The 144,179-nt window shown below is 40.0% G+C and overlaps 6 protein-coding genes and 1 non-coding gene across 29 annotated transcripts; 6 read left to right on the top strand and 1 right to left on the bottom strand.

The window, feature by feature from the left end:
- The first annotated feature begins 12,475 nt into the window (after positions 1 to 12,475).
- Positions 12,476 to 17,253, top strand: LOC148851185 (NAC domain-containing protein 37-like). 6 transcript variants are annotated; one of them, XM_088942689.1, is made up of 4 exons: positions 12,476 to 12,600; positions 14,664 to 14,846; positions 15,490 to 15,761; positions 16,498 to 17,253. In XM_088942689.1, exons 2-4 carry the CDS (start codon positions 14,684 to 14,686, stop codon positions 17,059 to 17,061), a joined length of 999 nt encoding a protein of 332 aa, XP_088798815.1. In that variant the 5' UTR covers positions 12,476 to 12,600; positions 14,664 to 14,683; the 3' UTR covers positions 17,062 to 17,253. The 6 variants fall into 6 exon arrangements, with proteins under 6 accessions (XP_088798815.1, XP_088798813.1, XP_088798811.1 ...); XM_088942687.1 differs by having other exon boundaries at positions 12,490 to 12,600; positions 14,676 to 14,846; XM_088942685.1 differs by lacking the exon at positions 12,476 to 12,600 and adding an exon at positions 12,701 to 12,806.
- A 28,168-nt stretch (positions 17,254 to 45,421) lies between these two features.
- On the top strand, positions 45,422 to 49,997 carry LOC148851184 (cell growth defect protein). Of its 2 annotated transcripts, XR_016099565.1 has the most exons (4): positions 45,422 to 45,575; positions 47,216 to 47,386; positions 48,590 to 48,693; positions 49,502 to 49,997. XR_016099565.1 is itself a non-coding variant. In XM_088946434.1 (3 exons), exons 1-3 carry the CDS (start codon positions 45,480 to 45,482, stop codon positions 49,583 to 49,585), a joined length of 351 nt encoding a protein of 116 aa, XP_088802560.1. In that variant the 5' UTR covers positions 45,422 to 45,479; the 3' UTR covers positions 49,586 to 49,997. The 2 variants fall into 2 exon arrangements, 1 of the variants encoding a protein (XP_088802560.1); XM_088946434.1 differs by lacking the exon at positions 48,590 to 48,693.
- Positions 49,998 to 55,464: 5,467 nt separating this feature from the next.
- On the top strand, positions 55,465 to 61,014 carry LOC148851183 (uncharacterized). 4 transcript variants are annotated; one of them, XM_088942678.1, is made up of 5 exons: positions 55,465 to 55,618; positions 57,261 to 57,335; positions 59,672 to 60,041; positions 60,116 to 60,188; positions 60,265 to 61,014. In XM_088942678.1, exons 3-5 carry the CDS (start codon positions 59,709 to 59,711, stop codon positions 60,795 to 60,797), a joined length of 939 nt encoding a protein of 312 aa, XP_088798804.1. In that variant the 5' UTR covers positions 55,465 to 55,618; positions 57,261 to 57,335; positions 59,672 to 59,708; the 3' UTR covers positions 60,798 to 61,014. The 4 variants fall into 4 exon arrangements, with proteins under 4 accessions (XP_088798804.1, XP_088798806.1, XP_088798808.1 ...); XM_088942680.1 differs by having other exon boundaries at positions 55,483 to 55,618; positions 57,226 to 57,335; XM_088942681.1 differs by having other exon boundaries at positions 55,493 to 55,618; positions 55,714 to 57,335.
- Positions 61,015 to 62,588: 1,574 nt separating this feature from the next.
- LOC148851182 (histone H1-like) lies at positions 62,589 to 63,822 on the bottom strand. The gene is made up of 2 exons (XM_088942683.1): positions 63,453 to 63,822; positions 62,589 to 63,230 (listed from the first exon to the last, which is right to left on the bottom strand). The coding sequence occupies exons 1-2, from the start codon at positions 63,618 to 63,620 to the stop codon at positions 62,784 to 62,786; spliced, it is 615 nt and encodes a 204-aa protein (XP_088798809.1). The 5' UTR covers positions 63,621 to 63,822; the 3' UTR covers positions 62,589 to 62,783.
- A 10,432-nt stretch (positions 63,823 to 74,254) lies between these two features.
- LOC148851181 (protein BASIC PENTACYSTEINE6-like) lies at positions 74,255 to 81,816 on the top strand. Of its 7 annotated transcripts, none has more exons than XM_088942445.1 (5): positions 74,255 to 74,702; positions 76,946 to 77,168; positions 77,323 to 77,409; positions 79,392 to 79,434; positions 80,701 to 81,816. In XM_088942445.1, exons 4-5 carry the CDS (start codon positions 79,417 to 79,419, stop codon positions 81,655 to 81,657), a joined length of 975 nt encoding a protein of 324 aa, XP_088798571.1. In that variant the 5' UTR covers positions 74,255 to 74,702; positions 76,946 to 77,168; positions 77,323 to 77,409; positions 79,392 to 79,416; the 3' UTR covers positions 81,658 to 81,816. The 7 variants fall into 7 exon arrangements, with proteins under 7 accessions (XP_088798571.1, XP_088798570.1, XP_088798567.1 ...); XM_088942444.1 differs by having other exon boundaries at positions 74,378 to 74,697; XM_088942448.1 differs by having other exon boundaries at positions 74,425 to 74,702; positions 80,676 to 81,816.
- Positions 81,817 to 112,802: 30,986 nt separating this feature from the next.
- Positions 112,803 to 117,741, top strand: LOC148851180 (bZIP transcription factor 29-like). Of its 8 annotated transcripts, none has more exons than XR_016099520.1 (7): positions 112,803 to 113,066; positions 113,179 to 114,608; positions 115,071 to 115,203; positions 115,283 to 115,367; positions 115,527 to 115,628; positions 115,700 to 115,797; positions 117,052 to 117,741. XR_016099520.1 is itself a non-coding variant. In XM_088946220.1 (5 exons), the coding sequence occupies exons 2-5, from the start codon at positions 113,326 to 113,328 to the stop codon at positions 117,351 to 117,353; spliced, it is 1,803 nt and encodes a 600-aa protein (XP_088802346.1). In that variant the 5' UTR covers positions 112,803 to 113,066; positions 113,179 to 113,325; the 3' UTR covers positions 117,354 to 117,741. The 8 variants fall into 8 exon arrangements, 1 of the variants encoding a protein (XP_088802346.1); XR_016099519.1 differs by having other exon boundaries at positions 115,683 to 115,797; XR_016099524.1 differs by lacking the exon at positions 117,052 to 117,741 and adding an exon at positions 115,959 to 116,263.
- A 6,390-nt stretch (positions 117,742 to 124,131) lies between these two features.
- Positions 124,132 to 124,215, top strand: TRNAL-CAA (transfer RNA leucine (anticodon CAA)). The gene has a single exon. It is a non-coding gene; the product is annotated as a tRNA-Leu (tRNA).
- The last annotated feature ends 19,964 nt before the right edge of the window (positions 124,216 to 144,179 follow it).

Here is a 144,179-nt window from a genome sequence, read left to right as displayed (position 1 = left end):
TCCATTTTTTTTCCTCCTCCCCCTCTGGGGGCTCGGAGCTCTTATGTAGCGGTGTCTTGGCAGATCTGGCGTAACCGCCACTGATTCTCTGTCACAACCGTTAATTTCCACGGCTGAGCTGGTGGGCACAGGTAACCATTGCAGGGTACGACCCTGTTAGACATGAGGCGTTGTCAGAGTTGGCAAGCACGACGCCGCCTGGACAGAGACGTGTGTGCAGTGATCTGGCAGGTACAGTTGTCATGTAGGAAATCTTCTTGTGATATGTCGAGCTGCTCTACAATGAGTTACCTTGCACCGAGCTGTCGGTAATGTGCCGAGGTGCTTCTACTCGAGGCATGTCTTCGTGGCCTAATAGGAGGGGACCTGCCTGTGAGTGGCCAGCTACCTATAAGTGGCGAGTTACTTGTGGCGAGTTGCCTATGCCGAGCTGCCTATAAGTGCCGAGCTACTTGTAAGTGGCGAGCTGCCTATAAGTGTCGAGCTGCCCCTAAGTGGTGAGCTACCTATCCCAAGCTGCCTGTAAGTGGCGAGCTACCTGTGGTGAGCTGCCCTATGTGGCGAGCTACCTATGTCGAGCTGCCTATATCAAACTACATGTAAGTGGCGAGCTGCCTATTAGTGGCGAGCTGCCTATGAGTGGCGAACTACCTGTTGGTGATGAGCTGCCTGTAACTAGCTCGAGCTGTCTAGTTGTCAAGAGGCTGCACTTATTTGGCATGAGGTGTCAGGTGTCATAATTTCACTGAAGGGCCAAATCTGCCCTCATCAATTCCCAATTATAAAAAATGACTCATCTTATTGCCTGTTCATCATTGAATATATCCATATATGCTATGTATATCATCTAGTTACCCATACTCTTTCAATATATCTGGTCTATTGACATTCTCATCTTCGTGTGGACTACTTGCCTCACAATGTGATTCATTGTGTAGGGTAGCAATAATGATGTGGACCATTAGTCATCATCATCATCAACACATTCTACAATCCATATCGTCACTGTTATAATGAAATATATCTTCTTCACCCCAACTGTCATTAAGTTGAGCATTACATCTACCATTAGGCATGATGAACTGGTTTTTTATTTGCATGCAAGGGCCTGCCTTCTCCCTTTCAACTTTGTACAAGTCAATATGGGCTTTTCCTTCTTGGACTACACACATCCCAAGAACATCTTCATCATTCGCTAACACAATTAAACAATGTTAAACGTTGTGCCCTATGAAATGTGGTCTCCATCAACATCAACATTAATCAGCAATGATGCCCTTGTGGTGATGAAAATTCTAAGCATGAAAGACAAATAAAAAATCTGAAACAAGTACACAAAGTTGAGCTAAGTAGAAGTTTCTTGGATATAATAAATTTTGGCAAAAATGTCACCCAAGTCAAACTGCCCAATGTTATTCTACAATATTATTACAATGAAATTCTACCGTGGGAGGGCACGGATTTTTTTTAACCATATACATTAAGAGAGTGGGAGGGTCCTGATCACTTTTGGCATCCATTTACATTAACAAATGTTAATAGGAGGACCCTTAGTTTGCAACACAAATACTTTCTGCCCTCCACCACTGCCACGTATAAGGAAATCTGCCATGCACATGGTGTAGGGATCCATTATGACCCATTTATTCAAGATAATAAAAGTTTAGGCCTCGTTTGGTTTGCATGAATATGTCTGAAATTGGTGGAATGGTCATTTCCTATTCTTCTCTTGGGAATGAAATCTTATTTATACTTTCCATTTGGTCATTTCCATTCCTATCTGAATCAAATAGATTATGGGAATAGATCATTCCAATTTTGATTCTAAAGGAATGGGTTCTGATTCCAATTAGACCCTTTTCTCATTTTATCAACAAAAGCACTAATTAGATTAGAATGTTGACAGAAATAAATCACTAAATAATATTAAACCCCAATTAATTACATATCATACAATAACAAACCTTGAACTAATCATACAATCTCTATAGCAGACAAAATATAAAGGATTTCAAACGATATTGGCCAACCAATAAACATAAAAAAATGCTCTGTTTTCACTAATATTAAACAAAAAACAAAAAAACAAAAACGACAAACGAAAAGCCAAAAAAGATGAGAAAATATATTGACAAATGAAGGGAAATTTTTTGAGAAAATATACGATTTTTCACCTTGCTTTGTTCCTCAATGATGGAACTATCCCTTCGTCTTCTCTAATGGCAACAATGTTCTCTAATCCCTTAATTAGACTAAGTTTGGAAAGAATACAAATATAAATATGTATAATATAATACAAAATATAAGATTTTTCACTTTATAAGCTCAAAATGAATACAAATACAAATATGTAGAATATAAAATCTTGTATTCTGTGTCATTTTGTATATATATACTCTTTCTAAACTGAACCTTATCTTCTCTTCTAGAGTGAATGAGTGCAAAAAGGACTAGGAATGGATCTGTGTGTCTTCGGCAGTAACGGTGTTTTTTGGTCCCTTATTCGACAATTAACGATATTTGGCTGAACTACACTAGCAGCAACCTTTGTGTCTTAAATGGTAGGATTTCTGTTCTTTAGGGCATGGAATGAACAATGATGCTAAAGCATATATGTAATTTTCATAGGGTTATTTTAATCATTTCAAAATTTTATTTCTCTTATTTAAAAATTGATGGATATTTTTGTCCTTTCACCTGTTTATTTCGGGAAGTTCAGATATTACAATAGTGCTTTAAACCTCTCACCAAAAAAAATATATACTAAAGTGAGACCACCCAAATACAGGATACTATACTAAAAAATAATTTAGAATTTAACACTGAGAATTAAAAATATAGATTCTACTACAGTGTAAAAAATAATTTAGAATTTAACACCGAGAATTAAAAATATAGATTCTACCAGATATTACAATAGCCCGGCCCTGCACCTGTCCAAAGCAGGGTTCTGAGCTTTCCAGGCCAGCCGACAAAATCCTGGATAGGCGCTGTGGCCCAGAAGAGTCCTGGCTAGGGCAGCTAAAGAATGATCAACGACACTCATAATCTTGTGATTTCACATTTCCGTAATGGACAAGGCCCGGATAAATATTAACAGGCCTAAAATTATCAACCCTTCTAGGCCCAATATGTTATAGGCCCTGGGTTCTAGCTCAACAGCCATGCATCATTCACTGTCATCTCTGTATAGGCAGGTTTCAGTTAGAGTCTGTAGATGAAATTTTAAATTACGTCACTTGTCCATCTGGGCTTCTTGGTATTCATGCATTTCGCTTGAAGCCCAGGTTGGAAATGCCTGCAACAATTTTCATTATATTAGCGTTCGTTTCTGGATCTAGAGGGGGCCTTCCTCTTCTCTATAGGTATGCAAACGGATTGGAATTATATTTGAATTTCATCTAATACTGTTAATATTAGATCTGATCTGATCAAAATCTGACAGGATTTAATTTGAATTTGAACTCTACCAGTAAATTGAATTTTTTTATCTGATTCGATTTGATTTATTTTCTTTAAAAATTAATAAATTATTAAAAAATAAAAAAATATTAATTTAAATAAATAAATAATATATTAATTTTTTTATCTGACAGGATTTATTTGTATCATATATATACATTTTTTATAAATAAATAAATAATATAATAAACTTATAAATAAATAAATAATATTGGATCGGATAAGGGTGATTCGAATTCGATCCGATTTCTGATAAGATCTTATTATCTGATTTGATCCAATCCAAATAGGGGTGATCCGAATTTAACCAAATAAGATCGGATCTCGAGCATGATCCACTTGCACCCCCTACTTCTCTGCCAGTTTGAATTATAACAACTAAATCCAACTTTTAAATCCAATCGGTACATTAGCTGAGTGACCCCAACATATATGTGGATTCGAGTCCAGCTATTACCACCTTCGAGAGTAATACTGTATTGTGTTAAATACCAAAAAAAAAAAAAAAAATCCAAGCTTTGGTCTCAAACTAGAGGCCTACACTAGAAAACCCAGGCATAACCTAACTTCGGGTTGGAGTTGGGGTTTGATTGAAATTTTCAATAGCCAGACCATGAATTGAACCTGGCCCAAACCCAAGCCTTCATGAACAAATATACATATATTATATATATAATTTATATAAATAAGTTCTTTGTTATACATATATAACACAGGAAATGCAAATGATACCAAGTTATATATGGTAAGGTTGGTCAAGTCAACATCTCAATTATTTGGATGCAGATTCTCGGTTCTGATGTTTGACTTTGACCATCTCAAAATTTCACAAAACTGGCATCAAACCCATACTGGGATGTGCCCAAAAAAATTATGCATTAGGCCAAGTATGAAAGTGCTTAAAAATAAGTGATAATTCAAATAAATATTTATTTTAGGCCAGGACAATATCAATAAGCACTTCTTTCGTATTTGAGAAATAAGTTTAAAGTGTTTATTTTGAGAATAAGTGCTCATCCAATAACCTAAAAACTTCAGTTTATTTGTAAGTGTTTATACAATAAGTTCTTATTTGAAATTTTACTTCCAAAGCACTTCCTGGATATATTTTGAAATACCAATGTTGCCCTTTACTCAAAGAACATGAGGTTTTCTCTATTTGGTGAAGGTTTCTTCAACCAAACAACCACTATATGTGGCCAGCCCTGTTAATCGTTTTTTCAGTGAATAGCAGCTTATTCTTCTTCGTAAACATTGGGGATTTTCCAAGACTGAACCAAACTCGTGCATCCAGTTTGGTGAACTTTCTTCTTTAATCTGTCTTTACGCTTTCTCATTTTCAACGAAACAATGAACATGGAATCTAGCCCTGTTACTCTTCTTTTTTTTTTTTTGCTGTGAATACCAATTTGTTCTTATTCCTAATTTGTCTTTTTAAATGATGAATAAGTGCTTATTGGAAAAAAAGACCACAAAACGTCCAATATGAAATAAGTGCTTTTTTTTTTCAAAATAAGCATTCGAAAAAGCTGGGTGTCAAATACAGATAAGTGCTTGTTTGAATAAACACTTTCAAATGTAGCCTAATATGATGTATTTTGAATATTTATTGTACATTAAATCAAAATGTCGAATAATCATGTTAAGAGATCACATGATTTATATATTTTTCATTGGTTTGGGTTATATAGGATCTAGCATCTAGGGAGGGATAGATTTTAGAGAACAATAATAATTTCATATTCTTATCAAAACCCACTAAAAGAGATAAATAAAGCATGGTGTGCTAGTGGATTTAAACTTTGTATTTTATTTCCATTCTTAATGAAAATAGTTTTTATTTATAATATTTTTTCTTTAATATGATAAACGTATAATATTTGAGATATGCACAAATTTGTTTGAAAAATTTCTGTATTTACTAAAATTTTTTATCTCCCTCTTTTTTTGAGTTTTTATTATATTATTATGACCTCATGTATTGACATATTTGACTTGAAAGAAAATACAAATACATTTTTGTTTAATACTAAAAATTTATAATATTTGAGATATGTCAAAATTTTTTATTTTTCGCTTATATAATTCTACCTATTTTTTATTATTTATTATTTAGTTATGACATCTTTGACTAACTAATTTTACCCAAATGATTGGACCGTTAGGGTAACTTGTGCAGATTAGGCCAAGTTTGTGTTCAACCTACGCTCAACCTTATGCATTGAGCCTAAGGCCTGAGCCCAAAATCAAGCTTAATTCTCCAACCAGGGCCCAACCTGTATTGAAATTCGATGCATTCAGGTTGGATTCGCGCTTGGATTGGTCAGTATCCCCTTGCTAAAATTTGACATAAAAGATGACATAAAAGCTGCCAAGCCTAAACTCAGCCAAGTTTAACTGGGTGTAATCTCGCGTTCAGCCTGAGTGGTAAACTCAGATATGACGTCAGATTGGACCAGGCATGGGCTGGAGGATTCGATCTTAGTGTTGGACTTGGGTTAACCCTCAACCCGACCCAATCCATCCGAGCTGCACCCCTAGCCAAGTCCCACGTTAAACATGATCCATCTAAAAGTGTGCTTACACACAAAAATAGAACAAAAGACACAATTATATATTTTTTTCATTAAAGTTCAGTTTGGAAAGAATACAAATATAAATATGTACAGTGGAAATATATACAAAATACAAGATTTTACACTCTACAATTTGTATTTATACTGCGTCCAAACTGAGCCTAACTGATTTCTGCATTATTTCTTAGTTTTTATAAAGTCATAACAAAGCCTTTTAACCACCATCTGAAACATATACGCTAAAAATGGAGTATTTACCTTGAAAGTGCAGGTTGATTTCTGGACCCATTTAGGAGGTATTGGCCAAAGTGTATGGTTTCTTTATTTTTTCTGAAAAACAAAACCAATTATATTGCTGAAACATTTTGGATTGATCAATACAAAACATTTTTTGAAACATTTACGTAACAACACATATTTAGAGGTGTAAAAAGACCAGGATGGTCAAAGGTTTATGGCCAGCCCAGCCCACAATTTTGGCATGGCCTGGCCCGGCCCAGCCCACATACATACATATATACCTTTTATAAAGAAGAATTTATTTTGTCATCTAAAAATAGTAACATAATGACTTAAACTGAGTGGAAAATGTTCAAAGGCATGGGTCTATGATTATTTATTCCAAAAGTAATTCTAATACTTTTTTATATAGAAAATAAAATTTACCAAATAGAACCAAATAGAATGATTGTTCATATCTTACTAGGTGACAAATATATTTTTGTCTATATTTTCTTTTAATTAAATTTGTTCAAATGAACATTATTATCAAAGCTTTCATCTTCCACTATCATCTAATGAAAAGTCAATTAAATAAATGATTACAATCTATGAAGAGTGAAATATAAATTACAAGATAAGTTTTAGTAAATCACACTAATAAATTAGTACCATGGATTGGTGGGGTGGTAAAACCTTGGACAGACAAGCGTGAGGAAAATGGTGAAAGTTATTATTGACGATAACCAGCATTCAGCATCGATTTAATTACATTTTGAAATTGGATTTGATCCTCACACATGACAAAACTGTACTCACGCCGTTCGCACAGTTCCTTGCTAGGTTAATATCAAGGTCGTTATCAAAATATTTTTAATGATATGATATTATGCCCATATTTTAGTAGTATCATATGTTATTATCAGAATGTATCATATGATGTCTAAGATATTTATAGATGTTGGTTGCCCCAATATTTTAATATTTAAGTACAATAAGTAATTTTCCAAAATGTCTTTTTCAACTTTTTGCAAATAATTGTTGTCCCGAAAGCCCGAAACCAAACCCAAGCCTGGACTTGTATTTCAGCCCTGTGGTCCAGCCGTCTAGGTCAAACAATAGGCACTAAGCCCGGCTTAGCCCATGATTGTGCTATCTAGATCTAGCGTCAGGACTAATGCTCTAAACCGATCGACCCAGACCAAAGGTGGATTTGGTATGGCTGAAAAACCTGGCCGGGTCTCGGGGGGATTGCATACATATTGCATGTGGGTTTGTGTTTGTCCTCAAACCTTGACAGAACCTACACTAGTTGCTACTTGCTGCACAGGAATGACAGGGCGGTGTAGATGTGTTCACATCTAGAATATGCACGCATAAAATTTAGCTACCCCAGAAATAATAAAATTATTGAAAGCAAAAAAGTAAAGAATGACAATTGATGAACAAACTTACTTTTGAAAGAGGCAATACAATTCATATATACAACATCACATCACAAGAGTTGCACACTCCAGGCAGGCATGAAGGTGAGGAATAAGAGAGGCATGTCTGTGTAACACAATAAGGAACAAACACTTAGAGCAAGCTAGTCAATTCCAAAAGCATCATATCCATCTATGTCAATTGGACCCCTCCACTGCAACAATTGAAAAGCTCTCATTAACACGAGGCAGAGAGCCAACGCATTCCCACGGCCATCATCCATGTGACAGGACGACCCTTTGCCTCACCTGCTGCATCTATTACCATTATGCCATCTGTTCCATTCTTTCCTTTCTCAATCAATCTCCTCTCTACTCATTTCCCATTGCCCAGAAGAGTTCTATACCCAACTGTGCCTCTCTGTGTGTCACTTACACATAATCAAACTAATCCCAAACTGTACCTCTCATTGCTTTGCTTTTATTCTCCCTTCTCCATCCTCAGCCCAGTCCTCCTCCTACATTATATTAAAGCTGTTCCATTTTCCCTTTTTTTTTTGTGTGTGTGTGTGGGGGGGGGGGGGGGGTGGATTTTGCTCTTGTAATGATACTAAATATCAAAACCCTAATTACTACAATATCCGACCCATTTGCCATTTGAGGAAGAAGAGTACAGTAACCATTAACCAATCAATCAATTAGCTTTCTAACTGGGGTTGTTCATCAATTAGCTACTGAAGGGTCACTGTTAATGAACATGATGAATAATCATCATCTCATGGAAAGACCACCAATTACTGGGATACATGCATCAAGGGGAAACTTTCTAGAATATGGGGTATTCGAAATTCTTCATTGAATGGTGTTCCATTAATTAAATTCAATTCCTCTTTTTCTTTTCTCTCCCTCCACAAATGTTTAGACTAGTTAATGGCTGAGTCTGCAATGATAGTTCATATCTCTAGAAAGGAAGCTTGGGGTTCACACCTTTGGTACAAAGGTGGTAGCAGGAAATGAAGTAGTGAGAGGAGTAAAATGGAAGAGTATGAGTTAAACCAATCGATTCCCTCAACTGTTATAGTCATTTCTCCCCCCCCCCCCCCCCACCAACCACCATCAACCATATATAAAATAGAAGAAAACCCTAACTAACATAAAATTATGAAGTGGTAAGAAGTGTTGTTATTGGATTAGGAGAGAGATATTTGGCAGACAGTCGATGTCAAAAGAGCTGAGATCCTGATAGGTCCCCCAAGGATCTCCCTTTTGCTGCTTACGCTAAGCTTTTCTTCACATTCTAGTTTTATTTTTCATTGGGACTGGGAGGACTGAGGAGAGGTGGGGAGTGGGGAGGGCCGTAGGGACGAGGGATATAAAAATTGTTGTTAAGGGGCACCGCTCAGCCTCACCGCCTCTACCTTGTGAGGAGGCGCTTTTTGGTGGGACCTACCTGAGTCGAATGATGCGGTCCGCCGCATGATTGGAGGTCACTGCCGACCCACACACCTTCTGACGTGGACGACACGTCGACATCACTCACCTCTGGCTCCTTGGCTTAGACTTGGAGCCCTCCAACTCCAATGACGTCCAATCTTCATCCCATTAATTTTAACGTGAAGCAGAGAGATGGGGTCCTTTGCTTTCCACAGAATTGCTTAGATACTCCCTTCCAATTCCATTACCATGAACATGAACCATGATGCAGTTCGACCATGGTGCCCTGACCCAGCTGAGATTTGAGATGGAATAAACGATCTTTACTCTTTACTCATGAACACGTGTACAAGATGATTGAACATGATCGATGGTGGGCTTTGGTTGGAACCCACCATCGGATTGCACTTCCATTGAGGGTACGGCCCACTTTCTCATGAATCTGGACCATTCAATCATTGGGCCACCTCTCAGGATTGGCATGATAGCCCAATGGTTAACACAGTGGGACCCTCGTTAAATCATTCATATAATTAACCATTGGCTTGTGGCCTTGTGCCTCTGCCTCGGCCATTTTATAAAAAATCCCATGATTTTATCTTCATTTGGCAGTTTTAGCAAGTTATTAGCTCATATGAAGCTATCGATGATTAGGTTAAATCTTATCCAACGAATTCCGTTGTGCAGGCTACTGCAGAGGACCAGAGGCTCTCTTCTGCTGCTGCCACTGTTCTATTTCTTTGGAATGAAACGCCTGAATGCTTTTGTTTGAATGCACATAACTAGCCGCTCCCCTTTTCATCAATGAAATATACAAAGAATGATATGCACCAAAAGCTTCCACCCATTAATGACCCACTATCTGCTGCTATTTCTCCTTTTTATTTTCCTTTTCTTTGAAGACTTACTTAAAAGACAATTCATTCACGACTAATGCTTAGATTACAGCCTATGATAATACAATCAGTTAAAAAGGCGGAACAAAACGACTAGATCTAAGAATAAGAAATAAGGAATAAATTAACAAAAGAGCAGACCAAGTAAGAGAAGTGTGTAATAGTAATACTGAGCATACCACCTGCACAAAGTAAATTAATAAGTATACACGGGGTAGTAAGTACAGTGCAAAGCATAGTATAATTAATATACACGGGGAGACGGGACAAAGTAAAATAACTGAGTTAGTTAGTGGTTTTGTTACACGTGTAAGATGGTTGAAAACGAAAAGCAAGGCCAAAGGCAAAGGAAACAATATTCCATTGGTTGATTGAGGAGATTGCTTTGGTTAACAAGTGTCAGTGCGTCTGGAAGGAAAATATCACAATCAAATGATGCATGGAAACACCGCCCAATTTCACTTGCATCCTTGCCAAACAACGCTTCGCAAATTGCTTTGCCTGTAATCATGTAATAAGGTTGAATTGAATGGCTGCAGCCCAGGAGGAAAGCTCTGGATTCATTTCGTCGACGTCAATGACCACCCTTCAGCCTTCCCTGTCCAGCCAACCGATCAACATCCGAGGCTTCGAGAGGGAGTCCTTCCTCCTAATTGGAATGGAGGGTCTCCGCGCAACCAATCGGGACTTGTGGCACTGATGCGCGCGTCACATCTGTGAATTCCACAAAGCGATCGAGTGCGCTTGTAACGACCCATCGCTGATTATGCATTTGCATTGCTCCTTGTTAGGCGACTTGGGACTTCAGTTGCTTGAACTCGTTCTCGTCTAGCTTATTGTCGTTGCTTGTAACGAGTAATTAATCTGGGCCACCAACATTTCTACTGGCCGGCCCTGGACCCCTGCTTCTTCAGTTATCGAGAGTCCGGGACCAATTTTAATTTTACTTGTGAAATAACAAAAGGATTTGGTGCCAAAAAAAGTTTGAAATTTGGGCTACTGAGGCATTTCGTCGATCAAGTGGGGGACCTATGACCTATCTTTTATTTATTTGTTCTTCTTGTCTCTTTGCGAAAATGGAAGGGTGGCATGGATATTATATATTGGATATTTCATATTTGGATTACTTACTGCTCTGCTCTTTGGGGCTTATAATGACGTATTTCCTTTGTTTATCTTGTACGTAAAGTACTATGCGTCTCCACCAACCACTTATCTACACGTGGCACTACCTCTACGCATTCCTCGCTTTCTTTCTACAGTTCCTTCCCTGAAATACTTGTCGACAAATCATTTTGGACCCCCTACAAATCCCGTTTTTAATTACGTATAAACCCCTTAAAATTGACCACAGAGCTCTCTCCCTTTCTCAATGTTCATGGAGTTAATATCGTCATTGCACATTTCATTGTGGGTGGGTGTTTCTACCTTCTTGTCGACTAGTTCATGGGTTTCCGTCAATTTGTTTTCACGTCCTGAGCTTTTCTGTAAATTCGCCTCCCAAACCGCAAAAGCGAAGCCGGACGACCAGCCATTTTGAGCCGACAGCAAATACGGAAAAGGCGGGGGCCGGGGGGACTCGGCATGGGCGGGCGATCGTTTGGCGGTGACACGTGTATTCATCAAAGACAAAGAGGTGTCCACTAACGTGGCAGCCCGATCTATCAGAGTGTCGGACGACGGAAAGTGAAGTCGGAACTCCTACCAAAGACATCCCTAGTCCCTACCGAGAAAAGTAGCATTTTCAAACAAGCGAGAATTTGACGAATAACGATACGAAAATCGAGGGCTTTCTATACAAATACAATGCAACGATATGACTTAGATCTCCCATTCAATCTACGGTGGGTAACGGAGCTACGTCGCCTATATTTCAAAGAAGCTTAAACTCCTCGGGCTACAAGTGGATCCGACCCACCCCGCCCGGCTAGGTCCTTAGGCCTTAGCCGTTAAAATACACGTTGTTGTGTAGTAAAGCGTATCCGGTTGTTATTCCCAGAAAAAAAATTACTATATTACCGTAGAGTTACAGTTATTATACACGTACAATCGAAAGGACCCACCGAGAAAGTCACATGATTACCTAATTAATCTTAACCGTCTGAGATATCATCAAGTGCGTCCAATGGTGGCAAAGAGAAGGAGATCATATTTCGTCTGGTTGATTACTAGGGTAATAGTGTAGATCACGAATCACGACGCACATTAGATGATCTGATCTTTTGGGTGATTTATCATGTGATGTGCAGGAAGGGAGGTATAGGAGATATTTTATGTTGAAGGATGTGAGAAATAAGAGGAAGAGAAATTGAAGAGAGAGAGAGAGAGAGAGCTATGGAGGAAGCTAATGAGGTGACGTCATCCACTGGGACAGTCCTTCATACCATCAACCCACGCGCAATCGAGCGGTCCTCACCTTCTTTTTATAGTCTTGGCACCTCTCTGTCTCGCTCTCTCCCTCTAACGGAATTTCTCGTTTCTCCCACCATTCCCTTCTCTACTTTTGCTTCCTTTGTCTTGTTCTTCTTTCTACTTGTTCCGCACCAGACAGACCAATTAGGCAACAGTTCCTCTCGCTCTCACTCTCAGGTAAGCTTTTTCCGTGCAACAATTTTCATGCACAATACTATACTCTATAGTAGTTTCTGCTCTATAGATATAGATAGACCCTTTCTCTCATTTCTTGCTGTTGATTTCCATTTCAACTCGGGTTTCCGTTGATCTCCTTCCATTTTTTCATTGTTTTTCTTCTCGATCGATCGATTCATCTGTTCTGAATTTAAAAAGTTTTGCAGGTATTTTTTTTCTTTTATATTTTCTCTGGCTTTTCTTCTTCATCTACTTTTTTCAACAAACACTACTGCAGCTTTACGAGGGCTTCATCTCTCTCCCTCTCCCTCTCTCTCTCTCTCTCTCTCTCTCTCTCTCTCTCTCTCACGCACACACGAGTATCAGCACATTATAAGGAAATAGTTGATATTCTCTCATTTGGCAGCCCAAGTAGGCAGTTCCTCTGATTTTGGGTAATGGGTAAACATGACTCCATTGAAAAACAACTATAGCTCCAGAAGATAGATGGAGAGAGCTTATCTTTTTTCATCAATGTATTAACAATGCTGATTTTTCCCAGTTATTGAGTGGACGATCTATAGCTATAGGTGCACCAAATCCATTAACAATAAAACTTGGAAGTGGCCAGAAGTTGACAATTTGGATGAACACAGACAACCTCTCTCCTTCTCTGCCTGTGAAAACTTTACAGAATAAGTTCATACAATCTAGACTCAATTCGGAGACTATTTAATGATTAAAGCATAGGTAATAGCAAAGGCCTTTCCATAAAATTTCTTTTCCTTAGGTCAGCATTTCTACAGTCAACCAAGCTCAGAGGTCAGATGTGCCAAGGAAATCCTAGACAAAGAGACAAAAGGGTCAGACTCCATTTCCTGCAATCAGACATCGGACCGTGCAGAGACCCTTGGAGTGCTCTCTCTTCTTTTTTTTTTCTCCTTCCTCTCCTGTGGCAGGCTTGATCAAAAAATAAATAAATGGCTACTTTCTTTTTGCCCCCTCCCCCTTTCTCCCCTTGAACCAACGCGTGCTAAATCTTGCTAACGTCAGCCACCTTCTTCATGGCTAGTCGGCTTTTCTACTCTCTCAACTTTTTGAGTTCTCTTGTTGGGGTTGTTTCTCTTCTCTGGCCTCATCTTTCAACTCTTCTGCCAATAAAGCTTTGTAGTCATGTAATTTGGGCCTTTCTAATAATGCTTTCGCTATTGCTAGGATGAACTGCTCGGTGCCCAAGAAAATTTCATTGATGAACTTGTATATTTGAAAAAAGAAGATTAAAATATTCCTGATTGAAACCTTTCTAATTTTTAATATTGAATTCATGCTTTGTTTGTTCTGTTTTCATCTTTTTTTTCTTTTTTTTTTTTTGGAAAAACAATAGTTGGGTTTTTACTAACTTGTATGGCTGCAGCGTAGTGCAGTGAGAACTGGGAAATATATCGATATCATTAGTGGTGTCAATTATACATTGTACTTAACACAGTAATACCTTCCTATAAAATGGTTTATTCTGTCCAGCAGACAACGAAAATTGGAAAGAACAAATGTATTGAATTTTTAATTTTTGGGTGTGCTCTATCCTAATATACTAAACCAAACCCAGTTCTTGCTGAATCATTCCCACCATTCACCTTCAGTAGACAACATCATTAGTAAGGACCGCTGCTTGTCTGTTTCTTCAGACCTGAAATACAGCCTGAGCTCTAACTTCTTCTTGGATTTTAACAAACCAAACATTCATGATTTAGGTTTTCTTCTCATTTTTCTCTTCCTCTTTTCTAACAAGAAATCATCATAAGAAAAATGGGCCTTTGTTAAAAATCGCCCTCATTTCCTCTTAGAGACAAATGGTAAGTCTCGGTCTACACCAAATGAATTGATGGTTATCTTTAACATATGTCCTCTACTGATGTGAAGGTTCGTGACTTCATGTTCAAATTTACTTCCTTTTCCTTTTTTTCTTTCTCCTTAGTTTTCTCTTCTGGTTGCGGGTTCTGGGTTTTCTCCCTGCTTTGCCTTTGTTATGATTTAAAGGTGATGGATTTAAAGCGTGGTGCCTGGTGGTGATGAATTTGATGCAGTGGTTTTGGCAGTAGTGGTGATGGAATCGATGGAGTCATGCGTTCCACCAGGTTTCAGGTTTCATCCCACGGACGAGGAACTGGTAGGATATTATCTGAAGAAGAAGGTCACCTCGCAGAAGATCGATCTTGATGTTATCAGGGACATCGACCTATACAGAATCGAACCATGGGACCTGCAAGGTACGGCATCTTAAACAGCTCAAAATCTATTCTTTTGTCATTAGGGTTTCCATTTCATCGAACCATGATGTAGCTAAAGTGAGATTCCATCCCATAACAAGAATGACAGCAGGATCTTGCACAAAAAGCAGCTAACTTGCACCGATTGGATCCTAACTGGAAGATTTGAACCTGTTTCTCTCTGAAGTTATCTTTGTGTTGAAGTTACAGTTTGCCCAGATCGCATGACTCCGGTCCAGCAAACAAATTCATGTTAGAACATTTATAGAAGAATGGATCGAAATATAACGCGTGATGTGTACAGCTCATGTTCATGGACTCTCACTGTGAGATCCACAATCAATCCATTGACCCCATTTAATCCATTTGGGTGCTGGGTCAAAAATAAATTCTGTATTCAAGAACCCAAAAAGGTTACCACCTTCTGGTGGCCTTAAATGGAAGCACTTTGCGTCTTCTGTTTTCATGCGCATGTTAACAGGAATCTGAATCAGTGCCAGCTAACTGACATCTAGAAGGAGAACAAAATCTCGATATAGGAGAACCTATGCTTTTTGTGACTGAATTATTGCAGAAAGCTATTTTTAAATTTATCTGTATTCTTCCGATTCTTGATTAACACAATGTAACTAATAACTGACAGAGCGGTGTCGGATCGGCTACGAGGAGCAGAACGAGTGGTATTTCTTCAGCCATAAGGACAAGAAATACCCAACGGGGACCAGGACAAACAGGGCCACCATGGCCGGGTTCTGGAAGGCTACCGGGAGAGACAAGGCAATCTACGACAAGATGCGACTTATCGGCATGAGGAAAACCCTAGTCTTTTACAAGGGTAGGGCACCCAATGGACAGAAAACTGACTGGATCATGCATGAGTACAGGCTCGAGTCCGATGAGAACGGACCTCCTCAGGCAAGAAACCGCCAAGTCCTCTCTCTCTCTCTCTCTGTATGTGTGTAGATTTGTCAGAATTCATATTATCACCTTTCTGCTGCTGCTAGCAGTGCTTCCACTGATACGCTAAGAATTCATATTATCATCTTTCCTGCTGCTGGAAAAATTAAAAAGTATAATTTTTGGTCTCCAGAGATTTATTGTTTTGGTAGTTTTGAACAATTGTCTCAAAATTTCCACTTTGAAAGATTTTATCCATGTCTCGATCTATGCATTGAGGCGGGATTGGAAAGAAGAGGTTGACAACTTCAGAAACGGCCCTAAAGCTTTGCTTGGAAGAACTGATTTCTTTCTTTGTTTCGGTTATTAGTTTTAGTTTTCTAAAGTTGAATATACTGAGAGCTTTATTATTCTTCCAAAATCGATTGTCATTAGATTCTGAAGAAATTTCACTTTCACTATCACTAAGTCAAAAATATCTCTCTTATTACCTTGAGTCCTTGACTGTACATGAATGAAGGGCTTTCTTCCAATTCCTTTGCTGCTATGTGAGCTTTATCCTAATTCAGTTTGTCAAAAGTAAACTTTTGCTTCTTCTACTACTCTTTATCAAACAGAAAATTTTCAAAGGGGAAAGTTTAGGAAATCCTTTTCAGCCTTTCCTTGGAAACTTTTATGTGCTTCTCAAGCATCTTTCTACTACAGAAAGAAGAACTAAAAATAACAGAGAAAGAATTGTTCGTTTCTTTTGCAGGAAGAGGGATGGGTCGTCTGTCGAGCATTCAAGAAACGAACGAGCTGTCAAACTAGAAGCAACGAAGGGTGGGATTCGAGTTACTTCTATGATGAACCAAGTGGGGTTAGCTCCATTATCGATCCAATCGATTATATCCCAAGGCAGAATCAGAATTTTGTATGTAAGCAGGAGATCGAAGCCGAGAATCTCAATTTCCTGCACTCTGATCATTTTGTACAGCTTCCTCAGCTAGAGAGCCCATCACTACCACTAATAAAGAGGCCGATCGTACCATCAATGGTGCCATCAGTGAATAATGAGGAGGAAGAGACAATAAGAGGGTGTAAAAATTACACCGAGAAAGTGACCGACTGGAGGGCCCTTGACAAGTTTGTTGCTTCTCAATTGAGTCAGGAAAATAGATATGATAGTGAAGGGATCTCAAACTTTGGAGCTCATCCTAGTTCGGATATGGCTTTGCTTTTATTACAGAGTAGTAGGGAGGAAGGAAACAAGTTGATGAATGGGTTCTTTAATTCGAGCTCGGACTGTGACATTGGTATTTGCATATTTGATAAATGAATGGATGAGTGGAGAGAGAGAGAGAGAGAGAGAGAGAAAGAGAGAGAGGAGAGTTCTTATCACTTGCTTATTTTTCAACTTTTTGAGTTGGTGTAACTTTGGAACTTATAGTTTGTAAAAATATGATGAACCCTATGTATGGTTATGGTTGTGTGAAGAAAAAGAGAGAATAATCTCTCTCTCTCTCCGCAATATGTCATCTCCACCTTTTAATACTAGAAGTTGGGAAAAGAAATGAGGAAGGCTCCATACCTAGATATATATTGTCATCAGAGGATTTTGCTGTTACGTCGCTTATTTTGGACTGAGCGCGTTCAGCAACCTGGGATTCATTGAATATTTGTCCTAGATACTGCACCATGTACGTTGAAAACAAAAATAGCTGAAAGCGGGTTGTACTGTTTAGATATCACTGACCCGGACTCAAGCAAGCAAATATTGACTCGTTTGGCAATGTGCGTACTGCGTAAAACAAATCCTGTATGCAGTACAATTTTGGCAAAAGAGTACCATAGAAAGGTTATACGGTAAGCCAACTATGCTACCAAACTTGTCGTAATACAGAATTAAGTTGTATTAATAAAAGTAATTATTGTTGAATCTTTATTCAACAAAAATACTCATCATAAAGCTGCATTGACCATTGTCTTATCTCATTAACGACCAATTCAGTGGTTATACTTTAAATTTTAATTATCGTTCAATTAATAAATAATGTCTATTAATTTATGCTGCTTTTATCTAATCATGCATGGGTCCCATATAATGTATATAATCACTTAGGGTCTGTTTGGTTTACAGTCGGAATTCTTTAAAATTGGAATCGGAATAGTCTACTATTAAGTGTTTGATTCAGATGGGAATAAAAATGAGAATTAGAATCAGCAGAAATGAGATTTTATTCCAAGGAATGGCCATTCCCTCAAATTAGGAAATATCATTTCAGTAGGAATGGGAATAGGATTCCAATTGCGCCCAATCAAACGGTTGGAATCAAATATCTCATTCCAATTCTGGACCCCTATTCCTACGAACCAAATGGAGTCTTAATCAGTTTGTTTATTCATTCAATGCATTTATTAGAGTATGACTTAGAATGTACTAGAGGAATGCTGTTCTCTCTAATTAATTATATATTGTTCTCTTCTAAACTTATGCAATCCTATTTCGGTTGCAATTTATAATGCACTAATAATATCTCTTCTTGTTTATGTTATTTAGTATTGTTTTATCTATTTTTTGCTATTTTTTTTCTAATTTTGTTCTTATACATGTTTCTTTAAACAAGTAGTGACATCATTATAAGGCTCATCTTACATCATACCTTTATTTATAGTGGTTATAGATACTTTAATATTATTTTTATCATATTTAATTACTATATTTTAATTAAAATTTTAAATGTATATTGTGATACAAAATATTGAAGGGTTGGAATGATAAGAATCATTACAATGGCAATTATAATAATTACAATATTAAAGCTTGCACTAATTTTTCACAAGATGATATGTTAGAATAAGAAGCGTTGGCTTTTCTTTTCTTTTTTTTTTTTTTTTTTTGCTATTTGACACCACCATTATCTCTACCATGGTCCATTTCATAGTTGTTGTTGCAACCACAACCACATGAGGGGGGGAGTGAAGGGATCCTTGGTTAGTTCATCAGGGCATGAACCTAGAATCACTGACAACATTTCCTTTTTGTTTTTTTCTTTTTTGAAATAGGAACACATGATTCTATGATAGCCTCCAGCAGCAGGATCACACTTGACCTAGCTAGCATTTGACACTACAAACACCTAATATCTATATCATAAAGTGAACCTCCATATACATCAAGAAGTGTTCACTGATCAACTTTTATTAGATGTACATATTGATATAAACTTCCATGAAAGAAACAATAATCTTGGAATGAGAGAGAGAGAGACTATAAAGCTTTGTGTAATTTGATCCATTTTCCAAATTATAGTCAAATAACATCCATACAAGAATTATCATAACAACTTCCAATCTGAAAGATAGATCTTTAATCAATCAATCAAAACTTTGTGCAGTTAGATGCTGGTGTGTACCATCCATATTAACTTTCTTTACAGTAGAGGTACAGTTTTTAACTAGTTTGGGAGTGTAGATCCTGTAAATACTTAGAACATAAATTTCTTTGGTCCAGCCAAAATGTCCCCAACTATCCCTTTTATGAGCAAGCTTGGACAAGAGTAATTACTCTCATCTGTGGTCCAACCAAAATGATCAAGACTCGTGCATTTTCTAGTGTGAGGATTAATTAGAGAACCCTGACCAGTCCCCAGCTAACTTACACTATTCCCAATCCGGATTCTTCTTCAAACAAACTGGTCCAGAACAAAAGGAATAAATTCGGCTGCTGCAGGTCATTGCACTATATTATATACACCAAAAATAAAATCCTATGCTATATTAAGTAGCACCTTTTGCCGTTAATTAAGCTGCAACTTCTATGTGCATACTCCGGATCTCCTGCCCACAATAATTCTATCCATGTCTACCTATAAAATAATACCTTCGTGCATTGGAAACATCTCTCTGTACATATATGTAAGAGGATAAGATGTTCTTCATGTGTAGTTATGATGTTATGTAGGTAAAGTTGCCGTGGGCAGGAAATCCAAACTCCTATGTGCATAGGTGCAAAACTGAGAAAAAAAGGCACAACAATGCAGAGAGCAATTGATAATGGCTGTATTTTCAACCCGTCATTGATGCAGGAGTGGTGATATGGTCATAGTCCTGGTTCAGGTCATCCTTCAACACATTATATTACAAAAAACTGTTTGACTCGTCAATGATCAAATGGTTTAACCATTGATCCATCTGGTCTGTTCAAATGGGTTAGCTATTTCTCTGTATTATTTTAATTTTATTTTTTTTATAGTAATACCGTTACAGGTTGACTTAATGAAGTAAAAATACTGGTTCAACCTCTAAGCAAGATTTTAAAAAACCAGACAATAACACTTAGCCGACAAGTATTGTAATGATAGTTCAAAGAAATTTCGTTAATAATAATAGAGTGGAATAGTTATCCAAGGAGCACTAATATGTAGGTAAAACATGAGACATCAAGACATGTTGATTAGATTGCGGGCTAAGAATGGGGCAGCTTATTGTGTGTCGTGGGCCCCATGGTGGTCTAGCGTGCGCTATGCGCCTGCGTTGTAAATGCTTTTTTGGTCATTGGAGTGCATGCTTTCATGGACAATTGATCAATTGTTATTGTTATGCATTTTCACGTTCCTCTCCAGTCTCCACAAATAAAATGTATTTCTTTTTTTATTTTATTTTATTTTATTTCATTTCATTGGGTTCATTTCATATTTCACAACTTTCTCCCACTAAATGATTAGTCATCTATTATCCACTTTTATTAGATCCATTTAGTGGTCTACAGTCCTCATCAGTCACCTATCTACAATAAAAGAGTTAATATAATCCCCCAAATAAGACTTTCCTGTATAGCTTTTAAGTTTGAAGCTTGTAGTGAGTTTGGCCCATATATGCTCCCTTGCTTTCATGTGCTTTGTCTTCCTAATTCCCAGTTTCCCACTTCTCTCGTTTTTTTTTTTTTTCTTTTTTTGTTAGATTGGTGGGTTTTAATTTATGGGTTCGGGTCGGATCAATTGAACCCGGCCGGTTCTAGATTTGGGTAGGGAACTAAAAAGATGAACCATGAGTCCGTGATATGATTGGCCTATATATTTATGCTAGGTTGCTGATACCTTAAATTCTTGCACAAAAAAAATAAAAAGAAACATATATCATCAGGGCCAAGAAATTGATTGGGCCCATTACTTGCTGCTCTTTTCAATTGGAGATAGGAGCAGTTGGCATATATAATATCAAGTAGATAATAACAAGATAACATATAACAAATACCCAAACTCCTGGATCGAATATATCTAAACTAATATATATATATAATATATATATATATATATATATATCAAGTAAAAGTAGTGCCTTAGTTCATATTAATTACCAGGAGGTAGGCTCCTGGCTTGGTGGGAATTGGGATAGAGATATTTAGCATTTGGGGGCCAGCTAATAAAGTTGGGGTTGCTAGCATTAAGTAGTATGAATTTAAATACTTTTAAAGCAAATGATGTGGTGATAAAAAGAGTGATTTTGGTGGAGTGAGAGGTGGAGTATGTGGGAACATTGAATAGAGAGTTAAGGAGGAGGAGGGGTGGAGCGATGGTGAGGCAATGAGCACCATAGTTGACCAAAACTCTCTTTCTTTTGGTAAAACAATCATTCCTATGATGGCACGCAAAAACTAGAAACCCCTCTTAATGTCATGCCCTTTTCATGCAAGATAATGGACTACACAAATCTCTCTCTCGTGAGGAGCTACTTCTTCTCTACTAAACACTTTGATTTCTTCTCATTAAAAAGGTATAAAAAAGGGGAGAAAGGGCATTTTCTACTTGTCATTAGTACAAACTCCACCACCCCCCTATTCATTTTGTTTTCCCAATTCAGAAGTGTGAAGGTTGGAACGCCCTCTCTCTCTCCCATACAAAGGTCTTGGACGATTCCACCACCACCTCATCATCAATACCAATACTGTTACAGATTCTTCGTTGCCATCATTCTAATAATTTCTCATCTTCTTTGGCTTTTGGCAATCTACAACCCATAGAGATGAAGTCGATTTCAAGAGGCAAACAATGGGTACCCATAAAATAAAACTCTGAAAAGACAAACATATAATTAATGCAATAAAGTCATAAATCAAATATTCTGCATCTAGTACTTAAAGTTGTGTTTGGAATTGGTATAAATAAAGAACGATGTAAAAGTTTATATCGATTCAATTTTTTTGACATTTGAAATGAGTGTAAATGAAGATTGATGTAAAACTCTACTCCGACTTAAATTTATTAACGTTTAGGTAGAGTAGAGTTTTATATCATGGATTGATGTAAAACCTCATCAAGTATAAAGTTTTACATCCATTATCAATGTAAATACTATATTGATTTTATCGATGTATAACTTTACACTTTTTATCACGGTTTTCAAAATATAACGGTCACCTATCAAAAGGTTCAATGTAAAAAGTCATCAGCGTAATTTTACACTGGATCCAAATGAAGCTTCAAGTTAAAATTAATAGTATCCTAGCACCAACCAGTAACATTCCTTCTTCAATTTAACACAAATATAGATATATGTTGTCAAAAAATTTTGGCATGTGGCAAATGAGGTGGCGAGACCAGTGGAGTCTATATTTGTAATATTTAATTAGCAAATCTTGACGTCACAATTTCAAACCAATAATGCCTCTGAACAGAAATAAGATTCAGTCCTCACTCTGTGTTCACATCTACTAGCAGCAAAAGATTGTATCCGGTCTCCTCTAAACAAGTATTTATACATGGAGTTGCGCAATGAAGGCCATGCCCACATGGTAAACTAGGAACAGTCGTCTTACCAAAAAAAACACTAGAACAGTCGGATTATCCACGTTTTTACTGGAAATTTTCACATGAAGAGTAAATTAACCGAGTTAATCTGCTAATGGCCGTTTTATTGGTTGGACTAGGCATTAAAAACAAAAAATTAAGAAGCCCACCCTTTTTAAAGATTAAAATGAACAAAAATCCCCTATCCAGATCATATTACCGATGCCCGACGAAATTATTCCAGCGAAAAACGAACAGGTGGCCGGCGGCAGCAACATTCATTTGATAAACTTTCGCGTCCAGCAGCCAACAGGAACAGAAAACCAGATAGTCTACTGCGAGGGCTGGTTTCATGATTCCCTGAGACCAAGAAGTGCTCCTCTGTGAGTCTATCTAGGTGTGTTAATAGACCGGTTTTGGATTGGATTCCATCCAAATTAAAATTTATTTAAATGGATTGGACGGACCAATAAGATATATTGAATTTGACGGATTAATATGACATATTGGATTGAGTCAATATCTGATCCATTAATAAAAGATAAATATTAGACTGAATTGAACCAAATCCATTTGTAATAGATTCACATTGGACTGGATGGAACGGATTGGACCAAATCCATTCCAAGTGACACCCCTAGGTCTACCAACAAGGCAACAACTGAGCAGTAAATTCCCACTATATGCCATTAAATGCCCCCGTCTATTTGTCATCTTGAGTCGTACATGTGCCTTCGCGCTGGATTGGATTAACTTAGCAATTTAAAGCCTAAATGTGAGCATGAATTTACTGATCGAAGGAACTAAAAACAGCATGCAGCGAGACTTTTAAAACTATACAACCCTACAATCGGCCTAGGTAGGATTGGCTTCACCAAAGAGAACATGTCTTCGATTGATTTAGAGTGTCAGTCGTTTCAGAGTGAAGGCTCCTTCCGATTTAATGCTTCGGTTACTTCAGAGTGGAGGTAGGGTACCTCAAGTTCAGAAGAAGAAGGGGAGTTCATTTTTTTCCGGAATAACAACGTCGGATGTCGGTTGCCCCACACATCACCGGTGATTTGGTCTGGCCAGGGTTTAGATGAGAGAGGAAAAGGAGAGTTCGTTTTTCTCCGGAATGACATCGTAGGACTTTGGTTGCCCCACACATCACCAGCGATCTAATCTGGCCAAGGTTTAGATGAGATCGGATCTACTCTTCACAAATAGAGTCTCACACGCGCATCCTACCATGCATTAGGAATATCTTTCTACTTATAAGTTATTGTTTATAGGAGATGTTCCCCATACACGATGGATTCCAACCCATAAAAAACTGTTAACAGAATAACTCCGTTACTTACCGTTAGTTTGTCTGTTAATGCATTATTGATAACGTGTTATTGGTGGATTCACGCTTCCTATGAACCTGTGTTCACAGGATGAGAACTCTCAATACTCTTTCAAATTTCAATATGATATGACATTGCATTATCTCGCCATGAAATTGGAGTTCTTCGCTCCTTCAATGAAGGATGAATATGTCTTCCGCGCCTCTTTACTGGTCCAAGTCAAAGAATTTGCCACATCGACGATTTATAATTAACGGAGATGGAATACGGTTCCCATCCGTTATCTATGCGATGGTCTTCTTCCCAACTTGTAAAAAGAAGTCTTCTTGTCAAACCAACAAAGCCCTAGAACATAATTCATCGGTGTTTATGACATTTCACCTATAGCCCTACATGGCCCCTTCTTTCACCATTTATTATGCCTTCCATAGTTCCTAATTTTATAGTTATTGTTAATGCAGAGGAATCAACTAAGGAGTTGGTAACCCAAGACTCACAAGAAGCCTTACTTCATGGTTCTTGTTCGTTGATTATAATAAGTTAATAACAAATGCAGAGAAATCAATCCAATAGTAATTTTATAAGGGTCTAAGCAACTCAATGGTTTAGAGGCAATTAGTGGTGATGAGGGCAGATTTGGCCCTCCAGTGGAATTGTGACGCGTGACACCTCATGCCAATTAAGTATGGTCTCTTGGCAGCTTGCCACAGGCAGTTCGCCACAGGCAGCTCGCCATAGGAAGCTCGCCACAGGCAACTCGCCATAAGCAGCTAGCCACAGGCAGCTCGCCACAGGCAGCTTGCCACAGTTTGCCATAAGCAGCTTGCCACTTGTAGAGAAGCTCGGTACAGTAGTATCGCAGGAAGATCTGTTGCCTGAAGATCCGGCCTAGACACCGACCTGCCGACTGACACGAACGTTGACCTGACGACCTGGCCCAGACCCTGACCCGCCGACTTGACATAGGCACCGACCTAACAACCTGGCCCAGACACCGACTGACGCAGGCGCCGCCCTGACAACCTGGCCCAGGCGCCGACTTGGCGCCTGACACAAGCGCCAGCCTAACTACCTCGAGGAGTTCACCACCGTACCCCGGTTCTGACGGGATGCGACGAGTCTTACCGTTTGGAGGCTTTTCACCCACCTAACCCTCGAGGACTCCGGTATATAAAGACCTCACCCCCCAAAGGGGAGAAAGAGGGAAAAATGTGGAGGTAATCCCTGCTCTCTAGTTCTCTCGTTTCTCCAATATTATTTTCAAAGCTCTCTACAATTAGAGTGTTAACTTAAGCGTTGGAGAGCCCCCGCCGGGAAAATACCCCCGGGTCCTCTGATTCAGCTCTCGCAGGTCCCTCAGCTCCCGCCGCCTACAAAGAGGAGGAAAAGATGGAGTTCCCACAAGTCCCTCAGCTCTCGCCGCCTACAAAGAGGAGGAAAAGATGTAGTTCCCACAGGTCCCTCAGCTCCCGCCGCCTACAAAGAGGAGGAAAAGATAGAGTTCTCACAGGTCCCTCAACTTTCACTACCTACAAAGGAAAGAAGACCACCTCGTGCAGAGGGCAATCGGGTTGCGCTGCACCAGGGAGCTCCACAAATCTCTAAGTCGCAGGCTGCCTAGTAGGGAGTTCGCCACCAAGTAGCCCTCCGCCAGGCAGTTCGCCACCAGGGAGCTCACCACCAGGCAGTTCGCCACCAAGCAGTTCGCCACCAGGGAGCTCGCCACCAGGCAATTCGCCACCCGGCAGTTCACCCCCAGGAAGTTCTCCACCAAGTAGCTCATCACCAAGGCACATCACCACCGGTTACATCAATTGGCGCCGTCTATGGGAAACACTACAAAAAGCTAAGTTCTCATCTTACAAAAGCTAAGTCCTCTTCTCCCTGAAAGCTAAATCCTCACTTTTTAGAAATCGAAGCTATTGCTTTATAGTTTACATCTTTTATGATCTCAAAGACTATGTAGGGAGCTAACAGACTAAGTAGCTCTACCAACCTTACTTTCAATTCAGATAATGCCTCATCAGTCCTCTCTGCAAGGTCCCCCCTACAAAGATGACCTCTTCGTGGCTTCCGCGGGAGTTGGTGGCCAACCGACTACATAGGTGTCCTTACCAGTCGAGCCTTCCAAGGCTCCCGTGTGAGCTAGCGACCTACAGTTGGTAGTGCTGCCCCTGAAGGTCGAGCTCCTAGTAGCTTCTTGTAGGAGTGGGTAACCGGCATTATGAAGCTGATACAGCACAATCATAGCTCGACACCTCACAAGCAAAGCCTATGGGCCACATTACTACTTAAGACCCAGTCGCCTCTCCGGCACGGGCAAAGTCAAAAAAGAGTAGACTACGAGTCACTCCCAAAGCCTACAGGCCACATTACTGCTTAAGACCCAGTTGCCTCTCCGGCACGGGCAAAGTCAAACAAGAGTAGACTACGAGTCACTCCTAAAGCCTATGGGCCACGTTACTGCTTAAGACCCGGTCGCCTCTCCGGCACAGGCAAAAGTCAAAGAAGAGTAGACTATGAGTCACTCCCAAAGCCTACGGGCCACACTAGGAATTAGATCAGCACTTACTAGCTCGCCGACTTACGGGCCAAAAGAAATCTACTCCCTTCGCTGAGTTACTCTCAGCTCGAGAGTGGGGGGGCAATTGATGAGGGCAGATTTGGCCCTCTAGTGGAACTGTGTCGCGTGGCACCTCATGCCAACTAAGTATGGCCTCTTGGCAGCTTGCCACAGGCAGCTTGCCACAGGCAGCTCGCCACAGGCAGCTTGCCATAGGTAGCTTGCCACAGGCAACTCGCCACAGGCAGCTTGCCATAGGTAGCTTGCCACAGGCAGCTCACCATAGGCAACTCGCCTGAAGCAGCTCGCCATAGGCAACTCGCCACAGGCAGCTCGCCATAGGAAGCTCGCCACAAGCAGCTGCCACAGGCAGCTTGCCTTAGGCAACTTGCCACAGGCAGCTCGCCATAAGCAGCTAGCCACAGGAAGCTTGCCACAACTCGCCATAAGCAGCTCGCCATAGGCAGCTCGTCACTTGTAGAAAAGCTCGGTACAATAGTATCGCAGGAAGATCTGCTGCTTGACGACCCGGCCTAGACACCGACCCGCCGACTGACACGGATGCTGACCTGACGACCTGGCCCAGACACTGACCCGCCGACTTGACACAGGCGCCAACCTGACAACCTGGCCCAGACACCGACTGACGTAGGCGCCGACTTGGCCGCCTGACACAAGCGCCAGCCTGACGACCTTGAGGAGTTCACCACCGTACCCTGGTTCTGACAGGATGTGACGAGTCTTACCGTTTGAAGGCTTTTCACCCACCTAACTCGCGAGGACTCCGGTATATAAAGACCTCACCCCCCAAAGGGGAGGAAGAGGGAAAAATCCCTACTCTCTAGCTCTCTCGTTTCTCCAATATTATCTTCAAAGCTCTCTACAATCAGAGTGCTAACTTAAGCGTCGAAGAGCCCTCGCCGGGAAAATACCCCCGGGTCCTCTGATTCAGCTCTCATAGGTCCCTCAGCTCCCGCCGCCTACAAAGAGGAGGAAAAGATGGAGTTCTCGCAAGTCCCTCAACTTTCACTGCCTACAAAGGAAAGAAGACCACCTCGTGCAGAGGGAAGTCGGGTTGCGCTGCACCAGGGAGCTCCACCATTCTCTAAGTCACAAGCCACCTAGTAGGGAGTTCGCCACCGGGTAGCCCTCCGCCAGGCAGTTCACCACCAGGCAGTTCGCCACCAAGCAATTCACCACCAAGGAGCTCGCCACCAGGCAATTCGCCCCCAGGCAGTTCACCACCAAGTAGCTCATCACCAAGGCGCGTCACCACCGGGTCAAATAATGAGGTACTTAGCCAAAAAAATTTTACATCAAAAAACATTGGTACATGGCCAGAAACGGTTACATCAAGTGGTTATTAGATATGTTAATGGCCGGACTTTGCCTCTTTATCAGTAGAAAATGTGCAAGCTTGAGACCGAGCCTAAACCTAATCCTTATATAAAGTCCGAAGTCCGATCTATATACAAAAATGTCTTATTTTCAGTGTATTTTTATAAATTAATATTATATTAATTTAGTAATAAATTAATAAATTAATTTGTATTTTCTAATAATAAATTAATATTTATTAATAATTTAATAAACAAATATATTATATATATTTATTATATATATTTATTATATATAACATAAGTACTTTTTTTATTATATGTAATAGTGTTGGAGGCTTGGGCCCAAGCCGGACTTATTTGAAAAAGCTTGAACTCGGTCCAAAAAATGATCGGCCCTAGTATTTAAAGCCTGAGCCCAAGCCCACGGGCCTAAAATTTTGTCCAAGCCTAGAAATAACGGGTCCATTGAGCTACTTGACGCATGAACAGGTCTAGTGGTTATGACTTCTATGTATACAGATGCATATCAATAATCACATTGATACACGCTGCATCAAATCAATAATTCTCCATAAAAATGTGATTGAGGTGAATCGAAGTTAGGTCACAAACACATTTAAAAGTCACTGCATTTCCAAACCAATAAGTCAAACTTCATTTTGTAATATAAAGTAAAATAAAATAAATTTTATTATCTTTTTTCTATTCACATGCAATTTAAATAAAAAACACATATTTATATTTAACAATTCTAACTAAAAATTAAAAAAAAAATAATAACAATAGTACTTAAAAATAGTATTTTATAAACTAATAGATAAATAATGTATCAAATCCACATTTATATAAAAAACATGATTTTTAATATCAAGAAATTTATATAAATAGAATATTGATAATATAATAATTATTTTAATACTTAAATTTTATAAATTTGAACATGATATAAATTTTAAAATTTTTATATACTTTTATTAGTTATTAACTAATATTTTAATTTATATTAATAAGTAATAATAACATACTTATTATTTACAAATAAAATAAAAATATTATATACAAAATATTGAAGAATATAATATTAAATTGAATCTTTCAAATCCACTAATCTATATTTATTTCAAAAATTAATTTTTTTATTTCATTAATTTTATATAAATAAAAATACTAATGATGGAATAATTATTTTAGTAATTAAAAACTATGAATTTGTATATGATATGCATCTTAGAAATTTTAACAAATTTGATATACTGTAAGTTAAGATTATATTTTTATAAATTATTAATTGATATTTTGATTTGCACTTGAAAATTTAATATTTACTTGACTTTTTCTTAATGTTAAAAATTAAAATAGTAAAATAAAAAAATAATCGATATGATAATTAAAATATAATAGGTGCATATGTTTAGTGTCTTGGACTCTTGATCGATGCATTATAAATAAAATTATGCACCATGGTTCATTAATCATAATATATTTCTTCATATATATCCTTAATCTTTTCATTTTTATGTATTTATATATTATTTTGTGATCATTTTGATCTTAAATTTAGTGTTATTAATATATTTATGAAATTTGTATAAATTTCCCTAGCGTATCCATGTGTTTTCATCTTTTTCGTCATTATCCATGTGTTTCCAAAGCGTATCCATATCCGTATCCGTATCCAAATTGACCAGTACGATACCCGATACCAATACTTTAATCATTGCTCAAGAATAAATCTACTAGATAGATTTTAATGAAATCTAAACAAAACAGAAATCCCCTTCATAGCACTCTAGTTGAAGCCTAAATGGGAGCTTATTGGTTGTCTATGTAGAGCCCACCTCAAAAAGTAAAGTTGTACTTCAGCCCCTCCTCGCCCACGTTGTTTAGACTAGAAATGGCAACAAGACGGATTCAGAGTGGGGAAGCCCCTCCTCGCCCTTGCCTCATAGACAAAATCCCCATCCCATCCCCAATGGTAGGGCAGGGCACCCACTCACAATCAGGGCCAAGAAATCATCAAATTTTCCCTACCTCGTGGAAACTACATAAAAACAAATCAAAACTAGAGATATTTTTTAATAGGATCATGAGAATTTGGGGTATTATAGAAACAAGATTATAGAATCCTAGGATTTTAGGAATTTAAGGAAAATCTAATAACATTTTAGAAGTTAATAATAAACATAAAGGTATTTTAATAATTTACCACTAGGTTCGGGGTAGGATCAAGATATTATATGTGAACCCTATCCCTGCCCTGTCCTCATTTCGGGACAAAAATGTTTCCCCACCCCTGCCTCATCCCTATTTAAGATTAAGGAAAACTCACCCCATTCAAGGTGGGGCAAACTGAGGCCCAGGTTTAATGGGAAAATTTGCAATTCCTACTATTGACTTCCCTTGAAAAACCTTGCTCAACTCAAAATATCAATACTCTTCATATGTAAAAGTTGCATGTCAAAAATTTCATTCAATAATTCAATCCATGAATAAATTGTAAATAACTCATTAATAGAACTATAAGTCCAATTCATTGATTCAAGTTTCACAAGGTGTACTTATTAATCATTTATTAATCATGTTAAAGACTTTGGCAACAATGAAAATGTTACCTATAATCTATCACAAGTTCACCTTTTTCCCTTCATGGTGCAGCTCCACGCTACATATTCTGAATCTAAGTTGATCCGAATCCAATTCCCCGCATATTAGGAATATTTCTCGTACATGTGTGTTAAATTCATGAGAAGATATTCTCACTATGCGGGTGAATGCCATTGCTTTTAAGGTGCATGTAGATTTTTGTGGGGAGGGTATATGGGTTCATCTAATTGTACTTAAAATGGCAAAAATTAAAACAAAAGAGTTCTAGAAAAAAGTAATTACTTTTAACTTATGCATATATAACAAATATATATATATATATATATATATATATATATATATATATATATATATATATAATATAAGATGTTAAATTTATTAATTATAAACTTTATATAATCATTTATTATATTTACATAAACAAAATTATATTACATATATATAAACTATTTTTTTAGTCGTACTTTGATTTTAATTAATCACATGGGGTTAAATCCGCATTAATCTAATTATTAATCAAATACAAGTAACATCCAAATGTTAATGTCAACTAGACCTGTTCATATATCATACTTCGATGTTGATTCATCTATCATGCTCTCGGAGTCCATTAGTAGTCCTATGTAAAATGTTAATGTTAACTAGACCTGTTCATGGGTCGGGTCGGGCTTTATCTCTGTATTAACAGAACTCAAGCCCAAGCCTAGCCCGGCTCGACCATCAGGCCTAGGTCTTGAAGAGCCTAGCTAGAAAATTGGAAAAATATTTCTCTTTTTTTATTCAATAAAAACTATTTTAATTATATTAAAATACTTCAAAACCTAAAAAATAATGAAAGATCTCACTATTACTTGAAAAAAAAAATAATAAAGAAAAAATATTATATATATATATATATATATATATATATATATATATATATATGTGTGTGTGTGTGTGTGTGTGTGTATTATTTTTATTATATAAAATATATCTTTATTATATAATACATTATCAAGTCAGGCTCGGGTCCGAGGTTTTAGGTCCAAGCCCGATCCCACGGGCCTGAAATCTTGTCCAAGCCCGACTTAGATCAGGCCGAGCATGGGTTGGCCCATGATCAGGTCTGGTGTCAATGTCCTACTCCCCATTCCTTGACCCATATTAGATCAGGTTTTTGTATGGTTCCTGATGGTCCGCAATCTGATGGCTCTCACTTGGCAGGTGACTCGGACGTCGAATTGGAGGTTTCCCTTGGCAGAGGCCGAGCTAAGCTTGGCCAAGCTAAGTTTGGTTGAGCTGAGTAGTTCTACAAAGGAGCAATATTAGAGTGTTCAGGCTGTTTTACCTAGGGAGGGCACCCTGGTGCTTAAGTCAACAAATAGTTTCTTGGGAAATTAGAGAGTATTAGAGTGCTTGGAAGCTTAAATAGTGCGAGAGCCGAATCGTGCGTACCTCTTGAAGTGGAAATGAGACCTTTATATAGGTGTGAGGGATTAGAGACCCTCTATAACAGGTTCAAGATTCCCAAAGGGCCATTTCCGCTAGGTTGGGAGAGAATATCTCCATCAATTACGTAATCTACACAGAGAGCTAAGGTTCGTCCCATTGATGTTGATGCAGATGATGCAAGTTGGCCGGTTTAATGGTCGAGTGTTATCATTTCAAAGATCTCAGTCTTGGTAACAGATCTATGTAATAAGTCGGCGAACACACCTTGTAGGTCACCACTTATACCCTACTTAGCTCGGTTGGCCGGCCAGGTCAGGGTGATATGATTACTCAGTGCCGAAGTGTCACTTTGATGCCATGTATCGTGATGTTATTCGGAGGACCAAATTACCCCTCATCAGTTCCGTTTATAAATTATCAACCCATCTCGTTTTCAAGTTAAGTTTAGGTTCTACATTCTAGTGTATATTATTTTTATATCTTACAATTATTAGGTATTTATATAAACATATGATATTTTTTATTTTTTTGGATTCTATTATTCTAATCTATAGTACTTTTATTAATACATTTGATCTTGTTACATCTCACATTCTCACTCCACCTGGCCTGATTTCATGTCCCGAGCCCAATACTGCACAAACGGGATTTCCTACCCACATTTCCTATCCACTCTCTACTCGTCGTGAATTGCAGCCATACATCTCTATTATGAATTGAGAGATGTGTGGTTGCAATTCACCATAGGAAATCGGGGTTCGATACTGCCCCAGCCCCAAAGGTAGACTCAAAGGAATTAAAAGTTGTCTACAGTTCTATTCATATTAATACCAGAATGTCAGATCCAAGGAAAAAGATATGAAGACACATTGACGCACCGAAACATAGAGGGCCGGTGGTTTTGAAGCAATTGCAAATTGAAGGGAGACAAATATTGAAAAGATATACCTTCAACTGTTCATTATACCTTGAGTTTCAATCTGTGATTGAGAAGGGAGACAAAGTGGTTGCAGATTGAAGCAATTGCAGACCCGACAAGAGCAACTTCATTTGGCTGAGTTTGGAAGGAGTACAAACGCAAATATGTAGAGTGCAAATTTTTATTATTTATATTATTTTGTATGTATTTATGCTATACATATTTGTAAAATAATATAAATTATAAAATTTTACACTCTACATATTGGCATTTGTACTATTTCCAAACTGTGAGCCTGGGAATGAGCTTGAAATATCAAATATACAAATCCTATGAAATGAAGCGTATGGAAAACTAAAACTTAAGTATCTTCATGATTTCGTAAATTAAAAAAAAAAAAAAAAGAAAGAAAAAGAATATAGAGGATTCTACAAAGCCTACATACTCACCATTGCCATAGTGCCAATGCCTTTCTTAAATGGTTCAGTCTAAGAGACTCAAAATCGTCGTTGTCGGCACTGCTACTGATGCCACTGCCATTACATGGCATAGATTTTACGACTTGGGTGAAGATCAAAGAAACGTAAAATTCACTTAGAAAAGCAAAAGAGAAGACACAAGAGTTAGGCCTAGCTACTATTAGGGGTGAGCAAATGGATAGGTTCTACCTGGAATAGAATGGAATTTATCTTAAACCGTTCCTACCCAATTTGTTACAGGGTAGGGTCTGGTTCTAAATTCTTGGAATTGACCCCCACTCAGGCCGATTCCAGGGTCTAAGAGTTTATCCTATCCAAACTGAGCCAATGAATCTGCCTTGGTGGAACCGGCCTTGGAATCAAATTTGTCTTGAAATAAACCCCCAGGCTCAGTTTGGAAGCAGTAAAAATGCAAATATATACAGCGTGAATACATACAAAATATAAGGTTTTGTACTCTACATATTTGAATTTGTACTCCTTCCAAATTCAGCCAAAAAAACTTTTGAGGATATAAAGATTTAAACCTAAGCACTCATGGTTACAAAGGCCATGATCTCACTTTACCATTGAGTTAAGTGATTTGATCATTTGTTTCCATTTTAATATTTGAATGTGTATAAAAAAAGTAATGTAAAAGTTAATTGATGAAGGGTGATTTGACCCGATCTATGAAACAGCGACACATGGACACTGACCCAACGTAAGTGACAGATCAGCATCGTCGTCCGGTATAGCTAAGTAAACCGGCCCTAAAAGCAGCTCGCCACGACGCGAGCTCCCGGTTCCCTGAGCTAACCCCAAAGGAATATTCCGAGGCAACTTCAGCTCGCAAGCTAAGAAAACCAACTTGCCCGAACTCCCAAGCGGACAAGAAGTCCCGAAGAATAGTTTACTAATGGCACTCCTGAAGCATTCCTAGCTCGTTACAAAGTAGCTCGCGAATGGATCGCACGAGCATTCCGCAGGCAGCTTCTATCTGACAGGCCGTACCGGTCAGACTGCGCCATATCACCTACTGACGGCGTAGTCCCTGTCCTTTTGGCAGTCTGCACCCACGTCTCTTAGTAAGTGGAGGCGTGCTTGTCACCTTGGAGACGAGTCACTCGCCCAGGTAAGGAGTACGCCCCAACGGCCACCTGCGCAGCCCTGGCAGATAACGGTTGCAATAGGAGATCTGGTGGCGGTTACGCCCAATCCCCTAAGGAGCGCCCCTATAAAAGCCCTCAGGGCAGAGGAGAAACTTCTTCTACAGAATATAGACTAGAAAATCTCTTGAGTACAAGAACACTGCACAACCTACACTCTTAGCCCTCGTCTTTCCTTTCATTTCCCCTACACAGTATTAGCTTAAGCATCGGAGTATTCCCACCAAGAAAACCTCCGGGAATCCTTCCTTTCCTCTTCTCAGGTCTCGCCCGTTGCCAGCAAGGAGCCAGTCAGCATCAGCTATGAGTGCCAGGATCATGCTACATCATTAAGTGTGCCTCTCACAATGGCACCTATCATCGCCCCACTTCCTGCTACAGTCGGGACAACCTTCACTGAACCTTCGGTCGTGCCCCCAATGGCCAGCCCGAACCAGCTGGAGGACCTGGTGCAGTGCATGAGGGCCATGCAGGCTCAAATGCAACAGTTTCAACAACTTCAACTCTACCAACAACACGTACTGCATCAGGTCTCCCAGTACGAGTACCAGCAGCAGTTCCCCCAGCTGCCCCTGCCTCAGCTTCAGCAGCCTCGGCTCTCGCCTCAGCGCCTGGCTTCACAGCAAGCCAGATCTCGCCACCAGAACGAGCACTCTGGCCGAGGAGAGGCCCCCCAAAACCTCCCAAAAAACCAGGCCTCCTCACATGGCAGACGGGAGAGACCAGCCACCCCGATCTCGCCGTAGGCGGACAGGTTGGGAGGACCCTGGTCAGGCAAGTCTACGTCGCCCCGGCAATCGAAGTTTGGAACCCCAATCCTGGAGAACCGTTCGAAATCCTAGCAGCAGACTCCATGCAAGCTCCTTTTGTCCGCAGCCATCTTCAGCGGACCAAGCTACCCCCGGCGCAAACAGTCCTAGATAACACGGAAGTGAGCAGCACAAATGTCGAGCCCGTCAGGAAGCAGAAGCGCCGACGCCGAGCTCGTTGGTCTATCACCCGCGACTTGCCCGAGCTCATGGGCAAAGAAGAGGTACGTTCAGCCGAAGCCAAAGCTCCCCTTCTCTCAGTCCCGTCCCCCCTGTCCTCCAAACTTTTGGCAGCCTCGATGCCCAAAGACTTCAAACTCCCTCCTCTTGATAAGTATGATGGGTCGTTCGACCCAAATGATCACGTAGACGCCTTTCAGTCACAGATACACCTAGCGCGAGCCAACGAGTCATGCATGTGCATGGCCTTCTCCACTACTTTTAGGGGAGCAGCCCGCACATGGTACCGAAACTTGGCGCCCGGGTCAATCAGAAGTTGGGCGCAGTTCGCACAAGCCTTCACGTCGCACTTCATCACCAGCAAGCGGTGCCCGTGAACTGAAGAAAGCATCTTTAATATAGCACAAAGGGAGGGAGAGTCCATCAGGAGTTATATCAAGCGGTTTAACGATGCTTGTATGCAGATACCGCGCCTGGACCCTGCTGTACGCCTGGTAGCGGCCAAGAAAGGCATGAAGCATAAGGAGTTCAAGTGGTACATGGTCGTCAACCAACCCGCGACCATAACCGAGTTTCTAAAACTTGCTGATAAATTCATAGCCACTGAAGAAGAGATCAACCAGAAGGGAGAGGGCGCATCAGAAAAAAGGAAAAGAGAAGAGCCACCCATTCAAGCAGACACCCGAAGAAAGAAGGAAACAGCTCGAAGTGCGAAGCCGGGTCAATTGTTCCGAGCTCCGACACCAAACCGAGCTGATTACACCCCACTGAACGCGAAGCAGGCCGAAATCCTGATGGCAATCAAGGATGCCCCATACGTGAAGTGGCCACCCCGTCTGAAGGGGAACCCCAATGAAAAAAATAAGAGTTTGTATTGTAGTTTTCACAAAGACCACGGTCACAGCACCGAAAGCTGTAAAAACCTTCGCGATGAGATAGAGGAGCTCATCCGTCGCAGATATTTGAGAAACTTTGTACAAAATAATAATAATAATAATAATAATAATAATAATAATAATAATAATAATAATAATAATAGTAGAGCAGGTCGGCAAGCGGAGCACGGTAGAGACGCTCCGGAATCCAGCAGCAGGCTAGTCGAACAACCGCAATGGCAGCCTCCGGAGGAGAGGCCAGTTCAAGGGAACCATCCACATGATAGTGGGAGGTCCGATCGTTGCGGGTTGCACCTCAGTAGCTGAAGACGGGAGACCCCATTTTCTTCACGGAAGATGACGCGCGAGGGGTCCACTACCCCTATGATGACGCACTCATGATAAAGCTAAGGATCAACGACTTCGAGGTCGGGCGTGTACTCGTGGACTTAGGTAGCTCGGCCGACATCCTCTTTAAAGCCGCGTTCGACCAGCTTCAGTTGCAAAGAAGTAATCTGAGGCATATGGACACCCCCTTAGTGGGCTTCAACGGAGAGGAAGTCCGCCCCCTTGGGAAGATAACAGTACCTGTAGAGATCGGCACGTGGCCTTGCGTGGTCAGATTCGAACATAACTTCCTGGTGGTAGCGACCCCCTCTTCCTACAATGCCATAATAGGTCGACCGATCACCCATGTCCTACGGGCGGTGGTCTCTACTTACCACTTGGCTATGAAATTCCCAACAGATTTCAGTGTAGGAGTGGCGTGGGGCGACCAGCTCGAGTCCCGCAAGTGCTACTTTGCCGCCCTAAAGGGAAAAACCAAGGTGGCCGACGGCCTCGAACTGGAACGACCCACAGAGCAAGGCGAAGAGCGAGCCGCGCCCACGGAAGAAACAGTCACGATCCCGACCTCAACAGCAGACCCAGCTCAGACGCTTCAGATCGGCGCTTTCGTCCAAGAGCCCCTACGATCCGAACTGGTAAGTTTTTTACTTTGAAATTTAGATATTTTTGCATGGTTCGCGCCAGAAATGTCCGGTATAGACCCCAAACTCATAACTCACAAGCTGAACATTGATCCTGTAGTTAGGCCCGTTAGACAAAAGAAATGCAACTTAGCCCCGGAATGGTGGAAAGCGGTCGACGAGGAAGTCGAGAAGCTCCTCGCAACGGACTTCATAAGAGAAGTCCAATACCCGAGCTGGGTAGCCAACCCCGTCCTGGTAAAGAAGGCCAACGGCAAGTGGCGCATGTGCGTCGACTACACCGACCTGAACTAGGTTTGCCCAAAAGACTACTTCCCACTACCCCGAATCGACCGTCTGGTGGACGCGACCTCAGGGCATGAGTTGCTCAGTTTCTTGGATGCCTATTCGGGCAATAACCAGATCAAGATGGACCCGGCAGACGAAGAAAAAATTGCCTTCATCACAGAGTTCGGCCTCTACTATTACAAGGTTATGCCCTTCGGGTTGAAAAACGCAGGGGCAACCTTTCAGAGACTTGTAAATAAATTGTTTGCACCGTTAATCGGCAAAAAAGTAGAATGCTATGTAGACGACATGGTCGTCAAAACCCAATTCTCATATGAATTAATACAAGACTTGCATTCTGTTTTTGAAATTTTGCGTAAGTTTAACATGAGATTAAATCCGAACAAGTGTGTGTTCGGCGTGACCTCAGGTAAATTCCTGGGATATATCGTTAACCGGCATGGCATTGAAGCCAACCCGGATAAGATTAAGCCATCTTAGACATGAAACCACCCCGTAAGTTGAAGGGGGTTCAGAGGCTGAATGGCTGCATAGCCGCCCTGAGCCGCTTCATGTCCAAATCGGCGGACCGCTGTCTGTCGTTCTTCAAGGCAATCAAGAGCAAAGGGTTCGAGTGGACCCAAGACTAAAAGCACAGCTGGACCGAGCTAAAGGATTGTGGGCAGACGAACTACCGAGTGTCTTATGGACCTACCGAACCACGAAAAAGACCGCCACGGGAGAAACACCCTTCAACCTCACCTGTGGCACTAAAGCAGTGATTCCTGCATAGATTGAAGTACCTACGTTGCACCTGGAAGCGTACAACGATCAAACAAACGAAGATGAGCTACGCACCAACCTCGACCTACTCGATGAAGTGAGGGACCTCGCGTACATTAGGACCGCAACCTACCAACAGAGAGTAGCTCGGTACTATAACGCCAGGGTCAAGAGGCGAAACCTCCGTGTTGGCGACTTGGCCCTTCGAAAAGTTATGGTGCCTGAGCCCGATGTTGGCAAGCTTGGGTCCAACTGGGAAGGTCCTTACCGAGTGAAACGAGTGCTCAGAGAAGGAACATATGAACTTGAGACCCTCGAAGGGAAACAAGTACCTCGGGCATGGAATATTGTCAACCTGAGGCAATTTTACCCGTAAAAATCCAGGAGCGGACCATGAGTCCCTCCCAAAGCCTAAGGGCCAAAATACCGAGCTAACATGACCTCGACACAAGAAGACCCCAGTTGCCACTTCGGCTTGGGAGAAATCCAGGAGCGAACCATGAGTCCCTCCCAAAGCCTAAGGGCCAGAATACCGAGCTAACATGACCTCGGCACAAGAAGACCCCAGTTGCCACTTTGGCCTGGGAGAAATTCAGGAGCGGACCACAGTCCCTCCCAAAGCCTAAGGGCCAGAACACCGAGCTGACAAAGACCTCGGCATGAAACGACAATGGCAAAGGCATGAAAACATTAAAAGCGTAAGTAGTTCGAGTATAAACCCCAACGAAACACAGTTCGTCCTGATACGTTGGTCGACCTGAGAAAAATCCAACCGATGCTTAGTTCGGGCATACGTTGCAATCACTCCGTGATATAGCACGCGGGCCTTAAACGTGACAAATCGGGATAACACCTACCAAAGAGCCCTACTTCAGGTATGTAACTTCAACAGTTCAAGTGATGAGATTGCTTTAGTAATAAGTAAAGTCCATCATACTCAGAAGGAAGAATTCATTCATTCATTCAAAAAAAATGATGATGAAAAATGAATGACAAGTGCAATAACCGAGCTAAACGAGCTCGGGCAAGGTTCCATCGCCATAGGGCACAACCACCCAACTGAAAAACTTGTGAAAGATCGGGTTTATGGCACCCGGAAGCCACGGAAGCCCAGAGAAACACCACCTCAAGAATATGCCTCCTCTTCCTCTAGAGAATCGGGCTCCTCTTCATCTGCCCGGTCCGCTGTCTCAGGAGACAGACCCTTCATAGTAATGTCATCAAGGTTGAGCCCGGAAAACTTCTTCTGAACCAGTCACAGGCAGAGCTTAAACCCCGAGCGGTATGAACCCGAACCGTACTTCGCCTAGAGGTCGTGAAATTCCTGGGAGTCTTTAAAATCCCAAACCGCTCTCTCTTGCTCAGCCTCCACCATTTGATCGAAGTTTCGGGTCCGATTCAGAAGAGTGGACTCCAATTCCCGCACCTGTTGCCTGACAAGCTCCCTCTCCCGTGCCATCCTCGACGACTCCTCCATGTAACGTGCGCTCTCTTCAGTAAGCCGAGCGATTTGAGCTTCTTGGTCATGAATGAGCAGCTCCTAAGACTCGCTCCCCTTCTCGCCCTGGAGCCTCTAGTTGGTGGCACACTGGTCGAGAGCGTCGACGCGATGGATGTGCGTCTGGAGAGCCATGGCATGAATGACAGAATTCACCTATCGGCAAGAAAGATCAGAAGACAGCGGGAAAGGGTAAAACAAGGGAAGAAGAAAGGTCACTTACCACCATGCAGTGAGCAAAGGCGAACGCGGATAAATCCCCGGGCTCCATGTTCCCCCACTGAGTGATTTCCTCATTGGTAACCGCTTTTGGGCTACTCCGACAGGCCACCAGATAGTCATTTACCCCTTCCCAATTCCCCACTGGGAATCGGGGGTAAGGACGGGGCTGAAGGGGATTGCCGGATGCCTCACCCGCCTGAGGGAGTTCGCTCCCCCCAGGGTTAGCCCCACTAGTCCCCTCAGGGGGGGGGGCATCGGAACCTCAGGCAAAGGAGAGGGAAGGACCGATTCGGCGGACCTGAACTCAGTGCTCCCCGAAGGCGGGGTTCGGTCACGGCGCGTCCTCTTCGCTTGGCGTCTCTGGCTGCTCGAGAGAAGACGGCGCGAATCAGCACTAGACATGATGGCTGCCACAAGACCACAAGGTATTAGTCTGATAATAAACAATGCATGTGTACACAAGTCATAAGGCACCACGCGACCTAAAAGACCGACCTACCCGGGCTCAAGCCTGCCTACACTAGGTTCTCCTCGGCTAAGTAGTCTGAGCAATGGAAGCCTACCGACGCCCAGGACAGCATCGTTTTCCAAGTCTCAGGGTCCAGCTCGGCCCCAGGGTCCTGCACAATGCCCCTCCAAGCAGTAGGAAAGGGCCACCCCTCGGGGTTACGGACCACAAAATAGTCCCGCTTCCAGGCAGGAATCTTATTCGGCAGCTCGTATAAGAGCTTATAGCCGCAACGGGGGGAGAGGTAATAAAAACGCCTCTCCGGAGGAACCCCAAGAGCAGCATTCTTTATACAAGATGCAAAAATATCAAGATCTAAAGGGAGACAGTACTCGTAACACAAAGATATAGTCCCAACCATATTCTGAATGGCGTTGGGATGAAGTTGGTCAATAGTGACGTTAAAGTGATTTAGCACCTCCATTATCAAGGGGTGCATGGAGAGACGCAAACCGGCCTAGAGCTGTTCTTGAAAAATTACTATGTCATTGGGACCATGCTCCCAAGGGAAGTTGTCGATAGGGAGGCTATAAACCAGGTCCCCAGGGAGACGAAAAATAGCGGATCAGAGACATGAGTCTCTCCGCCATCATTAAGGAATGGCCAAAGGTATCAGGCTCCCTTCCCCTGGAAGTAGATGCAGTATCGCCAGAGGCTTCCCGAGCCTCCAGAACATGCTCCTAGTCTCCCCCCGAGCTCGAGGGAGTGTCGTCATCCTGGCTATCTCCCCTACGATGAGAATGACCTGGGTACCCGGACATGGCTGACGGTGATTGGGACTCACCAGAGTAAGATGGAACGAAGCTAACTAAAGAACTTGAGAAAGCTAGGCGAAAGTATGCGACCTCAGAATTCAAAGGACGGCGTGGAAGAAGGTAGGGCCTGAGGGGGGCCCCTACTTATAGCCTCCGCCCTTTCAAACTAACGGCCCGAATCAAAGCAGATCCAACGGTCCGCAGATTTCCTGACCACATGCCTCCTGAAAACCGAAGGCAATTGGCGGTACGTCTTCCACGATCGAGGTAGTCGCAGCCACACGACATTTGGAATTAAAAGCCACCTCAGCACGTTTTTGGAATCCGAAAAGTCAGGGAAGACAGAAGATCTTTTGATTCCCGCGAACGCATTTAATGGGGGGTAGTCAATCAAGTTTGAATTTTGGTCAAATCAGTCCATCGCGCTTCATGAACTCCCCACGCTAAGGCAATACTCTTAGCCCGAGGAGTGGGGGGCAATTGATGAAGGGTGATTTGACCCGATTTATGAAACAACGACACGTTGACATTGACCCAACGTAAGCGACAACTTAGCATCATGGTCCGGTATAGCTAAGTAAACTGGCCCCAAAAGTAGCTCGCCACGGCGCGAGCTCCCGGTTCCCCGAGCTACCCCCAAAGGAATATTCTGAGGCAACTTCAGCTCGCAAGCTGAGAAAACCAACTCGCCTAAACTCCCAAGCGAACAAGAAGTCCCGAAGAATAGTTTACTAATGGCACTCCTGAAGCATTCCTAGCTCGCTACAAAGTAGCTCACGAATGGATCGCACGAGCATTCCGCAGGCAGCTTCTATCTAACAAACCCTACCGGTCAGACTGGGCCATATCACCTACCGACGGCGTAGTCCCTGTCCTTTCGGCAGTCTGCACCCACGTCTCTTAGTAAGTGGAGGTGTGCCTGTCACCTTGGAGATGTGTCACTCGCCCAGGTAAGGAGTACGCCCCAACGGCCACCTGCGCAGCCCTGGCAGATAACGGCTGTAGCAGGAGATCCGGTGGCGGTTATGCTCAATCCCCCAAGGAGCCCCCCTATAAAAGCCCTCAGGGCAGAGGAGAAACTTCTTCTGGACAATATAGGCTAAAAAAATCTCTTGAGTACAAGAACATTGCGCGACCTACACTCTTAGCCCTCATCTTTCCTTTCATTTCCCCTAAACAGTACTAACTTAAGTATCGGAGTATTCCCACCGGGAAAACCCCCAGGAATCCTTCCTTTCCTCTTCTCATGTCTCGTCCGTTGCCAGCAAGGAGCCAGTGAGCGTCAGCTAGGAGTGCCCGGATCGCGCTACATCATTAATATTTATGTTTTTAACAATACATTAATATATCATGATAATCTACACATTAAATTACTCAATTTTATCAATAAATATAATATAAGTTTTAAATTGTATATTATATTTATTGAAAGTCAAGTTTTTAAAAGAATATGCTTTATCTTCTTTTTTGAAAGGAAATGATAAATAGGTTCCACAGGTAGACCAAGTAACCAATCCTAGATTTGCCAAGGCTAGAGCCAACCTTCCCAAGGTAGGTTCCGGTTCCAAAAACTTGAAACTGACCCCTACAATACAGAGTAGGCTCCAGGTTTTATCATGAAACCGAACTGAACTGGCCCATGCTCATCCATAGCTACTATTACAGTAACGAAAAGGTTAGAGGAAGAGGGAAAAGCTAAAAACAATATGATTTTTTTTTTAATTGAATTAATGGCAGGTTACCAAAATTACCCTTTTGAACATATGTAATCTTTAGTGTTACATATAAAACCACATATGTTTTGAGCTTATCTTATCAATATTTTGATCCTTAGTGAACTCCGAATACAACACTCCCAAGCTAAATGTAAAGTTGATGTGTCGTACCATTATTGACCTAGCAACCTCTGCTTTTACAAAGTGGGATTCATGAAACGAGTATGAAAGGCAAAGTCAAGCTGAAACGAGTATTAAAGGTAAAGTCAGGCGAGTTGGATGAAGCCCGAGTCCGAACTAACCCCAAGTGAGCTTGCTAGGCTTAGGTGTTAAGAAAGGATTAAAATATGCCACCGTATTTTGTTGGTTGTGTATATCGGTCTAATATTTCATTATATCAATGCGTATTATATAGTATCAACCGATATGCATTGATATAAAAGTATATCAATCCTGATTTCACAACAAATGATTCAACGACTTATTATAAAAACGAGGAATAGCATAATTTGAACATAGATTGGTCAATGCGCAAGTACCCTTACAAAGCCACTTCTTACTTCACGTCAACAACTGTAATAAATTAATGGTTCATTTGGTTTGCAATCCGAATCAAAATCAAAATCTTTTAGAATCGAAATCACCTATTCCTATAGTTTATTTGGTTCAGATAGGAATGGGAATGGGAGTTGGAATCAACAGGAATGAGATTTCATTCCCAAGGGAGAAGTAGAGAATGGTCATTCCCTTAAATGGAGGAATGCCATTCTAGCAGGAATGGAAATGAGATTCCGATTCTGCCCAACCAAACAGTTAGAATCGGAATGGTCGGAATAGCCCGTTCCGATTCTGATTCTAGACCCCTATTCCTATGAACCAAATAGGCCTAAGTTTTATTAAAATTAATGGCTACATGCAAACCAAAAAAAAAAGCATACATTTATTTCTAACTACTCTAACTACAAATTAAAAGGAACAATATTCAAAATTAGTATTTTATAAATCAACAAAATAAATAATTTATAGAATCCACATGTATATAAAAAATGAATTTTTATTTCAAAACTTTATACAAATAAAATATTAATAATAGAATAATTACTTTTTGAGAGTAATAATAGAATAATTATTTTAATACTTAAAATTGATAAATTTTCACATGATATATATCTCAATTTTTTATAAATTATAAATTATTATTTTAATTTACATAAAAAGCAATGTATTTATTATTTACAAAATTAAAATATTAAAAAATATAATATAAATTGAATCTATCAAATCCATTAATCTACATTTTATATAAAAATAATTTTTAAATTTATAAATTTTATAAAAATAAAATATTAATAATGGAATAATTATTTTAGTAATTAAAAATTATGATTTTTCATATGATATGCATCTTCAAATTTTTAATAGATTTGATATATTTTAAGTTAAGAGTATATATTTTTATAAATTATTAATTGATATTTTAATTTACATTTTATAATACTTCACCAAAAAAAATTACATTTTATAATAACATGTTTATTGTTTACAAAAATAAAAATATTGTTTACCTAACATTTGAGAATTAATTTTTTAGTTAAATTTTTTGTTAATGTTAAAAAATAAAAATATAAAAGATGATATAATAATTCAAATATAATAGTCGCATATGCTTTATGCCTTGTACTTTAATATATAATAAAATAATATTGGCTTTTTTTATATATTAATTTGTAAAAATCTATATAATATGTGCCTTAGACTCTTAATTGATGCATTATTAATAAAATTGTATAATATCAGCGTGTCCCACTATCTTAATTATAATATACTTCTTCATATATATCATTTAAATATACAATTTCTATGTATTTATGTATTATTTATAGTTATTTTGACATTAAACTTAATATTATTAATGTATTTATGAAATGTGTATACATTTCCTTATTGTATTCAAATGTTTTCATATTTTTTGTCTGTATCCATGCGTTTCCCAAGTGTATCCATATCTATATCCAAATTGTTCAATACGATACTCAATAACGATACTTTAATCCTTTGTGCTAAGAAATTGCATAAATCTGTTTAGTATCATTAATTTTAAACCTTTAAATAGTAATTTAATGTATTTTGCAAATAATTATGCATGGATATGTATATATGTATATGCATAAATATATGTATTATATATACTTATGAATGTGTGCAGTTGTGCTGGGTTTGGGTTGAGCTACAAGGTCGGGTTGGGCTTGAGCCATGCTCCGGTTACCTAGGGGCTAGCCGGTGAGGATCGGTTTAGGCCCGCCCAAGAATCCCTAGTAGCTACCGGTTATCACTTATCACCTATCAGGTCAGGTATGGACCGTATGGTCAAGCCCTGTTCACGTTAAGCACACTCTTGTGCCAAACCCGACCCATTTTAGGGCATCCGCATCCGTTTGGGTCGTGACTCGTGACCCGTGATGGCATTGATAGAACATTAAATTGTCATTAACCATATGGGATCTGATTTCTGAATCGCGTTTTTCGACTGCTTTCCCTGGCTGAGTAGCACAAATGGAATGTAAGAAGACCGGTGGTTATGCATTTGCTGTTTCAGCGGGATTCAACGCAGCTCTAGCTGCCATTGCTGCAAAGCTTTTCTCTGCTCAGGTATCTATGTTCTGAACTTTTGAACTGATTCTTTGATTAAAACCCTTGTATGCCACTGAGATGCACGGATCTCTACCGATTTTCTGTTTTGGTAAGAATATAAGATTATTATGTTTGTCGTCTCATTTTCCTTCTGAATTACTTGGCAATTTCAGATTTAGTTTGCAGTGGAAATTCTAGAATTTATATCTTTCATTTAGGGGAGTATATAGCGGTTCTACACTTCCCGGTCCTAGATTATCTTTCTGTATAATCACGTGGTCTGGACCAAACTTGTACGACTATATGTTGATTATATTTACCAAGAAGAAGTATGTTGATCTTCTTCTTTAGGTCCGATACTTGTTTAGCAACCAGCGGCCTTTCCTTTTTTTCTTGGCCAAATTGATTTCTGTGGTAAATTCCATTTATTTGTTTTTTTCTCTTACAAAAAAATAATTTGATCTTTCCAACAGCATTACAAAATATAAGGTGAAATTCTAGAATTTATATCTTTCATTTAGGGGAGTATATAGAAGCAATCAAGTATTTAAGCCAGCAATTCTGGTGTATTGGGCTGAAAGGAAATTTTCCATTGCGTGTTTCAAAGTATCACGAGAGTAACCTGGGATATATAGTATGACTAGCAATCTAGTAATATGTTGAAAGCTTGACAGAAGAGGTATATTATTGAGATAAAATGACCCATTGTAACAAAGTGAAGAATATGGTTTACCATAAAAGACTATGTTTTGCCCTAAACAAATAACTAAAATCCAAGCTATGCAACCGGCATTACCCATTGAACAATTGAATGAAGTGTTTGACCAGGACCACCACAGGATGTTCGATTCAGATATTGCCTAGCTTATTACAAGGGTTAGTTTACACTTTACAGAGGTCCCATAGAAAGGGTTTTGGTTCCATACCAATATAGTTGAGCTTTTATAATCTTGTTTTGGTATATGTAGTTCAAGAGAATTGGGGAAATCTTATCTCACATGAATAATGAAACAGCTCATATCAGTGTTAGATCCAACCAAGTGGAGTATTATGACTGAGACTGAGATATCAAACCCTGGCAAATGATGCTATAAGTTTATCAAATTGCTCTGAGCTGAGATTTTGCTGCTTCTGAGTTATGAACTTTTAGGCCCAATGAAATATTTGTGAATAATGTTATCACTTGATCCATATTATCAATCCACTTCAAGAATCAAGATGAACAAAATTATGGCGCACCAGTTTCCAACACTTCAAATTGTATGCTAGGTTCTATAACCATGTCACCAAGATGCATGTTTGCCATTCCCATGTAACATAGCTTTTACTAGCTTTTTTTCATAAGTGCTTTTACTAGCTTTTTAAAGGTTTACATGTGAACAATTGAAGTCTTAAAAATCTCTAGTTTGTTCTTTCAAATGAGTTATGCAGCAACCTTAGATCATCAACAACTGCATATTTTTGTAATTTCTTCACATCTTTATCTTTTGGAAATTTGTATGCATATTGTGAAATCTTCAGATGTGTTCCCTGAGATTTTACCTGAAAATTAATTATACCGTGTAAACATTTGAAACCACACGGTAAAGCATAAGCGTCTATAGACTTATTGTTTACACATGACATGTTTGACATCAAATTTTTTGTCTGTTTCGCAGTTAATTAAATATGGCCTTGTTATACTATTCAATGTGGCAATGTGGGGATGTTATGTAAACAGCCTGAAATCTCTCTCGTCTCTTCAAGCTACAGTCACAAACTTCGCCACCAATTTTCTCTCGTCTGGTCTAGCAGGATTCTTCCTTTTTGGAGAAGCATTATCCTCTCAGGTATAATACAAATGATGTACTCCTGGTGACTCATCTTCATCTTAGTTCTGACTACCTAGAAAACTATTGACATATAAAGTAAAACCCTTGGAGTATTTTTTTATTGGCAGTGGAGTCCTTAGCTGTCACCTCAGAAGACTGACCAGTAACCAATTTTGCCCTTCAAATGAATGCCAACGTATGTGCATTCAGTCACGCTCCCAAGATACTTATTAAAAAAAAATCATGCTTCCAAGACCAAAGAATTTCGAATTAGAAATTTTAGTTGTGCTTGTACTCAAATTTTGAGTGTTTTTTATTGCAAAGAATTTACATATTGATTTAATATAGAACTCGGAAGATGACCAGTTAAACTAACTCATAGGCATGCATCATGCCATCTAGGGGTCTACAAAAGGGAAAGAGTAAATCTGCATTACTTATCATTTTCTGGAATGTCGTCTTTTGGGTTTTGAGGCATCCAGTCAATGAATCCATTTGTTGACTTTGGACATGAACGTGGGAATAAATTTTAGTCAACAATAATGTGGTAAAAAATTTTGTATCAGCTTTTGGGATGCAAAATTTGCACTGCCCATCAGATAGGGCTGCAAACAATAGTTACAAAAAAAAATGCATGCAAATCCGAACCAGGTGCAAACTTGGCATCCAGTTTAATTTGCACTGCCGACTAAGATAACCTATGTGACAATCATCTAACGAGGATACTTACCAACTGCATACATTAGTGTATGCAAATTTGCATTATTAATAAAAAGACTCAATTTGGAAAGAGTACAAACACAAATGTGTAGAGTACAAATGCATACAAAATACAGGGCTTTGCACTCTACATATTTGTATTTGTACTCCTTCCAAATTGGGAAGGGTGCAAATGCAAATATGTACATTGCAAAACCTTGTATTTTGTATTTCTAATCCTTGTATTTGCACTTTACATATTTGTATTTGTTCTCTTCCCAAATTGACTGGCCATATTTGCAGACAAAGGATTTGATATGGCACCTTACCATCCAGAAGATAAAAGAAAATTCAAAATGTATTTACTGTGTGTAATGTATGTAATGTATTTAAAAAAAATCAAAATGCATTTGTTTCTATAAAACAAAAGCTTTCATTACTTTACATATCTAGTAGCAAAATGGTCGTTCAAATATCTAATTTTTCTTTATCCAACTAACATAGTCTAATTCCAATTGCTAGGTTGATACAAAAACATTTTGATAACAGAACAAGAACTAGTGATTGAATTGTTCGGGCAATCGTTCAATCTCAAAAACAGTTCAGGTCACCTTAATTTTTCCTTGGTAAACCCTTGTTTAGACTCCCATTTTCCATTACGAGTAGTTATGATGGAAAAATATATATATATATATCTCATGAATATCTAGTTTTATCCGCTTTGTGTTCTTTGTTAGTGTGTATGTGTATGCATGCTTCTTGTTTGTAGTGTGTGTAACTGTTCAATATAGGCAGTCAAACTGCTAGACCATGAACCGCTAGACCAAGCATTTTGGCAATGGGTATCTAGTTCAGTTTTAAAACATTGTTAGACAGCTGTTGCCTAGACATCAACTTCCCCTGAGAATTTCAAACACTTGTATTATCAATTAGAGTACCCTTGATTAGAGTGGTTTTGATCTGGAGGTTGCATTAAGTGGTTGTCATTGTGCATCTGAAACATCAAATAAAAAGAAATCACCAAGATACCCGTAGGGATCTATATATCTCTTGTGCAGATGATTAGATCTTTATAGGCATCACATTTTTAGCCTTACGTTTATCATGGTCTGGTGATACAGAATTTTCTAATTGCTTGCCCACATAAAATGAGGCTGTTTTTCTCCATGATTCTTCCAATCCCCTGTCCTGACTTTATTTCTTCTCCAAACTATTATGACAATGCTTTTGGAAATGAAAGTTAAACACCCATTTTCATTCAATATCCAGTTACGAATGTCTGGCAAAATTTCTTCTGCATTGACGTGATATTATAGTAATTTCAAGCTTGGACATGAAAACTAAGTATAGACCTATTTTCAGAGGATTCCTAGGCTAGCTATTAATGTTTTGATAATTTTCTTTTGCATTGACGTAATCTTATACCTCTTGCAGTGGTTTGTAGGTGCACTCTTCATTGTACTCGGTGTTTTCATACTTAGCAAATCAAGTATTGAAAAGAAAGCTAGCTCAGACTAGAGATTTTCTGTTGAGATCTCTTATCGATCCAGGACCACAATACAAGCTTGAAATTTAAAGGAAGAATGGAGAAAGATTTGGCATGGAACTAAACTGCTATAGAAGTTTTGAAAACTAAAGGAGCTACAAATAAAATCCAATTGACAACAAAGATAAGGAATGTTATCTGGTGAAGGGAAAGTGTCTTGATGGGGTTTCGTGTTTTGTATTTTCATAATTGATTCTGTATTGTAGGGGGAAGTAGATTTTGGGTGCCCATTGGGCATTCGTCTGTCTCGGCCCGATTCTATCTTTTCCTGTTTTCCTTCTGATTTTTTTTATTTATTATATGAAAACAATGCAAGGTAAAGTATCTTGAATGTATCCAACTCTTGTTAATATAGGAATCCTGAAATTATCTGATCTTTCTCCACACCCCTATCCAGATCTAATAGTTAAAGAGTGCAAATGGTTTTATTCCACTCAACCAAAGCAACAAATCATAAAATATTTCGATTCCTCTTTTCTTACATATGTATCCAAAATATTTAGATTCCTCAAGCAGTGGATTATTTGTTTTGTACTGCTGATTGCAGGGATCCTGATCCTTGCCATGAAAAGAAATTCAAGCGGATCTGATTCAGTAAGTCTGTGATTGAACAGTTGAGTTGGAAAAGGAAAACAAATCCGCTATAGTTGGGTTCTGCTGAGTGCTGGCAGCTAGAGTCGTTGTCATCCCGCTTTACAAGCTTGGGAAGTTTTTCAACAAAAAACGTTTCCACAGCACACATCTCATACATGGCGGATTCCACTTTTGTTATGATTAGTCCCAGTCTCATGATGAGATGTGCGGTGTTAGATCAAGTTGATAGATGGCGGATTCCACTTCTGTTGGTAGAAGATCCCAATTCGTGTCATGTTCGAATGTTTTTAGTTCATGAGATGCATCTCCTTAGTCCAGCCCATGTAAAATCTGTACATTTGTTACACGCTGATTGTTTAGTGTACAAATGCAGGGGCTAGTCTAGCCCAACCCTTAATCCCAAGTCCCTAGCTATAATCCTAAACCCAATCTCACTTTTAATTCGATGTATTAACCCTGCACCAACCTATACTGAATTGGGGTATTTTATATTCTTTTTGCTAGGAAAGAACAGGGTGGTACATCGGATTTTGTGTTGCACACAAAAAAAACCTTGCTTTTATACTCAGAAAGAATATTTGGTGTATATTTTTTGTTTTTTTATTTATTTGGAAGAAATCAATGGAACATAAACCGCTTGAGAGAGCTTTTCTCAGAGGCAGAGATATGAAGCTGTCATCGGAGTGGGAATTAATACAGTGAAATCTGGATATACCCCTTAGCCGAATCGATCCGGCCCATCCGCAGCCAACGATGTTAAAGAATATATGGAGCTTAAGAGGACCTCCTAACCGAGTAAGATGTGTAATTTCCGGTGGCGTTATTGCTCCAATGCCTTGGTAACAGCCAACAAGGAAAGCTAAGGCATTAACAAAGACCCCACTTGTGAGTTGTGGCTGGGCAGCCCTCTTTCACCGTGTTCATTCAGTTCAGGCCCCTAACGTATATGATATATAGTTACAGTATATACAGACATAGCCAATGATCCAGTAATTCATTTGGTCACTCGACATCTCTCCTTTGAGGCTCAAAGTTTCTCCATGTGGTAAATGCCACTGTTCTCCACACATGCATGTAATTTGCCACCACTAGCCTGCTATGCTAAGGGACTGCTCAACTGTTTATTTTCTTTCTGGCCTATCTTGGCGTGCCATGTCATTTTGAAAATACCTATATTACCCCTGTCTGAAATAAGTGTTTTTCCATCAAACACTCATAAACGCCTATTAGGATAAGCACTTATTTATCAAATAAGAACTCCCAAACATGGACTAACCATTCTAAACCTTCTAATTGGATTTAGGGGCTGTTTCATAACAACTGAAAATGCTAACCTAAAAGCTTGTTGCTTTACAGGGGCGGAGCCAAATATATTGAGGGCCCCTCTCCCCCCCCCCCCCCCCTCAAAAAAAAAAAAAAACTTTTTTCTTAAAACTGATATTTATATATGGTTACTAAGAGGGGGCTGGGTCAAAACATAATAAAGTGGGTCTTTGGCCCCACCAAAACTGAACTAAAATGTAAATATAAATATATATATATATATATATATATATATATATATATATATATATATATATATATATATATATATTTTTTTTTTTTTTTTTTTTTTTTTTTTTTTCTTTAAAAATATGTAATTGACTCTAACCTTCTTACTCCATTTTTCCCCAAACCCTACTTCTTCTACCCGGCTACTCCCTATCTCATTTTCTAGTTTAACTTGCCCCCTCCCCCCCCCAAAAAAAATACTCCTGACTCCGTCTGGCATGCCCCCACCCCCTATCTACCTATGTTTACTACCATTCCGTCCCCCCTATCCATGCTTGCTAGCTTTTGGCCCCCCTTAATAAGAATCATAGGTCCACCCCTGTTGCTTTATCGTTTAACGAATAGGTTTTTAAGGAGGTTGTGGGCTCCTTAATAGCTGAATCTGAAGGTTGGATAGATCATTGAAAATTTTATTACTTATTTATTTTAACAACTAAAAGACAAAGCAATAAGCATTTTTGTTCAACAGCTTTAACCATTATTAAATGCCCCTTAACATATTAGCATCATAATCAATGGGGGCCAAAGATGCATCACATCTACCAACAAAAAAAGGGATATTATCTAAAAACTCGCCATGACCTTTTCACATTTCTCTTAGACTCGGACCTTTTCACATTTTTCTTAAACTCACAATGACTTTTCATAACCTCCTAAGAACCCCTGTCAGTAAGCTTTATTGTCTAAAATTCACCTTTTGTTGAGATTTCGATTGGATCAGTGATCATTAATAGAAATTGTTCGCATATGCATTTAAGTAATTTACATGACCAAACTACCCTTGAATGATCAATCAACCTTATTAAATATTTTTGTGACAAAATTACCCCCAACTATAGGCTTAGTGTGGGCCAAGACTCATGTCAGACGATAATTTTGTCATGAAAAACATTTAATAAGTTTGATTGGCCATTCTGGAGTAATTTGGTCATGTAAAATACTCAAATGCTTATGTGGACAAATTCTATTAAATATTGTTAATAGAAATCTAATGGAAGCTGAGTTTTAAACAACAAAACTCCTTGATAAGGGGCTCTCTCGAGGTTTCAAAAAAGCCATGATGAGTTTAAGAGAAATGCAGAAAAGTCAAATAATATCCTAAAAAGGAAAAAACATCCAAAGTTCAATATGTACAATTAACTTGATTATATGAGTTTTCTTTTTCTAAAAAAGGGAAATTTCCCGATTAGTACCTTTTAGTTTGGGCCTAGTGCCATTTTGGTTCCCAAACTTTAAAATGTGACAATTCAGTACCTGAACTTTCAAAACGTGTCAATCTAATACTTGTCGTTAATCAGTTGTTTATCAACTATTAAGTGGCATTTGAAAAAGGTACAAATGCCCTTCGAGTATCATCTAATTTTCTTGATCAACCATCCAAGTGTTGACAAAAATTAACAGTCCCAAATCCTTGCATCTTCTATTCAAGAAAGTTGGGGTCTACTAATTTTTTGTCAACATTCAAAGGCAAGGATTTGGGACTGTTAATTTTTTGTCAACGTTTGGATGGTTGATAAAGAAAATTAGATGACACTTGAAGAGCATTTGTGTCTTTTTAAAATTCCACTTAATGGTTGATTAACAGTTGATTAATGACATGTACTAGATTGACACATCTTGAAAGTTCGGATACTAAATTGTCGCATTTTAAAGTTTAGGGACTAAAGTGGCACTAGGCCCAAAGTATAGGGTACTAATCAGGAATTTTCCCTAAAAAAAGAATGATAGAGAAAAATATTTATATTTTTATCTTTTTTGGGTAGGGTTGTTCACGGGTCGGGTTGGGTTGGTTTATTGATGTTTTTCCAACCGACCTAACCTGGTCGGGTTACCTAAAATTGAAACCAAAACCGACCCTATGTTAAGCAAAACCGACCTGATCGGTTTGAGTCGGTTTGGGTCGGTTTCGGCTCTACTTAGTGGTGACTTAGACAACCTAACTTAAAGTTAGTTTTTAAATAGGATAGAGACAACTTAGTTAAGTAGGAAATAAGAAGCTTATAACTACTAACTATGAACTAACTACTAAGTTGGTTCGGTTTGGATTAGATCGGCCCGGGTTGGTCGGGTTAGGTCTTCTTATGAACAGCCCTATTTTTGGCTAATGGGTATTACATTATACTATGGGGATTTGGAGGAAGGGAAAACTAGGGGGTGCAATTCAGGTGGGATGGGTCGAGTTTAAACCCCTTGGTTGATCCCGAGGTCAAGCTCAATTTGTTAAACATGAGCCCAGCCCGCATTGAAATTTGATGCACTTAGGTTGGGCTTGAGTTGACCAATTAGCCCATACTAAAATTTAATACCAATGTATATGTCTATGTATGCATATGTGCAAATATCTATGTATGCTTGCAAATATATGGCTATATATGGATATACATAGCTAGGCCAAGCTCCGGTAAGAGTACGGTTGGGCCAGGTTCAGGCCACCAACGACTAAGAATGGACCTAGCTTGAAAAAGAAAAAAAAGCCCAAACTTTTGACTCCAGAACTAGCCCAAGTGACAAAAATCCAAATACAATCCATAGGCTGCATAAGTCCATGGTCGAGTTAAACCCACCAAACTTCATCCATATGGATAGCAGGTTCCACAAAGAGCAAGCAGAACGTGCGGATTTGATCCCACGCCTCCATTGTGGGAGAAATGACTTGCGACCAATTTAACTATGGGTATTTGGCATTAATTGTTTTTATTTTGAGCTTCAAATATGTTTTCTTTTATTAATTCTAAATATCATGTTGATAGGAACTTGATGCACATCAACCCTGATACAATTTATATATTAAACATCCATAGCTTAGAGCTTAGTACGTAGATTGGATTAGTGTTTTTGTTGAAGAACAGGGGATTAAAAAGGCAAAATTCTTAAGGTTTGTTAAGGATGATTAGAAAAGGAGTCCAATAAAGAACGTGAGAAGCCTTGAGGAAGATGAAAGATGCAACGGAATTAAATGATAAAGGCGAATTTTTGTCTTTGCAATGTGGAAGGCACACTTGTAAACAGGAAAACTGTAACAATTGTCTTCTTTTTAATGCTTAACAATTCAGAATTTCAGATATATGGGTTGACCCGATTGACAGTGACATGTGACATTAGATCGTATCCTCTTACCTATCTAATAGTCCAAAAGTGCAACTTTTTAATTTGGTCCAGTTTTGGATACATGGGCTTACCCACATACCAGCAATGCGATTGCACCTATAATTATAAAGCATTATTTTTCTTCACATTTAAAGAGTTAACCCGATTCTCCGATGACATTTACTAACCTAACAACGACCCATTTACCTTTTTATATAGACTATAGAGTAAGATATTTAAATAAGTTAAGTGGGTGGGTTGGGTTAGTTGTGGGTTAGGTGGATTGCAACCCATAAATAATGGGTTATTAATGAGTCTGTGTGGGTGGTTAGTGGTGGGTTGGTTTTCAACCCGCACCAAACCCAACCCAGCTCAGCCCACCTAACCACCAGCCCCCACCGGCCTGCCACCATTTTCCATAGACAACGAACACGAGGTAATCATCCAAGCATGATGTGATGATGCGCTGGTCTATTTTCTATCACAACCACTAATTTATTGACACGTCACCAACCCCGATTCATTAGGAAAACGCTGATGACTGATGTTGTGCGATGTGGCTTCTACGCGAGAACGCATCGTGGGCCCCACTACTCAGATCCCACCAGTATGGCTGGATTCGTGCTTTTCAGGAACCAACGAGTCGCTGAACAGAACGCTCGATTGAAGTGGCTTGAGCGTGAACAGAGACAGAGGTGTTAACCATTTCCTTCCTAATACCAGACCCGGCGCTGCTCTAGCTGCCATTGTTGCAAGGCTTTCTCTCTTCTTAGGTATGTCACTCTCTCCATCGCTCAAGTCATTCTTTGATCAGAACCCTAGATGATTGTTGAGTTTGATGCTTATGTTCTTGTTAAACTGCTCCCAGATTTAGGTTGGAGTTGGACCTCTTTAAGGCAACAGTTAGATTGTTCTCTCTGCAATCGCTTGCTCTGAACCAGATTTTCTTTTCTAATTATTTCTATATGTTCTTTTAACTCTGTTACCTCGTCAGAACTGAATCACCATAAAAATGGTTTCGTCGCTTCGGATGATTTGAGTTTAAAATGAAATTGTAATTTTTCAGATGCATTTAAATGTTAAAAGCAAGCAAAAAATTTACTTGTTGATCGAAAAGATATATAGAATGAGGTGCCCTGTGAATATATACGGTGATAGTAGACTGTGGTGAACTTCAAAAGAATGGGACAATACAAAACAGTGATGAACATTACCCTCTGAGCGTTTGAACGAAGTCCATGCCTGACCAATTTGACATTTTATTTGGTCACTGAAAAAGGTATCAAATTCATGCCAATATTTTTCAATCTTCCCAATCTTATTTCTTATATTTGCGTATGGAGTTCTCGTGGCATTGAGAAGGCCACTTGATGAACTTATAATTATATAAATACTGAAGCCTTCCTCTGATGTCAGATCCAACCAAGCACTGGCACTAAAACGCTTAGCCTTGGCCTGGTGGCTGGTGCTACAAACGTGCCTTTTATCAACGGCAACATTGAACAGATTCACTAATAATGATTTAGAAGAAACCAAAAGGACTGACAACTCACCAAGTGCCTCTAAGCTCAGATTCTGGTTCTCTTTAAATTGTAGGTGTTTTAAGCCCGATACATGTATAAGGGATGTTATCTGTTAACCTTCGTTACTGATCTACTTCAGGTAGATAACATCATGTCATATCATTGTCTGATGCTCCAAAATGTACCTAAAATTCCATGTCCATTTTGAATATGGTCTCATATTATCTAAACATCACAAGATTCTTTTTATCCTCAACCAATACCTTTCATGCTTCAGCATAGGGCTGCAAATGGATCAAACCAAAGCTGATATACCTAGACCGTATATTTGACTTGTCAACTTTTGAATTCAAATTGAATATTATTCATCAGATTCAATTTGAAGTTGGATTAGATTTGGATGATGAATAGGACTTTTTAGTAAACATGCTACATTCAAACCCAACTTTTACTAATAGATAGTTAGATACATATCTATTTTATGTAGGTATAATCATATATATTTGAAGATTATTGGATTGGATCAAATTAGGATGAATCTGTATTCAATGTAATTATAAACAAATCAAATCTGAATTGCCTTGATTAGATTGGATTCAAATTTGAATTCAGACAAATGAATATTGTTTGCAAATCTTCCCTAGCAAGCTACAGACACAATTTCCCAACTTTCTCTCCTTAGATCTTTTAGGATTCGGCCTGTTTGGGAAAGCATAAAATTTTCAGGTTCTTGTATTCTAACAAGGTTACAAACTTACAATAAACTTGAATGTCAAGTGGCAATGGTCCTAGAGTTATATTACAATTTACATGGTTCTACAACTTATGATTTCTTTTATTGTATATTTATATGCCAGTGAGATTAATCAGTGGATTCTTTTCCACTTCAAAGGTGTTTGCAGTGGCTTACTATTGCACAGTCAAAAAGATTACCTCTGGTTTTGTTGACCAATCAACGCACAGACATGTAAGCCTGTTGTTATCTGAATTGTCAATACAAGTTTCTCTTTGGTCTTTTCCACTTCTAGATGTTTGATGTCATTTCCCTTCACTGAATGGCACAGTGCATTTTATTTTAATTGTCTCTTCATTTTATGTAGCATCTTTTGGGGTTTTTATTCTTTTTTCTGGATACACGCTTTTGTCACAACAGAATGGAAAGGTAAAGATTCTGTATATATGTTGTCAACAAGTTTGGATCTTAATTGAAAAAATAAAATAAAATCTTCTTTGGTTTTAAATGCAACTATGTAGGAAAAACCCTGTTAGTATCAAGCCTTAAAAGCTGCCATTAGTTTTAACTATGAGAAGACTGCAGTGATAATGAATTGAGGGAGAAATTAATATTAGATAAATAGGGTGGTTAAAAAAATGTGTACACAGCAAAATGCAGCAATGTTCATGAGTCTGATGTTCCCCCTCCTCCCCAAAGAGAAGAAGAAAAAAGAATATTTCATGCGGCTCAGAGAGAAGTCGGATGAAATCACTTTCTTCTTCCCTTTCACCTACTTTGACACACAAGGGCAGTCCAGTGCACAAGGTTCCCACCAATGCGGAGTCTAGGGAGGGAAAGATGTATACAGCCAGGCCCTACCCCTGCAGATACACAGAGAGGCTGTTTCCAAAGATTTGAACCCTGGTCACCTAGGTCACAATGGAGAATCCCAACCATTGTTCCGGCCCACCCTCATTTTGATTTTTGACACATGGGATAGGGAGAATTGAATAGTTGGATTAGTTCAAGGAAACCAACTCCCTATTAACTCATTATGGATCCAACCACTATTGTAAGACTCTCAACCCATATAACTTATTCATCTTATTTTTTCACATTACAAGAAAACTCCCTAATTACACTAACCCCATGGACCCACTAACATCTCACTTATTAGTACACAATCATTGCCCTGAAGTCTCCAAGCTTGTTATAACCATGATGACAGAGGGAAGGAGAGAGAAAAGCCTCTAATCTCGCAGGCACAGGAACAATTTCATAACTAGGCATGATTTTCAAGAAAAACATATTACACATAGTGTGGTTCAAAAAAAAAATGCATGCCTGATAATGGCATCCCAAGAACAGTCCATCTAATAAATTTTTTCCAAGTTACCTTCAGCAATGAGGAAACTAGACAAGCTGATCTCAGATATAGTTGCACCTCCTTAAGAAGGTTGAGCTTCCACCTCATCAAAATCCTTAATTTGTATTGGTTATACATACCATGTTATTTCCATCACTTAACAAATTCACCAAGGTATTGGCAATCTTACAAGTCAACCCACTATCAAGTTTAGTTTGAGTCCTTCACTGGCATTTCAAGTGTTCAAGGAGCTTGGGAAAGTCATTAGCATAATCCCTTATTGGATCATCAACCTTTAATTTAAAATATCCTTTGATGACAGTAGCAGGATAATTTTCTTATATAAATTAAGAAACCTGTATTTTGGGGGAAGGAAAAACCCCAAGTACAAGTGATCAGTACAGTGTATTGTCTTGTATTGAGAATAAAATTCCAATAGGGCAAAAGATGAAGTGTGTTGATGCCCTGATCCCAATAAAATCCTAGAACCTGCCATCTGTGAAGTGTACAAGACAGTGACAATACAAAATCATGAACAATGGAAGATATTACTTTTGGAATAGTATGTACTGCCATAATTGAAGCTTTTCAACTGCCCAGATTCTATTTGTCACCAAAAGACCCAAAATCATTGACAACATCGTATCCACAAAATTCCACACCTGAATAAGGTAACAATAAATTTATAAGCAATGGTACAGATATCCCTGTTAGCATTAAAAATGTCAGGAAAGAAGCTTTCAACACCTTGAGTAAATACAAAAGAAGGTTACATTTAGCCATTTATTTACACCACAGTCACTGGAATAACAGATTCCCTTTGTCTTATCAATGTGAGACCAATCCACTATCTAAGTCTTGCAATAGTTGATAAAATAAATTACTGAATGCCTAAATGATCCTATACCTTCAACTATTCCGTCTCCATGGCATAAACTCCAAAGAGCATGTGATTACCATCAATCTATTTTAGAAACCAAAGCCCAAAATTTCTTCTTTTAATCTTTGTATTCACCTCAACTCTTTGTTTATAGAGCTTCTCTCCCCTGTTATAACTATCTTGATTTATGTTTATAGAGTTTTTTTGTATGTTACACGACTTTCTCTTGTACATATGAAATGAATGGTTGGAATGAAGTTAGATTCTCCTTTTATAGTTTCAGACTTCACTGTATCTTGACCAATTTTGATTGCTTCATATATTTCTTCTTTTTCTGTTCAGTGAATATTTCTTACTTCGTTAGTGAGAAAAGGATAGAATGTCTCTGAGTCAAGATGCATCTCAAGTTCGACCAAAGGCAGAGTGGACACCATCACGTGATGCGTATTTGGTTCAACTTTTTATCGAGCAATATAATAGTGGAAAAACATCTCTGAATGGATTGAAACCTGAGGTTTTTAAAGATGTTGCAAGGGATTTTAATGAAAAGTTTGGCCTGAATTTTGAAGATAGACAGATAAAAAACCGGTATAATGTATTGAAGAAAGATTATGGCATTGTTAAAACCCTGCTTAGCACTAGTGGATTTAGCTGGGATGAAACTCGACAAGTGGTTGTTGCTCAAGATGATGTTTGGGAGCGTTACACTGTGGTATGTGATTTCCTTCTTTCAATCTCTATAGTTAAGCTGTAAAAGCATCAAGAGCTCACACTATATGCATGCAGGTACATAACGAGGCAAAGGCCTTTCGACGCAAGGGATTTCCATTGTATAATCAATTGTCCATAATTTTTGGAGGCAGGTTTCATTTTATTTAGAAGAAAAATAGGAATAAAAAGTTTTCAAAGCAATTAATAACCCCTGGTTAATGTAGGTGCAAGAGCCAATGGAAAGTGTCAAATTTCAAGCGGGGCACAAACAACACCAGAAGAGGGAAATAGCAACACTGAAACACTCCAAGCCTCTGAACCCACCGCCCAACCAGCTCGAGAAGCTAATGCTAACCTGGAAAAATCCAGTTCAAGTTTTGATTCAATTTTTAACGTAGAGGAAACACAACCCAAGAAACGTGGGTCTGATGTTCCAACAAGTTCACATCGCAGTAAAAGAGTGCGTAGAAAAGCTGAAGACAAAATAGCGGATGCACTTCATGAAATAGCAATGGCATCCAAACTCAGAGCAACTCAAAAGGCCGAATTAAATGAGAAAACATTATATCAGAAATGTATAGAAGAGTTGCAAGAAATACAGGAGTTAGATGACTCGGAGTTCGCAAAAGCGGTAAATGTTCTCAAGGAAGATAAGAATGCTATTGCTTTTATTACAATAAAAGGCCCTCGCCGTTTGACCTGGTTGAGGTCATTATGGTCAGCACACCCTGTTACATGTAATACCACTCTTTCATAATTTTCATGTCATGATTTTTTTAAGGCTCTTTTGTCATATTCTAAATGGTAGGTAATCTATCTTAACATGTTTAGGATGTGGGAAATGCGATGTATGACTTTGTAGCTTGATTTTTTTTTTTTTTTCTTTTCTATTCTGACCAGTAGGGGTGGTTAAAGACTTTGTAACTTGATTTGCTTTCTTACAGAAAAAGGTTCTGATGTGCTTTAGATATGCATATTTTGGTAAACAAGCTTCGAAATTATAATGTTTAAGGAATTTTGGAGAATTTTGAGAAACAAAAATACACCCCTCGAAGTGTTCGTTTTTGACATCTGAAATAGGTCAATGCTTCCTTCATGTCATTTAGGCTGTGTTTGGTTTGAAGGAAAAAAAGTAGGGAAAGCCGGAAAGGAAGGGAAATGCAGAGAAACCTATACAAGGTTTGTAAAGGTTTCCCTACCTTTTCCTTCAATCCAAACATGTAAAATATTTTGAGGGGGGCTGCAGCTGCATTGGAAAAATGTCTTACTACTGATAATCTAATCATCAAGAAAGGTATGATGATTGATCATACATACGCAACTTGAATCTGTCAATCACATTCTTCTGCGTTGCCAATGGTAACTATGTGGAAAATGCTGCCATTACAAGTGTTTTAGAAATACCTGTGTTGCACCAAAAATTTCTTGTATTTTAGGATCTTTAGTGCATATGAGTTTATACTTATTAAACTAATCCTAGCCTGACCTTTCCACCCGATCTAACAAAATTTTTTAGGGTTGAATTTGGACCAACCCAGGTCAAGTTACACTCCCATAGCACAGCACTATGACCCTTTTTCTATCCCAGAACACCTTAGCACAGTCGGAACCCATCCAAAAAAATCAATATGAAAACCAATTTGACTTTGATTTGATATGAATTATGACTCATTTAACCATTTCTTTCTTTTTTAAAATGATCATTATTATTAACTAATTTATGGTCAGTTTTGAGTTTTGACTTTTGATGCAAGTAAAGGTGAAGAGTGCTGGAGTTGAGACATTTCCACAAGGCTGCAGTGGCTAGTTGGAAAATGTTTTCAATGCATGGCTAGTTGGAACAAGTCGGGAGGTCTTGTTCGTCGTGCGGGACGAAGTCCCACACTTCCACCAGCAGCAGCAAGTCTCCCAGTTGTCTGGATGTAGCGGACCTACATCATGTGGGGCAGGTAAATTAGTTCGTATACCTCACAGTTCACATTAATGCAAATTACAATTCCTCCCTCCTTTTGGGGGGGCCTCAATCATCAACAAAGACAAAGCCCACATCACCTCAAATATTCCTGTAATGGTGTTACCGAAAGCCACCCGCTGTGGACGTCACGGTCTGATTTGGCTTATCTTAGGTAATGTGGTCCGAATTAGGTTTGGTTATTTCTGTTTGGCTCTCTGCCGCTGGTTTCCGTCGTGGTTACTGTTTTTCTGTTTTTGTCTGCATCCACTGGAGTCTGGATAGCAATGAATCTTGACTACCCCAACAATATACTCCGGTTTTATCTGTGCTCTCAAGCTAAGGCCACAAGCAAAATATTCGTGTTTTAGTTGGTCCAGTCGTCTTTTGTGCCAAGAGTAACACCAACAACAATTGATGCAGCAATTTTGGAGGGACCGAGGGGACACCTCTTACCTGGTTTCTAACCAAGCCGAACCAGGTAACAGACACCACAAATCCAGAGTCTTCACTCACCCCTAACATCGGCATAAAGAACCCTCTCAAATTTATTTCTCAGCCTAGTGAGACCAAAGCTTTCGAAATGAAAAAGGAAAGTACAGAAAACGTTGGAAATTTATATTCAGTACTACTAATTAATTTCCATTGCAGAATACAAGCTATTGTGTTCAAAACTCTGCAAGCAAACCGAACCCACCAGACCTCCATCAAAAAGAGAGATTTTTTTGCTACTTATCCATTTCTGTACATAACTAAGAAGAGAATAGGAGTATTGTTTTCTATCTTGTCCATTCAAGCAGTGGCCTTCCTAGCTTTCTTTGCGGCAGGAGACTTGATGGATTTGGGTTGCTTAGGCTTTGCCGGAGTTGCTTTCTTTGCCTTCTTGGGTCCAACCTTCTTTACGGTTTTGGTTGCCTTCTTGGGAGTTGCAGGCTTCTTGGGTTTTCCCTTGCGAGCGGCATAGGCGGCTTTGGGTTGTGCGGGTTTCTTTCCAGTGGCAACTTTCGCACCCTTTACGGCCTTCTGAGCATTTTCCTTCTTGCCAGATTCAGAAAGCTTGAACGAGGCCTTGATTTTGATCAGTTTCCCCTTGGCGACACAATTCTTCAATTGCAGCGCCAATATTTTCCTAAAGTTCGCAGGCAGAACAGCTTTGTGTTTCTCCTCCATGTGTTTGGCAATAGCGTAAGGACTCGAACCACTCTTTTCGTGCAGAGCCAACAATGCTTCCTTGATCATCTGCACCATACCCCCAACCATTTAGACTCAAAAACATACCATCTTTCCCGATTGAAACCCTAATAGATTTACTGAAGTAATGTAAAATTTTTCAAACTAAAAACAATAAAGCGAAGTTCCCAATCCCGGATAATCGAAAAACATAAAAAACAAAGCAAAAAACCTGGGAACTGGAAACAGGGAGAGGTAAGTTAAAGACATGGAAATGGAGAATCTTGTTACCTGGAAGTAAGGAGGATGAGCGGGATGAGAAGGCTTGGTGACCTTCGGTTTCTTCTCCTTCGGAGCCTTCGCAGGTTTCCCAGGCTGCTCGGACTTCGCTACCTGAGCCTCAGCCGGCGGCTGCTCAACCGCAACGGTCGCGGCCTCACCTTCAACGGTCGACGACATAGCTAGTGGAGCTAGAGAATAACAAGGAGAGAATTTAACGCTGGGAACAACTATAAGAAATTACACTGACGAAATTCAAACCAGGATCAGCACTATTTATAACTGACTCTAGGTCTACTCCTTGTTACGAAGGAGAGCTCTGATTGGTTGGATTCAGGTTATACGGATCGCCAACTTTTCGTATTGCCGATCTCAACCGTCCATGTGGGTTCTTATCTAAACGCTGTTTTTATGAGCTCTTACTGCGTAAATGGGAAGGAATTAGGCACAAGGGTTCCATTATTGTTCCTTTTTGTGTGTTAGATTGTGCTTCCTTCACATCATTTTGGTCAATTATCTTTGCATCTGATCAGCTTATCTCGGTGTTCTTTTAAATGGGTTTGGAGAGGAGAAACCATGGATTCTAATGAAATCTTAATGGGTTAAAACAGTTGCCATTTGGCACAATTTGGGCCCCGAAAATTAAACCAGTTTTTTTCTACTGGTTTTGTAACATTTTACACGCCCATTGGTTTTCTTGTTCTTCTTTTGCAAAATGGTAATGCCACTGCCATTTGAATCTAATTTGTACTGTTCTTCTTTTTGCTCTTTGTTTACTTTTTACTTCTCATCTTTCTTTATTTCTTTACTCTCTTTGTTTTCTTTTGGGTAATATTTGGAACCAATGCCATTTACTTATAAGGTGTTTGGTTCAGTTTATATTTATTGGTTGTCGTTTATTTGTATTTTTTCATTTTAAATATTTATTTATTTGTGTTTTTTTCACTTTAAATTTTATTTATATTTTTTCGTTTTAAACATTTTCTACTTTAAATGTTTCATTTTTTTGTTCTTTGGTTGGCTTCACTTTAAATGTTTTTTATTTTCCACCTCAGATTAATACCCATTAAAGTGTGGCACATTAGCATTTCATTTCAAAAAACGTTAGAGTGTTGGAGAAAACAAGAATTTGGAGTTTCTCCAAATGATTCATGCACAAAAATCAAAACGTTTCAGTTTTTTACCATTTATTTAATAAATGATGAAATCAAACGTTTGCTTCATTTTGCTTCATATGCAATAAACGCCAATGCTTATATGGCACTGATGTGGCGGTGTTTTTTCAATAAATACCAATAGAACCAAATACATACTTAGAGGTGTTTTTTTAGAAAATGGTGCTGCATTGGCATACCATTTTCTCGAGAAAAAATAAAATCCGTTTGAGGCCATTGTTGTTATTGCCAGATATGCATTTTCAATGCCATGTCATCATGCATAGTTTAGAAAAATGTTTTTTTTTTAAACACATAACCAAACATAGGTATGGTATGAAAAAACGGGTTTCAAACATGTTTTTTCAAAAAAAAAAAAAAAAGTGGCATGATTCCAAACGCTGACATAATTGATCACAATGTTCATAACGATGATTAACACTTATCAACTTTTTACGAATAGACGTGGCTCTTGGATATGTGTAAATTGAAGTGTGGGTAGCAATTTCTGGTCCAAATACACGAACCCCGCCTATCCTTATTGGTTGGCAACCCATTTAGTTTGAGTTTAGTAGAGATGTTCACGAGTCAGGTTGGGTTGGTACCTGACTAAACCGAAACCAACTGGTTATAAGGGAAAACCGGTCCAAATATGAAGGGTTGGTTTGGGTCTAGTCATTTTGGTGATGGTCAATTGGTCATCCTGGGTGATTTATTGATTTACAATCTCTTTTTCCTAATTTGTATATGGCTCTTATTGGCTGATTTGTTTCATTGTCTATTTGAGCCAAATACCATCTTTTTCCATGTCATATAACATCACTTTAAAAGGAATACAAATACAAATATGTACATGCCAATATACACAAAATAGTGCAAAAAATAAGATTTTGTAATTTGCACAAACTGAGCCTTATATACATGTAAGCCATACCAAAAAGTTCACAATGTATTGAGTCCAGAAAACAAACCAAGAAAGCCATGGTTGTGATTCAATGTGACTTTAAACATAACCCCAATCATTCATAACATATTATAATACTTTTAATGTATTATATGTTAGTGTTAGTACATACTTAACAATTAAAGTTGAGCGTTGATAACTGAATTGTTTAAACTCACTTTGAAAAGAGTACAAATACAAATACATACAGTGTAAATATATATAAAATAATACAAAATATAAGATTTTATATTCAACCATACAAAAAAAAGTTCAAAATGCAATGAATCCAAAAAAAACAAACCATGATGAATGCCATGGTTGTGGTTCAATGTGATTCTGAACATAACCACGACCATACATGACAGAATGACTTCACAGCCAATATTTTTAATTTCAAAGAAAACGTAGTATGGTTTTGAAATACAACTACATTGTTTTTAAAACTACAAATTGAACACCACCTAAATTATAGCCACATGGATAGATGCCCACTTTGAATTGGATTGGAATCGAAGATCTTGAATCAAATCACTATTAAATTGTTAGACGGAATCCGATCCATTGATTGGGCTAAATGGCCAAACAATCATGCCATCTAAGTCAACAACGGGTTATTTCTCTTGCATTTCAATTGTTGTGTAGTTGTGTTTGAAATTTACTTTTTCTTGAGATAAATAAAAAAGGATTCTATCTATAAAGAAGGGCAATTTTTTTAAACTATTCCTACTATTTAGCTAATTGACAAATTGTACCTTTGTTGTTAAGGCTGCAACTTGAGCTGGATTGGCCCAAACCAAACCCGAAAAAGCAGGATTAGAGCTGAAATTTATGAATCTGACTTTACTTCAAATTGTATGTCCCCCACCACATACTATCTTTTATTTCTTTTAAGCTAATCACTTACTTAATCATAATTAGAAATACTAAAACTTTAATAACATATTTTATGTTTTTGAATATTTTATTCTTTATCTCTTTTATATTGTTTTACCACCCATAACTTGCTGCCCATAAAATATCTACTATAAGTCATAATTCATAATAAATTATAGTCATTTCAAACACTTTTTTTTTCTAAGTTTTATACGTAAAGAACCATCAAAAACATCAACAAACAAATACTAATAAAACATAGGATTAATGTATGTAGTGAAAGTTGAGTTAAAATATAATATTAAGAGGTTCTACAAGATTATGTGGGATGGAAAGAAGGTTGGGTTGGGTCCAACCCGAAGTTGACTTTGGGTTGGTTTAGGGTTGAAAGAATTTAATTAGGGTTAGGGTTAAGGTAGGGTAGGTCAGGTTGGGGGTTTAGAACTTAGAGTTGGGCTAGGGTTGGCCTCAACTTGACCTAACTCAGCCCGACTTGTAGCCCTAATTATTGTGTATATATTGTCTTAAAGTACCCCTACTATTTCTGACAATTGATATCGCCATTAAGTACTAACAAGAAAAAATGAGATCTCGAATTTACCCTATTCCTCAAAAATTCAAAATAAAACCCAACTGGTGAAAAATTTTAGGAACCAGAGCTCAGCACACCAGGACCGAATTTGCCTCATTCCAAGCATTCATCTTTCCTTCACTCTAATTTGTCCTTGATAACACAAACTTTCTCCGCTTGTTTTTTTTTTTTCTTTTGTTTTTGCTCTATTTTGTGTTGGAGATCCTGTTTTCTAAGGACTTCCACCTTTTGGGTTTTTTCCTGTTTCAATTTAGATATGAATTTTTACAGCCCAAACTGTGGGGGTTGATAAATTTGTTGCCATAAAAGCAGGGCGGAGCCAGGGGGACTCAGGGGAGCCATGGCCCCCCCTATGGTTCAGAAAATCTTTATAATATATAGTTTTTTTATGTATAATTTCCCCTTTCCCCACTCTCTACTTCAATGGTTGCCCCCCCCCCCTCCACCGAAGTAGGACCTTAGAGTTGCCATGCTTCTTTCTTTTCTTTCTATTACCTTTAATACCCATGAGGCCGCAGAACACATCAGGGGAGGAACACACAAACCTCCACTCTGAATGGACTATCACCTAAAAAACATACTAGTAGATCAGTAAGTAAACTCCTACCTATGAAATAAAAAAAAAAAAAAAGCACCCTCAGTAACTTAGTAGAGAAAAGCAATGGTGAGAAGGAAATAAGAAGAAAAGAAATTAAAAAAAAAAAAATGCAAAGGAAGATTGAGATGAAAAATCCCCGAATGGAATTTGAAAGAGGAACTTTCTCGTGCTTCATGGCGAATGGAGATGACCTTGTCGAAACCTTTCTTCCATGGCCAACTCACAAGCCTAGGTTGTTTAATTGCTTTGAAGAAGCCAAGCCACTGTGAGAGGGCTAAATAACTAGAACTTGATAAAAAAAACAAGTTGCGTAGATCTTGGGGAGTTGCAGTCCTGGGAACCAATTTAGTGATCCAACATCTAGCGATGTCAAGCTAACCCTGAGAATCTCATTTTTCTATTCGCTCTCATTGGGGTTGGACCTCAGAAAGTTCAACCCCCCAAAATGATGGTGGTGGGCGGGCCATGGCAATCCACTTCGCTTGTTGAAACAACACCTTGGGGTGTGTGCAATATCTTAGCTAACCCCAATCTCCAAGAATGGATTTAGCGTTACCATGATTGTTCATTGTCAGATCCTTGTTGCCCATAGTCGATCTTTCGCTACCAAGCTCTCTGATCGGTGGTCAAGGCAGTAGAGGTCGTTGGATCCTTCTATTCCAAACTTTCTTTGCTCGCTCCCCACCATAGTAATCTTTTATGCTCTAGGTTCCAGCTACGATCTCGTTTGATGCTAGGGTTCCATGGGCTGAAGACGAAAAGGAGAAGGTGGCTTTGCTCTTGTCACAGCTTCATCTAGAGGGAGCTGGTGTAGGGGAAGTTCTGAAAATGGGTATCACCGGGGGGTTATAGGGCAGAAATCGGGGCTTCCGTCCACGGGGGTAAGGGTGTCAATCGACCAATTTTGGATTGGACCCTGTCCAGTCCAAAATCAATTTGGATGGATTGGATGGACCAACAAGACATATTGGATTGGACCTGTTCAGTCCAAAAAAATTTATTAGATTGAACTGGACTTTGTCGTTAGTAATAAATTTATATTGGATTGTGTTGGATTAAGCTAAAATCTGGTCCATTGATGCAAAGTAAGAATATAGGTGTCAATGGACCGGGTTTGGGTTGTAACCAATATAAATTAAAACGAATTTGAACAGATTGGATGATATAGACATTGAACTGGACCAGTCCAAAATATTCATTAGATTGGATTGGACCTGGTCCATTTGTAATGGACTCACACGGAACTAAATCGGATTTGACCAAATCCAGTTCAATTGACACCCCTACATCGAGGACGTACGGTGGCCATCTCAATCACCATACACCCAAGAGCTTAGACGTTGGTAGGGAATCCCTATTCATCCCTACAACCGTCTCGACAATAGATACTTGATTTACAGAAGATGGACGAAGGGTAATATTTGGTGTTAAAAAAAAAGGTATACATCACGTGGTGTCACATGTGTATGGATTTTGACAGAACATTAACGAATGCCAACGATAGGGGTAGAATTAGTCAATTGCCATAAACAATAGGGGTGGTTTAAGATAATAGTTACATTAAGGGTACAATTTGTCAATTAACTAAACAATAAGAATAGTTTAAGAAATTTACCCATAAAAAAAGAATAAAATGATTCTAAAATAAAGAGATCAACTACAGTATATTCACTAATATTGTTTATATGTTAAATTCAAATCTCAATAATCAATTTAATATTTATTTACTTTTCATTGGTTTGGGATTTCAGAAAATATACTTTAATGTTTAATAAGATGCACTTACCACCACATGCAATCAATCATATCTTTTATTGCAAAAGTAAAAAAGATAAATCATAAATTTTGTCTAAAAATAAAACAAATTCGAATTTCAGATTACATTTAAATGGATATATCCTCTGCATGGGTCGGGATTTTGTTATGAATCATATTCCAGCCTACTCAAAATCTAATATGGGCCCAATTTCACACTGTTCATTCTCCTAGCTAACTTCCGTAGGAAATATATACCAATTTAAAACAAGTAAAAAAAAAGGATTTAATTGTTTGGGATCAACGGTTATCAATGGTTCTCAATCTTAAAAATTCGTATAAAAATTATTTACAAGTAAAGAAATTCAAACTTATGATTAAAATGTCTAGAATAAATAATGTGGACCTATGATTACAAGTGACTTGACCATGAGAAAAATCACACGTGTATTGGCTTAGGCCTATTTACATGGAGTTCGGATCAACTCCTCACCCCGACCTCACACCATGTTCCAGCCACACGAGAAGCACCAATTGTGAGGACATGTTATTTGTTCTCATGGTGAATAAATAATGAACCCTTACATGGTGAGCAATCACAATTCATTCCCAAGTGGTGAATAAATTAATGAACTCTTACATGCATGTCTTTGAAATCATACACAGTTGCTATTGAATCTGCAAAACAATATTCTCTAATAATTACATTCATCAATAATGTCAGTTGGAAGGCCGGAAGTTGTAGGCTACTATTAGAAATCGAAAAATCGTTTGAAACACTATATGCAAAAAAATATATACTACTCCAACAATTTGATTTTTATGTACGGATTCCATTCCTTAACTTACCATTCATTATGAAGGTATGGTTCGACCCAATGACTGACTCATTATGAATAGATTCACATTTTGTATTAAAATTGATGAGGGGTAATTTGATTTGACCTATTTATGCACGGACACGTGGAAGTAAATAGTTGATTGGATGATAATTCGGCATTTCCTGCCACCTCATTGAGTTAGGTCAAATCAGGTATTTCGAGCATCTTATCCAAGACTGAGGTCCAAATAGCTCGCAATGGCCCAACATGCCAAGGTGACATGTGGCCAACTTCTAGAAGAAAACTAGTTGTCTCTGACCTCTTGGGATCACACCACATGTATGTGAGCCTTATCCTCATCTCACTCGGATCGGACGGAATCGATAAATCCCATCGGTTAGCACAAAGTCCACCTCTTGGTGCGGAGCAAACTCTTAGCAGTACGGGCCGGGGATCTCAAAGGCGTTTCGTAAGACATACAACATCTCACTTATATAAGGGCATCAGCCCCAACGATACAAAGTACACACGATTAATTACTCACTAGCCTACTTACTATTAAGCTTTCAACTTACATACTAAAAGTACTGACTTAAACATCGGAGTGCCCACACCAGGTAAACCACCTTGTATCCTCTGAACATTATTTCCTTACAATTTGACTAGTCAATTAAGCGCTCAACATCCAAACTGCCCTCCAGCTAAGAACATCCAAATCGTGCATCATCAATAATATTAATAATATTTTAATGTATTTCCCTATTCAAACACTTTATAGCTGTTCCAAGATTGTCATCGAAAATCCGAATAGTCAAGGTAGGCTTTTATCCAATATTGAACAATTCCTACCAACACTAGATAAAGAAATATACTTGAAATAAAATGTATATAAAAAACTCTATAACTTTAACCGTTTCCTCTACCTCTCCATATACAATTCTTGAACTTACCCTAAGTCTAATCTCCTTTCAATAAGCCCTTCATGTAATAAATACTTATCAACATATGTATATACCATTTTCTATTAGACATTTTGCCTAAGCAATATTTCTTTTCTTGTAGGTTGTAAAAAAAATATGCTACTTGGAGAAGGCAATTCATCAACAAGCCAAATTGAATACTCATCACTGACCCGTTGATTCATTTTTTCACTTGTTGGACTACATATGTTTTTCAACTCTTTTAATTTACATTTAATTTACATTATCACTTCTTTTGTTTTATCATTATTTTTGTGAGGTCTAATGTCATATTTGACCATTATTTTTATTTAAAATTAAATATGACCTTCTACATTACACTTTTTCTTACCATTAGCCCTTGCAATGCAACACTTTTTCTTACCATTAACCCTTGTAGTGGTAGAGGAAAAGAAAAAGGGTAAATTTTTTAAATTACCGTATGGTTTAATTAATTGACTAACTTTATTTTTACTATTTACATATTGTCTTAGAGTATCCCCTAAATTTTCTGACATTTTACTAAGTCTTCATTGTCATTAATGTTTATTAACGGTTACAAGAAAAATACTATTTTACCCATTATTTTTTTTTCAATTTTTCAAAATAAAACATTAAAATCAGTGAACTAAAACCAATATGGTTCGACAACATCAACCGACGGAATCGTTATTGTAGCTGCCGCTGAATACGTCCAATGTCCATTGAGCAAAGAACTAAAACACCATCCATGAATATGAGCGGATCGACATACCTTTAATCCATCGGCTTCACCCTCATCATATGCATGTTTAAGTGTGGGTCATCTCATTTGGAGTGGCAGGTAGCTAGCGGGGCCGAGGTGGGATTTATGATAATGGTAGTAGTTGTGGTCCCTCACAATAAATATTCAAGTTCCACCATCAAAGGAGAGGATTTGGTAGCGTTCGGCAAGGGGGGAGTTGAATTTTTCGACATGTTAGTATCGGATATCGTATCAGATAAGTCGGATACGAAATATACTTTGAAAATGCATGGATTTGAACGAAAGATATAGAAACACTTGGATATGCTAATAAAGAGTTTACATCTCTGCCCCAGAGTACATCCCTGCCATGTATTGAGAGTATCTCCCAATGATGACATCATCGGTTCTGGTACCATCGTAGGGAGATGTACCCAATACACGGCGAGGATGTACTGTGGGGCAGAGATGTGGTCTCACTAGTAAAATGCATACAAATCAAATAAATACATTAATCATACTAAACTAAAAGCTGAATTATCTATGAATAAGATATAAATACATGAGAAATGCATACTTTAATAAGTTACATGAAGAGAAATATTACAATAAACAATACTGGGACTCTAGAACATTCAAACATTGTACAATAATTATCACTCTTTCAATTTTATAATTATAATTTTCAATTTTTATTAATTTTTGGGTATATTTATTAATTTAGTATTTTATTTAAATAACAACTATTTTTTTAAATAATAAAAATGTTTTCATTTTTAACATATAATGTTTTTATTTTACACATATTTGTAAAATAAAACAAATAAATCATATTAAGGTAGATAAAATAAATTATATTTAATTTTTAGTTTTTATTAAATTTTTTTGGGAAAATTAAATCTTAAATTATTCATTTCAGTTTTTATAATTATAATTTTTTGTTATTCATTAATTTTGTTGGGAACATTTATTTATTTAGTATTTTTATATAATAACTCTATGTTTTCAAATAATAACTATGTTTTCATTTTTAACATATAATTATGTGTAAAATAAAATATATAAATAATCTAAGGTAGATGAAATATATTATTTTTATAATTTTTAGTTTTTATAAAATTTTTTGAAAAAATTAAATCTTAAATTATTTATTTCAGTTTTCACAATACTATTTTTTAACTTGTATTAAAGATGAAAAACAATCAAAAAGTACTCAATGTACAATTTTGTCAAACTAGACACGGATACACCTCTGTATAGGACCATATCCACCGACATAATGCGATACGGCTCGATATAAAGGTGTCATACCGATTCGCACAATTCATAGAATACGTAACCAGTCATAGCGTATCCTATATCCATGATCATGGATACGAATAAGATACACCCTATATCGAGAGTATCATATCGATACCTTAATCCTTGCATGTTCTCTCTCAGACACCAGTGTTTCAGCTTGTAATCAGCTGATTCCCCAAACCAAAAAAGTGAAAAACCCACCAACAAAAGAGAGAGAGAGAGAGGGAGAGGGAGAGAGAGAGAGAGAGAGAGAGAGAGAGAGAGAGAGAGAACTTTATTTCTCTCCCCCTCTTTCCCTCATTCTGTAATGGCCTCTCACTGATTGGATATCAACGGAAAAATCTAGCCAAAGGCGTCCACGATGAAGATGTGAAGGCGTTGTGCCTAGACCTGGCAATCGGGTTGGGTGGGTCGGGCTTGGATTGGGTCAAGGTATTTCGGGTTGATTTCGGGTTGGGTTGTCAAATGCTAGACCCTAACCCTAAATGTTAAGGTTAGGGTTGACCCATGGGTCAATTCGGGTCATCCCAAAAAATAATTAAAATGTAAAAAAATAAAGAACAATTACATGAAAATGTCAAAATTAAAAGAATTAACCTTAAAATTCCAAATATAAAATAAAAACTTAAAACATTTTACAATTTAAAGAGTAAACAATAAAAAGTAAAGACAAAATAAAAAAAATTAAAGAATAGAAACTTCTAACAATGCATAAATAATCCCAATTAGAATTGACAATCAGGTCAGTGGATTGACCCATGATGCAACCCAATCCAACCCAGTTTTTTTCAGGTTGGGTCAAGTCGGATCATTTTTACATTCGAATTGCTAAACATGAGACCCTAACCTTTTTTTTTTGGATTGGATTGGGTCGGGTTCGCGGGTTGATTCAACATTTTGCCAAGTCTAATTGTGCCACTGTTGCGTTGTGTCTTGTCAGTTCCATCCCATTGTGTCTTGTCGATTCCATCTCGTGAACAGATCGATGGGGAAGGGTGTGATGTCAATGCTTTGTTGACGATAACCTACTGAATGGAGAGACAGGTGAAGTGCTGTGTCAACACTTTGCATTACATAATACCTGCCACGAGGGGAAGGAAGTCTGCTTCTACCGGAATTCCACAACAGAGAAAATGGATCAAAATACCCACATGCCACATGGCACTGACACGACTGGTATTAGTGTGTTTATCGAGAAAACGATCACACTCCCATACCAATTCTGGAGGATATTTACGACTCTGACAAGCGTACCGCGTTACATTTTAATCTCGTAGCTTGCGGAATACAGAATCTTGGTTTTAAATTCCAAAATTTTAGGCATCGATGGGGCTAGTTTACTTCAAGCTATTTATTAGAAGAAAACGAGGAAAAGCCATAGCAGAAGTGAGGAGTGAGGAGTGAGGAGAGAGGAGATGGATAAAAAAAGTAGAAGAAAATCCAACGACACCTTCGTGGAATACAGAATCTTAGCCAAGTGTGGAAGCGACTGAAATTATCTGTAGTATTTTCTCTCGTCTCCAAGCTTCTGAGGCAAGGTTCCATTTCTCTGCAACTCTCAATCTGTCAATGTCAACAACTCTCTATAAATACTTTCCCTTGTTTTTTGTTTTTGTTTTAATGAAAACCCTAGCATCAACCATCGTTGGGCATTGGTTTCTAAGTTCCTTGTTGCCGGCTTCTTTGTTGTATCTGCTGTTTCCTTCTGATTCTATCAATAATTGATGAAGGAATGTATTCTTCTTGCATTAAGCTCGACCTTTTTATCTCTATCTGCTTCTATATTTCTTTTTTTTTTTGTGGAATTCGGCTTGGATTATTGCCTTGATCATTGTAGAGAAATGTCATTCTGCTGCAATCCGCTTTGTGTCTGTATTGCTTAAGCTATAACAGACCACTAGAAGCTGTGATGTTTGATCGGTGTATTAGAAATATGAATGTTAATAAGGAATGTAATTATGTCTCGAACCCTAATTCTTGGGGTTTAGTATAGCGGTCGTTAGACTTTGATTCTAAGCATCCAGAGACATTTACTTCAAACCCCCCAGTTACTTCGGGGTGTTTGAATTTGTCCCTCAAATATCCTCTTTACTTATGAGGAATTATTTCTTCCTCATAAGTTTTTCAACACTGCTAAAAAATCCATTGCGTCTAGGGCAGTTATTTTGCAATGCCGGATTATTCTGTTCATTGTTATTCAGGAGACCACCTGATTTGTAAGCAAGTCTTCTATTGATGGTGCACTGCAAGTCAAAGATGGTTATGGTCATAAAATGTCTATAAAAAACCTGAAAAAAACTACATGGTCATGGCTTTTGTTAGTTATTATCAGTGTTTTAAAAGCGTAAGGTGCAAAAAAAAAAGCCCAAGGTGAGGCGCACGCCTTTTTAAGCAAGGCGCAAAATTACAAAAAAAAAACTAAAAATAAAAAGTCAGAAAATTCAATAAAATGCCAAAAAATTAAAAAAATGCAAAGAATTCAAAAAATATTAAACATAATGTTAATAAAAAAATATAAACTTAAATTTTAAAATAAATGTTCTAAAAAACCTATTATCTAAAATTAAAATACATAAACATAACATATAAGGCGTATTCAAATGAAAATTTAAAAGTAAAAGAAAACATATAAAGCATTTTCAAGCATGTAAAACCCACAATCTCTTTTTTTCCTTAATTGCATTGTTTCAAGTAGCTAATGTGATGTAAAACATATTGCATTCTTGATTCTATGAGTCGCCTTTGTACCACGCCCCTCGAGGCAAGCCCCAACAAGTCTATGTTAGGGTCTGAAATTCTTATTTCTCACATAAGAAATAATGATTTTATAACTTTCATTGCCTTTTAAGAAGATATTTTGTTGCAATGAATGAATGAATAACATTAGCAAATAGGGTGTTCTCGGAGCTTCGGTGAAATAAGAATTTCAGACCCTAACATAGACTTGTTCGGGCTTGCCTCGAGGGGCGTGGTCGGGGGTCCGCCCCGGCCTAGCCATTAGACTAAATAAAAGCAAAAAATGCATAAGTTTAAAACGACACATGCCTAGGCTAAGGTGCATCAGGCGTGCACCTTTTGAAAGGGGTGCACCTAGGACCTGGGCGAGGCGCATACCCCAAAATGCGCCTCGCGTATGCTCCTAGGCACACCTTTTAAATCACTGGTTATAATACCCTTGAATTCTATTGGTCTGTCATTACAATGGATGATGCAAGGATAGATTTGCATGTGCGCCTACTGAGAGTCACTAACCATTCCTCCTGATATATCTCCCTATAGGTTCAGAGAATGGGTGAAAAATTCTTAAATGTGATAACTAATGAGGTTGAAAATCATTGGTTGCTACTTGCTACGAGTTTCTTGTCAATTTTGGCGGAGTTTGGAATCGTCGGCGTTTATTGAATAAACGCTGCCACATAGGCACCACTTCAGCATTTCCCTCATTATGCGAATCCATATGCATAGAGACTTGCAAAAGCAAGCATGATTTATGTGCGCACCTACCGTTTGGGGAAGCTTCACTTTAGCGCTTCCCCTAACGGGTAGATGTTTATTCACTGTTTTGCTGATGTGGTGCCTAATGGTGCCTGGTGGTGCCTAAGTGTCAATAAACGGATTCATTATTGCTTTTCTCGGTTTTGCAAACAAATCAAGTACAAACATTTAGTGAATAAATGTCCACAGTTCCAAACACATACTTTGTTTCCTAGTGAAGTTGGATTTTGTATTATTTCATATTTGTCCCCTCCCCCTTTCTTATTCTCCTTTGTTGTGGCCTCAGTACTGTGGATTGGCAAAACACTCAATTTACTAGGCAACTTCCAAAGAGGCCTCCAGCATGGGGCGTACCGACTAGGATGGTTTACACCATTATGTGCCATCAGGAGATCAACTAATCTTTGACTGCGAATTGGCAGCTAAACGAGGGCATTACCTGTAATTTATAAATTTGAACCTGGGACCTCCCAAAGGGGTGAAGGTGCCATCTACCACTGCATCAATAGGTAACTGGTTGGCCTGTCTGTTCTGGAACTTTCATTTAGTTAATTTGGAACTAATGTATTATTTTTGTGAAAGCTTATTCAAGAGTATCAGTACATATGGCAAAAAAATGTGTTATGAAGCTATAATATTACTTGGTTCAATTTTCCACTCCAGGTGAAGGAGGAAATCTGGGAAAGTTGGACATGAATCTTCTTATAGGAAGCATTGACGTTGTTGGAGATGAATGATGTGATATATATGGTAAATTCTCTGATGAAAAAAAATCAGCCTGCTTGCTTCTCCATAGTGTAAATCAAGTTTTTGATGGTTCTTTTCAAGAATGTAGTGATCTAAAAACTTTAGAAGAAGCATTGCAGTAGATCATGGGTCTTTTTAAAGGTGTGAGGTTCACCAAGATATAGGATCAACAACTCTAGTACTAAACTGATACAAAAATCAGAATAGGCCTGCAAAAAAAAAAATAATAATAATAATTAACACCTAGGCTTTTATAGGCATCATCACCTAGAACTATAAGAGTTATTCAGAATCAATAGCTAAAAGCTTCTTGAGGGAATCAAGACCATTAAGAAAATCTGGCGTCACATTAAAGAAAACTAAGGCAACAGTAAAGTTTTATTTCAATTATTTTCCTCATTTGCAGCAACAATATGGACCTTATTTAAGCTTATTCCCTATTTTCATGACTCATAATCAGTAGTAATGTCTAAATAAAGTTGGATTGACTTACAAAGACTTCCCAAAAATTGGCATTTTGACTAACTACTACTTTGACATAAGCCTCTATTAGGGAACCAACTTCTAAATCAATTACCTACCAAAGTAAATCTTAAAACTATTAGAAATCTAGCTCAAAATAACAAAAAATAGAAATATCAACATAAATTCTTCAGTTTTGATGAATTGGCCATAAAATGATGAATTCGTGTACAAATTGCATGATCTTGGACTTGTAGCATAGATGACTGAATAAGCTTTCTAAATGGCACCAAAATCATACCAATTGTGCAAGTTTTGGCACTCCAAGGTTTGGTTGCAAGTAGAATTACTAACTAAAGATATTTTCTTCTGTGTTTTCTTTTACTTGAAAGTTGAAACTCAAGTAATTCCACTATGATTTTGAATTTAAGATCCTTTGCATTCCACATAATCAAGGGATATTATATGTGAATTCATTCAACTTTCTTCCTTCCTTTCTTTCTTTATGTTCCTCTTTACTTGGTTTTCTCTTTTCAAGCTATATATGACCATGCTTATGTCTTGCACTCTTGCTAAATTTTGAAAATGGGCAATTTTCCATTTTGAAGGAGACAATTTTATGGTGTCAAGGGTATAGACTCAGTATGGTTGGGCCCCTTTTAATTCAATAGATACCCATAGGGAATCATGATTTAAACCCTGTTTAGGAAAACTCAAAGATGAATCTTATATTTGAGATAAAAAAAATTGGAACAAAGTGTCTTCTTATATGTTTTCTCATGTGGAAGTGCCATTATGTTCCTTATTAGTTTTTTTGTGGTTATTTATTTTTCTATTTCTACTTCACCAAATTATTCTCATGCTTTGGAACTTCTATGCCATCTGGAATTTATTCTCACAAGAGTTGGGAGGGGGTTTGCTGATGAAGAGGTAACTAGCTTGACAATTTGGTAGAGATCGGCAAAATCTTTTCCCTTTAGTATGGAAAGTGGGTTAGGCAAGATTGAAATATATTACTGGGAAATTGAACACTATTAGCCAAGTTAAAATGCAACCCAACCCATAGGCCTCTAACAATCATACCCATAAATCCAGGCCTGTGACATTTTAAATTGAATGGTGCCCACTCTAGTATGACCAAACCTTGCAAAGGGAGTAGTCAAGGACAGCTAGCATGGCCACAGAGATTAGGTGTGATCTTTGGTTGGGCTTTCTGGGCCTATGACTTTAAATATATTATATTAAATGTATATAATATTTTGTATTATATGACATAATATATGTATACATATATGCCTTGTGGGCTGTGCCAGGCCAGGCCAGGCCAGAAATGATAACCACTAACAGAGATCCCTTTAACAAGATATTTTGCCTTTTCATATAAAAGGTTGTTTATTAGATAATTAGGGTCTAAAGGGCACCAAATTTTATCTACAAAACAAAAGGTTGTGCATTTTCTTCCATTTCAATTAAAGAAGTCAAGAAAATGTTAAAATCTTGAGCTGACAATCATGAGAATGCAGGTTCAAGTCTGAGAGCAGCCACTTCATGCAAGAAGTGCCAAAGGTTAGGTCTTTATCCTGTTGACCCCTCCCAATTATAGCTAGGGCCAAAATTGGGTGATGGGCCATGGCCTTTTTTAAATCAAGAATAGATTTGGCATCTTTTTTTTTTTTTTTTCGCTTCTAAAGTGTCATTCCTAACATAGTGGAGATGCTTCATCATCTCCCTCTTTGGGGTGGTGAGACCACCACCTATTTGTTACATAGTACAGGCTTTTATCCTTTTCATTATCTCAACCTTTTTTGTCCTTTCCTCTCTCCTTTCTCTCCTTTTGTGGAAGATTCTTTATTAAAGCTTCTTCAAACTTATTTATAAAATAGGGAAAAGGCTTCTTCAAGTTTGTACAAGTGAAATCCTCTTCTTCTACCAGTATTGTCCTGAATGGTGAACCATGGCATGTGGCCTCTGAAGTAAATAGGCAGAACTAGAGGATTAAAGTCTATTTCCCTGATGCATAACAGTCCACATTAACAAATAGGAAATAGGAATAAAGCTTCACTGTGATGATTTGTTTACAAATTAATTGTAGAAATTTTTATGGTGTAGACCTTTTTGTGTGCGTATATCAGAAAGTAACATGTTCACAGGTTAGTGGACTTTATATGTCCTTTTATAGAGGAAGGCAACTTATTGTGTATTTGTGTACGAGATGGTTAGTAGACCTGCATCTCCTTACTCATCACATAAAGGTAGGGGGAGAGGAATTTGGGACTTATATGAAAAGAAACAACATTATTACACTGGAAATCTTGTCATTTTTCCTTATCATTTACAGTGTTTCCAACCTGTCACTGACCTTGCTGGATGGACCATTTGACCCGTCACCCAAACATAATACTGGCTTGGGTTAACCCTTAATCCACCTTCAGTCAAAAAGAACTGACTTGGTTAGAGACCTAGCGACCTGGGCAGTTGAACCGTCAACCTGGTTGACCTAGAGAGCGAGTGATGGGCTAGAAATTACAATATTTTTTCTTTTTTTAGGTTTAATATTTTAAAATTTACTGGTTACATATATCTATGTATATTATATATGTATGTGAAGCATACACGAATGCATCCATGAATGTATTGTTTTCTGCATATATAATTGTATATATTTTCTTGTATTTTACTATTTTTTTTACTTATTCATGACATCACTGGCTGACCCATTAGACCCAGACACTTGAACCCCTGACCTGTCACCCAGAGGGAAAAATGGGTCAGTCTCAATAACACTGATCTTATGCCACTGTTGACAGTCCTACCATTACATGATCAATGCAGTGGATGATTCCCCAACATCAGATGAAGGAGCACCATGCCTTGACAGTGAAGCAGCAGATAATGGCCATTGCAGCCGAGAGGGATGCTGCAATTCAAGAACGGAATATGGCCTTTTCAGAGAAAAAGGTGGCCTTGGCTGAGCGAGACATGGCATTCCTGCAACGAGATGCAGCCATTGCCGAGCGGAATAATGCTATAATAGAAAGGGACAATGCTATTGCGGCCCTAGAGTACAGGGAAAGTGCCATGAATGGCAGTGGTTCACCAACATGCCCACCAGGGTGTGAAGTGCCACGTGGGATGAAGCACATTCATAATCCAAAGCATGGGTACCATCCACCTCATCTGGGAGAAGCTCCTCACCATTCCAGGAATATGCATATAAGTGAAGCCTTTCCTATATCAGCAGCAGCAGCAGCAGCCCCAGTAGAGGCCTTCAACTTCAATCCCCACAGAGTAAAGGCACCAACCAAAGAGAGTAAGGCAGTGTTGTTTAAAAAGTCATCCAAGTGGACCACCAAGTCCTCAAAGAAGGGAAAGAAAGGGGGGGAGGACTTGAACAAGCATGCTAGTGTGGCTGTGGCCAAGTCACATGACTGGAAGAGTGGGCCAGAGTCTGAGTGGAAGGGGCAAGAGCTGGGCCTGAACCAGGTCAGTTTTGATGAATCGACGATGCCACCGCCAGTTTGCTCGTGCACAGGAGTCCAGAAACAATGCTACAAGTGGGGGAATGGAGGGTGGCAGTCGGCCTGTTGCACCACCACCTTGTCAATGTATCCGCTACCTGTGATGCCCAACAAGCGCCATGTCCGCGTTGGAGGCAGAAAGATGAGTGGCAGTGCGTTTAATAAATTGCTTAGCCGGCTAGCTGCACAAGGCCATGATTTGTCTACCCCAATTGACCTCAAGGACCACTGGGCAAAACATGGGACAAATCAGTATATTACCATTAAGTAGCTGTCGCCTGTGCCTGTCAGGTGAGAGGAATGTAATTGTGATTTATATCCGTTGACACTGGACTGGATGACGTTATTACTTATTTGGATGTACCAACAAAAGTACAAAACTTAAAAACTGTAAATGAAAGGGACAATATATGTGATTCCAAAATCTAAACATTGTGCTTTATGATTCGGTGACTGCGAGTGAGTCATGGGTGGGCTTCTGGAATCCAACTACTTTTAATTTAATTAGAATTATTTTATATTTTCTCTTGATTTTTCCCGAATGTAATTGGGCCTACTGTGGCCCAACCCGGTTGCAGATGGCCTACTTTAACTTTGCCATGGAATGAATTTCATCACACAAGCAGGTTAAAACATTTTTAAACTTCCCATGTAACCCAACTTCCCAAGGCCCCCCAGGCCCAACCCTCTTTTCAGTCTAGCTAATGAAAAGATGGCCAACGTCTCAACGCTGGCAAATTGAATCAATCTCTGGTGAATCTCTTAATGCGAGGCTACTAATCGTTTCTTAACGTCAGTTGACTTTAATCTTTCTTAACTCTGCTCTTAAGTTCTTAACTTTTATCGCCAGTGAACTGCAATGCTATTAAATTTGTTTAAATTCATCTTAAGTGTTATTATTTTTATTAAAATTTTATTAACTTAATTACTTAACTAGCTTATTAACATAGCAAGCAATTATTAAGTTTTTAACTCAATTAAACACGACATCACTCCAAGCACCGAGGTGCAGTAAGCTCTTTGTGGTAAACATAATACCAAAAAAAAAAAAAGTTTAGCTCATCAGCCTCATCTATATCTATATATATACTAAGTAGAGCTTGCCATGTTACCAGTCCTCTCCTTGCTCCATTACTTAAATCGAGCAATGCTATACTAAGTAGAGCTTGCCATGTTAGCAGTCCTCTCCTTGCCACCTAGCCTGTTTTATCTCATTTTTTTCCTCTCATTTTTATTAGGAAGCTAATTATCCCTCACTTTCTCCTAAATTATATCTATCTCTCCCTAATCCCTATTTATGTCCTAAATTATTCCTAATCCCTATTTATCCTCCCCCACTTCTCAACTATATCTATCTAGAAAGTTTCAATTAAAACATTTAACAATTATTTAAATATTATAATGAAATTATGTTAATAACTTTGAAATCCTTATTAAAAACACAAAAAATAATTATAATAGGTTTAATAATATTCATATTAGTAATAATTTTATATTTTTGTGAAATTCATGATGAAATTATGTAATAACAATATAAATTATAATTTTATGGACTATTCAATTTAATAACTAAATAATATTTTAAAAACATAAAAAAATAAATAACAAAACATTAAAAATAGATAAATAATTATGTAACAAAATATTTAAAATTACATAATAACTTTAAAGAAATAAAATTTAAATAACAAAAAAGGTTAAATATTTTAAATATTATTTAAATATTTAGATATTGAAATATTTAACATAACTAAATTTGAAATAGTTAAAATAACGAAATTATGTAATAACTTTTAAAAATTTTCTTAAGAGTATAATAATTATTATAATAGATTTCATAACTTATGTAATAATAGTATAAATTATAATTCCATGGATTATTAAATTGAATAAATAATTAAAATTTTAAATAATGGTATTATTTAAATAATTAAATAATATTAATAACTAAATTATATTGGATATATTATTTCGGAAACAAAAATAGATTAAATAACAAAATTATGTTACTAACTTTAAAAATTTATCAAAAGCACAAAAGTAATTATAACTAACAGACCCATGTGATGTACGGGACGTGGCACCCCTCCATTTCCCTCGCCCCCGTAGTCAAGACACTCTACCCCATCTTTGCCCTATCCTGGTGGCAGGGCAAGTTGGAGGCAAGGCGCCCATTCCCCATCGAAGGTGGGCAATCCCCAAATTTTCCCTACCCCGAGGCAACCACCTAAATATAATCTAATTTGTGGATATTTTATAAATAGGGTCATGGGAATTTGGGGTATTTTAGGAATTGGATTATGACAAATTGGGGAATCCTAGGATTATAAGAATAGGAGGAAAAACTTAGAGATATTTTAAAATTAAATACTAAGGTGGCACTCGGTAGCGTGTATATATTATGGACGGGACCACTTTGGTCATGTCCATGGTAAGATATGGCGTTCTGCTATGTGTGGACAGTCCCCGTCCACAAAATAGCGTGGACAAGGACAAGCCACATCCCAATTTATCCTCCACATTATTTTCTCGTAGATGGTGTACACTATGGTGTGGACAGTTTGTGGTCTTAATGTAATGCATAGTCCAATTACACTCATTTTATTTAATTTTTTAATAATTTTTAAATTTTAATATTTTATCAATAAAATAATAGTTTTTAATGTTAATTCTATTACAAGTCCAATGCTTCTCATTCTCAACTCTATTTTCATTATTTAAATCTTAATTTTTAATATTTTTATCAATAAAATTATATTTAGAATATTATTTTTTATTTTTTTAATATTTAAAATAATATTTTTATTATTATTTAAAAATTCAATTATTGTCTACATATTGATGCCTTTTTTTCAATTTATTTACTATATAAAATACAAAAATTAGACATTTATAATTGATTGTATAGATCTCCCATAAAATATATATGAGATACATCTATATCAATACTACTAATAAAAGAAAGAATAGCCCCTTTTTCTGTACTTTTCAGTGGACTAATTCTACCCCCACGTGTTGATGTATACAAAGGGCATATATGTAATTTATTTTGACTTAATAGAAACCGAAAAAAACGGCTATCTCCCACGATCTCTTCCCCATCTCCCACTCCCGCGAACATTTTGAGGAGACTGGAGAGTGAGAGTGCCTTTGGATCAGTTGGAGACTTGAGCCCTCGCAGATACACAATGAGATGAGGTAACTAGGGGATGCAAAAGGATGGATCGAATTCAGAAAAGATATTTTGGGTTCTTACTCGGCTTGCGTTATCCGTAGCGGCGTTCTGATTTGAAACGAAAAATCGAAAACAAAAGTTGAATAGAGAGAAAACAAGATATAAAACTAAGCAGCTCGACGCAAATTTGAAATATGTAACAGAAAGCGCCAATTGTTACAGAGAGGAACAGAATGGCGGTTGATGAAGGAAGATTTGGCTCGACCTCTCTATTATGTGACACGTGGCAAAAACAACAGCTCGGCAAAAGGGGCCAAGCCTAGGCGGGAACAAGGGGACAAACTTCGCCGAACTGACCCTTGTAACAGCTCGGGATATACTTCGCCGAACTGACCCACTTTGTAACAGCTCGGGATACACTTCGCCGAACTGACCCACTTTGTAACAGCTCGGGATACACTTCGCCGAACTGACCCACCTTGTAAAAGCTCGGGATACACTTTGCCGAACTGACCCACCTTGTAACAGTTCGGGATACACCGCCGAACTGACTTGCCCTATAGATACCTCCGAGCTCAAGACCACCTCGCTCAGCACTTCGCATCACCTTCTGGGCACCAAAACCAAACAAGTTGTACCATGCCTGACACAAGGGAATTCCGTGCCCGAGGGCGCCACGCCTGATTGACTTGGGATCTGACGTTTGGCGGCAACACTCTAAACGGCCACCTACCACCGCCACTGACACCGCCATCTCCAGTTAGACAGTTAGGCGGTGACGGTTCTGTCTCAGTAGAAAGGACGACGGCCGAATTGACAAGCACAAGGGTAATCATACCCAACCTGACAAGGGCCTCGGGACGAGTACACGAAGTGACTATAAGAGCCCCCTGCCCCCCGACAACGGAGGTATGAAAACTTTGCGCTATCTGGTGTTACCTTGCTTTTGAAGGATTCTAACTTGAGCTTCGGAGCCTCTACACCGGGTTCCCCCCGGAGCTTCCCCATCTCCTCCGTTTCAGGTTCCCTGCTACCCCGTTCGGAAGCAAGGCAGCGGACAGCTAAGACCGGCCGGATCGCGCTCCATCAATTGGCACAGTCTGTGGGAAACGCTCCAAAAAGCCTCCCTCCAAACTTCGATAACCCCTTTTCTTCAAAAAACCAAACACTCATGGCCTCCTCCAGCAACACCGGACGTGGCACGGAGATAAACACCACTGGGGAGCAACTTCAAGTCCCCGTAGTGTGCGTTGGACAGTTCACCATCCGCCGAATGCCGTCTGTGGGAAACGCTCCAAAAAGCCTCCCTCCAAACTTCGATAACCCCTTTTCTTCAAAAAACCAAACACTCATGGCCTCCTCCAGCAACACCGGACGTGGCACGGAGACAAATGCCACCGGGGAGCAACTTCAAGTCCCCGTGGTGTGCGTTGGACAGTTCGCCATCCCCCTTTCGGTGGATGGGATCCCCAGCCTGAACGCGCCACAAGCAGTGGCACCCGTAAACCCTCATACCACAAGCATCCCCTTTCCTCCCCCCATTGAGACAACCTTCACTGAACCAACTGTCGTCCCCCTGGCAGCTAGCCAAAACCGGTTGGAGGACCTGATGCAGTGCATGCGGGCAATGCAAGCCCAAATGCAACAGTTCCAGCAACACCAACTTCACCAACACCAAGTGCTGCACAACATCTCCCAGTATCACTATCAACAGCAGTTCCCCCAACTGCCACTGAACCAACCACTACTTCCGCCTCGCCACCCCGCTCCGAGGCCGGTCAAGGCCTCCCCGCAGGATGGGCGCCCCCGCCAGGCGAAGACCTCTCGGCCCCAGAACCACCCCAATAGCCAGGCCTCGTCCCCAGGCCGAAGAGAGAAAAGTGTCATCCCCACCTCGCAACCCGCAGGCGGGTCAGGAACCTCGCTCGCAAGGTCGGCACCCCGGCGCTCCAAGCCCGAGCTCCCACTCACCGAAAACCGATTCAACGCCCTGGCGGCAGACTACCAGCATTCCGGGCCCATCGAGCTCGGTAACACGGAGGCCAGCAGCGCCAGCACAAGGCCCGCTCAACGGCGAAGGCACCGGCGAAGTCGCCGAACCGCCACCCGCGCCTTGTCGGAATCCAGAGGCAAAGACACGAGCTCGGACGAGGTAGGGGCTGCCCCGGTTCTCTTGGTTCCTTCCCCCCTCGCATCGAAACTCCTGGCGGTCCCCTTACCCAAAGACTTCATACTCCCACCTCTGGACAAGTACGACGGGTCCTTCGACCCCAACGACCACGTTGACGCCTTTTAGTCCCAAATGCACCTCGCCAGGGCCAGCAAATCGTGCATGTGCGTGGCCTTTACCACCACCCTCAGGGGGGTAGCTCGCACTTGGTACAGGAACCTAGCCCCCGGGTCGATAAAGTACTGGGCCCAGTTCGTGCTGGTCTTCACCGCACACTTTGTCACCAGCCAACGGTGCCCCAGAACAGAGGAAAGCATCTTTGGAGTAGTCCAAAGAGAAGGAGAATCCATTCGGGGCTACATCAAGCGATTCAACGAGGCATGCCTGCAGATACCGCGGTTGGACCCCGCAGTGTAGCTCGCGGTGGCCAAAAGAGGGGTGATGCACAAAGAATTCAAATGGCACATGGTGGCCAACCAGCCCGCGACCGTGGCCGAATTCCTCAAACTCGCGGATAAGTTCATGAGGACAGAGGAAGAAATCAACCAACGAACCGAAGGCGGGAACGAGAAATGAAAGAGAGAAGGCGAGCTCTCCAACCCGGTGAATAGAAAAAACCCGACTCGGGAGCCGAAGCCGAACCAGTCCTTCCGGGCCCCCCTAGCAGTTCGGACGGACTACACCCCGTTAAACACGAGGCGGACAGAGATCTTAATGACGATCAAAGACGCTCCGTACGTTAAGTGGCCACCTCGCCTAAAGGGAAATCCGAACGGGAGAAACAAGATTTTGTATTGTAGTTTCCATAGAAACCATGGTCATAGCACCGAACAGTGTAATAACCTCCGGGACGAGATAGAGGGACTCATCCGTCGCGGATACTTGAGAAACTTTGTACAGCACAACAATAACAATAAAGCAGGTCGGCAAGGGGAGCACGAAAAGGATGCCCTCGAGTCTAGCAACAGACCTGCCGAACCGTTGCAGAAGCAGCCTCCGGAAGAGAGGCCAGTTCGGAGAACCATCCATGTAATAGTGGGAGGTTCGGTGGTAGCGGGGTGTACCTCGGCAGCAGCCCGGACTTCAGTTCGCGAAGCGGCCCTCGAAGAACGGAACCCCCCAAAGAGACCAAAGACCGAAGAACCAATCTTTTTCACGGAGGACGACGCGCGAGGAGTCCACTACCCCCATGATGACGCGCTTGTCATTAAGCTAAGGATCAGCAACTTCGAGGTCAGGCGCGTACTCGTAGATTCGGGCAACTCAGCGGACATCCTCTTCAAATCAGCATTTGACCAGCTGCAGTTACAGAGGAGCGAGCTGAAGCCCGCGAACACTCCCCTGGTAGGTTTCAGCGGAGAGGAAGTCAGGCCCCTCGGAAAAGTAACTGTCCCTGTGGAAGTCGGCACATGGCCTTGTGCGGTCAGACTCAACCATGATTTCCTGGTAGTCGCGACCCCCTCCCCATACAATGCCATAATAGGGCGGCCGATCACGCATATCCTACGGGCGGCGGTCTCCACCTACTATTTGGCCATGAAGTTCCCTACGGACTTCGATATAGGGGTAGCGCGGGGCGACCAGCTCGAGTACCGCAAGTGCTACGTTGCCGCCCTGAAGGGAAAAACCAAGGCGGCCGACGATCTCGAACTGGAGCGGCCTGCGGAGCAAGGTGAGGAGCGAGCTTCGCCCACGGAGGAAATAGTCGCAATCCCGACTTCAGCTACGGACCCAGCTCGCACACTAAGCATTGGAGCTTCCATCGAAGACCCCCTACGAGCCGAACTAGTGAGTTTTTTACTTCAAAATTTAGATATTTTTGCCTGGTCTACGGCCGACATGCCCGGCATTAGTCCCAGACTGATAACTCACAAACTTAATACTGACCCTGTAGTCAGACCTGTTAGACAGAAGAAACGCAACTTAGCCCCAGAACGCTGGAGAGCGGTCGACGAGGAGGTCGAGAAGCTCCTCGCAGCAAACTTCATAAGGGAAGTCCATTACCCGAGCTGGGTGGCCAACCCGGTGTTGGTAAAAAAGGCAAGCGGCAAGTGGCGCATGTGCGTTGACTATACCGACCTGAACCGAGCTTGCCCGAAAGATTGCTTCCCCCTCCCCAGAATTGACCGCCTAGTGGACGCGACCTTGGGAAACGAGTTGCTAAGCTTCCTGGATGCCTACTCGGGCTACAACCAAGTTAGGATGGACCCATCCGATGAGGAAAAAACCAGCTTCATAATCGAGTTCGGTCTGTATTGCTACAAAGTCATGCCATTCAGACTAAAAAATGCCGGAGCGACTTTCCAAAGACTTGTAAATAGGCTATTTCGGCCCCAGATTGGTACGAAGATAGAGTGCTATGTAGACGACATGGTCGTCAAGACTCAGTTTTCACAAGAATTAATACAAGACTTAGATTCTGTTTTCTCGGTGAGCGATGAGGCGGTCAGTTCGGTACTGATAAAAGAAACTGACCGGGTCCAACGACCCATCTATTATGTTAGTAAAATTTTGCAGGGAGCAGAGGCAAGGTACCCGGAGATAGAAAAACTAGCATACGCCCTAGTAATAGTAGCTCGGAAACTCCGCCCATACTTCCAGGCTCACACCGTCATCATCCTAACTGACAAACCTCTTAGACAAGTTTTACTCAAACCCGAGGTCTCCGGTCGACTGACGAAATGGGCCATCGAACTCAGCGAGTATGACCTCCAGTACAAACCGAGAACCGCTATCAAGGCCCAAGCTTTGGCAGATTTTATCGCCGAGTGCACTTTCAGCCACGAAGCCCCATAGGTCGAGCCCGAGGTCCCCAGTTCGGGCGAACCCGGAGGCCCTGAGCCCATAGAGTTCGAACCCCGTGAAGTAGCAGCCAGTGTGGCATCTCTCCTAGTCAGGCGAAGCGCGAACTGGGATGAGGAGCCCAGGATCCTTCACGTGGATGGCTCCTCGAACCGGCAAGGCAGCGGAGCTGGAATAGTCTTGTGCGGCCCGGGCGGCACAAAATTAGAATACGCACTACGCTTTGAGTTCGCGGCATCCAACAACGAGGCAAAGTATGAAGCGTTGATCGCCGGGCTAGACCTAGTGCGAAAGGTAAAGGCAAAACACTTGGTCATCTGCAGCGATTCTCAGCTCGTGGTAAACCAAGTTACCGGCGAATACAAAGCACGCGATCTCTCCATGATCGCATATTTGGCCAAAGTAAAAGAAGCCCTGCTCAACTTCCGGTCACACATCATCAGGCAAATCCCGAGGTCAGAAAACACTGAGGCCGACGCCCTATCCCGGTTAGCCAGTACGAGTCACAACAATATGAGAACTATGTACATAGAGGACTTACCTCGGCCTAGTATTCTCGGAGGGACAGAGGAGGCCGCTCCCGTCTTAGAAGCAGAGCCGAGCTGGATCGATCCACTCACGAGCTTCCTGATAGACGGAACCCTCCCTGCAGAACGCCATGCGGCCAAGAGGGTGCAGCGCCAGGCGGCCAAATACGTCATAATAGACGAAAGGTTATACCGACGGTCGTACACGCTCCCCTATTTGCGTTGTCTGCGACCTACCGAAGCCGAGTTCGTACTCTGCGACACTCATGAAGGCCTGTGCGGCGGACACTTGGGGGGCAGAGCACTCGCCCAAAAGGCACTTCGACAAGGATACTACTGGCCAACGATGAAGGCAGAAACTGTCGAGCTCATCAGAAAATGCGACAAGTGTCAAAAGCACGCTAACATCCACCATCAACCCGCCTCCGACCTCAAATACCTCGCCAGCCCGTGGCCCTTTGCACAATGGGGCATCGACCTCCTAGGGCCATTTCTACCAGCAACAGGCGGAAGAAAATTCTTAGTTGTGGCAGTAGATTACTTTACGAAGTGGATAGAAGCCGAACCTCTGGCAACTGTTACGACTCGAAACATACAGAACTTCTTCTGAAAGAACATAGTATGTCGGTTCGGGTTACCTCGGGTACTAATCTCCGACAACGGCAAACAGTTCGAGGATATCAAGTTCCAAGAGTGGTGCCAGAACATGGGGATTCGGCAAAATTTCACGTCAGTCGCGCACCCGCAGGTAAACGGTCAGACGGAAGTAATGAACAGAGCCATCTTGCGCGGACTGAAAGCACGTCTGGATCGAGCTAAGGGATTGTGGGCCGAAGAGCTACCAAGTGTCTTATGGGCTCACCGAACTACCGAAAAAGCAGCCACGGGAGAAACCCCCTTCAACCTCACCTACGGCACTAAAGCAGTGATCCCGACCGAAATCAAAATACCAACATTGCGATTAGAAACATACGACGATCGGACGAACGGAGATGAGCTACGTACCAATCTCGACCTACTGGACGAGGTAAGGGACCTCGCGCACATCCGAACAGCGGCATACCAGCAGCAGGTAGCTCGCTACTACAATAGCAGAGTTAAGCAACAAAGCTTCCGAGTCGGCGACCTGGTCCTTCGTAAGATTATGGTGCCCGAACCCGGCATGGGCAAGCTTGGACCTAATTGGAAAGGGCCCTATAAAGTAAAAAGAGCGTTCGGGGGCACATACGAACTCGAAACTTTGGAAGGCAAACGAGTACCTCGAACGTGGAACATCATGAACTTGAGGCGATACTACCTATAAACCACCAAGCGAAGTGGACGAAATCAGGCCCTATGTGCCACAAGGCAAGCCAAGAGGAACTTTGGCGTAGACAAACAAAGAGCACATTATCAGCTCGGCAAAAAATCAGTTCGCGGCATAAAAGACCGCGGAAATTTAATAACCCGGCAAAGAAACAGTTCGGGGAAGATGAGCAAGGGAAAAAGACACTCCATTGCAAGAAATAGTACATTGGCAAAAAAAAAATTACATGCCCAGAGCCACTTCTTCGCCATCGGAAGTTACTTCAACAACACCCGAAGGCCCTGCCTCTCCTTCAGAGTCCGGCTCGCCATCGGCAGCATTGGCCATTTCCTGAGTTATACGCGAAGTGGTTATGGCACTTACATCGAGGTTGGGGTGCGTATTCCGGATCATCCACCGGCTCAACTTGAACCCCCTCCTGTAAGAGTCCACCATCAGATCATCAAACCGCGGAGAGGCAATGTAATCTTCAACTGCCTTCTTCTTGGCGTCTTCAATGCCTTGGGAAAAAATCTGTGTTCTCTCCCTGATGTCCTCCTGAAGATATTCGACTTGATGTTGCAAATCCAACTTCAAGTCCGCCATATGCTTGACAACTAACCCCATGGCCTCGGCGTCATGCTGAGACCTCGCCTGTCTGGCCATCACGACGCGAGCAGCCTCTTCAGCAGCATAAGCAGCCGCCTCAGCAGCCCGCGTGTTTGCCTCGGAAGGCTTCTTCAGCAGCATGAGCGGCAGCCTCAGCAGCTCGCGCCTGTCGCGATCTTCTCTCCACTTGGGCCGCCAAGGCATGAATCGAAGAATTCACCTACCAAAAGAAACAAGTGAGCAAATGACAGCAGAAGCAACAGAATAAAAAAGGAAGACAGAATCTAACTTACCACCATGGCATGTGTTACGGCACTGCAAGCGACCTGATTCAAGGGAAAATCGGTCCACGCTGCGACCTCCTCAGGGAAAGTAGCGTCCCTACTCTTCTGAAGAGCGTAGTTCGGCGTCAACACGCTCCTAAACTCCCCTTGAGCTCCCGAGCCTGAGGGCCCATCCCACGTATGAGCAGACCCGGAGTGAGCAGGAGCACTTGAGTACGCAGGAGCGCCCGTATGAGTGGTTTCAGCGTAAGGCGCCCTGGCAGTCTCGTGCACCGGTGGAGTCACTTCGGGCTCCCTGGGTAGATCCTCTGGCGTATGGTCTGGGGCTTGGGGCTCCTCATCCAGGGGAAGCTCGGTACGAGTTCGCTTGGCGACCCGCTTCCTCATCTTCATACCTTGGAACAAACGCCCCCCACGAGTTCTCTTCGCGTCCATCACACCTACAGAAACGAGTTCGACATCAGAAAAAAATGAAAGAACAAAGCAAGTAAGAAACCGCATATCTAGAAACCTACCCGAACTCAGGCCGGCTGCAATAAGCTTGGCCCCCGTTAAGTAGTGGTGGCACTTTAAGCCTTGCCGTGCCCATTGCCGGAGACCCTTCACCGTCTCTTTATCAAGAGTTACGCCCAAATCGGGAGCGGCCTCACCCCACCCGGTCTGAAAGGGCCATCCTTGTGCACTTTGCACGCCGAAGTAGTCCCGCTTCCAAGTCGGGACCTTATTAGGAAGGTCGTGCAGAAGCTTAAAACCCTGGCGAGGAGAAAGGTAATACGCCCATCTCCCCCCAGGAAGAGAACCTGCCTGTCTCTTGAGCATCAAGATAGAGGAGAATATCTCTAAGTCTAAGGGGAAGTTCTGCTCGCAAAAAAGGGAAACTGTCCCCACCAGGTTCCGAATAGAGTTCGGATGAAGCTGGCCAATGGTGACACCGAAGTGGTTTATGACTTCGACGAAAAGGGGATGGAAAGGAAGTCACAACCTTGCAGCGAGCTGCTCTCAAAAAATCACGATCTCGTCATGACCGTGTTCCCAAGGAAAGCTACCCGAAGGAATAAAATATGTGTACCCCCCAGGAAGATTGTAAGACAGAAGTATGGATTGAAGCCCCTCAGGCGTCATGGTCGAAGGGCCAAACCGGTCTAGCATCCGACCTCGGCGGGAGGTAGACGCCAAACTGCCCGAAGCGACTCGACCTACTGGTTCGTAGTCCTCAAACACTACCTCAGGATCACTGAGGCAGTCTGGGGACACGGCTCGGTTGGTGGAACCTACGTCGGCCCTACTCGAAGAATCGTCTGAGCTATCAAAGCTAGACATTGGGGAAAAGATGAATTCAAGAAAGTACTCACCGAAAAGTTTGAAGAAAAACCAAAGAACCGTGAAGACTGTATAACCAGCCTTGACGCGAGCTGGAAAAGACTTGGACGCGAGCTGAAAGGTTGGACGCGAACTCAGTAGACAAACCGCAGAAGTGACAAAACAACCGGGGTCCCCCACTATTTATAGCTATAGTAACCAAGAATCGACCGTGCAGACCGAAGACGATCCGACGGCCCACGTTCTTACCGACCGCACAACCCCTAAGGTCGAGACGTGATTGGCGCACGTCTTTCCGTAAAAAGCGAAATGTCAGCACACGTCTTTTTGAAACCGGCGTCGCTTCGACACGCGTCTTTCCAAAACTGACGCGCCGCACGTCTCCCTGACAGTCGCCCGCGCACGTACAGCAGTGGCGCGCCTTTTTGAAATGACCCGCTGTCACGTCCCAGCGGCGCGAATTGGTTTGAAATTTAAAACGCGCGGTCACAACCACCAGCGTTCTTGAGTAAGCACGTTTCCAGCCTTCTCGAAAACCGAAAGAACCCTAGCAAAAGCGTCTCGTGCAGTGAAGGTTCGAAGGACGGGACAAATCCACTTGCTACCTCACGAAAACTCCCCGCACCATGGCAAGACCCCCGGCGCAAGGAGTGGGGGGCAATTGATGAAGGAAGATTTGGCCCGACCTCTCTATTATGTGACACATGGCAAAAACAACAGCTCGGCAAAAGGGGCCAAGCCTAGGCGGGAACAAGGGGACACACTTCGCCGAACTGACCCTTGTAACAGCTCGGGATACACTTCGCCGAACTGACCCACTTTGTAACAGCTCGGGATACACTTCGCCGAACTGACCCACTTTGTAACAACTCGGGATACACTTCGCCGAACTGACCCACCTTGTAACAGCTCGGGATACACTTCGCCGAATTGACCCACCTTATAACAGTTCGAGATACACCGCTGAACTGACCTGCCCTATAGATACCTCCGAGCTCAAGACCGCCTCGCTCAGCACTTCGCATCACCTTCTGGGCACCAAAACCAAACAAGTCATACCATGCCTGACACTAGGGAAGTCCGTGCCCGAGGGCGCCACGCTTGACTGACTTGGGATCTGACATTTGGCGGCAGCACTCTAAACGGCCACCTGCCACCGCCACTGACACCGCCATCTCCAGTTAGACGGTTAGGCGGTGACGGTTCTGTCTCAGCAAAAAGGACGACGGCCGAATTGACAAGCACAAGGGTAATCATACCCGACCTGACAAGGGCCTCGGGACGAGTACACGAAGTGACTATAAGAGCCCCCTGCCCCCCGACAACGGAGGTATGAAAACTTTGCGCTATCTGGTGTTACCTTGCTTTTGAAGGATTCTAGCTTGAGCTTCAGAGCCTCTACATTGGGTTCCCCCCGGAGCTTCCCCATCTCCTCCGTTTCAGGTTCCCTGCTACCCCGTTCGGAAGCAAGGCAGCGGACAGCTAAGACCGGCCTGATCGCGCTCCATCAGTTGGCGCCGTCTGTGGGAAACGCTCCAAAAAGCCTCCCTCCAAACTTCGATAACCCCTTTCTTCAAAAAACCAAACACTCATGGCCTCCTCCAGCAACACCGGACGTGGCACGGAGACAAACGCCACCGGGGAGCAACTTCAAGTCCCCGTAGTGTGCGTTGGACAGTTCACCATCCCCCTTTCGGCGGATAGGATCCCCAGCCTGAACGCGCCACAAGCAGTGGCACCCGTAAACCCTCATACCACAAGCATCCCCTTTCCTCCCCCCATTGAGACAACCTTCACTGAACCAACTGCCGTCCCCCTGGTAGCTAGCCAAAACCGGTTGGAGGACCTGATGCAGTGCATGCGGGCAATGCAAGCCCAATTGCAACAGTTCCAACAACACCAGCTTCACCAGCACCAAGTGCTGCACAACATCTCCTAGTATCACTATCAACAGGAGTTCCCCCAACTGCCACTGAACCAACCACTACTTCCGCCTCGCCACCCTGCTCTGAGGCCGGTCAAGGCCTCCCCGCAGGATGGGCGCCCCCGCCAGGCGAAGGCCTCCCGGCCCCAGAACCACCCCAATAGCCAGGCCTCGTCCCCAGGCCGAAGAGAGAAAAGTGTCATCCCCGCCTCGCAACCCGCAGGCGGGTCGGGAACCTCGCCCGCGAGGTTGGCACCCCGGCGCTCCAAGCCCGAGCTCCCGCTCACCGAAAACCGATTCAACGCCCTGGCGGCAGACTACTAGCATTCCGGGCCCATCGAGCTCGGTAACACGGAGGCCAGCAATGCCAGCACAAGGCCCGCTCAACGGCGAAGGCGCCGGCGAAGTCGCCGAACCGCCACCCGCGCCTTGTCGGAATTCAAAGGCAAAGACACGAGCTCGGACGAGGTAGGGGCTGCCCCGGTTCTCTCGGTTCCTTCCCCCCTCGCATCGAAACTCCTGGCGGTCCCCTTACCCAGAGACTTCAAACTCCCACCTGTGGAAGAAAGCGTCAATTGTAAAATTAGGCCATTTTAAGAGTTTAATTTACTAGAGAGATTGAATGTCATGCTTATATAGAATCTGGGCATATTTTATATTTTTAAACATTATCATATTTACACAATTCTTCTTAGGGAAGGTTACAGTGGTTTAGAGTTGATCAATAAGGATCCACTTGTTGTCAAGGAGAAATTTGGGAAACTCATTTTAGGTGGGGCTTCATGAATACAATCAGAGATGGCATGCATTGAATTTGGAGAAGAAAAGGCAGAAAGGTGCAATTTTGATTAGACCAGAGAACAGGAAGAACAGAAGAATCACTGAAACATTGGAACAAGATGATCATAGGGGCCAACAAGGAACTTTATATTGACCCTGAAGAGAGAAAGCGGTTCTATAAAGTTCTTTTTGATGATGGTGCCCGGTATATTCACAGATGTGTGCTTTATCTTGTAATGTGGTTGCAATTATATTCTGTAGTGAAGCTAAAGGGTTCTTTATTGCCTCACATTAGTTAGGGCTACCTGGGCTTGTGAAACAATATCAAGTATCCCCATTGGAAGTGTTTTAATTAGAACATTGAGCTTGAAATCTTAGTACAAATCTGGTGTAATTTTTTGGCTAAGCAAGATTATATAGACCAGGAGTAGGATCAGGAACAGGTGATCTTACCGTTGGCCTAGGCCATCAACAGTTAATGGTTCTTGTTGGCGACCATGTCTAATGCTAACTGTTTTAAAAGGATAAGTGGCTGTTATAAAAAAAAAAAAAAAAGTTTTTAGCTTTTGCTTTTTATTTGAACTCATTTGCGATTACAAGAACTGATCTCACAATATAACCGATAACTGGTAAATAGATAAGATGTAGTATCAACAACTCTTTGTCTTCTATCCCTTAAATGTTTTTGTCTCTTCTTTTAGTTTCTTCTGCCCCTCAGCAGAGGATTCATGCTCCCACGGTTTCTTAATTCTGCATCTCATAGCTGATTTGACCTCTCTTAAACATGGGCGTCGTGTTTCGTTATCCTATGTCCAAAGGAGCCTTGTCTCCTACGCCAAGCAGAGAACGAAGAGAGTGAGTGAGAAAGAGAGAAGAGAGAAGAGAGATGGGAAGTTATGGGCATCAGCTTCTATTGTACGTACTCTGGGTAATTGCTGGTATTTGTCCATAGAGCGAGTAATGTGCCAGGAGGAGATGGGCGTGGATTGGACTGTTTGGAGCCAACTCTGGTTCAGTTTTTATTGGGTGTTCATTCAGTCTCGTCGATGGAACCACGTCAATCCCCAAATACTGTCTCCTACGCCAGAGATACAAGAATGAATTACCGGATGTGGATGTTTTCGTATGGCGGATTCCACGATAGAGCCACCAACAATGGTGATCAACAGTGTGTTATCGGTCATGGCCTACAACTATCCAGCAGAGAAAGAAATTAAGTGCATATCTGTCTGACAACGTTGGATAAAAATTGACATTCTACGATATGTTGGAATTGTCCCGTTTTTCAAAGCATTGGCTCCCATTTTGCAAAGAACTTCAGAGTGGAGCCGAGATCGCCAACTACTTATTTTAACACGACACTCGAACCACTTGATGCCATCCAGGCCAAGGAGTCCATATTCATTAAAGGTAAGCTTTATTTAGAATTTAGATTGATGGTTTTTGATTGAGACATTTAACGTATCATTGTCAGCGAGGGACAAATATACAATCACATTGTTGAAATGCGAAAAGGTTCATAGAGTGAAGATTCCAATACAAACTAGAATCCCCGTCTAAATAATGAGCAAGTCCTCCATCCATGTATGCAAAGAAAGGAGAGAACCAACCACCAACCCAATCCATGGTTGCAAGACCGAGAGATGTGTGATTGTGTGTTTCTATGATTCTGTGCATGATTTTGTTTCCTTGCGCTTATGCATTTTTGAGTTAAGATATTTTGTCCCATTTAATAAAAATAAACAAGACCGGTGATTGTGATTCCCATACAGGAAAACTTAAATCTTATTACTTGTTGGTGAATTCCTTAATTTGAAAACTTGTTCTTGTTTGTTACAAAACATTATTCAAGATCTCTCTCTTACTTGAACAGTTCAATGTTCATTGGAGCCTCTTTTTAATTTTTTATACTTTAACCATTATCATGACAACCTTCCACGTGCATACTTACAAGTGGAATCAAAAAGTGTGACACACCTATAAAATGCCACCATCAGGTGCAGAGTTAGGAAATTTTTATAAGGGAGGCCAAAACCTAAAGTAGTGGATTAGGGAGGGGATAAATGTAAATGGGCCCATAGGGGGGCCAACCATTGGATTGGGGAGTGGGGGAAGGGAGAATTTATATGAATTTTGTATTAATACTGGGGGATTTCTGGACCATAGGGGGGTGCATGGCTCCGCCCCTAGCCACTGTGGGTGTGGACTGGTCTGGTCCCCACAGTTTAAAATATTGTAGATTATGGTGTGGTGTGGATTAGTACCTACCATAGGGTGTGGTGTGGATCAGTCCACACTCACCAATTTCTCATCAACACTATAAAATGCCCCTTAAATCTACTTATATTTTACTAATTTATCATCGAGTTTGAGAAATTCACAGCATGCTTCAAATACAAAGAAAGGAATTCACAGGGTTTGTGACGAGTAATTGAGACTTAGGGTTTCTTTCATCCAATGGCTAGGATTAGATGACGTCAGGACGGTGACTTGGGAATGTCGATTGGGCTGGGATTTCACATTGATATTTGATGCTCGACTGAATACTGATCGTTATAACAACTCTCTTGGGCCCAACAATCCAACAATCGATTCAATGTCGTCAGGTTTGTCTAACGCAAAACAAAGGGTAGTCAAAGCCCAGCCCATTCTCCAGGCCAACAATTTCTAGGCTTTCCTACTCGCCTAAGCAGTCGTTTGATAACGGCTGAAGTTGCTGAACTTAAAAATAAAATTTTCAATGGTTCAGTGATCTATCAAACTTAGTTTCAGCCACAGAGGAGTCCACAACCTCCTTAAAACACTTATTCACTAAAAAGCAAAAAGATAATCTTTTCGGTTCAGCATCTTCAGCTGTTATCAAACGGCTTATGATTTTTGCTACATCTTGATGATTTCTTTTGCGACATGTTCATGAACCGTGTTCTTTGATTGATGGGCTTAAATGCTTAATAATATTAGCAATTGGTTCTGGAAACTATCCAACAATTAGGGAGGGATTCGATAACATGGTTGATTTTGTTTTGACTTGTTTTCAGAATTGCCACATCAGCAAGAAAACAAAATCATGTTGGTAAATTTGTTTTCAAATGTGAAAGCAAGATGGTTTTATTTCCAAAAACAAGCCATGTTTTTGAAACCAATAAAATAATGTTTTCGAAAAAAAATACAAATCGTTGGTCTCAAACCTCTTGATACGGATACAATGGAGTTCTCGGATTTGGTGTTGTGTGATGGTAACAGAGGAACTAAGAACCAGTGAAAAAGACATAAAGCAGCTCTCACTGATCTGAAAAAGAGGATTTAGATCGGAGACGGAAGATCTCACCAATCTGGTTTCAAAGAAACATCCAACAACAAAGCAATTCTCACCAATCTGATTCAAAACTTTGAGATGATCTTCAGTGTCTGGTTTTAGAAGTTTAAGTCTTTCAGAACGTTCTATCTAAAGCTAGGTTGCCTTTATACCTGCAAAAAGAGCGTAAAAAACATTTGTGGGCTTTGGCCCAAGGAATGTAAGGGGTTGGATAAGTTTATAGATAATACCTTATAAATATGGGTTAGATTAGGCATAAGCCCATTTGAAAAAAAAAAAAAACAAATGTAAAGGAAAAAATGTGCCATTGGATTAGAATCTATGAGTACATATTATATGAATTATAAAGCATAATATCAAATCATTAATGGAAAACATGTCTTTGAAAATAACATGTTTTTGGTTTAGTTTTGAAAACTAAAAAAAGGCAAATTCACAACCAATAACATGTTTTCTTTGTTTTTGTTTTCCAAAACAATCTATTTCCAAACCAACTGGTTTTGATTTGTTTCGGGGAAATGCAAACCAAAAAAATCATGTAGTAGAATGCCTCCTAAGGGGGGTGTTTTGACAATATATGGTTGGTTTGTTTTTGAAAACAAAAACAACAGACATGTCAGCAAAACAAAAAAAATCATGTAGTAAAATGCCTCCTAAGGGGGGTGTTTTGACAACATATGGTTGGTTTGTTTTTGAAAACAAAAACAACTGACATGTCAGCAAAACAAAAAGAAAAAAAATCATGTAGTAGAATGCCTCCTAATGGGGGTGTTTTGACAACATATGGTTGGTTTGTTTTTGAAAACAAAAACAACAGACATGTCAGCAAAACAAAAAAAAAAAAAAAATCATGTAGTAGAATGCCTCCTAAGGGGGGTGTTTTGACAACATATGGTTGGTTTGTTTTTGAAAACAAAAACAACTGACATGTCAGCAAACCAACCATGTTTTCAAAAACATGTAAATGGTAATGTTTTCAAAAACAAACCAAATTACTTGTATCAACACATGGTGCCAACAATGTCCCAACCATCCATTGCAGCCGTACATCGGGAACATCTCCCAATGTGCGAGATGTTCCGAATGTGAGGCTGCAGTGGCTTGTTGGGACATGGTTGGTAGTGTTTTGTTGGTAACAGATTCCTATCCTGACCGGGCTCAAATCTGCTGCCCACAAGTTGTTCAAACATCCCTACCCACAGAACATTAGAGCTACATGTATTGAAAACATCTCCCTTGTCATTCATGGAGAGATGTTCCCAATACAAGACATGATGTTCTGTGGGTAGAGATGTGGGAACAATTTATAGATGACAGATCCAGAGTGCTGTTTGTAAGTGTAGAAGTAGAATACATGAGAGGCATGGGATTGATTAGGATGAAAGGGCTATACAAAGTTACACAGGGACAAGTGGATGGATGGAATCTCATGCCATGTGGCCCATGTCCAACAAGAGAGAGTGAGGCCCTGTTTGGTTTGTAAGAATAGGGGTTTGGAATCGGAATCAGAATAGGCTATTTGGATTTTAACTGTTTAATTAGATGGAATCGAAATTCTATTTTCATTCTTGTTGGAATGACATTCCCCCATTTGAAAGATAGTCATTCCCTATCCCTCTCTTGGGAATGAAATCTCATGCCTGTTGATTTGAATTTTCATTTCCGTTGCTATGAGAATTGAACATTCTGATTCAAAAGAATTTTGATTCTTCTTCCATTCCAATTCCTACTGCGAACCAAACGACCAATGTGTTCCACATGCCACTATACAGCTAGCTATTGCATTCGGCTAAATCCATCGTGCTCTAAACGTGTGTGCTACGCTGCTGATGAGATTTAATATGGTGACATGGGCCTCTCGCTTCAACGTGGATGTCCTTTTCCTAGCAAATAATTTCTAGGCCGGCCCAAGTACGGTCTTATCATTTGTAATTGGACCTTAGCTCCCAACCCTCTTAGGAATTATCCTGCTACCGTACCCCATTTTTTTAACATGGAAATATTCAATTTAAATAAAAAGATGGGGCGCGTTTCCTCTCTTTAACCTTGGTCTTTAAATTTAGGTCGCGTTTGGATAAGAGTCAGGATTTATGATTTTAAGACCCAACCCTAGTGCCAAATTTAAGAGAACTTTCCCTTGGCAGCTTTTGGCTTTATAAGGTGGGTCTATATTTGTTAAACTATGTTCTGCCAAAAAACAGCCACAGATATGGTATTTGGTGAATCATTTTTAGTACCCGTTCGGAACGATTTCAAGTAAAGCTGCGTTGTTAAGTCAAGAAACCCAAAAAGTCATGAAACTCTATTTGATAAAATTATTAAAAGCCAAAACAAATCATTGTTATTTTTAATATAGATTTGCCTATGAAATTTTTCCTACTTAAAATGTTTTGGGTTGATTAATACATATTGTTATTTCTAATTCAAACATCAATTTAACATTTTAATCAAAAACATCAATGATCAGTCTTATACATATATTTTTCTAATTAAAACCATTCTCATATGTGATCATCCAAAATTTTCAAGGTAGAAACCATAACAATACCAAACCAAATACAACATTAGGCTTTATGCTTTAGGGAATGAGGTATTTTGGATTTAAATTTTAAAGCATCTATTATTGTTAGCTGATTTTTGTTTTACACGGCCCAAAGCTCAGAAGTAAAATCTTATCCACCGGAAATTTTAGCTTTTACTAAGCTTTTGTCGATAAGCATAGCTTTTGCTGGTTTAGCTTTATTAAATTAAGAATGGAGCGATGGACCAAACGACAATGATCGGTGAGGTGCATGCAATTACAATAGTATACGTACACACATGACACATCATCTACTGTTCACACGGCACACTTGATATTTGTTTGATCCTAACCATTCAAAGGGTGGACAAAGAGTCCCTTTCCAATTTCTATCGCAATAAAACTAATGAGAATTTGGACCTTAATAGGACAAATAGTTATTTGACCCGGGAACAGCGGCACCGAAAAGGCGAAAACGTCAGTCGTGCTCGTGTAAGAATGTACTTAAGAAGAAAGAAAAAAAAAACAGAAATCTCATTTCAGTATTTCACATTTAGTCAATTTGGATTAATGTAATCACGGTTGGAGATATCCACGTTCGTGCAGTTTGGTTCTACACTCCTCAATCTACTCCACCGATAATCAGATATGACCATTGACCATCACCATATATATCTACATCACCTGGATGAGATGGTGAGATGGAATAATCCGGCCGGCTAAGAGTCAAATCAAATGATAATTCCGTGCGACTCGGTTCCACGTGGTAAATGGACTAGGTCTGACTACTGGAAGTCGGAAGAGAATTACTAGTGACAACGAAATTCTTAGAATCATCCAAAGATGATAGATGATCATGAGCCGGACGATGGCCTCAGAATGCAGGCTTCAGTCGGAGGAACTCGGAAGACGGAGAAGCAAATGTTGCATGAGAATGAGAATAATGAAAGTAAACAAAACCCAGATAATAAAATTAGGTGTATGACCGACCCATTAAAATATAATTAAAATGGAGATGACGACAAGGCTGATGACCCGTTCTTCAGAGTTCAGAGCTCTCTCCGTTATGGTTTTTAAAACCGATTCGGAGACTGAACGGGTCAGAGATCCAGTTACTGACCCAAATAATCAGCCCATTCTGATAAAAAATAAAAAATAAATGAAAATCAGTCAAAATTATTTGAACGATTAACTGCTCGAATTGGCAATTTATTAACAAAAATCAACTATTTTTATGAAAATTTTGATTTTGAGAATCCAAACTGATCGCCTGACCGATTTTCAGTTTTGAAAACCATGCTCTCCAAATCTCCATATCTTAATATAGATTGCCTAAGGAGTTTTTAATTAATTAAGTATTTACGATGATTTCACTCATTTATTTATTTGTGTATGTATTTTATCACCCTAATGATGGTGCTGAAGATAAAAGACAATGACATGATAAAGATGTTATAGAGATTCATGCACGTGACCTGCAACTAGTAATCTTTTAATTAAAAACAGATGTTAATCGAACTATTATGTGGAATTATCATCAAATCGTATAAGCATAAGCCACGTGATATCATTTCCATTTAAAGTTAGTGTGTTTTGGCCTAAAATATTACATATTGAAGAGCACCTCCCCCGCTCCGCCCTTCCATAAATTGGTAGTGATTTCGTGACCGGATTGACCCGAGACAAAAACATCGGCTTGCCTATATAACGACTCAACATGTAGACAAATTGGTTTTTAGATTATTTATGCAAAGAAATTATTTAGGAGTTAGGAGGGCTTTTAGCGGTGATTGAGCTGTGTTGATAGATTAGTCTTCGGGTGGCACAGGGTGCCCACGTGGCTGATTTTGTAGCTTTCCTTTCAGGACCATGTAGGCATTGTCACACGTAATTGTGCGAAGGACCGGCATGGCCAAGGAGTGTATCGCATGAACAAAAAAGCGGATTCCGCTCGGGAAGAGGGAATTCCCCTGAAGATTTTGATGGACAATTCATCCCGACAATTCTGAAAGTTCTATCCGATCAGAATACGGTCATCCAATTATAAATAGGTATGTCACGCTCAAGGTAAAGGAAATTTTGGATTAAAAATTCAATTAAGCACCTTTCTTGCATTCACCTCGGTTTAGACCAATTCAAATACCTCCATTCATCTTGATCGATCCTTTTATTACTCACTAATTTGAGCATCAGAGTGTCTATCCGGGAAATAACTTTTTGGACATCTTATTCTTCCTGTGATTACATAATTCGGTGTATGACTTTATTATTCTACCGTAACTTCGTCTAGTTGACAGGACTATTTGACTACAGCCTCTTTTCAAAACACCTCAAATTGGACATATGAGTTAGATTATCTATATGTGACGGAAAGTTGATATGTTTGGGCCCCTACAAATCTATTTTCAACTTTCTGGATTTTTATGAAATAGGGGCTTCACAATTTGTTGATTTCTTGGCACAAACAACACTAGAAGACAATGCATTAAAGTCCTCTCAAATGGGCACAAAGATTTTTTGGACAGTTGAAAAAATCTAACCCATATTCCAATTATAGCTTCATCAATATTGTTTAGCCAATTCATTTGCTGAGTACCATGTTCATTGTCAAATTATGGGTGCTTGAATCACAATATATCATAACTCAATGCATCGATAATTGAATGATCAACAAGGCAAAATATAAATTATTTCTTCTCTTGTATACAGTTTTCTCAAATAAAATTTGAGATTTCACATAAAGGTTTGCACCCACCAATAGTGCAAAGTATGTAGTCTTTTTAGTTGAATCTAATAAGCGTTAAAACATGATTATTTAAATCTGGACATATAAAATGTTAGATTAATGTTTTTTTCCAATTGATTATGACTCTACTACCACAAGAATGATAAAAAAACTATATAGGATATGTTTAGAGATGATCAGCCAGGGCACTCTAGATTTATTGTTAAGAATGATAACGGGGCGGGGTAGTGTGGGGCCAGGTTTTGCTCACTTTTACATGTCCCATCCTTGACCCCAAATTCAAATACCCCCGCCCCGTATCTCAAGCTATAAATCTCATCCCATTCCTATTTGGGGAACACGAAAACTCAAAACCCACCCCAAACAGACTCTGGATTTTCTGCCCACGAGAATTTTGTCTACATCTATTCACAATACATTATTCTTGTAAATTGAGAATATCCCCCCCCCCCTATAATATTATGCAAAGGATGAAATGTTCTCCATGTGTAACTGCCATAAACATGAATAGAATTCTCGTGAATAGAAGATCTGAACTCACCCCAAACTCGATCAACAGTCAAAAAACCCACCCGACCAAAGAGGCGCAGTTTAGAGCCCCCACAGTAACAAGTTAAATTGCCATCTCAATTTACTGCTACACTTCAAAAGTTTATAAAAGCAAATGACTTGTATTCCTTCCCTGCAAATGATAAAATTGTTAAGGAATCCAAATTTAATGCTATATTATTTGCCTTGCTTCTCTTCAAATTCCATTTAATTCATATAAAAGAACACAAATAATCTATACATGCCTCCATGTGTAAAGATAAAAAGCAAATTTCCCATCATATTCATAAGAATGATCAACAGTTACTGTTAACACTTGACAAATAATGGATAAAACATCAAGGTCTGTCACATTAGATGTTTATTTCCACATGGAGAGTTGATAGAGTAGATGTAGACTATCCAACTTTGGAGTGAGTTTTGCAACAGATTTATCCAATTCCTTGTCTATGTTAACTTTTTTTTTTGTACAGTATGCTAGATTCACATTACAGCATTTATTGATTTCTTTATATTGACAATAGTCATTTAAATTTTCTTGATTAATTGATTTTTTCACAGCTAGCCCAGGGTGGATTATCACAAAGCGATAATTAACACGTGGAGGAAACTTAAACTTATTTATTCAAGTATTTGACTCTTTTTTTCTTTTGATTAAAAAGCAACAACAGAACAAAGAAACAAACTTAAACACAGAAATTAAGGTCTAACCAAGTCTTGGTTAGCTAAAAGTCAGATCCACTCAGGCGGATCATTTAAGAATAACCCAGACTTCGTCAGACCTCTTGTAGCCAACTATTTTCACATCTGCCTATGCACAAAGTGAGTAGAAAGTCCAATTGTACACATGAGAATGTCTATGCACAAAAAACTTGCCTTCAAAGCCAGGTCAATCTTCTTGGCATTCAACGCTTGGATTAAGGCATCTGATTCCACAAGAATGGAATTGTCCTTGTATCTATTCAACACTCCCAAGTTCCTTACAAAGGCTAGAGCTTCTGCTTGTATCGGAAATGCCGCATTATACTTTTCAAAAACAACTGCTAGCACAGCCCCAGTTGAATCCCTCAGGACAGCCCCAAAACCTAAGTGTCCTGGGCACAAAAAGCTACCATCAATATTCATTTTTAAAAATTCTGGCTTTGGCGCTTTCCAAAATACAACTGCCTTGCTTCAATGCCGTGTTATTGACGAGAAAAATCTTGCAATCCAACTGGGGAAATCCTCTGTCTCTCTCCATATCCTATATAAAACAGAAAGATTGGAGTTTGGGTTTGAGTCAATATTTTCAAAAACTTTCAAATTCCTACTTTTCCAAATAATCTACATAGTCAAAAAAGAGAAAGCAATCATATCATTCTTAACAATTTTATCAGTTGAACACTTGGTAAACCAAAAAGAAAGTCACTGTTTAAAGGAGCTCAAGTTACTCCCGAGTGACTACCAAACCACACAATTTTAACATGAGAACATTCAAATAAGCAATGCATAATTGTTTCTGAACTGTTGGAACAAACAGGACAAGTAGCATCAGATGCCAATTTTCTTTTAACTAAATTCTCCTTAGCAACAATTGCATTTACATAGCATAATTGGCTCAAATTTGCTTTCATAACAAAATGATTTAATAATGAATTTTTTCTTAAATTAAGGGATTGTTTGGCATCATTGACATTTCAAGTAAAAATGTTCCAATATCAGCACCACATAGGTATTTTGAGTTTAATGGTCAATTTTCTGGTTAGAGAATACTTTGCATGAAAACCGGTGCCAGGGGTGCTTCAAGCAACCTCCGCTCAGTGTTTCCAATCTTGGAAGCACTATCTCAAAACCCCTGACTGATGTGGTGCTGACATGAATGAAAAATACATGTTTTTTCTCACCAAAAGGACTCAAGTACAAACAGTGGTGTTTGCATTTCAAATATAAACAGTGTTTCAATTCAAAACATTGAAAGTTGAAACACTAATAGTACTAAAATAACTTAGGGTCCGTTTGATTCGTAGTCAGAATCGGAATGGTCCATTCCCAGTCAGTTTGATTCAAACAGAAATGAGAATGAGAATTAAAATCAGTAGGAATGGGATTTCATTCCCAAGAGAGGGACAGGAAATGGGGGAATGCCATTCCAGCAGGAATGAGAATGGGATTCTGATTCCGCCCAACCAAATAGTTAGAATTGAAATAGCCCATTCCGATTCCAATTCCAAACCCCTATTCCTACAAACCAAATGGACCCTTAATCCACTTAGAATATTTAGATAATTGCATTAAAATAAAAATTAATTCCTAGGGTTCATAGCTCAGTTAGTCAATATCTTCCAAAAAAAAACGGATGAGGCTATGTGGAACTAGAAGGTCCAAACAAATTTTGTTTGAAAAGTTCACTTGGCAGTTGTCATCAGCTGCCAATATATTCAACTTAAATCTAATTGATCCCATTTCAGTTCCATACTTGGTTGTAGCAGAAGTTGTACAAGTGAAAAAAAAAAAATCTGTACATACCAAGGAGGAAAGAGAGGGGCAAAAATAGAAAAAAAAAATCTGTACATACCAAGGAGGAAAGAGAGGGGCAAAAATAGAAAATAGTTAACACTTAACACTATCATTACCTACTTATCTATGCAAAATTTGCTTTACTTGTATTACTTATTTTCTTGTGGGCTTAGAAATTTGAATATATCTAACTCTAAGAGGCAAAATGAATTTCTTAGAGTGTTGGAATGGCTGAATTGAATAAGATATTGTTTTTTGAGTGAACATGTAAGTTTTTAAGGAGGTATTGTAATCTTAACACATGAATAGGAATGTAAATGAATCGGATCATGATTTGATCTTATTTTGTCGAATTCAAATATTTGGATCGGATCAGATAATATGATCTGATCTGAAATCGGATTGAATTCGACTATGAATTTGATTATTTATATTGCATTTTTGTAAATTTGTTATTTTATTTATTTTTTATAAAAATATGTTTATATATGATAAAAATAATTGAAAAGATATATACTTATATTTTTTTTTGTTTTTCTTTATTTAAATTGTTATATTTTATTTTCTTTTAATAATTTATTAACTCTTTTAAAAAATTAAATTGGATTGGATCAAATCTGAATATCTGACTTCCTTATCTGATTCGAATTCAATTCAATATTTATGAGATCTGATCAAATCAAATCTAATATTCATAGTATTGAATCAGATTCAGATATACCCTAATTTGAATCCAATTTGATCCCTTTGCATCCCTACACCTACAACTGGAGTTGGATTGATAACTATATACTTGATATTGTCTTATTGAATTACTTTTATGCAACAAGATGAGCTAAATTCATAATACTCTCTCCAATGTTTTAACTAGAAATTTGAGTCGTGGAGCAAACATCTTGCTATTTTCAATTACTTTGGCTGATTTAGAGGTAATTCCACTAGGGTGGAGAGATGACCTTTAAGAATGACCGAAGAAATGAGAGGAAAAGGTGGCTAACTGGCTACAACCTATGACACAAATACTCTAAAAATAGACCAAACAACTAGAAGTGTATGGACGATAGGGTTTAGATTTGGATTTTATTTCATGATAAATTTTCCGGCATTAAATAGATATTTCCCATTTCCCTCGTGTCATTTTGAATTAAACCAAACATGCAATATAAAAGGATAAAGTTTTGCTTTTTACTCAAGAGCCGTCTATATACAGGCCTAATTGTGCATTTGGCAAGAGTTAAATTACGATGTATTTGATAAATAAGGTATATTTATCAAGGTTTTTAAAACCGATCCAGAGAACGAACCCGGTCAGGGGTCCAGTTCTCAGGTTGAACGGTCCGACCGTTTGAATCGAGTGATCGGCTCGTTCTAGCAAAAAAAAAATAAAAATAATAAAAATGGTCAAAATCGTTGAATGTTCGAATGGTTCAACCGCTCGGGTCATTGATTTACTGACCAAATCAATGTTTTTTTTGACAAAAATCCGATTTTAGGAAAAAACGAAACTGATCACCTGGCCGGTTCGCGATTTTTCTGGTCAAACCGTCCAATCCGATCCAGTTTTGAAAACAATAATATTTATCATTACATTTCAATCGCATCTTTTGCTGCATGATGTAGTAAATATATCATAATGTTGCCATATGGCAGTTTCAACTCTCGCATATAAGCCCAAATTCATCCAAACACAATAAAGCTAGTTAAATTGGTATCGAATTTGTGGGTGGTCTGTTTCAGGCAGGCCGAGAGCTTGATAGAATTAATCATAGGATTATACAACCCATTAAATTAAACAGTTTAATGAATTAGGTTGGTTGGTTTGGATCGTGAGTGGATTTGGATTTAAATATTCCAATCACCTCATTTAAATTGGTTTTAGGGGGCCTTTAGTTCACAGGTTTCATATTGTTTTCTCATATTTTTAATAAGTGAAGAGGAAAAAAAATATTTTTTTCTTTCTGATTATTGAACCGCAAACAAATGTCTCTTAAGAAAAAAACTAAAAAAATAAATAATTTGAAACAGAACGATGGTTAATTTCTGCTTTTGAGGAGAAGATGCTAACGTGCAGCCATCCATTGTCCGAAGAAACTTTCTGTTAAAGACCTTATCAACTGAGCTAGATTTTTTATTGGTAAAAATCAACTGAGCTATATGATACCTCCAACTAGCTCGTGTATCGCAGAGATCCTATTAGTAATAAATATTTTTCAGTATTTTATTAATCCATCACACCCCGATTGAGCTAGTTGGTACTTTCAAAAAAAGAAAAATATTATGGTTACCAACGCTCCAGTGTTCCATCCAGCCCTTATGGAGAGTACAGTCTTATTCCCTATGCAATAGTAATTAAGGTTGTGTTTGGATAAGCATAGCACTTATGCTTTTAAAGTCCATGAGCTAAAGTCTTAATTTCAAGTTTTATGTTTTGGGGTTGGGGATTAAAAGTGTTTTCAACTTTACACTATATTTTTAAAGCAATTCACACCAAAAGCTCAAGGCACTTTTTGGCTTACGCATAATTCACATATCCAAAGTTCAGAAGCAAAAGCTTATCCCAACATGGTCCTAGTCATTCAATTCAGCTACAATTGCCAATGAATCGAACCTGGTTGAATATAGGGTATATCAATTCGAAGCCAATTATTAAATATGACAAAATCATAAACTCAGAACCATTTTGATTATTTTTTATTATTCGAAAATTAGGATAATAAGTCAAATCCAATTGTACCAGCATTTATAATTATCTATGTTAATAATAACTTAAAATTTTAATTTTAATAATATAATGGGTCATTTATTTAGACACCCCTTATATTTTCACATAATTACTGAGACACCCCTATAGTTTGTGTGTTACTATCACATCCTTCAAGTTTGTATGGTCATTTGACCTTAAGGGTATTATCTATAATTTTTATATCAAAAATACCCCTAGGCCCTAGCAATTCAAAAATTAGTTTTTTTTTTTTTGTTGTAGAATACCGGTGTTATGTTGTTCAGCTCAAAAGTGTCCCACAGAAACAAATCTCCTAAATAACTCTATTTCCCTGATATCATGGCCGTTGTTAATTCGGTGGCTGGGATCATCCGAGGATTTTATTTATTTATTTAAATTAAAATGAAAGCATTGACATTTCAATTGTTCAATTCGAACGGATGGTTCATTTTGACAAACAATTAAAAATAAAAAATGACCAAAAATTATTGAACAGGTCAATAGGTCGATGATTCGACTATCTAAGCTAATAGATTATTGACTGATTCAACAGTTTTTGGTAAAAAATCAGGTTTGGAATAAAATAAAACTGATTGCTTGAACGATTCTTCAACTGAATGGTCCAACCATCCGTATCACCAGCGGTTCGAGAACCATGATAATGGCCTATAGAGGCTGTACTCAACCTCAGAATACAATGACGAAGATAGAAAGCCTTGCATTTTTTGAGACTCGCCTCCTAAGTTCTTGCACTCGGGAACTCCAAAAAAAAAAAAAGCATAAGCATTGCCTATAAATACATCACTTTTCTATGCAAAAAAAAAAAAAAAGAAAAAAGCATAAAAGAAAATAAGATAGAACTTATTTAGATCGTTTTTTTTTTCATCCCCTAAACACAATGGAATGGCGAGCAAAAAATTAGAATAAACAAAATGGCTTTAGCTATTCACACCATTCTAGTTGAAAAACCAAAGAGTAGCAAAATCATAGAAGGTTCGTTAAGGAGAAAATATCCTTTAGTCTATTGAGAAATCAGAATTTTGAATCACACATCTTTAGTGTAGAGAGGCAAAGTTCAAAATATCAATCCACTCTATAAGAATTTCTCTTAGAGCCCTTAGGCTGTTTTTAGTTGCAATGCAAATAAATATGCACTGATGCAAAACTATGGCAGCGCAAATGATTTGAATATAAATTCTGGCCTGTTTTTATTTCAGGTTTTAATTTATTTTGTTTGATTGCAGTACCAGTGAAGTAAATTAAGAAATGAAGTAGATTAATATAAAACCCAAAATAAAATTAAACAAGAACTTGCATTTTTTTTTATTTGCACTCCCATGCCTTTGTATTAGTGCAAATAAAACTGCACTGCAACCAAACACAGCCTTAAGTTCATCAAAGTAAATTGGCCTTTTGCAAATGGAGTTTCTCTCAAAGGAGGCTTGTTAGAGGTTGAAGATGATAGACCCAAACCTTAGTATATCTTCCTGCAAGGTCCTTTAGTCATGTGATCAGTGATCATGTGAGGTTGGGCCAAACCAACCTACCATGTCTCAGCTGCTAGATTATGGCTGCCCGATTTTTATAACGGCAAAATTGATATTTAAGTTTTGACAGACAAAGCATTTAGTAAAACCGGAGCAAACTAGAAGGGGTGCTCTGGGTATTTTTGTTAATATGGTATAATATAAGGGTGTCTTAGTAAATGACCCAATAATAATTGTTATAAAAAACTAAAAAACCTTTATATATTATTAACTCAATAACCGTTTCGGGTATTAATCAATTTGGAACAAAATAACAATCAGAACCGATCGGATTAACAAAAATACAAAATCATCCGATTATAAAATCGGTTCTACCCGGTAAAACGGATCTTTTGACAGCCGGAGTTATCACGGTTCACGGGCCACAACATGTTCTCTAAGACATATATGTCAATTTTATAAATGAGAATGGCATATAAGACATAACATTAATTCGCCTGTATTAAATCATGTATGGAAAATCTAGCCTATAATCCTAGATAACCTGCGGAAATAATGGCGACGATTAGATTGAATTTTGAATAGGAGGCGAAAAATCGGAAACGAGAAAGCAGTCGGAATGAAATTCAAATTCATCTCAAATGCAAATCGAAATTGGGATCAAATGAAATTCTACTTAAATCAACGCGGAGTTTAGAGAGGAAGGCGAGGAGTCGAGTACTGAGGTGGGGGCTTCAGAGGGAAAGAAAATATTGTGTAGACTCGTCCTACCAAGCTTTTATGTGGGCGAGCGCCGGTGACTTCGGCTTTTCCGCCCGAGAAGCCTCTTTTTTCGTCTTAGGACAACCTTTCTAGATTTAAAGACGAAAATCCTTGGCATCACGCAGTCGCAGAGAATTTCTCGTTAGCTTGCGCTGATCGGTCGGCATTGCCCTGCTTCAGCTTGAAATGCTGGGCTCACGGCGAGGTACGGTCTTCCTGTAATCCCCACCAGTTCACTTTTGTCTGATACTGATAATCTAGGGTTCATAATCCGGTAATGAACCTTAAATAGTACGGTTTTATCTATTTGTTTGTAGATTCTGGTGCTCAGATCTTCAGCATTTTAGGGTTTAGTCTTCGGGTTCCCTGAAACGGAGCTTTGGTTCTGGTCTTCAACCAGTCTTTAAGCCTTTATTATTCCCCCCTCCCCCTTTTTTTTTCGTTTTACTTTGAAAACGAACAAAATGGAGGATACAGAAGAAGCTCGTAATGATATGATGCAGCGGCTTCAATCGTCATTCGGTACTTCGTCGTCTTCTATTCCGAAACAGCATTCATCGACCAGTCGGCCTGATGTTCCTCAGTTCAATGCTTCGCAAATCCGTGCTCCCATGAGACCATTTTTCCAGAATTTCAGCCCGGATAACAACAAGCGGCCGGGTATACCTCCGTCTCACCCGCATATTCCTCCCGCCTCACCATATTCGCAGATCCCAGTGTCCCGACCGAATGCTCAGGCACTGGGTTCTCAGAGTTTCAGTCCCGGGCCTTCTCATTCTAGATCTCTGTCACAGCCCACATTTTTCTCACTTGATTCTTTGCCCCCACTGAGTCCTTCACCGTATCGTGACTCCCCATCTACTTCGCTCCCCGACCCAATTTCCGCAGATGTTACTATGGAAGATCGTGATGGGAGCTCGCATACCCAACTGCCTCCCTCACCTTTCACGAGAGGCAATTCTATCCGCCTGGGCGAGATCCTCCCTCCTCGCAAAGCGCATAGGCGCTCTAACAGTGATATTCCATTTGGATTCTCAACCATCATGCAATCTTCTCCACCCCTCGTCCCGCTCAAGAGCCCTGGTGTTTTGGAGCGGTCGGTATCTGTGAGAGAGAATTCGGTTTCAACTAAGCCAATTCAGTTGGTGAAACGGGAATCAGAGTGGGATAGAGATGGGGATATCAATGCAGAAGGGATGGGTGAGAGGAAATCTGAAGGGGAGGTGGTGGATGATTTGTTCTCCGCTTATATGAATTTAGACAATATGGATACATTGAATTCTTCTGGAACTGAGGAGAGGAACTGTAATGAGAACCGTGAGGATTTGGATAGCAGAGCAAGTGGCACAAAGACAAATGGAGCGGATAGTAGTGAGAATGAAGCAGAAAGCAGTATGAATGAAAGTGGCAACAGCATGAATCTAGCTAACCTAAGTTCCTCAACTGAAAAGAAGGAAGGGATCAAAAGGACTGCAGGAGGAGATATTGCTCCAACCACTCGTCACTATAGAAGTGTTTCTATGGATAGTTTTATGGGCAAGATGAATTTTGGTGACGAGTCACCAAAATTGCCTCCTACAGGAACTCGGGCAGGTCAACATTCTCACAGCAATTCAATGGATGGGAACTCAGCTACATTTAGCTTGGATTTTGGAAATGGGGAGTTCAGTGGATCTGAGCTTAAGAAGATTATGGCTAATGAAAAACTTGCTGAGATTGCAGTGACAGACCCCAAACGTGCCAAAAGGTAATTTACCTGTAATAATTGTGTTATTTTTGTAGTTACCGCTAAGATGTATTTATTATTTCAAGAAATCTCCTAAATGGCCATCTTATCCATGTTTGGCATGCATTTGAATCAGACTCTCCACAAATTCTTGAGGATGCTTTTACATAACATTTTTTTAATCTCCAGATAAAGTACAAGATGAATGAACAGCTAATGTACAAGATGAATGTCATTTTCATGTCAAACATTACTTGGTAAAAAAAGCAACATTTTAGACCTACTTTGCATAATGTTGGAATTCAAAAATTCATATTGTTGGAACTTGGAACTACTTTAATGGTATATACTTTTCCATAGATATCTGTGAGTCCATGTTTTCCCCTCCTACCAAGTCAGGCTCTTGGACACTTATCAGATTTTGAATCCTATGTTCTTGTCCATGCAACTCTGGATACACTCTAATGCATGATCTCTTTTTAGGATTTTAGCAAATCGACAGTCAGCTGCTCGGTCCAAGGAGCGGAAGATGAAGTACATCTCAGAATTGGAACACAAAGTACAGACACTGCAGACAGAAGCTACCACATTGTCTGCTCAGCTGACACTCTTACAGGTGCATATTTGTAGTAATGTATTCTTTTTTTGCTTTCTGTTACTGCTGCTTAAATTTTTTTATTCCTCCTTTGGTTCAGAGAGATTCTTCAGGGCTCACTAGTCATAATAATGAGTTGAAATTCCGTCTTCAGGCCATGGAGCAGCAGGCACAACTTAGAGATGGTATATGGTTCCATCCTTTCTTTTATTACATATGATATATGTCTTTTTTGTGGTTTGTCAAGTATTCCATGAACAAACTTTAATTTTATATGCATGCCTTTTATTTCTATTAATTTTACATGCATATTAATGCACCAAATGCTTCATTGGTTGATAAAGGAAAATTTGCTGCTGCAAATGTATCGACTTTGCAAGGTTGAAAATGTCTGTATTGCTTGCCAATGCAGTCTATTTATTAAACAAGAGACTCAATATTTCAAGGTGAAATTATTTTTTTTTCTGGATTAGACCTCCTAATTTAATGCCATTGAGTAGTGTGTCTTTACTGACAGGTTTTTCCTCTAGCATGCTAAACCAATTTGGCATTTTCTAATTTCCATTGACCTAGGCCTGGAGCCTCCTTTACAGTCTAGTTAAGAGCTTCAAACAAGTTAAGTACAGCAAGATTCCACCTGGCAGGCACATTGATCAAATAGTGCTTCTATTTAATGTTTGATTGCAGTCTTTCATCTCTTTTTATTCATTTGACGTATTCAATCTTTCATCAGTCATCACCTGCAAATGATTTATGCTGCCTTATATATGCTACAGAACTGCATTGAACAACTTCTGAGCTACAATATCCCATCCCATTTTTTAGTACTCGTTATATGGGAGAAGTGAAATTACTAGAAGATTGAGGCTTGTTGGATATACCTCCCAATTGTTATGTTCTATCAACTCCTGAAAGTAAGAGAGCTCCAGAGATGGCTAAGATATGAGATTATGAATCCAAAGGGAAAACTGCTGTAGAAGAATTTTATCCTTCTGTGTGGAAAAGATTCAGTAAAAGAATAGCAGCTTAAAGGAATAGCCATGCCTTCTTATGGTTCATGTAGTAATCCATTGTTGTCTTCTCTAAGGGGCAGGAAGTGTTAATCTAACTGATTATATATGGCTGATGGTGAAAGAAACACCATTGTTGATCTAAATGACCTAAATGGCAGTTGCATTGTTGATACTTGATATTTGTGGTTGCCTGTGCACATGAAAATTTCATATTTTCAATTACAATAAACAGGACCTAATTGTTCTGTGTAGTAGTCTAATAGGTTCATACTCTCAACACTATGGTTAAGTAACTTCAATCATTGGATCCGGCAAGGAATGCCCAACTGGAAATTCCAACATGTTGAAGTTATCTCCGGTTAATCTAATGTTGAACAATAATAACCAATCAAAAAAGCTATATTACAATAATGTAATTAATTACATGGGTTGCTTTTAAATATTGATAAAAGAGACATTGCTTTGGTGTACTGAATCCCCCCCCCCCCCCAAAAAAAAACGGAAAAAAGGCTGACATTTTTGGCAAAGAAAGCTATGATTTCCTCAAGCTGTATCAAATTGTGTCTATCTGCATGTCTAGTATGTTGTTTGCCATTTGGACGGAACTTTTTATGCACGTGATGGATGGCATATTTTGCGATTCTTGGTTTACAGAATCTGTATTCTTTCCATTATTATAATAAGCTAAAACAGAAATGGAATTGCCATTGCATTTTTCCTTAAATTATCTTTTTGTTCTGGTTTGTAACATCACTATGCTACTACCTACGCTTGCTTATGATGCATGTCTAAATTTATTATGTATGGCCATCATACTCAGAAAGAACATTCAGTTTAATTTGGACAAACATGGCAGCTTTGAATGAGGCACTAACTGCCGAAGTACAGCGATTGAAGTTGGCCACCCAAGAGTTGAGTGCAAATGCGCATGCGTCAAGCTGCTTGGCTCAACAATTATCCATGAATCCTCAGATGTTTCAGTTGCAACACCAGCAGCCTCCCCAGCTCAACATGTATCAGGCACAGCAGCAGACTCAGCCACAACCACGGCAGCAAAACCAGTCACCACAGCCACAACCTCCGCAACAGTCCCGGCCACCACCACAGACACAGCAGCAACAGACCAGTACAGGGGCAAAGCACGAGCTGAACCAATAGATTGTGGCGGGTGTGGTACAAGTAGTTAACAAGTCACCACTTATGCGCTGGGCCGCTGGGGTGCCGTCAGATTGTTGTGCAACCAATCAGTACCTGGTCTTGTTGTGAAGGAAAGGCTCCACAGCATTCAACTTTACATTGTGCATCCATGCCCAAATTCTGGGTTGTGGAAAGTATAGGTTTCTATTTTATTTCTTTAATTTATATATATATATATATACACAAATTTCTTTTAGTAGGCCATATTTATTCTGGATTCTGGAATGTAAGCATTTGTTTTATCAATAACATTTATTGATTCCTTTTTTTTTCTCCCCGTCACAAAAAGTAGTCAAAACTCAAAACTAATCTTTTCTTTTTTGGAAGAAATGAATTTACATTTAAATGATATTTGGTTTTGTTGCCTTGTTTGTTACCTTGGCTTTATATTTAAATTGTTGTTATAAGATCAAACTATCATGCAAAGACGATCTTTCTTAAACCAACAAGAAATGAGTATGTTGATTGTTGACTTTTATCTGTCTGATAAAAAATGTGGATGTACGAGTTCATTCGCATAGTGTGGGTTAAATATTTATTCGGCAATCTGGAGCGACGGGTCCTGCATTGGCCAAGTGCAGCAATGGTTTTGAGACTCTTGGAGTATTTTCACCTCAGGCTCCGTTTGGACTTTGTTAGGAGTATAAATGCAATTGAGTGTAGAACCTTATATTTTGTATTATTTTATATGTATTTGTATTTTTACTTTTTCCAGATAAGCTCAGTTTTAGAGTACAAATGCAAATATTGTGGAATGCAAAACCTTGTATCTTGTATCATTTTGTATGTATGTAGTTGTGCTCCTTCCAAAACATAGCCTCAGTTGCAATTAAGTGCCACCTTCAACTTGGAACTTGGAAGTAGGGCAGGAGACATACTTAACACTTGAATCGGTATTTTTTTTTATTTTTTACTTAAAAAAAAAAACTGGTTCAGGGGGCTGGTTTAAGGAACCTCTAGAACCCTGATACAATACGTATCAATTGATACGGGTCGATACGTGTTGATTTTTTGAACTTTGAGATAATGCTTTATGGGTTAGCTTTGAGTCTGTTCATTTTGTCTCAACTCTTATTTCTTAAGAGAAATCTTTTAATTTTAAGAGGAAAATGTTTGTTTATTTTCCCTAATCTGTTATTTTTCGAAGTGCAATCATGTAATTTTTTGTTTTTCAATGATACCCCCAATTCTCCGAAAAGACTAAAAAACTCTCATATATAGGGTCAAAATAGATATTTGGTAATTTTTAAAATTCAGAATTTAAAACAACATTCTTCGCATTTAGAGTTAAGAGGAAAAACTTACAAATACCAATATACTTCTTAATGTAATTATTACACTTTTATATGTTAGAATTCAGAACACACAAACAGGCTTTTAGATTACCTTCTACATCACCTTAATAGACTCTAGAATTCATTAAAAAAGGTGATTATTCCACATGCCTCAAATAAGAAAACTTAGTTGATATCTATCAATATGAATGATTCCTTTTGAAGTTGTGAACAAGTTATTTGAAATGCAAAATAATTACAAGGTTGAATCATTTCATTATGTAGACTATCAAAGTATCAAAACAGGTTACAAATTGAGTTTTCTATTTTTTGGGGGCTAAATTGCTCTAACCTCCCCTGAAGTTTGGCAATTGTACTCACCTCCCCTGAACTTTTTGACATAGTTTTAAATAGACCCCTTAAAATCTTTTAAAATGAAGCATGAAGATACACAAAATATCCATGCACATCTCACCATACATTGGGAACATCTCCCAAAGTTGTCAGTGGGAGATGTTCCCAATTGTGGGGTGCAAATGTGAATTCACTTCAAACCATACATACATACATATATCATGCATGCATAAACACCACATGGCTAAACAAGGTTTTAAAAGGCTAAAGGCATTGTGAGGCATAAGCCTCAAAAATTAAGAAAAAAAAAGTAATTAAAATTTATAAATGATAAAAATCGCATATAATATATCAATTTAAAATGATGGAAGGTACAAATATCCATAAAATAGAAGTTTACAAGAAATAAGCTTTAACTTTTAAGCATTAAATAAAATAATAATTAATCATCTAACAATTATGTTAGATTTTATGTTTCAAAATAAAATAGAAGTGTTTTACATTTTATGTTTCAAAATGCAATCTTACAAAATTATTCATATGAATAACCATCTATATAATGAGCATTAGATTTATAGTCATCCTATGGTTGGGAAGAAAAGAAACAAGGTAGTTGATTTGATCTATGCAAAAAAAAAAATCAATAAAATTAGGAAAATAAATGTGAAAAACAACAAAGTTGGGGTGTTAAATTAGAATATTAAGAAAAAAAAATCTATTTGATTTATCCAAGAGAAACTAATAATTTGTTTGGCCCTTTTTTTTTTTTTTTTTTGCATTGAACTCTTAGGCTAAAATACTGATATAAACTAATAGAATTTGATTTTCCCTATTAGTTTCTTGTTTTTATTCTTTTTATTTGGCCCAAAATTATTAAAATGCTTTTTCTATATCTTTTGAACTATAAAAAATACATAAAAATATGTATCCTTTTGCATGGAATCACTAAGTAACGTTGATATTTGGTTTGAGGCTTATGAGGCTTAACCCTTGAGGTGTACCCCTGCATCTATTTGGTATAGGAGTCTATATGCGTAAGTGATAAAAATTTAGCATGCATCTCGCCATCTCCTTATAGTGATGAACCTATACAAATATACAGCAATTTGGTACTACAACTAACATAAATTTCACTTGTAATGCAATTAGCAACCAAAAATCAAATTTATTTATCATGAGTCCTATATACCTCTCCTTCACAAACCAAATTTTACAACTGCATGGAAGCAAATAGCAAAAGTAGACGGTTCACAGCGATTAGAAACAAACTCCTAGGATACCACCAAGAATGCCTCCTTCCAGAAGTGAAGCTCCGTGTTTATTAAAATGTCGATGTCATTCACCATTTCAATCTCCAACAGAGAAAAAGGAACCCATTAAAATTCTTCAGCATAAGTCAAATTTACGTCAAAACAAGCCGTATGACCTTAAGGCTCCATTTGGGAAAAATGCAAATACAAATATGTACATTGCAAAACCTGGTATATGGTTTGCTCTGTACATATTACTCTCTTCCCAAACTGAGCACAAACTTTTTCATAGACTAAGAAGAGTGCACACTCCGAGGAAAACAATAGTGATTAGGATGTCAATGCACTTTACTGATCTATCATGAAAAAATTTAATACCTAAAACAGTAAACAGAGACAGGCCATGGATCCTCCAATTAAGTAAATTCAAAACATCAGCTTTAGGATCTAATCCCAGTCCACGATGTATCGTATCAAAACAAACAAATAGCAGGAATACCACATGACATTGACATTGGCTCCACGAAATTGTTTGATACAATATATACACAATCATGCCGATCAATTGTAGAAATCCCGACAGAACTCCAGGACATGACCATCAAATCCACTTTATACCTCGAAGGGCATCCAAACTATCATCAGATTAAAAGCTTGATTTATTTGGATTAGAATTGAGGACACCATAACGTGGACACTCAGCTAGCCACATTACTGCTTTCCTTCCTTTACAAGAACCCCAGTTAGGATTGCATCATCTCTGAAAGCAATTAACTTTACAAATTCTGGAAAGCTGTCTCTGCATAACAGATGAATCCAATAACTGCCAATGACATCAGAACTAACATCCTCATAGAAACAGAACTGCCATAGGAGCATGGCTATCATGTACACATGTACCAAGCACAATAATGGACTCAAATGATCACGTATAATCCATATAAGCATTAAAAGCAAATAATGTTTGACATGTAATCAAATGTGCTTTCTGGAATAGAAGAATCCAAAATACTACCCACTAAAACACTGCTACAATCCAGATAAGATGCTCAAGTGAGATGATTTGTTTTTCAAAAAGCATGGGTGACATGAAAAGTTAGTGTTCCTTGTTTTTCCTTAATCTGTCAAGTGGATAGACCATCAAACTCTAGATTATGCTCCAAAAAAATATCATATTCAAGATTTAAGCATTAACAAGAGATAATTTTCTCTGTGGCATTCTATTGCAGTAAAATTAGAAGCTTGATTTATCCTGTCAGGACTCAGAAGCAGACATTTCTGCATCTCCCCAGGAAACAATAGCCATGACCTAAAATTTATTTCAACATCCAAGATGGAAAAAAGGTAACCCAAATTAATTTGCTTCAGCTCCCAAATAAATGATCATTATCAAATGCCCTCGAATTGGTAAACACTACATAACTTATGAACTCAGGGAATGCAAAACCTCCACTCAAACCTTCATGCTGTACAACAAAAGCAAAATAAACCAGACTCCATTATCAAATGTCCCAAATAAATGGTCATTATCAATGCCTTCAATCCCATACTCCTTCAGATTTTGTTTGATCTATACGCCCACACAGTATCAACAAAAGCAAAATAAACCAGACAAGCAATCATGTAGTTGTGCATGTTAAGAGTCTTACTACTTCCTTTGTCCATGTATTGCAAATGTTGCCCAGAAAAGGTGCATCTGCTAACAAGTAATTAGAAGCCCGGGACGCATGCTCCTTATCAAGTTATCCGCAAACTTCGCAAATGCAACCCCCTTGTGTTTGTTAGTTGATGAGCTCCTATGCATCCCAACTTCAACAATCTCTCCGATAGTTTCAAAAGCATTTCTTACATCTTCCTACACAGCATCCCTATTCATCCCACCTACAAATATCTCCTGCTCTTTCTTCATCTTCCGCTCCTTAGCCACAGCAGATATTTCCATAAGTTCTTCCAATCCACCGGCTTCATCAGCCGACCCTGCCTCGTCTTCTTCCACTCTCTCGTCATCCCCGGGTTCTTCAAAACCCTCTTGCTCACAGTACTCCTCCATTGTGTCCACTGCAGCTTCTAGCACCTGCTCCTCCTACTTGAGTTCTTCCTTCGCCTGTTTTTCGTCCATCGGAACACCCTATTCCTCCTTTATCGTAGATTCTTGAACATTTCCAACAGCAGATTCTTCTTCTTATGATTCATTTGAAGTTCTTCAACCGCAAAACGGCCAGTCCTTCTTTCGTTGTCGATTCCCCAATATTAGCAATCACCTATTTTTCCTTGTATGCAGATTTCCTCAACCATCGCATTTACAGCTTCAGCCGCCTTAAGGGTTTGTTTGGAAGAACCCGGTGCTCTCTTAGCCGGAGTCGCCTTTGTCTCCGACGTCGCCTGAGCAGTATCAACCGGTGCACTCAAATCTTTTGCTATAAATTAACACGCATCGTGAAATTAGGAAATCAATGGAAGTTAAAAAAAAAACAGGGGAGAGAGAAAAGTAGGGGTGAGCAAACGGTTTGTTCGGTTTAAAACCGAATCGAACAAACCGAATTTTCAGAAACCGAACAATGAAATGTGGCAACCGAATCGAAACCGAATAAACCGAACCGATTTTTTTTCCGTTAATTCGGTTTTTTCGATTAAAACCGAAAATCGTAAAAACTGACAGAAAATTGCAAAAGCTGCTCATGTTAAGTTTGATAAAGTTTTTATTTTATTCCCTATCCTCGGTAGAAAAATAAAGGAAAAAAAAAAATCAGACTCTTAACAAAGTTTTTAAGAGGATTTCAATGGTTTAATCTCTTCAAGGTGAGGAAGATAATAGTGCTTATCTTTGTGAGGTAGCACATCGATGGCAGGGAAATGATACAATAGAGATGAAACAGGAGAGAGAGAGAGAGCAAGTCTCAGTTTATCAAAAGAAAAAGAAAGATCAAGTCCCCGACCTTGGAGGATGTTCTGACGGAGAAGAGTCTCTGTACTCTGTAACTGTAAGAAAATAAAAACGGAGAAGAGTCTCTGTTCTGACGGAGAAGATTTTTGATGTAGAAAATAAAAACGGATGCTTTAACCGATAGCAGTCGAGACTCAACGAAGAAGAAGAAGAAGAAGAGGAAGAAGTTTTAGAGTTATCTAGCGACGGTGAGCCGATGAAGAAGAACTGAACTGGCGAACTGCGAACTGCCGAAGAGTCTCTGTACTTTGTAACTGTGAACACCGAAGTCCGAATTGCCGATTGCCGAAGGCCCGAAGCGGCGAAGTCGACTCTGTGTGGACTGTGGTCTGTGCACGTCAGGAGACTCAGGACGTGGAGTGTGGAAGAAGACGAAGGGTCAGAGTACTCTTTCCTGTTTTGTTTTCCACTGTTTTCGTGAGTCATAACAAAATTTGATTCTTTTACGTTATATCTTAATCAGGAAATTTGGGATATAGCCAAATTCGATTTCGAAGTTCGATGTATACTGTATATTTGTAAATAATATTAATAATAATATAATAAAATTAATTCGATTAACCGATTAAGCAAACATAGTAACCGAAATCGAAAACCGATAAATCGAATAAAAAATCGAACTCGACCGAACAATCGAATAAATCAAACCGATTGAACCGAAACCGAAATTTCGATTCAGTTTTTCGATTTTAACTAAATTGTGCTCACCTCTAGAGAAAAGACAATTCAACTAATGAATGAAAAAAAAAGGGGTTTTATGATTCAGTCCACCCTTATGAAATCCTGTAGGCTGTAGCAATTATGCAAATGAGTTGACGTTATTCCTAGTCGTCAAATTGAACCCTAAAAATCCCCCAAGAAGACGGTTTTTATTTACTATGCTATAAATATGTAATATGTTGACTTACTGTGTCGACGTCAGGATGGCCGAGTGGTCTAAGGCGCCAGACTCAAGTTCTGGTCTTCGAAAGGAGGCGTGGGTTCAAATCCCACTTCTGACATACCATTTTACAATCGATAAGCCATATGATTGATCAATCGTTACATCTGGGTGTCACGTGCACATCTCCCCATGGAAACATCTTTGTTGATTCATATAGGTTTCTCCTATATCATATTTTTAGCATCAAACCCATCTATTTCAAAGTAAACTAAAAATGCAATTGAGCATATATCACCTTTTTTCTGTTCTTAAAATAAGGGGAAATCTATTTATATATATGGGAAAAATCCCGATTAATACCTTGTATTTTGGGCTTAGTGTCACTTTGGTCCCTAAACTTTAAAATGTGACAACTCAATATCCAAACTTTTAAAATATACCAATCCAATACTTCTTTATTAGTTCATTAACCAGTCGTTTGAGTGGCATTTGAAAAGATACAAATGCCCTTCAAGTGTTATATAATTCTCTTTATCAACTATCCAAATGTTGATAAAAGAAAAATGAACAGCCCTAAATCCTTGCCTCTTCTTCTATTCAAGAAAATTGGGGTCACGTCTCTGCGGACATTTTGGTGACCCCAACTTTCTTAAATAGAAGAGGCAAGAATTTGGTACTGTTCATTTTTTATCAACATTTGGATGATTGATAAAGATGATTAGATGACACTCAAAGGGCATGTGTTTTTTCAAATGCCACTTAACCACTATTTGATAAACCGGTTAATGGCAAGTAATAAATTGGCACGTTTTGAAAATTTGAATATTGAATTGTTGTTTTTTAAAGTTCGAGGGCCAAAATGGCACTAAGCCCAAATTACATGACACTCGAAGTGCTATCTTGACTCTTGACAGTCCATCATCTCAATCAATCTCCCTCTAAAAACTCTTTAAAGATCAGCCATTGATCTCCATTGTCTCCTATATCAGATCTCCATTCCTTTCTCAAGTCCCATGACCTTGAGAATTATACACCCATTAGCCTAGAAAATACCCCCCTTCAGGTCCTATGACCTTGTCCACTCACTCTCCAATGTCCCTAGAGTCCCCCATACATGTTTGAAGTCTAAGAACCCCCCTAGGTCGAGATATATTGAAGAAGAAAGATGAAGCTTTTTTGAAATCTAAAGTTATTGCATAAATCTTGAAGACTTAGCATATTTTCTACATTTATTGGGCCACATTTCTAACCATGTGAACACCCATTGATCCCACCATAGCATCAACTACACGAACACCAAAGTGAGGATTGGTTGATAATACTTCCATGCGTTCTTTGAGGTATCACATTTTTTTCTTCTTTCTTATTTACTTCTGCCTTTATAGTCCATTATTCGTAATTTAACTCATATTATATTTATTAATATCCATTTCATTCTAAGTAATCGAGTACAATTCTTCTATTATTTTGAATGAATAGTAGTTGCATCATTAATGTATTTCTCTCTCTCTCTCTCTTTTTTTTGCACATTTTGATCATTAATGTATTAAGAGATAGTTTGCATTCCTTTTTTTAGCATATGTCAACCATTTAATTTATTTTAAGACTAATTTCTTCATTTTCCTTTCCTTTTAGTCTTAATATATGGTCGATAGCAAGTTTATTGCTAGTTAAAAATTCTTAATTAATCTATAACTGATTTCCTTCTTTTCGTATTTTCTTACCCATTTTAATTAGTCTATAGCATCCCTTTTTTAGTGCCATTTAGAGGTGTGTTTTCAAACAACCTGAGCCTACAATTAACAATCAATTTACTTGTAGTATGTGCATGACTCTACTCTCGTAGCCATTTTGGCATATCAAGTTCCTTCACATTCAGCACTTATTAGCTAGTGCTACCTTTGTCTTTTTTTTTTTTCAACTAATTTCTTTAGTTAAGAAGACACCTATTTCAGGTTAGTGTAAGATCTAGTATTAGTTTGCATCGTTCCCATGGGTCTCTTAATCCAATTCTATAGCCACTTATTGCTTCACCAGACCTGCATTAGAAATAAAGTGTTACCTGCATAAATTTCCTAGGCATTTCTAGATTCTCGCTTTGGACCTCGTCATTTACTGATCATTTAGTTGTTCAATCAATATACTTTGCGTGTGCATAGCCATATTGTGATGTCCGTCTTTAGCATGTTTAATTGTTTCACTCATCATTCTTTGTTGCTTAAGTTTATTTCATTTGCTTACTTTGATCATTTTGTTAGCTTTCTTTTAGGTAATTTTCATATTTCATTCATTGTGTTTTGATAAGCGTGTGTGTTACTTTTCTTAAGCCCAAAGATTAAATTTTCCTTGAAACATTGTTGAAGTAGTGGTCGGTTTAACCAGGTGGGATGCCTAACACATTCCCTCATCGTACCCCGGTCCCTGAACCCTAAAAATCTCTTTCTCATTGGACAATGAGTCACCAAAAAAATAAAATTGTTTTTTTTTCTTGAAAAATCTCAGGTTTTTTTAAATTCCCAATTTCCAAAAATTTAGGTGGTAACACCAACTCCATTCCAATCCATATTCCTTTTTCCATTCCCCTCCAGGTCAGGTTACCATAGTGGGACCTCAATGAAGCATTGATGACTTATTCCTTCCAGGATTTAATCTTGACATGTGATGGTCATTTGTTTCACATGAGGAGGGGTGTTTCACAAGACTCATGTGCACTCTTATGGGATGGTCATAGTATCATGCATGATGGTCATGGGATTATGGAATGGATGAATTATTGATGACTTATTCTTTCTATTATTTAATGTTGATTTGGAATTTGTATTTGTGTGTAATCATGGGGCATAATGTGTGATGGGTCATGGGATAAATTCTAGAGGGGATTGTTTCATAACTCATATGGGGTAAATATGTTTTTCATATATTTTGGTGTCAACCCCAATTCTGTTTACAACATATGAATGTTGTCTACCTTAGTTTAGGCAATGGTTTTTGATGGTGTGCAATCCGGTCGGTTTCCTCACTTCTGACGAGATCGGAGGTGCCTGAAACAAGGAAGAAAATGGAGACTTCCGGGGAGGAACCCGGTTGGAACACTCCGAAGCCCAAGTTAGTGTTCTTTCAGAAGGCAAGGGAAATGAGGAATTCTAAGACCATAAAGCGCAAGAATCACATACACTCTGTTTTGTGAGATGGGGGCCTTTTATAATAACCCTGTACACTTACTCCCATGCCTCTGCCAGTTCGTGCATCATTACCTCTACCAGATCGGGTCACCTCCTCTGCTAGGTCGGGTGCATTTTCTCTGCCAATCACTAGTTCGGGTGTCATAACCTCCACTGCCAGTTGCTAGGGCTGCCTCTGCCCATCTGAGATGGCGGTGGCAGGTGGCCATTGGATGGTGGCTGTCATGTGTCGGATTTTTAATCAGTCAGGTGCGCCGCCTCCGCGTACGGGTCTCCTGGTCATCAGGTACGGTTGTTCATTTAGGACACTTGGAGCTAAAGTTGTGTGTGAGGTGAAGTCTTGAGCTCGGGTAGAAATGTGGCTATAAATAGTGGGGGGGGGGTGTCACTTTCCACCGTCATCTTTCAGCATTTGCTCCTTGAGCTCGCGTCCAAGCCTGTCAGCTCGCGTTGCTTGTTCATAGTCCGATAGCTTTTTTCTAGTGAGTCCTCGGCTCTTTGTTTCGATGTCTAGTTTGGGTAGCTTACGTAGTCTCCTGGGGGGTCCAATGCTGGTTCTACGAACCGAGTTGCTGCCTCCGACAGCCTCAGTGAGTCCGAGGCAGGGCCCGAGGTAGAGCTCGAGGAAGAGCTCGAGTTCGAGCCTGTAGGCCGAGTCACCTCGGGTAGTTTGGCATTCACCTCCCATCGAGGTCGGGTGCTAGATAAGTTCGGACCCTCCACTATGATGTCCGAAAGGCTTTGGTCCCTTATCGTCCAGTATAACCTGCCCGGGGAGTATACTTACTTTGTACCCTTAGGCGACTTTCCTTGGGAGCACGGTCCAGATGAGATCGTGATATTCCGGGAGCAGCTTGTTGCCGGGCTGTGCCTTCTCTTCCATCCCCTAATCATCGAGGTCATGAACCACTTCGGCGTCATTGTATGTCAGCTTCACCCGAACTCTATCCGCAACCTTGTCGGGACCATCTCCCTTTGCTGTGAGCACTACCTTCCTTTGGACTTGGAAATTTTTTCTACTATTCTCATGCTTAAGAAACAAGTGGCTCTCCTGCACAGGCATAGAAGGGCGTACTACTTGTCACCTCGCCCAAACTTCAAGCTCTTACAAGATCTCACAAATAAGGTCCTGACATGGAAGCGGGACTACTTCGTGGTTCGAAGTGCTATGGGGTGGCCGTTTCCTACTGAGTGGGGTTTGGCTGCTTCAGACCCCGGTGTCGCTTTAGATGAAGATACTGTGAAGGGCCTCTTGGACTGGGCCCGGCAAGGGCTCAAATGCGAAGTCTACCTGACGGAGGACAAGCTTATTCAGGCTGGTCTGAGTTCGGGTAGGTTTCTTGCTCAGACGAAGACACTCTTGCTTTTGCTTTTATTCCCGTCTTCTGACGCCGAGCTCCTTTTTGCAGGTGTTGTGGAGGAAGAGAAGACCCGATGTGTGAACCTGTTCGCTGGCATGAAAAGGAGGAAGCAGGCTCCTAAGCGGGTCCGCGCCGAACCTTCCCGAGTTGCGGAGTCCGAGGCACCGAGAATGGAGCCTCCGGGGGAGCCCGAGGTGGCCTCCTAAGTTCAGGAAGCAGCCGGGGCTCCCTATGCCGATACTACCAATACCCGGGCTGTGCCTTTGGGCTCGGAAAGTCACGAGGAGGTTAGGAGCGTGCTGACGCCGAGCTATGCTCTCCGAAAAAGCAAGAATGCCATTTGTACTGAGGAGGTTGCGCAGTGGGCCGATCTTCCTACAAACCTCATAGGCACTCGTGTTGCAACTCACGCCATGGTGGTAAGTCGGGGTGGTGTTTTTTTTTTCTTTTTATTTTTACCGAGCTGATTTGTCCTCATTCTGGGCCACAAGATACCCATAGATATGGTCTCCCATCTTTCAGATGACAGATCTTCTATTATGACTGCCTACTTGTAGAAACTATGCTACTTGGATATGGATGTTGATTATCACTGTGATTGCAAAGAAAATAAGGAGGAATGAGAGTGCAAGATAAAGGAAACTAAGGATTTTTTGTTGTTTGCTTATTCATAGACAATCAAAAAGAAAGTTGCAAAAAAGATAAAAAAGAAAATCATTTCCTTTCTGATCCAATTTTGGAAACAAAACATTAAGATGTTTCATTCACTTGTTTGTTAATTTAGATTATGATATTCTAGTTTACATTACCTTTTGCAGTAATGTATGGTACACCTCAACAAACTTGCTGAGGGCTTTGGTTTTTTTTTTTTTTTTTTTGTCAAATTCTCTGAATCACCAACTCTTGAAGGTTGAATCTTTTCTCAGCAAGCTGCTTTGTCCATCCTGCTGGTTGAACCAGAAGCAAGCTTTGCATTCCTTTTCACTTGTCCAGTTGGGCCACAAGATACCCATAGATATGGTCTCCCATCTTTCAGATGACAGATCTATTATGACTGCCTACTTTTGTTGTGTCTGATTGCATTCCTCTTTTCAACTAGGAGATAAGATTATTTCAGACAATTCAATTCTTCTTTTTCTCTTCATTATTCGTAACTGGGTTATGCTCTTCTTTTTTTTTTCTATTCAATTCAATTAGATTGGGCAATGTTTACTGTTTAGCAATTCCCAAAGTGGTAACTTTGAGCCCGATAAAGAGAGACATGCAAGACTCTGTTTTGTGGACAGGAACCTAGAGGAGGGATTGAACGGTTCCTTGCACAGAACAAAGCATTGATTTGTTTGTTTGCCAATAAGAAAATATTACTTTGGACCATAAATGTTTAATTTCTAATCATAAAAGGAATTTATCCATAATAGCTTAGATGCATTCCTTTATTCATAGGTACAAAAGGAGAAGTAAAATTGTAATAATATACATAAGTCTACTTTGCATGATGTTAAAGGAGCATTATTGTCGCTTTTGAATTGCATACATTCCCCTCTCAGCCACTGCCCACTGGTTGCCATGTTTTTTTTTATTGTTGTTCGCAAGTCCATTTAAGATAATACATGCTCATTTAAGATAATACTGCCCACTGGCTTTCACCTTTAGGAAGATATTAGGGAGAAGACTCAGATCTTTTCTCAGGCCGTCGAGGAGGTGAAGGTGAAAGCTGTCGAGGATTACATCGCTTCGCCGCATTTCGACGATATGATGGTGAGCTCGTACAGACGAGGTTTCAAGTTGAGACGATGGATGATAGGGAACACGTACCCCGAGCCCAACGTTAGTGCCATAACCACTTCGCGCATCACTCAGGAGATGGCTGCCGTAGCTGATGATGATGCGGATTCCTAAGACGAAGCGGGTCCTTCGGGTGTTGTTGAAGTCCCTTCTAAAGGCGAGGAAGATTGACCTCTAGGCTTGTGAGCTCTTTTGTGTTTTTTGTGTGTTGTTTTGCTTTTTTTTTTCAACACTGTAAAGCAAACATTTAGCAATGAAGTGCATTTTCTATTCAAAAGTATTGTGCAAATATTCTCCTTTTGCCGAAGTGACTTTATGCCTGAGAAACTAGACTTAAGCCCCGAGGCGAGTTAACATAGTAAGGCTATGTGTCCGGTCTGTTCTCCGCCCGGGTTAGTTAACAGGCTTAATTGGGCCTTGGGCTATGCACCTCAAGATCCATACTTGTGCAGATTGCTTTCGTTAATGATGTGTCGAGGTCTTTGTTAACTTGGCACTCTGGGCCTTAGGGTGCCGAGGTCTTTGCTAGCTTGACATTCTGGCCCTTATGCTCTGGTAGTGGCTCATGGCCTGCTTAGTTTGATAATTTATAGGTAAAATCGTCTTAAGTTGATGATGTTCCATGCCCAGGGTACCTGTCTACCTTCCAGGGTCTCGAGCTCGTATACTCCCTCGAGTACTCTCTTTACTCGGTAGGGTCCTTCCCAGTTCGGCCCGAGTTTGCCAATGCCGGGCTCAGGTACCATGATTTTGCGGAGGACCAGGTCGTCGATGCGAAAGTTTTGTTTCTTAACTCTGGCGTTGTAGTACCGAGCTACCCTTTGCTGATATGCTGCGGTTCTGATGTATGCGAGGTCACTCACCTCGTCAAGTAGGTTGAGGTTGGTATGTAGCTCGTCGTTATTATTTTTGTCGCTGTATGCTTCCAACCGAAGTGAGGGGATTTCGATTTCGGCTGGGATGACTGCCTCCGTACCATAGGTGAGGTTGACGGGAATTTCTCCGGTGGCGGTCTTCTCTGTAGTTCGGTATGCCCATAGGACGATGGGCAGCTCGTCTGCCCATAACCCTTTATCTCGGTCTAGCCTGGCTTTTAGTCCGCAGAGGATAGCTCTATTTGTGACTTCTGCCTGACCGTTTGCTTGTGGGTGCGCAACCGACGTGAAGTTTTGTCGGATCCACATGCCTTGGCACCACTCTTGGAATTTGATGTCTTCGAACTGCTTGCCGTTGTTGGAGATCAGCACCCGAGGTAGCCCGAAGCGGCACACTATGTTCTTCCAGAAGAAGTTCTGGACATTTTGAGCTGTGATGGGTATGAGAGTTTCGGCTTCAACCCACTTGGTGAAGTAGTCCACCGCCACTACTAGGAATTTCCTTCCTCTTGTTGTTGGCAGGAATGGCTCGAGTCGGTCAATACCCCATTGTGTGAAGGGCCATGGGCTGGTGAGGTACTTGAGGTCGGTGGCAGGCTGATGGTGAATATTGGCGTGCTTTTGGCACTTCTCGCACTTCCTGATTAGCCCGACGGCGTCTGCTTTCATTGTTGGCCAATAGTACCCCTGTCGTAGTGCCTTCAGAGTGACAGCCATGCCCCCCGAGTGTTTGCCACATAGGCCTTCTTGAATGTCGCAGAGTACGAGCTCGGCTTCGGGAGGTCGCAAGCAGCGCAGGTAGGGGAGCCTATAGGATCTTCGATACAGCCATCCTTTTATCATGACGTACTTGGTTGTTTGACGCTCGTTGCATTCTGCTTGGGCGACAGAAGTGACATCCTTTGCCCCCCGGAGAATGCTAGGCCGAGGTAACTCCTCTATGTACACAGTTCTCATGGTGTTGTCGCTGGTGCTGACTAGCAGGGCCAGGGTGTCGGCCTTAGTGTCCTCTGACCTCAGGATTTGATTGATGAAGTGTGACTAGAAGCTAAGCAGTGCCTCTCTTACCTTTGCCAAGTAGGCGATCATAGCCTGCTCGCGGGCTTCGTATTCCCCTGTAACTTGGTTGACCATGAGCTGGGAATCGCTGTAGATAATTATGTGTTTTGCCTTTACCTCTTGCGCCAGAGCTAGCCCTGCTATCAACGCCTCGTACTCTGCCTCATTGTTGGATGCCACGAACTCGAAGCGTAGTGCGTACTCCAGTTTCATGCCACTTGGTCCGCGAAGAACTACATCGGCTCCGCTGCCCTGCTGATTTGAGGAGCCATCTACGTGAAGAATCCAAGCTCTTCATCCCAGTTCGCGCTCGGCCTAACCAGGAGAGATACCGAACTGGGTGCGATCTCACGGGGCTCGGACTCAACCGGACGGGAGCATCGAGCTCACCCGAACTGGGAGCACCGTGCTCAACGGGATTGAGGACCTCGGAGTTGAACATGAATTCTACAACAAAATCCGCCAAGGCTTGAGCTTTGATAGTGGTTTGGGGCTTGTACTGAAGATCATACTCACTGAGTTCGATGGCCCACTTCGCCAATCGTCCAGAGACCTCGGGCCTGAGTAATACTTGCCTCAATGGTTTGTCGGTGAGGACGATGATGGTATGAGCTTGGAAATACGGGTGGAGTTTGCAGGCCGCAATGACCAGTGCATATGCTAGCTTTTCTATCTCTGGATATCTTGTTTCTACTCCCTGCTATATCTTACTAACATAGTAGATGGGTCATTGAACCCGATCTGCTTCCTTTAGCAGTACCGAACTGACCACTTCATTGTTTGCCGAGAGGTATAGTTCTAAAACATCGCCCTCTTTGGGCCGGGTCAACACCGAGATGTTGGCGAGGTGTTTCTTGAGCTCGTCAAATGCGAGCTGGCAGTTCGGGTTCCACTCGAACCCTTTGCCTTTTATTGCCTTGAAGAAGGGCAGGCAACGGTCTGCTGACTTAGACATGAAACGACTCAGAGCGGCTATCCTGCCGTTTAGCCTCTGAACCTCTTTTACTTTTTGGGGTGGTCTCATATCTAGGATAGCCTTTATTTTGTCCGGGTTGGCCTCAATACCACGCTGGTTGATGATGTACCCTAGGAACTTACCCGAGGTGACACCGAAGACACACTTGTTTGGGTTTAGTTTCATGCTAAATCGTCGTAGAATTTGAAAGACGGAATGCAAGTCTTGTATTAATTCATGCGAAAACTATGTCTTGATGACCATGTCGTCTACATAAAATTCTATTTTCGTGCCAATCAAGGGTTGAAACAGCTTGTTCACGAGCCTTTGGAAGGTCGCCCCAACATTTTTCAGTCTGAAGGGCATTACCTTGTACCAGTACAGGCCAAACTCGGTTATGAAGGTGGTTTTTTCCTCATCGAACGGGTCCATCTTGATTTGGTTGTAGCCCGAGTAGGCATCCAAGAAGCTTAGCAACTCGTGTCCCGAGGTCGCGTCCACTAGGCGGTCGATCCTGGGGAGGGGGAAGTAATCTTTCGGGCAAGCTCGATTCAGGTCGGTGTAGTCGACGCACATGTGCCACTTATCATTTGCCTTTTTTACTAGAACTCGGTTGGCCACCCAGCTCGGGTAATGAATTTCCCTTATGAAGTCTACTGCGAGGAGCTTCTCGACCTCCTCATCGATAACCCTTCAGCATTCTGGGGCTAAGTTGCGTTTCTTCTGTCTAATGGGTCTGACTACAGGGTCAGTATTGAGCTTGTGAGTTATGAGCATAGGGTATATGCCGGGCATTTCTACCGTGGAACAATTTCCTCTATTGGTGTAGCTCGCTCCACATTTTGTTCCGTAGGTCACTCCAGTTCGAGGTCGTTGGTCACCTTGGCCTTTCCCTTGAGGGTGGCAACGTAGCACTTGCGGGACTCGAGTTGGTCGCCCTGCACTACCCCGATGCCGAAGTCTATTGGGAACTTCATGGCCAAATAGTAAGTGGACAGCACAACTCTTAACGCATGGGTGATCGGCCGACCTACTATGGCATTGTAGGGGGAGGGGGTCACGACCACCAAGAAATCGTGACTGAGTCTTATCGTGCTAGGCCACGTGCCGATTTCCACAGGTACTGTGACCTTTCCCAGGGGTCTGACCTCTTCTCTGCTGAAGCCGACCAGTAGGGGGTTTGCGGGCTTCACGTCGCTCTCTCGGAACTAGAGCTTGTCGAAGGCCGCTTTAAAGAGGATGTCTGCTGAACTACCGAAGTCAATGAGTACCCGTCAGACTTCAAAGTCGTTGATCTTCATCTTTATGACAAGTGCGCCATCGTGGGGGTAGTGGACCCCGCACAAATCGTCTTTGGTGAAGAATAAGGGGTCTTTCATCCTAGGCCGCTTTGGGGGATTTCATTCTTCTCTGGTGGCCTCCCGGGTTGATGCGCATGCTGCTGCCGAGGTGCACCCTACCACGATCGATCCTCCAACGATCACATGGATTGTTCCCCGAACTAGTCTTTCCTCTGGGGGCTGCTTCTGTGGTTCTGCTGGCCGGCTGCTGGACTCGGGAGAGTCTTTGTTGTGCTCTCCCTGCCAACCTGACTTATTACTATTGTTATTATTATTGTGCTATACATAACTTCGTAGATATCTGCAACGGATAAGTTCCTCTATCTCATCGCGAAGATTATTACAATGTTCGGTGCTATGACCGTGATCCCTATGGAAACTTTAGTACAAGTTTTTATTCCTCTCGTTCGGGTTTCCCTTCAGACGAGGTGGCCACTTCACATACGAGGCACCTTTGATCGTCATTAAGATCTCGGCCCGCTTCGCTTTTAAGGGTGTGTAGTCCGTTCGAGCTGCTAAGGGAGCTCGGAATGGCTGGCTTGGCTTCGTCTCCTGAGCTGGGTCTTTCCTTCTTCTGTCATCTGGGTTGGAGGGCTTGCCTTCCCTCTTCCTTTTCTCGATCCCGCTTTCAGTCATTTGGTTGATCTCCTTCTCTGTTCTCATGAATTTGTTGGCAAGCTTGAGGAATTCAGCCACGGTTGCGGGCTAGTTAACTACCATATGCCACTTGAATTCCTTGTGTGTTCTCTATTGGTTGCCGTGAGCTGCACCGTGGGCTCCAGGCATGGTATCTGCAAACATGCGTCATTGAACCGCTTGATGTAGCCCCAAATGGACTCTCCTTCTCTCTAGACTACTCTGAAGATGCTCTCCTCGGTTCGGGGGCACCGTTTGCTGGTAACAAAGTGCATGGTGAAGACCTACACGAACTGGGTCAGCTTCTTATTGACCCGCGGGTTAGGTTCCTGTACTAGGTGCGGGCCACCCCCTGAAGGTGGTAGTGAAGGCCACACACATGCAGGATTCACTGGCCCTTGCTAGGTGCATTTGGGATTGGAAGGTGTCAACGTGGTCTTTGGGGTCAAAGGACCCATCATACTCTTCTAGAGAGGGGAGTTTGAAATTTCTGGGCATGGGGACTGAAAGGAGTTTTGATGAGAGGGGGGAAGGGGCTGAGAGAATAGGGGCAGCTTTTACCTTGTCCGAACTTGTCTCTTCTTTACCTCGGAGCTCGGGCAGGATGCGGGTGGTAGTTCGGCGACTTTGCCGGCGTCTTCATTGCTGCTTAGAGGGCCTGGTATTGGCGCTGTTGGCCTTGGTGTTGCCGAGCTCGAGGGGCCCGGACTGTTGGTAGTCCACCGCTAGGACGCCGAATTGGTTCTCTGTGAGCGGGAGCTCAAACTTGGAGTGTCGAGGTGCTGACTTGACTGGCAAGGAGGTTCCCGATCCGCCGGCTAGTTGCGAGGCGGGGGTGATTAGTCTTTCCCTCTTGCCCGGGGATGAGGCCTGAATCTTGGAGGGGTTCTGAAGTTGGGAGGCTTCTCCTCGGTGAAGGCGTCCTCCCTTAGGGGAGGGCTTAACCGGCTTCGGAGCAGGGTGCCAAGGTGGAAGCTGTGGTTGGTTCAGAGGTAGTTGGGGGAACTGCTGTTGATAGTGATACTTAGAGATGTAGTGTAGTATTTGCTGCTGATGGAGCTGATGTTGCTGGAACTGCAACATTTGGGCTTGCATTGCCCGCATGCACTACATCAAGTCATCAAACTGGTTTTGGCTAGTCGCCAGAGGGATAACAGTTGGTTTGGCAAAGGTTGTCTCGACCGGGAGAGGAAGGGGAACATTCACAGGTGCCACCATGTTTTGTGTGTTGAGGCTAGGGATTCCGTCCATTGAAGGGGGACGGTGAACTGTCCTATGCACACAGTGGTGGGCTGGGGGTGTTCCCCTACAACATTCAAGTCGGCGTTGTGCCTGCTGCTGTTGGGAGAAGCCATGGAAGCTAAGGTTTCTTTGAGAAAGAGAGAGAGAGGGAGAGTTAAATGTTAGGGGAGGCTTTTTTAAGTCTTCCCACAGACGACGCCAAATGATGGTGCGCAATCCATTCGGTTCTAGCTGTCGATTACCTCACTTCTGACGAGATCGGAGGTGCCTGAAACAAGGAAGAAAATGGAGACTTCCGGGGAGGAACCTGGTTGGAACACTCCGAAGCTCAAGTTAGTGCTCTTTCAGAAGGCAAGGGAAATGATGAATTCTAAGACCAGAAAGCACAAGAATCACATACCCTCTTCTTTGTGAGATGGGGGCCTTTTATAATCACCCTGTACACTTACTCCCATGCCTCTGCCAGTTCGGGCATCATTACCTCTACCAAATCGGGTCACCTCCTCCGCTAGGTTGGGTGTTATTTCCTCTGCCAATCACCAGTTCGGGTGTCATAACTCCACTGCCAGCTGCTAGGGCCGCCTCTGCCTGTCTAAGATGGCGGTGGCAGGTGGCCATTAGATGGCGGCTGTCATGTGTCGGACTTTTAATCAGTCAGGTGCGCCGCCTCCGTGTACGGGTCTCCTGGTTGTCAGGTACGGTTGCTCAATCAGGACACTTGGAGCTGAAGTGGTGTGTGAGGTGAAGTCTTGAGCTCGAGTAGAAATGTGGCCCGAACTGCCTCTGGGGCAGTTCGGGTCTTTGCCTTTTGTGCTTTTTGTTAGGCTCAGGACCTCGAGGGGAGAGCTCGGGTTCCTCTTTGGGGAGCTCAGAACTCTTCAGCTCGGAGCTCGGGTTGTAGGTTCCCCCTTTGGGGGAGCTTGGGAATTTTTGCTCGAAGCCCGCTGTTGTGCCGAGCTGGCACTTCTGCCAGGTCACTCTTGGTTGCTTCCATGTGTCGTATGGCCAAGGGGTCGGGTCAAATCATCCTCCACCAGTTTTATTAAAGTTTGAAGCTCTTTGATATGATTTTAACATTGGTACTTTTGTTTGTCCATATGTCAGGTAGGATGTTCACTATTAACCTACACCATTGTGGTTACTTTTTGAATATTCCACCAATGACATACAATGGTGGTGATGTGTTTGTCAACCACAATGTCGATAGTGATCTTTTATCATTCATTGAGGTACAATTGTTGGTGAAAGATCTTGGACACAATGCACCTAGTGAGGTGTATTATAGTGCAGACTTAGAGGATGGGTTAGTAAGATTGGAATGTGATAATGGTACTAGAGATGTATATGATCCATGAGAGGTATGAAACATGTGAATATTTATGTAGTTGAGTGCAAGATGGTCATTAAGTATCTATGACAAGCTAGTTTGGCATAGGTTGGGTTGTTAGAAGTTGGTCCAAGTGGTTATGAGCCACTTGGAGCTGATCGGGTGGATGCTGTGGATGCGCATTTTGAGTATGATAGCGATTTTAAAACAAATTATGGGTCTGATGCAGAGGGTAACCTTGAATATGACTTGGAAGGTGAGGTTTAAGACAAGTATGAGGTTGAAATCTAATGGTGAAGAGTGTATTGATGATGAGGTTGGTGATGATGATGTCATCGAGTGTCAAGTTCATGTTGATAATGTTGACAATGTTGTTAAGTTAGACATATTATCTAATTACAAGCAATTGATTGATTTGGAAAGCTTGCATGGGTCTTGATGCAGCACGATTTGGGCACTCTTAGTTGGCTTAAACTTGGCTTCTAGCTGTGATACGACACCTGAGATGAAGAGGAACGTGAAGGATTCCCGAGGAGCTCTCCCGGCGGGAACACTCCGATGGCTAAGTTAGAAATCTGAGGAAAGCTCAATGAAAACACAGAGTGTTAAGAGTGCTCAAAATGTTAGCTTTAATACCTTTTCTTCGTGAGGGTTGGAGTCCTTTTATATCGGAGCTCGGTCACATCAGGCGTAACTGCCACTGCCCTAGCTGTTACTGCTAGGGCTAGGGTGGCAGGTGCGGGCTGCTGTTGTAGAGTATGGACTCGTCAGGCGTGCCATGCTTTTCAGAGACGGCAGGCAGAATGCCGTCTGGCAAGGAATGCGGGCACTGCCATCGAATCCAGCAGGTACAGATGTCAGGTAGATCTCCCCTACAGGCTGTCGAACTACTGTGCACCGAACCCCCTATGGCTATTTTTCCTTGCACCGAGGTGCAGAGGTGCTCGCACTAGAGGCGAGCCTTAAGCAAGTACGATCAAGAGTCTCGATGGTGTTGTCCTGAGGTGTTTCTCCCTTGGGACACTTATCTAAAATCCGGGATGCTCCCTTCTTAGGAAGGGAGAGCTCGAGTCCCCTCGGAGGAGCTCGGGTCTCAAGGGGAGCTTGGGTCCCTTTGCATGGGAGGAGCTCGGGGCGCTCCACCCTCAGGCTCGGGGTGAGTTGGGCCTTGCTTCTCGACGAGTTGTCACACCCGCCGAGTCGTTTGGTCGGGCCTCGGCGAGCTCGCTACGCTGAGTCGTGGCCAGGCTGTTGCGTTGAGTTGTCACTTATGCCAGGTCATGTCTACGTGTCCCCGTGCTACGAGGTCGGACCAAATCACCCACATCAATTGCCCCCCACTCCCCGTGCTAGGGATTCTTACCTAACGCGGGGAGTCTACGGTCTGACGGGTGGATTTAGCTCGGGGCCTGAGCTTTCTTGTCTGCCAACTCATCGATTGGACTTGTTCTCTGCTTGGCTCTACCAGGCGCAGCTCGGGTTGCATACGGTCTATGCACGGACATCACGTGACTTATGGACTCTACGGATGTCAAAAAATGCGCTAAATCGATATCGCCTCGAAGGTTGCGCAACAGGTTTTCATTAGGACCGTCAGATCATTTCGATCTCAATCGTTGATGCTCGCGTATAATGGCTATAAATAGCGGGGGTCCTGGCCAATTTCCTTTGCCACAAATCCTCAGTCGTAGTTTTGAGCTCGCGTCCAAATCCTCCAGCTCGGGTCAGTTCTTCCCAATCCGGTCTATCTCTCTTTGGTGAGTCACCCTAGCATGGTTGTGGGTATGATATTCTCCAACCTTGGATCATTATGAATGGATTTGATTTCAAGTATGTGAAGAATGAGAGTACTAGGGTTATAGTTGTTTGTAAGAAAGACAAGTGTGACTAGTTTGTCCATGTTTCTTGGTTGCAAAGTAAATAAGCTTGTAGATAAAGTCAGTTAGGAGCAAGCATACATGTGATCGTGTATATTCAAATATAAGTGTTACATCTACATGGTTGGCAGAAAAATACAAAGACAAGTTCAGAGATGACTTGACTAGAAAGCTAGTGCTCTGCAAAATGAAACTCTCTGTCAATTTAGTGTTGATGCTTCCAAGTCTATAGCTAATCAAGCAAAGAGATGGGTAGTTGTTGACATTGAAGGGGTACATGCTAAACAATGCAGTAGATTGAGGGATTATTGTGAGGCCATTATACAAACAAATCCCAAAAGTGTGATGAAGATTGAGTTCCGTGAAGATTGTATAGGTGAAATGTGTAGGGGAGTTTTTAAGGCCTTTTGTTTTTGTAGTTGCCATGAAAAATGTTTTTAGAGATGGTTGTTACTCTATCATAGGGCTGGATGGGTGCTAATTGAAAGAACCCTATTCATGACAGATTTTACATGTTGTTGGACTAGATGGTAATAATCTCAATAGCCTTTTCTATTGTAGAGGGCAAGGTGAAGGATGCTTGGATTTGGTTTTGAGATTAATAATGACTACATTATGAGTTCAGAGGAGTGTGGTTAGACTTACATATCTGATAGGCAAAAGGTATACGGAACTGTACACATGTAAATTTATATTGTTTTTGTAATTATTAGTTGTTATCAAATTATTAACTTAATGCATAGCTTTTTCCTTGTAGAGGCTGATTAAATGTTTTCGGACTTTAATACTAGGAGTTGATCATAGATGTTGTGTTAGACACATGCACGCAAACTTTAAATACCAATTTATGGGAAAGGATCTTAGGGATTGGCTCTGGGGAGCTACATTGTCATATACTATCCCTGAATTTCAGTGGTAAATGGATAGGTTGAAAGATCTGAGTAATGATGCAAATGAGTGGTTAAGGATTGTGCCTTCTAACCTATGGTAGAGAGCTTCATTTGGACCCAGGGCTAAAAGTGATGATATTAGTAACAATTTTTTGAGTCGTTCAATATATAAGTGGATCTTTGATTGCAGAGACAATCCCATAATCACTCAAGTTGATACAATCCATAGGAAAATGATTAAACTTATTTAGACAATGCAAGATAAGTTGAAAAGGGATAGAGGGGCAATTTGTCATAATGCTCAAAAGAAGTTGGAAAATGCACAGGCACAAGCTAAGAATTGCTTCTCTATGTATGTTGGAAATGGAAATTTCACTATTAAACATTCTAAAAGAAGATTGGTGGTGAATTTGCAAGTTAGGACTTGTAGTTGCAGAGTATGGGCATTAACAGGGTTGCCATGTTGTCATGCAATTCCATGCATTCAATCACAACAAAGGCAACATATATGACTATGTTGATCCTTTGTACACTGATGAGAGATGCCTGAAGGCATATGGTCATTATTTTTGCATGTGCTTAATGAGTCTCAATGGCTAAGGACTTAGGGTATCCCAATCAAACCATCACCTTTTAGGAAGCAGCCTGGTAGGCCTAAGAAGACCAAGAGGAAGGGGCCAGGTGAAGTCACTTCAGGTGTCCATGTGTTTAGGAGGTTCAGAGAGATGAGGTGTACAATTTGTGGGATAGAATACCAAAACCATAGAAGATGCAAGGGTCAAAGTAAAGGCAGTAATAAGAGCATAGGTACATTGCAAGGACAACCATGGCTGGTGATTTCACTTGTATTCCATATTAGGTTTTATTAAATTCTAGTTATTTAACTTTGGAAACAAATTCAATTTATTTAACTTTGTATTTCACTTGTATGGTGGGGGGGAGTTGATTTGCATACAATAGTCAAAGTATCCCCATAAATTGTATGGGAAAAGGTGGGTGAAGAGGTGTTGGCAGTGGTGGGGCACAACATGTTGGTCAAAACATGTTTTTCTCAGGTAGGAAGAGGCAATGCTGGGGTGGGAGTCAGAGGAATGGTCAAAATATTAGCACTCAAGGTAGGGGAATGTGTGTGGGTAGGGATGGTGCACAAATAACACCATCTCATTCACAACCCACCCAGTCGAGCACAACTGTACATGGTTGGAGCAATGCTTTAGTAACACCATCTAAGTCCATAAACATCCATATCCAAGTGTTGTCCATTACCCAATTCCTTGAGTTGATCCTTTTTTGTGTTGTGCCATCTAACAAATCACTATGATGTGTTCCATGTAGGCAAGTCAGACAATCATGAGCGTGAATAGGGGCAGGGGAATGGTGATCCAACCATCACAAGTATATTTACATCCCACCATCATAAGACTCATAGGTTGACTGAACAAACGCCATGTGAATTGAAAGTTAATCAGTCCCTAACATTTACATGAGATTTATACCCTATTTAGTTATATGAAAAAGTTAATCAATCCCTCACATTTGGTTTTTCCCAATGGTGCATGGGGCATATTTTGGAGATATCAAATTTTGAATAGGGGTCATCATGTTTGAAATCAGCTTTATGCATGGGAAGTTGATATTTCATGCAACTTCAAATCTTGTTTATTTTTTGTATACATTTTGAACCTTTTCTATGTGTATATATTTGTTAATGGCATCTTGATGGCCTCACATCAAATATGTAAATGGGGGTGGGTTATACGTTTTTTTTTTTTTTTTTGTAAACATATGGAGGAGGTACCCATTTATTTGTTTTTGTTATAAACATATGGGAAATGCTTTTATGCTATTGGAATACATGTTTGTTTATTTCCCTACTTCAGCCTAGTTAATTTAATAATCGGTTGGCCTTGTGAGTGTAACATGCCAAATCATAGAACACTCCTTCGTTCACGTTTGATTGGGTTATGTAACGTGCTCTATTGAATTGCTGGTTCTAGTTAAGACAAATTGGACGTCAACCTAAATTATTCATAGGGAGCAAGTAACCCATGCATTCAATTGCTGGCATCCTCAATTCCAATTAAGACAAATTGGACAGCCTTAGCCTAAACTAAGTTACAAACTAAGCTCATTTGTGCCATGCCTTTGCCTAATCTTGTGCACACTGAGTGGCATTCCTATATGCCATAAGGATTTCTGAACATCAAGATATTATAATTAGATGATAATTTCTCTTGAGAAAGGCATTGTTTCTCTTTTCAAATTAAGTAACTGATCTAACATCAACACTAAAAAAGAGCAAAAGGAGCCGTTAATTCCGTTTTAAACTAAGCATCCGATCTAACATCGTAACAAAAAAAAAAAAAACAAGGTCCATCCATATAGTTAGAAGTCAGAAGTCATAAGAGTTGCAAAATGATAACATTTACATCCCACCACCTAGGATGTATATTGCCTAGCACCACCCCAAAATGTTGACATAGAAAATTCTTAGATCCATCCCTACTTCCTAAGCACAAACAACATAATGAAGCCAATAAGAATTATAACTTTCATGAGATGCATCATCTCCAGGCCTTCAACCAATAACAGCTAATCAGACTTGCTCTCTAATTCTTTCACCCGATTGTTGAGCTCACCTATAAACTTCTCCATCTCCTTGAGACGACAAGCTTAAACATCTTCATTGTACATATGTGAGGTAACTTCTTGGAAGTGGTTAGTTGGAATGACCCATTTAAAGAAGTTATAAGGCTTGGCATTCGATCGCTTTCCCTACATGAAACACTTTTGTCAGACCAACTAGGAAGAATGGCCATGTTACCAATTCAGTGAACATGTCAAAATACATACAACTTTGCGCGGGTATGTACAGAACAATTTCAGTGGGTTCGATGCCATTTTAGATACCCTAATGACACACTTCTTTACCGTAGTCACATATTTTATTTCAATCTTCAGATTACTGGGTGACTATAGGGTTTATCTCGAATGATCACTCATTTCTACAACAAATGCAATAACATTAATTTTCAGCAAACATCATGAAGATTAACCCTAATTTAAACAACATGAACATTGAACTCCATTAAAAATCAATAGCATGAACATCTAGAGATAAACTCCATTAAACTAAACAACATGAACATCAATCTACAAATAATAGCCTACATGACACCCGTCTTTATACACATAAAACTCCATTAAACTTCTTACATGCATCGACATTAAACTCCATTAAACCTCTCCCATGCATGAACAATAGCCTCCGTTAAACTCCCTCCATGCATGAACATTAGTATCTGATGGAGGGTGATTTATTAAACTCCACTAACTTCCTTGCATGCATTAAACTCAACCCATTGAGCCGAAGCTTAGAATAGCCTAGTATTAAGGGAGTTAACGGAGTATTATCATCCAAAAACCTAAACGATTTTGAAGAGAATCCATCTGAAAAGCGAAACGAGACCCTATAAACCCTAACGCTGATAAACCTCTTATCATGGAGAAAGAGCACTCGTTGACGTGGGGATAATTGTCGAAGAAAGGGTTG

The sequence above is a fragment of the Nelumbo lutea genome, chromosome 5 (genome assembly GCF_056320005.1).
Source record: "Nelumbo lutea isolate HS-2025 chromosome 5, American lotus-T2T, whole genome shotgun sequence".
In the NCBI taxonomy this organism is placed as follows: domain Eukaryota; kingdom Viridiplantae; phylum Streptophyta; class Magnoliopsida; order Proteales; family Nelumbonaceae; genus Nelumbo; species Nelumbo lutea.
The sequence above is the reverse complement of the archived record's forward strand: the minus strand, read 5'-3'. Positions and strand labels throughout refer to the sequence as shown.

Coding starts and splice junctions, on each gene's coding strand:
- LOC148851183 (XM_088942678.1), top strand. CDS start 59,709: ATGTCTCTGAGTCAAGATGCATCTCAAGTTCGACCAAAGGCAGAGTGG. Junction 60,042..60,115: donor TTTGGGAGCGTTACACTGTG/GTATGTGATTTC, acceptor ATATGCATGCAG/GTACATAACGAGGCAAAGGC. Junction 60,189..60,264: donor ATTGTCCATAATTTTTGGAG/GCAGGTTTCATT, acceptor TGGTTAATGTAG/GTGCAAGAGCCAATGGAAAG.
- LOC148851184 (XM_088946434.1), top strand. CDS start 45,480: ATGGAATGTAAGAAGACCGGTGGTTATGCATTTGCTGTTTCAGCGGGA. Junction 45,576..47,215: donor CAAAGCTTTTCTCTGCTCAG/GTATCTATGTTC, acceptor TCTGTTTCGCAG/TTAATTAAATATGGCCTTGT. Junction 47,387..49,501: donor GAGAAGCATTATCCTCTCAG/GTATAATACAAA, acceptor TACCTCTTGCAG/TGGTTTGTAGGTGCACTCTT.
- LOC148851185 (XM_088942689.1), top strand. CDS start 14,684: ATGGAATCGATGGAGTCATGCGTTCCACCAGGTTTCAGGTTTCATCCC. Junction 14,847..15,489: donor CGAACCATGGGACCTGCAAG/GTACGGCATCTT, acceptor AATAACTGACAG/AGCGGTGTCGGATCGGCTAC. Junction 15,762..16,497: donor ATGAGAACGGACCTCCTCAG/GCAAGAAACCGC, acceptor TTTCTTTTGCAG/GAAGAGGGATGGGTCGTCTG.
- LOC148851181 (XM_088942441.1), top strand. CDS start 77,389: ATGAATGATGTGATATATATG. Junction 77,410..80,700: donor TGAATGATGTGATATATATG/GTAAATTCTCTG, acceptor TGATCAATGCAG/TGGATGATTCCCCAACATCA.
- LOC148851180 (XM_088946220.1), top strand. CDS start 113,326: ATGGAGGATACAGAAGAAGCTCGTAATGATATGATGCAGCGGCTTCAA. Junction 115,204..115,282: donor CTCAGCTGACACTCTTACAG/GTGCATATTTGT, acceptor CCTTTGGTTCAG/AGAGATTCTTCAGGGCTCAC. Junction 115,368..117,051: donor GCAGGCACAACTTAGAGATG/GTATATGGTTCC, acceptor CAAACATGGCAG/CTTTGAATGAGGCACTAACT.
- LOC148851182 (XM_088942683.1), bottom strand. CDS start 63,620: ATGTCGTCGACCGTTGAAGGTGAGGCCGCGACCGTTGCGGTTGAGCAG. Junction 63,231..63,452: donor CTCATCCTCCTTACTTCCAG/GTAACAAGATTC, acceptor GGTATGGTGCAG/ATGATCAAGGAAGCATTGTT.